At 36.7% G+C, this 144,179-nt stretch overlaps 5 protein-coding genes, 1 long non-coding RNA gene and 1 other non-coding gene across 11 annotated transcripts; 3 read left to right on the forward strand and 4 right to left on the reverse strand.

Moving 5' to 3' along the window:
- Nucleotides 1-2,663: 2,663 nt before the first annotated feature.
- Trnag-gcc lies at nucleotides 2,664-2,734 on the reverse strand. Its single transcript has one exon. It is a non-coding gene; the product is annotated as a tRNA-Gly (tRNA).
- Nucleotides 2,735-18,951: 16,217 nt separating this feature from the next.
- Nucleotides 18,952-58,093, forward strand: LOC121733216 (beta-glucuronidase). 3 transcript variants are annotated; one of them, XM_042123400.1, is made up of 13 exons: nucleotides 18,952-18,956; nucleotides 35,047-35,310; nucleotides 36,244-36,426; nucleotides 43,679-43,848; nucleotides 46,484-46,626; nucleotides 49,629-49,819; nucleotides 50,203-50,349; nucleotides 50,783-50,955; nucleotides 52,091-52,234; nucleotides 52,958-53,042; nucleotides 55,391-55,567; nucleotides 56,957-57,095; nucleotides 57,750-58,093. In XM_042123400.1, the coding sequence occupies exons 2-13, from the start codon at nucleotides 35,050-35,052 to the stop codon at nucleotides 57,926-57,928; spliced, it is 1,992 nt and encodes a 663-aa protein (XP_041979334.1). In that variant the 5' UTR covers nucleotides 18,952-18,956; nucleotides 35,047-35,049; the 3' UTR covers nucleotides 57,929-58,093. The 3 variants fall into 3 exon arrangements, with proteins under 3 accessions (XP_041979334.1, XP_041979332.1, XP_041979333.1); XM_042123398.1 differs by lacking the exon at nucleotides 18,952-18,956 and adding an exon at nucleotides 33,474-33,488; XM_042123399.1 differs by lacking the exon at nucleotides 18,952-18,956 and adding an exon at nucleotides 34,743-34,765.
- Nucleotides 58,094-60,464: 2,371 nt separating this feature from the next.
- Nucleotides 60,465-61,980, forward strand: LOC121733118 (zinc finger HIT domain-containing protein 3). 2 transcript variants are annotated; one of them, XM_042123278.1, is made up of 4 exons: nucleotides 60,465-60,599; nucleotides 60,778-60,923; nucleotides 61,490-61,648; nucleotides 61,735-61,980. In XM_042123278.1, exons 1-4 carry the CDS (start codon nucleotides 60,538-60,540, stop codon nucleotides 61,752-61,754), a joined length of 387 nt encoding a protein of 128 aa, XP_041979212.1. In that variant the 5' UTR covers nucleotides 60,465-60,537; the 3' UTR covers nucleotides 61,755-61,980. The 2 variants fall into 2 exon arrangements, with proteins under 2 accessions (XP_041979212.1, XP_041979211.1); XM_042123277.1 differs by having other exon boundaries at nucleotides 61,490-61,980.
- Nucleotides 61,981-62,033: 53 nt separating this feature from the next.
- Nucleotides 62,034-79,053, reverse strand: LOC121732922. The gene is made up of 10 exons (XM_042122949.1): nucleotides 78,784-79,053; nucleotides 78,494-78,703; nucleotides 78,149-78,261; nucleotides 77,668-77,767; nucleotides 76,342-76,500; nucleotides 71,630-71,747; nucleotides 70,254-70,433; nucleotides 66,613-66,700; nucleotides 66,191-66,426; nucleotides 62,034-65,926 (listed from the first exon to the last, which is right to left on the reverse strand). Exons 1-10 carry the CDS (start codon nucleotides 78,861-78,863, stop codon nucleotides 62,081-62,083), a joined length of 5,130 nt encoding a protein of 1,709 aa, XP_041978883.1. The 5' UTR covers nucleotides 78,864-79,053; the 3' UTR covers nucleotides 62,034-62,080.
- LOC121732923 (protein ALP1-like) lies at nucleotides 76,701-90,901 on the forward strand. Of its 2 annotated transcripts, XM_042122950.1 has the most exons (3): nucleotides 76,701-76,711; nucleotides 88,397-88,928; nucleotides 89,896-90,901. In XM_042122950.1, the coding sequence occupies exons 2-3, from the start codon at nucleotides 88,621-88,623 to the stop codon at nucleotides 90,800-90,802; spliced, it is 1,215 nt and encodes a 404-aa protein (XP_041978884.1). In that variant the 5' UTR covers nucleotides 76,701-76,711; nucleotides 88,397-88,620; the 3' UTR covers nucleotides 90,803-90,901. The 2 variants fall into 2 exon arrangements, with proteins under 2 accessions (XP_041978884.1, XP_041978885.1); XM_042122951.1 differs by lacking the exon at nucleotides 76,701-76,711 and having other exon boundaries at nucleotides 88,387-88,928.
- On the reverse strand, nucleotides 88,979-91,323 carry LOC121732925. Its single transcript, XM_042122952.1, has 2 exons — nucleotides 90,903-91,323; nucleotides 88,979-89,750 (listed from the first exon to the last, which is right to left on the reverse strand). The coding sequence occupies exons 1-2, from the start codon at nucleotides 91,078-91,080 to the stop codon at nucleotides 89,047-89,049; spliced, it is 882 nt and encodes a 293-aa protein (XP_041978886.1). The 5' UTR covers nucleotides 91,081-91,323; the 3' UTR covers nucleotides 88,979-89,046.
- A 24,704-nt stretch (nucleotides 91,324-116,027) lies between these two features.
- Nucleotides 116,028-119,066, reverse strand: LOC121733270. The gene is made up of 3 exons (XR_006036537.1): nucleotides 119,028-119,066; nucleotides 116,121-116,265; nucleotides 116,028-116,043 (listed from the first exon to the last, which is right to left on the reverse strand). It is a non-coding gene; the product is annotated as an uncharacterized LOC121733270 (long non-coding RNA).
- Nucleotides 119,067-144,179: the final 25,113 nt, after the last annotated feature.

Raw genomic sequence — 144,179 nt, forward strand, 5'->3', positions numbered from 1 at the left:
TTTCTTTAAAATCAGGTGTTCTATTACTTTAAATACATGCAGTTTTTAAAGCAACCTTAAGAACTGCAATTTATTACCAAGCTACGGAACCTAGAGTTTAGATTATTTTTGTTCCGCGATTACATCATGATATCAGTAATGAGGCATACTGAAGATATGCAAAGAAAGTCTTCTTGTTAGTTGTGACCTATTGAGGAAAGATTTTTAATGTTTTTTAGACATTTTTGGTTTTATGACTTTTTGCCTTTTTTAGGTTCGTGATGCGCGAACCTTTTGCACTAAAAAAATCTTCATTACAAAATGCAGTGATTTTGAATAGGTAGGAGAATTCCCAAAAACTAAAAGTAACTTATTTTGGGTACATACGTATTATATAGTATAATAGTATATACCTATAGGCTATATTGTAACTGAACAAACAGTTCTTAACCCATCAAGCCCTATAAGCTCATCGGTAAGCGAGATACAATAGAATAACAATAGATTTCCAAAAATCCACGATCAAAGAATTAATAGCTAAAAAACTTAAATCATAGCAACTAAGAAAGGAGTTTGAAAATCCCCACCCCAAGGGGGTTCAATAGGGCATCAAATACTGTTTTTACTTTTTTATACACATGCGATTCCGCGGGCGAAAGCCAGTGAGGTAACTGCAACATCTCTCCTCTTCCTACACTGTAATATATTATGTATTGGATACAAGGGTCCGATTCTCATACTTCTAATGTTTCTGAAATTGCTATCTGAAGGCCCCAATACACTGGAAGGCCGATTAGTCCTAAACTGATGGCAGGCCAATCTAACCGCACTCGTGCACTCGTGCACACTGCACTGCGTGTCCACGGTCAGTCTGCGATCCAAACTGCTGATCTGCAGTGATCAGTCGGACCAACCTCCCCGTATACATGCGGGTGAGACAGGAGAATGGAGATCGAAGCGACATTCGAAATACAAGAATCAGGCACCAGAACGAAACCAGTCCTCCTACACCGAGCTACCCTAATTTTGAATCCTTTAAGCCGATTTAGCAAACAAATAACAATAACAACTTCGTCATGTCTTGTTGTATGATCGTTTATGATTTACACACGTCACACACTTAAATCTCATAACAATATTATTGTCTTGCATAATTTCGAGGCAATGTTTTTTCCTGCTTAGAAGTAGTATTTTTGTTAAGCCATAGGTATATTCCATACCTAGCCTAATGTCCATACTCGATACGTACTAAACAAAATTATTGTTTGTCAAGAACAGGTGCGGTCCGAAGGGGAGGGGGTCACAGGGGACATGAACCCAAAAATTTAAGGTCAAGTTGTTGTCTCAAAATCTTGCCAAATAATAAAAGAAAATTTCTAGTTATCCTATTAGAAATTTAGTGTAGTGACTAATGAGTAACCCCCTCCATAACTTCAGGCTGCGACCGCGCCTGGTCAAGAATCTATTTGCCAGAGGAAGTGCGATAAAGTCTACAACAAATCAAGGTGTGAAATAGAACATAGTCGGACAGGTAACACAGGGCTTTTTCTACTTCGGGCGTTTAAGATCTTGGCGGCAAAATTAGCCCTAAGTTAGGGGTGGTGGGGGTGAAGCCTCACACGAGATTTAGGGTAAGGTATGGGTCATGGATATTATGGTAGGTTATGAAAATAATGCCTGGCTTATAATAGTCGTGCGTCTGCTTGATCACCGGTGGTTTACTTAAAAAAGTAAGTTAAGTAAGTTCTGTAATAAGTAAGAAATATCACAAACATTTGGCGCGATTGCACCGTTACTTGAAAAACATTGAAAATACCTGTCTTACAAGTCACAAATTAACTGTCTGTAGCCCGGAACAATAATTGTATCGCATTTCTGATAGTAGTAAAAAGCAGGTTATCTAAAAATCAGCCAAGTGCGAATCGGACTTGCGCATCAAGGGTTCCGTACCGCTATAGAGCGAAAGTAGGCAAAAATTGTATTTTTTGTATGGGAGCCCCCCTCCTTGATATTTATTTTATTTTATTATTAATTATTAAATTAAGTACAAATAAAAGTAAGGATTTAGTGATAGTTTCAACTGCCTACGTGCCTATATTGACTACGAGCAAAAAGGCCAAAAAATTACGTTTGTTCATAGAGGAATGAAATATATGATCTCTGGTTTGTTGTATGGGAGCCCATCTTGAATATTAACTTTATTTTATTTTTAGTATTTGTTGTTTTAGCGGCAAGAGAAATTCACAATCTGTGAAAATTAGCTATAGCGGTTTTTTAAATACAACCTAGAGACGGACAGACATCGAAGTCTCAGTAATAGCCTTTTTTACCCTTTGGGTACGGAACCCTAAAAAGTGACGATACCTCAAACCACTCGTCCTCCAGGAAAAAGTAAAAACGATAAAAAACTCACTGGTTTTAAAATCTGATATCAAACGCCATCTCTTATAATCTTTTATAACTACTGAGTTCTGTGGTAGGTTTAAATAAGGCCATGTAACGTGACCGTAGGCGTGATAGTTCTTATTTAATGTAACAGATGGCGCTTCTATAAATATCAATTTATTTTGTTTTATTTTCATGAACGTTCATATGTTTCACATTCTTATAAAAATAATTATAAAAAAAAATGTAGAATAATAACATCGAAATAAACAAAAATATTTCATTGAATCAAAACAGATTGCATCGGCCGGGAATCGAACCCGGGCCGCCCGCGTGGCAGGCGAGCATTCTACCACTGAACCACCGATGCCTTGTGAACACTAACAAAATTAAGGCTTTAGATTTAGGTTTAAGTTAACAATGGTTTAGGTTAAATTAATTTTAAAGACAGAAAGTTAGCAGAAAGTATTTAATTAGAACGGATATTGTAAATGCTCTACAAAATACTTTTTAAAACTTTAGGATAGCCACGATATATTATTATTTATTTGGTAGAACAAAATTTCATACAAGAAATGTTTTGTATAAACTTAAGTAATATCTTCTATACTTATTCATACATCACACCACAGTCGTCAAACTACCTCCATATTGTACAAAACTCAATACTCATAGTACCTCGTCTTTTTTTCCGAAGGCAGCTGATCCTTGTAGCCCAGACGTCACTGCGACCCTTGAGGATCTCGCCTGCCTCGTCTTACTTAAATTGTCTGTCTCATATAGATAATATTATGTAGATAATACAATATATTATATTGTCTCTTTATATCTAGTGCCTATTAGTTATAAACTCTTCACGACGAATCTACTGAACCGAGTTTAATTTGGTAGAGACTATAGACAAACGTCAAACATTTTTAAATAGAAGTTAAAGCGTCTCCCAGACAGACGCGGCCTGCCGTGGCGGTGGCGGTGGCGCACAGTGGTCCAAAATCGCTAAATAGTGGACATTCGCAAAAAAGTTCGATTTTGGTGTGGAAAAAAATACCATCCGATAGATTTTAAGAGGAGTAACAATAAATCCTTATTAAGTTTTTTAATAAAAATGTATATTTAAGGTGAAAAAAAATAATTACGAAAATTTTGTATGGGAAAGAATCTATAAATAGATTTTTTGCAAAAACTACTAAGTCATTCTGGTTCATTTTTGAAACAAGTAAAGTTCTAGTGGTATATAAGGCTTAGAAAAAAAAATTACGAAAATTTACGTGCAGCCTTTTGCAGTAGGGGGGTTCAACATTTTGAAATAATTTTACTAACTTTTTAGGTGTGGAAAAATACTATTAGAAAGATATCCTAAAGAGTAACAATAAATCCTTCCTGAGTTTTGTATAAAAATGATGTTTTAAGGCGAAAAAAAATAATTACGAAAATTGTATGGGTATAATATAATACTTATATAAAACGAGTCCTTAAAAGCAACAATACTTATATGTACTTACAAACATGGATAGCAAAAACAAAATTAAACTAAAATTAACTACTGACTAAACTATTGTAATTATCTATACATCTATACATATAATACATATAAATAAAATTGGAGTGTCTGTTTGTAATATTGAAAGAACCGTTTTTAACTACATGCATATGAATCTATATACGCTACATACACCAAAACAACATTTTTTACAATTTTTGTCTGTATGTCTGTCTGTCTGTCTGTCTGTTTGTTCCGGCTAATCTCTGAAACGGCTGGAGCTATTTTGCCGGGACTTTTTTTGGTACCAACGCGCTTTACAAACATAGTGGATCTCCAATGCTATCATCGCCTTGTAATGACACAACTTCACTTTCATTTTTCATTTCATTTTTTTTTATAATTATTTTTATAAGAATGTGAAACATATGAACGTTCATGAAAATAAAACAAAATAAATTGATATTTATAGAAGCGCCATCTGTTACATTAAATAAGAACTATCACGCCTACGGTCACGTTACATGGCCTTATTTAAACCTACCACAGAACTCAGTAGTTATAAAAGATTAGTATTTTTTCCGCACCTAAAAAGTTAGTAAAATTATTTCAAAATTTTGAACCCCTCTACTGCAAAAGGCTGCACGTAAATTTTCGTAATTTTTTTTCTAAACCTTATATACCACTAGAACTTTACTTGTTTCAGAAATGAACCAGAATGACTTAGTAGTTTTTGCAAAAAATCTATTTATAGATTCTTTCCCATACAACATTTTCGTAATTTTTGTTTTTCACCTTAAATATACATTTTTATAAAAAAAACTTAATAAGGATTTATTGTTACTGCTCTTAAAATATATCGGATGGTATTTTTTTCCACACCAAAATCTATGTCCACTATTTAGCGATTTCGGACCACTGTGATGGCGGTCAGTTGGATGACTTGGCAGAGTGGCGGCGTGTGTCTGTGTCGTTCCTAGAACTCTCAAGTCATCCGACCGCCACCGCCACCGCAGGCCGCGTCTGTCTGGGAGACGCTTTAAGCTCATGATGACTTATGTCTTATAATGTCCAAAGGTGGCGTAAGGCGTGGATGACGTGGGCCACCGCCCACGGCTTCACGGTCGAAGGGGCCTCGGCCCTCGCACCTCATAAATCTATAAATAAAAATTTGAGTAAGTATAAATATTTAAAAAATATTTCTCTCAACAAAATCCGTCCTTTTGCGTCATTCATCAGGGGGCCTCATCTCACTCAAAAACATAATACTTGTCCAAATCTGGTCTTGCACCGCCACTGATGATATCTATTAAAAAGATACATATACAAATGACAAAACATAGTAGATATCATGATAATATCGAATTAACGCGGAAATTATGTGGTTTTGTGTAAAAATATTTGCACTGGACGTTTAAGGCATACGCGTGGGCGGAGTTTGCCCAGTCTCTAGACAAAGGTCAAAAAGTAACATCCTTGTTACAAGGTAAAGTTAACTAAAGTATCTAAGTATTTGACCAATAACTAATTAGTATGTAATTACTAATTAGTAATCTATTAAGTAGCCAGTACACAATGGCCCACGATGGCACACAGCAGACCACGACATTGCTCGCCACGCCTGAAAATCGTCCGTCAATATACACCATTACCCCGTCTACACAATGGCGATGACTTGTAGACCTTGTAGTAGCCCAGCAGGCGTAGCGTGGTCACCATAGAAACGGTTTCTTCCTACCGGAGAATATGTAACAAAATGACAGTTAGCTAAGACAAAGTGACAGTTAGACAACGGAAATCCGCCATTTAGTCGATAAAATTTGTCGATTCTTACCTATGTCTACAGTTACTGTAAATTGTTGTTATGCTAGCCATGTATGTGGTCAATTGTGAAGACCTTTTAAATCCAGTAGCGGCGTTTTAAAGAAACAAAGTTATCTCGCATAATGTTATGGTTTATGATGAAATTGTTATAATTAACTTACAATACAAAAAAATAAAAATTGGGAATGTTACCCAAAGAGCAGAGGGCGATACTAGAACGTACCTCAGAGGGTCCCGGTTGATTTAATCCGACCAGAGTTCGAAATGTAGAAATTGTAAAATGTAAGAAAAAAAATCTCTAGAATTTTTTAGTGTTTCTTTAACGGGTTTGAATTTCAAAATGACATCATTGTTTTCGTCCCTTGGCTTTACCCACATGCATTTTAGTTGATATAATGATCTACATAAAAATACGTGTTAAGTATTTGTGTTTCAACTTAAAATATTGGATTTTATTATGTTAAGTATTCTTAGGTTTCGTTTCTTTGAAAGTCCAAAATTTAGGTCAAAATATGAAAATAGTATTTAATTGATTCAATTTAATGATGAGTTTAACACTACACTGTGTGGCTTATGTCAATTTTTTCATTTCATTGTAATTAAGCAATTAACATCATCCCGCGTGGCAGTTAAAACTTACTTTACTCTGTAAGTTGAACCTTAAATAATACTTCTGCAGATCAAGATTATGATATTTACACTGTGACAGTACTCTACAATTGTGGCACAATATTATCTAAGTAGCCCGCTACGATTAATTATTAGGACGAAATATCGAGGTTAAGTACATGGGCCAGTTTTGCATAATGATAATTTGTTACTTTGTTTACCTATTTCCGACTAATGGAAACATACATTAAGAATTAGAAGCTAAGCAAACAATAAGGGGGCGTCCATTATTTGCGTGAGACATTTTTGACCAGTTTTGCGTGAATTTGGGCTAGAAGATCACAAAAGAGGTCTTTTTAGGGTTCCGTACCTAAAGGGTAAAAACGGGACCCTATAACTGAGACTTCGATGTCTGTCCGTCTGTCTATATCTAGGCTGTATCTGAAGAACCGCTATAGCTAGACTTCTGAAATTTTCACAGATTGTTGCCGCTATGAACCAATGATAGCTTCATGGTGTAACCTAATTATCGGACTCTAATTATTATTATTCAAAATGATTTCCTCAGCGGTGATGACCGCTTTGTTTTGATTGCAATAATTAAGTATTTAACATTGTTTTATTTTAACATCGGACATAGCTGTCCTTTGCGATTTCTGCTAACAATTCCCAGGCATGTTTTCCAAGAAGGTTACCATCTTCCATTAATACATAATAATATATTTTAATTTACGTTATATGCGTGTAAAATGTACTTAAATACTAAGAAGATAATAAATATTTATTTACTCAACTACCTAACAACCTTCTACAAAATACATTACTTAAACCTTTGTGGATTTCCTTAATTGATATGCCCCAAATATTTCGAATTGTAATAATTTTTGACGTCGATCGTCAATAAGCAACCTAAGGCAGAATAGCTAATCGTAATTCGTTATCTATGTTAAATGTGGGGTCAAGAAATCTCACTAGTAACCTTACATCATTATCACTACTTTTATTTACTCTTTACTGGAGCGGCTCAGTCACGCACAGGCTAGAAAGTGAAACAGCCGACCGCGTGAAGTTGCCTCACTTCGGACGGCAAATTCTCGTATTAATTCTGATTTGGTTGGCTTACTCTGGTATTCGGTGACAACAAAACACGAGTTGCCGTAGTCGGTTAACTGGCCGCACGCGGGGAGCGCGCGAATTTGATTTTCGAACGAAAAAAGAACGAAAGCGCCAAGTGAAAAGTTTGAATGAAATAGTTTGACAGATAAGTTTTTTTTTTTTACTTCTAGCGAGAGTTAAAAATAATTGCAAAGGCGAAGTTGAAGAACTATATTTTTTAAACGTAAGTATTTATTTATTAGCTATGAAAATGTTGATTGTTTACATAATTTAACTATTCATCGTACATAAGCAGAAGCGATTAAGTTTTAATTTAATCGACTAATACCTTCAAACACAATTACCTAATTAAAGCAAATGATGTGTACGATGAATATGATTTTACCAGCACCAATTACCGATTACCTTTAGATATTATTAAGTAATTGTAATCAAATATCGTTTTAGATATCTATTTTGTAAGGTTGAGTATTTTTAAATGGTTTTTAATTCATTGAGCGAGGGCTACCTAAAATATTATTTGATATTCTAAAATCAACAGATTTTTCTTTACTTCTTAACATCTAAACTAAAAGGAAACCGATACTTTGAATTAAAATAGCTATAGGTCATTCAGGCAAAAAAAATGTAGCTGTAGATAATTATTTATTTAGTACTTAAGTATAATTATTATAAGTAGCTGTCCCGGTGAACTTCGTGTCACTTTAAAACCTTCCCTGGACTTCTACGAATATTTTAAGACTAAAATCAGCCCAAGCCGTTCAGCCGTTTTCGAGTTTTAGCGTTACTAACACAATTGAAAATCCATTTTTATATATTTCATATACCTAAGTCCTAAACCAAACAAATATTTTATAAATTTTACGCCATCCAATCCTTTGCGTCCTTATCCATACTAATATTATAAATGCGAAAGTATCTCTATCTGTCTGTCTGTCTGTCTGTCTTGCTTTCACGCCAAAACTACTGAACCGATTGCAATGAAATTTTGTATACAGTTATTCTAGAGTCTGAGAAAGGACATAGGCTACATTTTGATGTGGGAAAATATCTTATTTCCATGAAAATATCGATGAAAATGAATTCGCATTGCGCGTGGCCAGCGCTCATCCCGGGGGTCCTGGGTTCGAGTCCCGCAGGCGGAACAAAAAGTTTTCAATGTTCCTGGGTCTTGGATGTGTATTAAAATAAAATTTCAAAAATCTTAAACATATTTTATGTATAATATTATAAAAAATCCAGAAATATATCGATGCAATGAACATTTTAGTTCTAATACGATTCAACAGATGGCGTTTTATTTTTTACTTTATTGTAACATAGAACTAATCATACTTATTAGTTAGTATGTTTTTGTTTATAGTTTTTAATACGTTAGAATATTATGTTTAATAATATAATCACTTGGTATAATAATAATCAATCTATCTTATCTTATAGAACTCCTACTGCATTTCTAATATATGTGACAAGTTGACAACAGAAGGCGCTCTAAAATAAAGGAGTTCGAGTGTACCGTGTTGGCCTATATTCCATCCAGAAAATATATCAATGCAATCAACATTTTAATTCTAATATATGAAAACAGATGGCGTTTTAATTTTTACTTTATTATTGTAACAGAACTAATCATACCTACTTTACTATATAATATTGTTTTTATTCATAACTAGCTGTTGCCCGCGACATCGTCTGCGTGGACTTTAGTTTATAGGGCGCGGTGTCAACAAAATTTGTGTCAAATTTAAAAACTTTTTAAATCCCTGGTAAGTGCTTCCGGTGTAGCGCAGCCCTTAATTAATCAAAATACCCAAAAACAGCTGTGCAGTGTGCACATAATCTATACTAATATTATAAATGCGAAAGTATCTCTGACTGTCTGTCTGTCTGTCAGTCTCGCTTTCACGCCAAACGCCAAAACTACCGAACCGATTGTAATGAAATTTTGTATACAGATAGTCGAAAGCCTGAGAAAGGACATAGGCTACTTTTTTACTGGAAAAAAGTAGCCTAAGTAGTAAGGGGGTGAAAATGCGTAATTTTTTTCAAATTAAGTTAGTTCTAACAATTCATAATAGATGGCGCCGTGCGTCTTCTACATCGCGCTGACGCTTGCTCAAAAGTCTTCCTATAAGACGTGGTGATACCACGTCTTATAGGACTCTCTTACATTTAAGTTTCGATTTAACTCAGTACTTTATCTGTGCAGTGACGTAACCTTAAATCTATCAATGATAAATAGTTTATGGGTAAAGTTGTGTAATTGGAGGGCTAAATAAGCTTTAAAATTTGGCATAAAATATAAAGTTTAATATAAAAAAATGAAATACTTATTGTTTGCACACTGCACAGCTGTATTGATTTAAGGGGTACCAGGGTTTTTTTATAAAAGCTTTTGACACCAATTTTGTTGACATCGCGCGCTATAAACTGAAGTCCACGCGGACGAAGTCGCGGGCAACAGCTAGTATTTTATAAGTTAGATATTCGTGGCTGACCATCACCTACAACTTCTAAATTAATTTTAAATAAGTATTGTAAGTACCTACCTAATATTATTCTTCGTGTAAATTAATCTTCATGGATTAAATTTAATTAGTATTTCACGTATGAGTCATAAAATATGACCAAAATAGCTGCAGTTTTGGATAAACAAACGACCTCTGTGGCTCAGTGGTTGAGAGCTCAAGCCGAGGGTCGCGGATGCTGGTGCTGCCTCTAGCGTGATAACATTGCAGTAATATTATGTCCTACTAGATGATGCCCGCAACTCTGTTGCGCCAAAACTCGTTAATCGCGCGGGAACCGTACATTTTCCGGGACAAAAAGTATCCTATGTCCTTTCCCGGGACTTAAAGTATCTCCATACCAAATTTCAGCAAAATCGGTTCAGGGGTTTGAGCGTGAAGAGGTAACAGACATACAGACTGACAGACAGACGGACAGACAGACACACTTTCGCATTTATAATATTAGTACGGATTGCAAAAATATCCTCCAAGATAATATATTATAATATTACCCAAGTATATTCTATTCCAGTCAAATAAAACGTGCTTGATTTGCCTAACACTTTCAATCTTAATTTAACACTTTAATCTTAAAATCACGTACCTACCTAACTATCGATTACGAGGATAATATTAAAACTGTAGTGCAGCCTTTTTTCGACGTAGGCTTCCGTAACAATATGACCTACAAAAGACTTCTTGGTCTGTCGTCGGTCCAGTTATCTCATGAAACGTGTATTCAGTTAAAAAAATCTTAGATTAGCTATTTAGGAAACATGAATTACTAAAACTAGAAGATAAATATTTTAGTTCACGTACAGACCAGTAAAAATATGCTAACAAAAATGTAAGCGCCATATGCCCATGTCACATAGTGTTGCGATCACTATAAATTTTTTCATATGTAGGGGGGCCCTTAAACGATCAATTTTATTGTGCAATATCACGTATCGTGCAAATTGCAATACTATTGACCGTCTAGGGTTGAACGCGCCCGCCTTTCAATCTTAATGTCAAATGAATTGTTCAATGATATTGCACAATAAAACTGATCGTCTAGGGGTCCACTAACTTCACTGTCTAAAATCTAAATTATCGAATGCTGCTTGACTAAGAGTGGGTCGCACCAGAGGCGTGCAGGTTATAGTTATGATCAAAGTTAAGGTTATAGTTAAGGCTAACTTAACTTTAACCTTAACTTTGACCATAGAATTTGACAGATGTCTGTTGCGTTTATTTTTTTTATTAAAGCTACAGTTAATGGGATTGAGAGTATAAAAATTGAATTATCCGTAAAAATCGACAGGATTTTTTTTTAATAACTTACTAGATGACGCCCGCAACTCTGTTGCGCCAAAATCCGTTTATCACGCGGGAACCTTATTTGTTTTTGGGATGAAAACTATCCTATGTCCTTTCCCGGGACTCAAAGTATCTCCATACCAAATTTCAGCAAAATTGGTTCAGCGGTTTGAGCGTGCAATCCACCCTAAGTACTCTATTGCCGTTAGTACGGAACCGACTGCCTACTCGAACTTGGTGGTTTTTTTAACTTCAAGAACTCAAGTCAACAAAACAACTTCCTTCCTGTCTTGTGAAATTTGACTAAGTAAGTAACTATACTCTACTTTACGGTCAATGAACAAGGTTAGATTTTAATACGAAATAATAAAAATCTTATATTAACGAGAGTATAATATTATTAAACACAGGTAAATGCTTAATTAAATATACAGCAAAAACATATCTTAACATTTTTACAAATATCGTGAATTATTGTTGTTTTCAAAATAATATTATCCAGAATATTATGTACCATCGAGGAAGTTGATTCCTATGCAATTGACAGACTAACGTTATTTGGTTGAATATGTCAATTCAATGTTAATTGTGATCTGTCAGCTGGGTTTGACGTAACGCAACCAAACTACTTAGGTCCCCGATTTGCATAGGAATCAACTTCTCTGACAGTACTTAACCTAAAGTTTCGCATCTTAAGAGGAGTCCACACCGCCCTTTTTTCCATACAAACGTTGTTTCCTCCTTGGATAATGCTAGTAGAGTTATAATTTTTTTCCTAAATAGCTACGGCCACTACAATGTCCCTATGTTTTCTTTCTTTTCATAATTTACTTAATTATTAAATAAGATATGAACGTTCAAAAACCCAAAAAAATAGCCAGATTTTCCGCTGTGTTCAAACATCCAGAAAATAGATTTGGCTAGATAATACAAAAAAAAAACATAGGACCACAGCTCAAGCCTTTCTTTAATCTTTAATGAAAAAAGTACTTAAATCGGTTAAGTTTTGGAGAAGGAATCAGGGGACAACGAATCGTTGATTTTCTGCAGTTGTCTCTATCGCGTTCTGCGGTATAGGCTTGAGGTAAAGGAGACAGCTATAGATATTACACGTACTTTTTTTTCATTTCTCTAGCCCCTGGTGTATCCTCTTAAGAACCTACCGGTCTCCGAACAAGTGGAAATTCGACCACCGACCACAATGTAATAAAAAAATAATTTCTTAGTTACGTTACCCTAATAATATCCGGTAACGTAACTAAGAATTGCATATTTTGTAAAAATGTTTTTGCTATTTCAACGTAAATCGGTAGTAATAAACATTTATTTTGTTTTATAGTGCTAAAATGCTAAAAAAACTTAATCACTAGATGTCACTGGCCTCTTAAAATGATAAAAGTAAATACTTATATTATTTTTACAATTTTAAGAAAATATTATTATCTCAGTACTATTTTTAGAAAATATTAAGAGGACATGTCATAAATAAAGTGGATATTTTATCTTGTCTGCGATATTATCCTGATAATGTCGTCTGCTTGCATAAACAAAACTGATAAGAAAATAATAATTATTATTTTTTAACAAAAAATTAAAACCGACTTCCAAGGTAAAAACAGTAAGAATATTAACTAAAAAGTATTAAATAATTCTTTCTTTAATAGTGCCTTTTAAAGAATTCGTCAAAATCCCAACTATTTCTGTTCATATTATAGTCTTATTTATTAGCTAATTAAATCATGACTTCGTCAGAATATCTGAAATATTTGGGACTGGTACCGACTTCAAAGTAATGAAGACTATAATATGAACAGAAATAGTTGGGATTTTGACGAATTCTGGAAAAGGAACCAATAGAGAATGAATTATTTAATACTTTTTAGTTAATATTCTTATTGTTTTTACCTTGGAAGGCGGTTTTAATTTTTTGTTAAAAAAACCGGCCAAGTGCGAGTCGGACTCGCGCACCGAGGGTTCCGACAGCTTAAAGGTATTATAGACCGAGTATTTGGTATGAATTTCAATTTAATACCTCTACGCGTTTATGAGGAAATGGGTAGCAAGTTTAAAATTATTAAAAAAAAATATATTATGTGATGTAACTAAAAATTTATGGTTTTCGTAATTTTTCCTTTATCTATGCTATAAGACGTTGCTTCGTACCAAATTTCAAGATTCTGAGTTCACGGGAAGCACCCTGTAGGTTTTGATTCCCTTGCAAGTGTCGAAAATTTGCGGCATAAACGGCTGTATCTTTTGATTGCGTTGGCTTAGAAGTTTGATTTTTTCACAGCTTCAAGGGACAGTAGACCTGAGTAATTGATATAAATTTCAGCTTCATACCTCCACGCGTTCCTGAGAAAAAGGGTCTTGACAGACGGACGGACGGACAGACGGACAACAAAGTGATCCTATAAGGGTTCCGTTTTTTCCTTTTGAGGTACGGAACCCTAAAAATAATAATTTCACTTTTTTTAGTTATTTATGTAATGGTAAATACATAAGACGTGTCAGTTGTAGATAGATATGATTTAGGTATGAAACTATCACATCTATTAACTGTAAGTACTTAAACTTGAATTACGTTGAATAAAATTTACATAGTAGCATATTATTATGCTTTCAGTTCTTAAAACAACAATGAAACCGAAGAGTCAGAAGTTCTCTAAGCACTTTCGGAACCATGGTATACCCGTGGCAAAATCTTACTTGTCGTATGCTTAGAATACTTCTCACTAAATCGAAATCACTATAATATTATGTTTCCTTATACATTTTGAGGAGCTCCCTATATAACACATGGATATCATTATCAAATTGCCAACTTAGTAACCGTAGTACCAAAGTGGTATAATAATATACTTTAAAAGAACAAAATAATGTTCAAAATCGTGTATAATGCTGGTTAATAATGTAGGAACTTAATTTTGCTTTTCAGCCCTGGATACCCTATTTTATGATTTTTTTTAATTAGCCTATACTGTCCCACCGCTGGGCAAAGGCCTTTCACTGATTTTAGTTATCTACAAGACAAGGCTTTATGCGAAGATAACCACTACGAATATTAACTATCCAATATCCATATTATATTCAGGGCCCCCGCTACCATATGTGCAATGTGTGCAATGCACACGGGCGCCACCCCTTAGGGGCGCCAAATCCCCAACCTTTAGGGGCGCCAAAACCAAGGGACAAAATTTTTTTTAAAAGAAAAAAATATTTGGTCTATTTTTGCACTTTAATGGTACGGAACTTTTGGTGCGCGAGTCCGACTCGCACTTGGCCGATTTTTATTTGCTTTATTTCACCTACCTACTATAGAAAAAGATTTAAAATGCCTTAAGAGGCGCCAAAGTCCTTTTTTGCACACAGGCGCTAGTATCCCTTACGGGGGCCCTGATTATATTACTGTAAGCAAAATAATTGTGCTAAACGCTTGGAGTTATCTAAGCGATGCTACAATTTCCAAATGTTCATCTTTTAAGGTTCAAAAGTTCTGTTCAGTGCCTTTAGACCAAGAGACACCTTCGTATGAAATTTCTCTTACTTGTAACATAATATATTTAAGTTACTAGAAACAACAAGTGCCTCAAGGTGGCGTTCTCTCTCCTCTCCTTTTTTCAATATTTATAAATAATATCACTCTATTAATAACATCTTACTTCCATCTCTACGCGGACGACTTGCAGATTTATCGTCATTCTCACATTCTGGATATTGACTCTACGGTTGGCGACATCAACTCAGATCTCGAACGCATAGCAGATTGGGCTAAGTCATTCGGCTTGTTAGTCAATCCTGGCAAATCACAAGCAATAATTATTGGCAGCAGGTATATGACACAACGGCTTAGTAACGTGCCTAGTGTCATTTACAATGGTACCATAATTAATTACACAGATTCGGCCAAAAACCTAGGTATAATTCTAGACTGTAACCTATCGTGGATTCATCAGGTCACTGAAGTGAGCAGGAAAGTGCATTACTCACTGCACACGTTGAGGTGCCTCCAAAACTTTTTACCCATACAGACCAAAATTTTCCTTGTCCAAGCACTCATATTTCCCATCCTCGACTACGCCGATTCCTGCTACCTAGACGTCACTGAAGAGCAGTTAACGAGGTTGGAGCGCTTACAGAACCTCTGTATCCGTTTCATATTTGGTCTGAGAAAGTATGATCATATCTCGGCCTACCGCTCCAAACTCAAGTGGCTTCCTATTCGTCTCCGTCGCAACTCCCATATCCTTTCCATGCTTTACAACATCCTTTATAATCCTCTCTCTCCTCCATACCTCCTTGACCGCTTCAACTTCTCTCGCCCTCCCGATATCCCATGCAGGTCCAACGTCCGGTCAAACCTCTCCCTCCCCTCCCATCGTTCCAATTTCTACTCCTATTCCTTTACTGTTCATGCTGTCAGATTGTGGAACTCGCTTCCTCACACAGTCCGTGACAGTCCCACCATTGCTGTCTTTAAGCGTCGATTGAAAGAGCACTACCTTGAATCTCTATCCATTTAAGTACCATTATTATATGTACATATAGTACTTATTTATTATAGTTATATTATTATATCTTATAAATATAGCATTTTGTATTATATTGATATTTATTATTTATTTGTTTTGTCATTTTCATATATATTATCTTTTGTCGTTTTAGTATTATAGTAAGTATTAGTTTTACTTTTAACGAGCATATATTATTATTGTAAATTTATTGTAATCATATTCGTGCACGTCCTATCTGCTGTTTTAATCCTATCTCTCTCCGTAGGGCTGCTGGAAGAGATTTCTTTTAGAAATAAGCAGATCCTTTGTGTCGTCTTTCTGTGTAAACTGTTATATTGTTATATTATTTCCTGTGCACAATAAATTATAAATTAAAAAAAAAAAACATTTTAACCACTATGAGTGTTTTGATAAATTTCAAGGATTTCCCTCGATTGCTCATAGATCCCATCATCAGCTCACCACTTTCGTAATTGTCATACAAAATTAAGATTATATCCTATACAACAATACGAGAATTTTTAAAATCGGTCCACAAACAGCGAAATAATCATCAAAAACATCTGCTCCGATGTAAATATCATGAAAAGTACCAACAAGTGTCAACAAGTCTTTGTGTGATGACCCATGGTATAATTATGATTGTGATGATGATGATCAATCAAATTGTTGGCTTTTGCTTTCAGTTGTTTAAACAACGCCGAAATCCCGAACCTGTATCTATAAAGATTCAAAAGTTCTGTTCGGTACCTTCGGACCCAGGGTATAAACTGATGCGAAGTCTTACTTTTTGGTAGCATTTACCTCGAATGCTTCAGAAAAAATCGAAATCACTATATGTTTCTATACAAATTTCAAGGAGCCCCTCGATTCCTCATGGATCCCATCATCAGATCACCACTTTTATAAACATGGTATCAAATTCGGATTCAACCCTGTACAACAACAAAAAATCATGAAAATCGGTCCACAAACGGTGAAGTTATGGTTGAACATACAAAAAAAAATTTACAGATGAACATATAACTTTTTGGAAGTTGGTTAAAAACTTGAGAGGTGTCAAGGGACACCCGGATGGAACGAAGTTATAAATAGGAGTCTATTTCTCATTACTAGAGATCGCCCAATGGTCAAAATTCGACCTCAAATAAAAGAAATATGAGTTTAAAATTTCAACGCTTTTCTATGGATATTCTATTGTCAAAATATATACTTTATTATTTTTAAGACATAATTCCTGCCACAGTCTCAGATTAACTAAGCCAAATGATGAGTGATGACAGACTGACCGTGTGTTATTTGTCTAACAGTATTTAAAATTCAATATAAAAAACTAAACTGTCAACGCCCTCTGCCATGCAGGTACTAATAAAAAAGTGTCGTTAAAACTTTTTCAGTCTAGTCCCCGCAAGGCGCAACGCGCGATAAGGAACTACGTTCCAAAAGCCAATAATATACATAATGAGAAATAATATATTTTGGTGCCGCATACCTATAATTATAGCGAACAGTGTGTACACCGTATTAACGTTTTTTATTTTTAGGGTTCCGTACCCAAAGGGTAAAAACGGGGCCCTATTACTAAGACTTCGTTGTCTGTCTGTCCGTCTGTCCGTCTGTCAGTCCGCAGGCTGTATTTCAAAAACCGCTATAACTAGACTTCTGATTTTTTCACAGATTTTGTATTTCTGTTGCTGCGATGTCGATATAACAACAAATACTAAAAACAAAATAAAATTAATAATGAAGGGGGCTTCCATACAAGAAACTGATTATTTTGGTATTTTTTGCTCGATTTCAATAATGTTACAATTAGACACTTGAAATTTTTATAAAATCCTTCAATAAATGTGTGCTTTAATAATTCATAATAATATTAAAATAAAATAAAATAAAATAATGAGGCTCCCATACAAAAAACACAATTTGTGGCTTACTTTGCTCTATAACGGAACGCGAGTCCGACTCGCACTTGGCTGATTTTATTAATTTTAGTTCTTGATAAGAAAAAGAGGAATAAAAAAGCGTTTTTACTTAATAATACTCAATAGTAAAGGATTATTATCCAGTAACAAAATATCAAGTTACAAAACTTAATAAAAAAAAAAACATTCGAGCAATATAAATCAAAACTATTGTTATAAAACCGAGTGACGTCATACTTCATTAAACAATACTCAGTTAAGTAATGTTACAACTTTCTTAATATTAGTATTCCCAGCGAGTAAGGATACAATATATTACGATATTGTATGTAATGCTAGAGACCAGTCATGCTCAACCTTTTTAATAGGGGCCGTAAATAACCCAAGAAATAATAATAATAATACTCCCCACACCGATTTCGGTGACGGTGGCCAGTTTCATTGAAACCAGACCTATTACGCAGGAGCAATTTTATAGTGCTCAAGTGTGTGCGCAGTACACAAGAGCACTCCATATTCCTTCACTCTCATAACCCAGTGGAACGGAAGACCGACACGACTGGCGAGAGATCAGGCGCAGGACCGACTTTTTACATGCCCATCCGACGCATGGATCATCTTACTTGTCAGAGAATCAGGTGATCAGCCTGCATTGTCCTAACCAAACTTGGAAATAACATGTTTACAACGCGGGAATCGAACCCACGACCTCCGAGTCGAGAGCCACGCTCTTAACTACTAGACCACGGAGGCGTTAACCCAAGAAATACATGAATTATAATAATAATGAGACTGATCTGCGATGCCAATAAACTATCTGATCTAATGTCTATAGAGTCAAACTTATGACTCTCCGTGGAACTCAGAGACTTTTAATTATGATTACCCTTAAATTTAATGAAGAGTTTGACAGATAATCTATGGGGTTTATGTCAAAATCTGTAAATGAAAAAAATTTCTACTTTGAGTGCGGCAGTTTATCCTCTACATGACTTAACTTAAACTCTACATTAGTCAAAATTATATTTTGTTGTGTGTACGATCCAGTTTTTAATGATCAGACATACAAAAACCGTGGTATTACCGTAATTCTACATAAAACATATGGACTATGGGCTGCCTATTCTCCAAAGTTTTATAACTTGTACCAAACATCGTCTATTTTCTAGGTGTCTGCTATTTGTATACCACTGATGAGTATTGTTGAAAAAGTTTCTAGTTTAATTATTTTAAACCAACATCATATTTTTATTTTTATACGGTAAGCGTATATTAAGTAAAGACATCAGAAATAAAGCCCAATTTTTTTAAAGTTGCCTTGGGCATTGAAAATAATTATTTATTTACTAATTGCGGGCCGCGAGTTGGCCACAACTGGCCTGAGCTTAAGCTCGTGCGACTGTATCACAATTCACAACAGCTGTATGTTGCGTCACGACACAAAAACGACATAACTCCAGCACACGTAAATCATTATCGATCATAATCCTGAAGGTCTATTCAGAAAAAACTCTTTACCATTATTAATAGATCATACCCCTTGAGGTATGTTCATAAAAACTCTATCGTTGATAAATCGATTATATTCCTAAAGGTCTGTTCATAAAAAAGATATAATATATCTACATAAACATGATCATTGTTATCCTTTATGACAGACTAGATGACGCCCGCAACTCCGTTGCGCCAAAACTCGTTTATCGCGCGTGTGCCGTACATTTTCCGGGACAAAAAGTATCCTATGTCCTTTCCCGGGACTCAAAGTATCTCCATGCCAAATTTCAGCAAAATCGGTTCAGCGGTTTGAGCGTGAAGAGGTAACAGGCAGACAGACACACTTTCGCATTTATAATATTATATATTACTTATTTATTAGTATGGAACTATGGATTTGAGGTTTAGAGTAATAGTATATTATAGTTTTAAAGCAGCTGTAAGTCTCTTTTGGCGATATTGCAAAGCCTAATCTTGATAGACATCTATTTATTACGCGTTGCGCCTACTTAATGTTATCCAAGCCCTTGACAGTATCATAGTTTGTCCGTATGGCCGAAATGAAAACTATCGCTGGTGTCATTTGAGTGCCAGTTGTTGCGCATCCACTTATTATTGTTGCTTAAAGTGCGACAAGCTACGAATAATAAAAACTAAGGAAACGCTAAGGAACCGCTCAAGGCCACCTAAATATTGCAAATGTACTGAAATGTGTACCTAAGGTACACATTTTTGAGAAGTATTGTAGAGCATGTTTTTGACGGAGTTACTTTTCCTTAGTTTTTATTGTTCGCAGGCGACAAAGCTTTATATGAGGTAAAGGAGAACTGTCAAAAACAGCGTTTTTGATAGACTGGAACTAACGCTGGCATCACACCAGCGTTAGTTCCTTTTTTCGCCACGTTCATTTAAAGCTCTGTCGAACTAGAGTTCGAATTCGGTATAGATACCGAATTGCGTCCTGTTTCAATTGAAAAAAAATCCTTATTCGTCGATTTCCTTAACTCTATATTTAACTTAACCTCTTAATAATTCTGAAATCAATTTGTTACTAAGAGAGACTTTTCAATCGAATCGGTAGGTTTCGCTTAGTAACAAACTATAAAAGCTATTCGAGAAAACTTTATAATAATTGGTATGTTTTCTTACTAAATTGAAAGATAGGAATAATGAAACACAGAGCAAAAAAAAATTAAAGCACGTAGTGGACTGTAGAGTCTAACCTAAACTCTTAACTTAGTAGAGTTTCATTAGTTTTATGCAGTGCAGATTATCATTGTAAGAGTTACCAAGAGATTTTCCGATGAATCTATAATAGTCTCTATTTTTATAATACTTAGGTCAATTTTGTATAAACACAAATAAACAGTATTACGTTACTACAAATAAACACGACCGGTTTCGATATATAAATCATCATCAGGTGTGATGAATAATCAATTTTGTATAAGTAACTTAACATAATACGGTGCGAGCATTTTTCTCATCGCTCCTAGACTAGAAAGGTCAATGACCTCTGATGCCATCATATCTTATTTTGACTATAGAGTAGTTTAAGATGTTTGATTTTTTGTGTGTTACGTCATATGTAGAAACACCTATGTGCGGTGGGCCTGTGTCTCTAGGTGGCCCATGGGTCATTAGAATAAGTCGGATCAATTGACTCTTGACTCTACGAGATGACTCATGTTGTTACAGCTACAAATATTGCTTAATCTTAGCGTTTATACTGTAATAGTTCAAATTATCGCTGCAATCCATACCCATGTTTTACACGCAGTGCGTCTTTCTGTTATCTATTCAAGATTAATCGAATTTAATTAGGTGTAAGTATATATCTATTTTTGTCACAGATCCTATAAACAAATCTTTCTCAAGAATACAGTTGCTTATTAAAATTAATTATTATATTCAATTATGTCTATACTGCTGTTAAAACTCTACAATCTTGAATTTCCATTGTACTTAGTATTATTCCGTAGGCTTAGTGCTTACGTAAAGATACGTTATCGGCGACGTATCCACAAACCCTGTAACCCAATAGCGAGTAAGAGCTAACCCGGTGCCCCACTTAGGTTTCACTGCGTACATATTATGACAGTTTTACCATTTCATTGGTGAAACGGACTTTTCCTTTACTGAGAAATCACCTTCGCACTCTGTAACTTAATCATTTTATGCGGCGGGTTTGCATTACTCCAATCCAGTGATTCAATACAGCGCTGGATTCTACTGGAATAGTGTAAACGAGCACTGGAATGCACAGGTTCCAGTGCCCGTTTCGATCACTGGATTAGAATTTAGAGTAATGTAAACCAGCTTTAAAAAAAAGTAGCTACCCAATTCACTACCGAATTGAGTAACAATAAATATGGAGGTGATGCGAATATTTAGTTTCTTATCTGAAGTAAGTAACGAAACAGCAAAGACATACATATTTACTGATATGTAGAATTTAGGGTAGTAGGAAGTTAGGGTCAGTAGAGTTAGGCTGTGTAGATTCAGAAGCTTGGCTCTACATCACATGACAAATCTGATATCTTTTTCACAGGGCAAACCTTGTGTGGTCGTCTTGGCAACATTTTACATGAAAGGTTTTTGGTGTGATTTCAGTTCTCTTTGTAAGTTGCTAGGTAGTATTTTTATATAATGTTTATTTTTTCTTCTTTTTGATAGGCATTTTAATAAAATTATTTAAATTATATAACTGAGACAGCTACCATGCGACTCTCGATTAAGGCGGAACCATGCAACTTAGATTACATCAAATTTCAGCTTTAGATACAGCAAATGTAGAATGATAAACACTACTAGACCATATCTATACTATATAATATTATAATTATAATTTTATAATATAATTATAAAGAAGAGTTTGTTTGTTTGAACGCGCTAATCTCAGGAACTACTGGTCCGATTTGAAAAATTCTTTCAGTGTTAGTCCATTTATTGAGAAAGGTTATAAGCTATATTTTATCAAGCTACGACTAATAAGAGCGAAGAAATAGAGGGGAATGTGGAAAAAACGGGGGAAATTATTTGAAAGAGTTTATCTCACGAACTACTGGAGCAATTTTTCTGTTATATGGCACAGATAAGAAGTAGACCACGTAAAGGATCATTAGCAATTTTTTTGGACTTATTTGTCTGTGCAATATCTAATTTACGCGGGCGAAGCCGCGCGGAACGTCTAGTTTTTATATAAGACCGTCTCCCAACCTTTTCACAACATTGCAATTGCCACTAAAGTTTGTCTCCAGAATGAAGGAATTGACCTCCTCATGGCCAATAACTATGTATTTACCTTATTCAACTTATTCAACACTCAAAATTTACCTAAACCAATATAATTGTTCAATTGTTTGCGTTTTAATGACTACTATTATGTAATAGCCTATTAATTTTTTTATGTGTAATTAACTGCTATTTTATAATCGTACACCTAAAGAGCTTAAAATTTTTTCAAATTATGATTCTTAATTGCTTTATATTCAAGGGCAGAAATAGTATTAGCAAATCTTTATTGTCATTATTATAACAGCCGGACCCGGCAGACGTTCTCCTGTACCTACATATTTTATATCATCTTATTGTGGATTAGCGAACCTACTGTTTCGAGTTTTTTTTATAAAATAAGGGGGGCAAACGAGCAAACGGGACACTCGAAACATTAGAAGAGCTGCAGGTGGCCGTGGCCGTGGCAAAAAATGTTATCAACTGTAACTGAATACTTGATGTTTTGTACATGGAAAATGTAGCAGTTGTGAAAATAAAATAATCGTTATGGTGTCGTTGTCAAGTAAACCACGTACTTACTAGAATCATTTTGATAAATCAACATAATATTATTTACATAATATTATATTTCTTTACGTAAGTTGAAATTGTGTCCATATTACACTTTGTATCTATGCAAACTACTTTTGTTCGTGCTTAATACTAAGTTTTGTAACGTGTTTAACAGAATAGCTTTAGCATACTGAGAAAATGTGAATGTTGTAAAAGGTAATCATGAAAATCTATTATAGCTTACGTAAGATTCTCATCGCTAAGTAGCGGACAGCCCACTCGTACCTAAACTCGTTTAGTCACTCGGCAACTATAACGATTTTTCACAAAATATGATCTATAACTAATTTATAAATTATTAACAAAAAACTTTTTGAAAAAGGCTTTTATTTAAATAACTGTCTATAAATAAGAAAAAATTAATATTCCCGTATCTTGGATGAGCTGCCATATTGGCTGTAGAATAGACGTAACATTCGTTTTCGAGTTACTTTCAATGACCTTTTTTTATTTGATAGCTGAAAGTATGAAGAATTGAGTAGAGAAAAATCTGCAAAAGCCACTATTTAAATAATAACAATTATTAAGTATAATATTTAATACTTTTTTGTGAGTTGGAAGTCGGTTTATGATTTTTTTGTTTAAAATAATGTCTGTAGCAATTCAATTCCTAAGCAATTGGCCCGATTTAGATAAAATTTCTCATGTGTATTCAAGTGGGTTCCAGAATGGTTTAAATTTAAAATTAGGTTAACTATGTGCACAGGACAGAATCTATCGGGTCTGCCTGTCTAACGATAAAAATATTAAATAGATTTTATATCATGTTATCAGTTAATACTATCTCCAAGTACGTAAAGCGATCGTTGACACTCAGCACGTGGTCAGAGGTAAATAACCGTTTGGGGGCGTGACTTTGCGACGAGATAATAAATCTAGTACATATTATGCGTGTAGCAATTTGCCATAGACCACGCAGCGGCGAGCGTTTTCAGTGTCTTATTATGATTTTAAACTTTATCTATCGACTGTTCACGCGCCGCCGCCGCGTAGGAGCCGTCAGAGTGCTCGCGGCGTCGCGGGCCGCGAGACTTTCCAAGTTTCTCAAGCGATACTATGTATTACGATAATGGAGATAGAGTTTAAAATCTTAAGACACTGAAAATGCTCGCCGTTGCGCTGCCATTTCGTTGTGATTTGAGCCTCTTAGAGGCTCCGAAATATTTTAAGCATTTTCCGACACTTTCCACCTGCCTATCAAACAGAGAGAACTCTGTTCTTAAAACGAACGAACCCAAAAAATGTTTGATACGCAAGGGCGTATCAAACATTTTTTGGGGCCAAAACATTCAATATCCCCAACATAGAGCCTTCGCGATAACGTGCTTTTTGCCTCAAAGTCGATAATTTTGAAGCTAAAAAGATAATTCTTTAAGATAAATACGTTGATTACAAGCAATTCGATATAAATTACTATTTATGAGGTGCTATAAAGCGTTCTCTGTAGTCGGCGTTTAATTGTTTTGCTACACAATCCCACACATTGTGAGAATAATGCCTTGTCAATAATTATTTCCTCAAACTTATTGTTATTGTTTTTGTAAACTCGTTTCATTTGCCTTATTACATCAATTACGATACTCTATAAAGAGCTATAAATGAGGAACTCTTGCTTTTGGCGTTTCATTTTAAAAATAGCTACTCGTACGGCATGTATTTTTTATACTATCAGAGAAGTTGCTTCATAGGCAGATGGCGGACCTATTAGGCCTGGAGATACTGACACAAAATTCTTGGTCATTTGTACCAGACTGGCGGTTCTACAGGGGTATAATTAAACGTTATTTATCCGACACGTTACCACGTACGATTAACGCCCACGCGTTTGGGCTGCCAGTGCGAGCGTTATGACCATCATTTTCCTTTTTGCCTTTACGTAACTATACCCCTGTAGAACCGCCAGCCTGGTACAAATGACCAAGAATTTTGTGTCAGTATCTCCAGGCCTATATGTAATTTGGTAGCGTTACGTAAAACCCATACGAATAATCATAGCTAACATTGAATTGAAATAAGCCAATTAATAAGGTCCATCAACTGTCTATGAATCAATTTTTTCGATGTTACTTTTTTGGTATGGATTTAAAATGTTAAGGGTGAGTTTCCGCTGTTTGCGAGTTTGTCGATATCATAATACAAAGAATAACCTTAAATTGTGTAGTATACTTTGAGTCCTAGGAAAGGACATAGGATGGTTTTCTTACCGGAAAAGTACATTTCCCACTAGATAAACGAATTTCTATACTTAAGGAGTTGCGTTTAACATCTTGTAAAAACAATGCCCTGTGAAGGTAGCACTGTAGTCTGTACAGTGTACACAACGGTCCATTTGTATGTAAGTATGCCTTAATTAGTCTAATCATGCTTTAGAAAGGGGTTAAGGAGAGGCATTGTGCACTAATGACACACCTGCCAGCATACATTACGCTAAAATATACGATCGTGATGAATGCTTTAACTGTTCCATGCATTGTTTGACGTAGAATGCATTTTTAAGCCTTACTTATGAGTTATGAGGTAGACGCGGGCAGCGTATAGTATACTGGACATTTACCTATAGTTTGATCGCGTTATCCAGCTGTAAATTACAAAATAAATAAAACCGGCCTAGTGCGTGTCGGGCCACGCGCAATATAGGGTTCCGTAGTACCGCTAGTTTTTGAAATTTTTTGTATGGTCAATGAATGTACATTTATAACGTGTTTTTCACTACTAACAACATCATCTCAGTTACTCTAACGAAAAGTTCCTTTATACTTTGCCGAATACATTTTTTTTAGTTGATTGACTATTACTCAATATTCAATAACTTATGAAGTCTTCTTAGCCGTGATAGTTTTCCCTTTAAACTCAGCATATTTCCTACTCCCATTAATTTTTTCACATTTCCAGAAGCAACCGTTTAGCTGGTAGAAGAGAGGGAGACTGGACTTTAACGATTTTTTCCACTTTAAAACTTAATATTTCACAAATGGATCTCTTAATACAGAAAATGATCTATGAATACCCATAATATTTTAAAAAAAACCTTTCCAACGACACCCTACACGATGGCGTGGGCGCAAAAAAAAAACATCCCCGCTTGATGTGTAGGGGTACCTCCCCAAATTCATAAAAAATATATTTTTCAAAGATTTTATGTACCATTTTGTCGGCATCATTAATATGTGTATTCATGCCAAATTACAGCTTTGTAGGTAGGTCCTATATACAAACCGCGGACAGACAGACGGACAGACGGACAGACAGACAGACAGACGGACAGACAGACGGACGGACGGACAGACCGAAACTAGATTCCTTGTTGAATACGGAACCCTAAAAAACATACGTACACACCTTCAAGGATGTTCTAGTGGATGCAGGATGATGTTGTAAGTGGCAGCTTGTGGAGCAGCGCTGTCGCCTAAAGTTGTCGTTTCGACCTAATTTGTTATACCACAAATTACTGATTAAAGTTACTACATAAATAATACTTGCATTTTAAGGTGAGATGGGCCAGTTTCACCACTTGCTGATAAAGTGCCGGATCAACAACTTTTTCTATCTGTCAAGTGGTGGATAGCCTATCCCGAACTTATCAAGAAGTGGTGAAACAGGCCCTAAATAATGTAAAGTTGTATACTGTTGCACAGTATAGCAATATGGCGACTGTTGTATAGCTAATCAAATAAGTAAACATCAACTTTTCACTTCCTACACTTAATTGCTCTACATAATATTTTCGTGATCTTACTATTATATAAACTCAGTCAACAATTTTCGTATGTACTTATTACCGTATATACCTCTTGTTATCTACCACTTATTTTTATAACATGATCGCATTATTATAATATAGGCTTAAATTGTAGAATGTAGAGTATTAAAGTTGTACCCGAAACAATGGATCCTTAATATGCAGTATAGTATTTGTGGAGCGCATCACAGATCGTAGATAAGCATTTCAAAGGGTTCAGCAACTCTGTAACATTCATTGGGATACGGTCAGCAAAACTATTTTATAAATACTATATTATTTAATATGACGCCCGCAATAATGCTGCGCCAAAATTAGTTAATCGCGTACATTTTTGAAGTGAAACTTCTTTAGGCGCGTTGAGAGTAAAATTTCAAGGACGCGTCATGGCGATACCGTCACGGAGTGGCGACGATTTTATTTATTTATTCTTCATGCACAAGACACATTTAAACGTTTGTAATAATGCATCGGCGTACTTATCTCTTAAAAGAGATCTCTTCCAGCAAACCTTATATTTTTGTGGATGTATTGTAATAGAGGGGGCATGTACACAAAGAGACAAAAAAAAAGAAGAAATCAAACAATCATAAGCCTATACTGACTAATACTCACTAAATCGAAATTAAAATAAACTTAGATAAAATTATTCTTACTTACTAATAAAAATATTTACTTAGTACTTACATAAATACGCAAAATACATATTAGTATACTAATTTTATACACATATAAATACTATAATAAGATAATACATAATAATATATAAATAAATATAAGTAACAAAAACGTCAAATAGTGTGAAAACTGATGCACATTGGCTAAAAACTAATGAAATTTAGTAAAAGAGAGAAAAAAATTTTTTGACTACTTCTGACACGTGTACTCGGCACACTCGCTCTTTTTTTCGAAATAAAAGTATCCTATGTCCTTTCCCGGGACTCAAAGTATCTCCATATCAAATTGCAGTAAAATCGGTTCATCGGTTTGGGCGTCAAGAGGTAACAGACAAACACTTTCACATTTATAATATTACTAGATGGCACCCGCAACTCCGTTTTCGAAAAATTCGTTTATCGCGCGGGAACCGTACATTTTTCCGGGATAAAAAGTATCCTATGTCCTTTCCCAGGACTCAAAGTATCTCCATGCCAAATTTCAGCAATATCGGTTCAGCGGTTCGAGCGTGAAGAGGTAACAGACAGACAGACAGACACTTTCGCATTTATAATATTAGTATGGAAGTATGGATTATGTATGGATCCACAGCTGAACATATAACCTCCTCCTTTTTATGTAAGTCAGTTTTACCCATGTACCTACCATAAGAAAAAATATTTCCTTGGCAGATCGCGGAAGGCAAACACCTGATGAAACAAGTAATTCTAATTTCTAACTTTGTCTTGACATAAACAGACCAAAATATAACGTATAGTATGACCGCTATCCATTCTACCATACTTACTAATATTATAATTCAAAAGTGTGTCTATATCTCTATAACCTCTTCACGCCCAAACCGCTAAAAAGAAAAGGATAGTGCTTTGAATCCCGAGAAAGGACATAGGATGGTTTTACCCCGAAAAAATGTACGGTTGTCGCGCGATAAACAAGTTTCGTCGGAGTTGCGAACATTAACTAGTAAGATATAAGGTAGGATATAAGTAATAGTAATAGTTTAAAATATATTAATATTCATTCAGCATTGATTGTGATTTGTTGCATTCGATAAGTGCCGAACGCACCTTAAATCGATAAAAGTTTTGGCTGTTATCTTGAAGAAATTCTCGATGTTTGTTTGGTTACATAATAACGTTAATCGTTATCATACCATAATTAAGAGTTTATTGACTTTATTTTTGATAAGCTGTGAATTTAAAAATAAAAGTATTTCTAATGTTTTATTGGTTAAGATCTTTTAATTTGGATACTAAAATAAAATGTTTTTTTTTTTTATGAAATAAGGGAGCAAACGGGTCACCTGATGGAAAGCAACTTCTATCCCCCATGGACACTCGCAGCATCAGAAGAGCTGCAGATGCGTTGCCGGCCTTTTAAAAGGGGATTGGGTAATAGGAGAGGGTAGGGAAGGGAAAAGGGTAGGTGATTGGGCCTCCGGTAAACTCACTCACTCGGCGTAACACAGTGCAAGCGCTGTTTCACGCCGGTTTTCTATGAGCCCGTGGTATTTACCCGGTCGAGCCGACCCATTCGTGCCGAAGCATGGTTCTCCCACGTCGAAATTCTAGAAAAAATAATTTGTGATCCATACTAATAATATTAATAAAAATGCGAAAGTGTGTCTGTTACCGCTTCACAATTCACGCCCACAACGTGAACCGATAATGCTGTTTGGTATCTAAGACTATAGAGATACTTTAAGTCCCGGGACATAGGATACTTTTTGTCCCAGAAAAATGTACGATGTCTAGGCAATAAACAAATTTTGGCGCGGCTACAGCAGGGTGTAACAAAACTAAGGGATGATACTTTAGGCCTTAGGGTACAATTTTTTTTTTCACTTTTGTATGGGGAAACCCATGACGCTGGGGCGCTTACCCATACAAAAGTGAAAAAAAAAATTAGTCTTTCAGCGCTGCTACTATCACAGTGAACTCTATAGAGAGTTCACTGTAAACACATACACACCCTAAAGTATTATCACTTAGTTTTGTTACACCTTATATTATGTATAGTTTAAAAAAATATTAAGGTAGTGATCAATAATATTTTACTAATTACTGTATTTTTTTTGGAGCTGCCTCGTATTTGTTTATGACAATACAGCACAGTCGTAGTTTTATAGCCACAAAAATATTATAATATAATAAGTATATAATTCTAAAACGTAATTTTTTGCGAATGATAATTAAGAATATTAAATTAAGCCATAAATCGCGCCACTATGATAATAATTAATACAGTGCGAAAATTGACTTTTGTTTTTTTTCCCCATGTTTTTTTACTCGATGACAGTGATATCTCCTTTTATTTTTTGTGTAATAAAACTTATTAATGATATTCCAACCGATATGACATCACGAGATCGTCGTTCGCTTGATAGCGAATTTATGACTTCGGGAAAATAACGTGAAAGAATTCTGCCACAGAGGTAAGTGAACTGCCAAATGATCCGGGATGACCTCTAAAAGAGATGAACTTCAGTCAATGACTTGAATATTTATTACCTAGTCGGTTTTTATATAAACAAAATTAACATAAGTAGCCATTATACTATTTATAATAGAACAGTTACATGCAAATTGATATGAAAAATTAATAAAATAAACATTAATAAATAATACAGCTGATGTGATGTCTGGTTTTTACAGTTTATTCACAGAATACCGTTTTTAATTGTAAACAAACATACGATATCTTTAAGAATATAGATAATTTATTTATTTTATTATATGTAACTTGTCTAAATTTATTTAATGTCCTTCCAAAGAAAGCTCAGAAATTATAATGCTAAGTTTGGCCATGAAAGAAAGGGTAGAATAGACAAATTGACATATTATTGAACAAGAAAATCTCTCGTTTTATCTCTACAACTATCAGTAAGTATTTCTATTATTTCGAATTTTTATACTCTAGCCCAGAGGCAAATTTTTCACGACTTTCACGGCCACTTTGTACCATTTTTCCGGTAGGGGTAAAATCAAAATGCTACACGCGGAGCACTGAAAAAGTCTCGGCGGGTCGCAGGTTGGGGATAGCTGCTCTAGGCATACCTGCAGGCATTAGTAGTGAATTAAAACAATTTAATATTAAGTTAACATTATTTTAAATAATTTTCTCAAACACAAAATAAGCGTGTATCCAAAACTGAAATGTTTTCTTCGGGTGTAGACGCTGAACTATTTTTAGAAGCTTACGTGACTAAGGACGCGTACTTCCGGTTCAATGTAAAGGTTACTTTTGAATAAGGGCTGTATCCGGCAAAGGTTATCGGAATACCGATAACTTTGTTTCGCGTGCATTTTGTAATTACAACTCAAGGGTTGTTCTAATTTAAAAAGCCTAATTGACATTTTTTTTTATATTACACTTAAGTTATGACGTCAATTAATTTGCACGGGAATGTACTTTTACCGTTGTTAATCTATAAATAAAACAAACCGTTTAGATTTTATGCTCTGTTATACATAATAATTAATAATAAATTAATAATTATTAAAGCCTTGATATTAAAGGTACCAAGGACCAAAGTATTGCTTTTAGATAAGATCAAAGATGAAAAAAATGCAATAATATATTCTTAAAAAATATATATTTAAGTATAAAACCCAAACAAACGGAACGTACCCTAGCTATAAACAGATAACGTTTTTATAAATTTTATAATAAATAATATATTATGTTTTCAATACCCTGCTAAACGATTATCAAATAATGTGAATCATAATTTATTGTTTGATTTAATTATAAGTAGGTACCTATCAAAATATATTAATGAATAATATTTGTTTTAGCGCGGTATTTGAATAATATTAAAATACCGGATTCTTAAAAATTGATTTATTTACTGAATACAAACTGAATGTCAATGAACTGGACAATATAATTTATAAATATAGTTTGATTCATTTCATTCAGTGAACAACATTTCTTTGACCTCAGCCCCGTCTCGCTCAGGTTTTTTATCGCTAAATCATTTTTTATTTTCTTCCGAAGAAAAAAATATTTAAAATAAAATATAATAAAAAACAATGATCTCTTAATCTGAATTTTAAGCAACAAAAAACCGGTCACTGAATAAACAAATATTTATATTTGTTTTCTAGATAGGGGGTTAACGAACGAAAATGTCCAAGAATTGTTATACAGGGTGTAACAAAAACAAGTGATAATACTTTAGGGTGTGTACATGTTCCTTGTAGAGAGTTCACTGTGAAAGTAGCAGCTCTGAAAGACGAACATTTTTTTTCACTTTTGTATGGGGAAACTCGTGACGCTCGGGCCCTTGCCAAAAAAAACAAGTTTATTATAATTTTTCACCGTCTGTCGCCGTCACCTTCCTCATTTTTTCCTAACGTTACATTATTATTTATTATGATCCAGTATAATCTTCTTTGTCGTTTTCTTCACAACTGAAGGTCACGCCTGGAAAAGTTCTCCTCTACTTTGGTTGTTAAGTTTCTTTTCGGTCTTCTGCTTCTCTAAGGGCGGCCCTGTTAAATTCAGTCCAGTGAGTGTCGTCCAATATAATATTATCTATAATGATATTACCTATCTGTAATATTAATGAGAGCAATCGTTTGTTAATATTTTTTTTGTTTCTTATTTGTATGTTTGTAATATAAAATTTTGTACAGATATCATAGGTACCTACATATTATAGAGTAAGCCAAAGGGAAGGCTATAATATTATCATTGCTGTACAAGGTTTTCTTATGATACAGAAAAGTATTTCAAATTGGGAGCGCCAGGGGCAAAATCTTGTGGTGGTCTTAATTTGCAATAAAACAGAAAAAATAATTATTTAAAAAAATTGGTAATATTTTTTATGGATTTCAACTTTAAACTTGGCTTTGGAAAACGACTGCTATAAATTTTATAATAGCATGTGTTTTATGTTTAGCAGAGAGTTGCTTTTCTTTGGTCAGCATTTCAGCAACCTTTTTGACGCGATATTTTTATAATATTTGTATCACGTTTCTGTATTTTAGTCCTTAACAATATATCAAAATGATTAAATAATTAAGTATTGAGGTTCCTCAGATAGTGCCAATTTGAAAAAATATAGAAGTTAGACCCAAACTAAAAGAAAAACACAAAATTAATGGGTTCATTGAAATATTCTACATACTTAACGCACTTTTGTACCATTCCTTTTTAAACGTTTATGAGATCACTTCATTGATATTCATTCAATTAGGTACTATCATAAAATGTATCTTATAACACGTTTAAGTACAGTACAATACAATATATTGGCAAAAAGGTACACACTATACAGTGAACGATATAAAAAAGTGGAGCAATAATCTTCTGAATTAAAAATATAAAATTAACAAAATATAATGATGAAATGAAAATGAAATAATAAACATGTTTTTTGCTAAAAAAAATAAGATGTTTCATGTAGGTATTTTGATATTTTTTTAGAGAAATCTATTTAGAATTTGGGTAAGTACTAATAAATCACATACTTAGTTACATAATATAAATTATAATTCGAAATCGAAGTACAAAAATAATATTTATAATTATCTTTTATCCCATAAGAAATATTAGGATTTTTTACTTTTTTGTGCCATTGTCTTTATATTAAGTACCTATTTTTAGATTTTTTACTGCCGCATTAATGACGTATTGACTTAAATGATAGTAGGTATATTGTTAGCATTTTAAAAAATTACACAAATAAGTTGTAATTCAATACTAATCGAGATAGGTAATTACGCTGAGCATTATCGTGTTACATTTTGCAGTATTATTCCATGTTATGTGTAAAATGCAAAATATGTAACAAAACTGTCAATCTAAACTGTTGCCATTGTTATCTAGTTATGCGAGCCGTGTAGAACATTTTGTACGGACCGTCCGCAGCTTTTTTACCCCTCAAAGAACGTTTATGCCGAAAACATAAGGTTCAGAATGTAGAGGCAAAATAAATCTGAACGATGTTTATATTATGGTGGTGTACGGCATCTGACACAGAATGTACACAAATGAGTTTCGCAATGCTACACCAATAAATAGTATTACATGAAAAATTTTTAAACAATAGCTAGCCGCCAGTGGGCAAAGCTTATGGTAAGTCAAACCAAGTTAAGATTTTTTTGCATTGATTTTATGGAGCAAAAACTAAAAAAAAAACTTCTTAATGCAAAAAAAATGTTTTTTTTTTTTTTTTTTTTGACAAAACGCTTTTTATAAACGTTTGATTTGAGCTCTACTTTAGCTCTATATTAAAATTAATCATTTATCTGAATGATTAATTTTAATATAGATGGATTAGGGTATCTACCCTAATCCACGTCTTTGCCGGATTTGTGGGTTTTCCCACGATCAGGCTAACAAATCAAGTACAGAATGGAGCACAAATAAATATTACTAGAGATCGCCCAATGGTCGAAATTCGACCTTACCTGCAACGACATTAGGACTACTACCTATATTTTGTAAAAAATATTGACTTCATCATAGTTTTTTTCAATTCTTGTCTCTGGAACTCAGCTGATCTCAGACTGGCCGTTTAAGCATTGTCTAATAGTATCTAAAATTAAATAAAAAAAGACAATAATCCATTTTCAATTTGTCAACTTGTTGTCAACAGACTTCAACCATAAATAAAAGAGTATAATTCGTATGTATAGGCTTGTCACTCAAAAATCTGTCAATTTTCCTAGTAGTGTCGTAGTGTGTGTAACGTTTTATTTGTTAAAAATATATATGATAAAAGCATTATTTTAAAATAATTTTAGCTCCATGCACTCCTTCACCACATAAACTATAACTGTTCGAAATTTCATGTACCTACGTTTCCCCATTTTTCGTAAAAAGGGTTACAAAGTTTTTCTCTCACGTATTAATATATAGATTATTATTTGCATGATGCGTTTGGCGTGTCTAAAGTCTAAACCACTCTCCGTTTTTGGTAATCGCTAAATTCTTAAAACATTTAACAAAGGTTACGTATCAGAATTATTTTTAAAATGCTATTGAAATAGCTATTGTGCCTCCGTTAAGTTTTTTTTCTTAAATTTTTAACACTCCTCAATATTGAAATTTTCATGTAAAAAAATATATAAATCGCATTACAATTATTATAAATACTTTAGCCGAATATTTCCAAAAACAAAATTAAGTAGGGTATTCACCCTTACCTAATAAAGTTATTTTTTAAATTTTATTAATTTAGGGTACGTTACACTCACCCAATTATTTGTTTTCGGAATTTTTGTCACTACATCCTGAGCTGTGATAATCCTTGCTTAGTCAAAGTATATAAACAGGTACGGTTTTTGTTTGCCTGTTTGTTTTCATTCGTCTTTCCTTGAGTGCGTATCTCAGAAATCTTCTAGTAATAGGTCGTTATTTTTATTTTATTTTTTTTGTTGCAACTTATTTTAATTTCCAAATAAACCGTTACTCGTTGATTTATTTTAATTTTTGAAAGTTTTTTTTTTATTTTATTTTAAATTTGTTTATGAATTCTTTTAATTCATAATAATCATTTACTCGTTGATTATTGTAATTTTTTTTATTCTTCATGATTTAGCGCGCCACAATTTTTAAATTTAAATCGCATTTTATTGATGCTGCTATCACGTCTTGCTTCTTTTGTAACAGAAACATAATATTGTTGCAGATAATGATTGTGAGGAAGGCACTATGCGTATGCCTCCTGGTGTTGCTCGCGGGAGCGAGAGGGCTAGTACCAGATACTGCGAGTGCGAACGAGATAAATGAACTTCAGAAGCAGAAGACCACATACTCGGGGGCGGCGCTATACCCCCGCACCACAGAGACCAGAGATCTCAGGAGCCTAGATGGTATCTGGAACTTCCGAAAGTCTCCTGCTGATCCAGAGTATGGATACAGACATGGATGGTACGAGAAGGATCTTGATAAGGTAATAATTTTTTTAATTTCTAATGAGAAATAAAAATCTGCTTTTTTAGAATATAAACAAGTGATTTTTTGGGCGGTAGGATTAGCAGTACACACATAATCGTACTCCAGCAGCGCATACTTCTGAATGCATAGTGTTTTATAAAGCTCTGTAGAAAAAATAAACACGAAATTCCTCGAAGTATAGATATAATGTAAGAGATATAATTTATATCTCTCATAATAGGAATGTACGTAACATACCATTACACATACATTTATTCATAAGCACATTTAAGACGCTCATTGTTGGTGTTATCTAGATGGGTATGTGATGTGGTCAACCTTGGTTAAAAGTCCGGGTCGGTTTGAATTCTCCCGGTACGTGTTTTTGTTTTTTTGGGAGAAATATAGTGTAAAGTCTACAGATTATCAGACTAATTTGTGCTAATTTTACGACTTATAATTTATGCAAATTCTTTCACACGTCGATTAAGAGATCATAAAGGTATCCTAATTTACATAGTCGTGTCTCACAAGTCACACAACGGTTTCGGTGACGATAGCCGGTTTTTTGTGAAACCAGCTATGCAGCAGTAGTAAAACCCAAATGAACGCATAGTTTTAATTCACAAGAGAACTCTCGTAATCCAGGGGGGATTGGGACGGATAACCGATATGACTGACGAGATCAGACGCAGGCTAGAATTTATCCGGCTTGTCAAACAATCAGATAACCGATCTGCATTTTTCCAATTTGCAACAAAACTTTTTTGCTGTTCTAACGCAAGAATGAACCACAACCAAATTAGCAACTTTAACAGCACTTGGCGTCTAGGTTTAGTCGCGAGCTATTAGTGTATAAGGCTGATCCAGCGCAGGATTTAGATTTAGTATTAATATAGTTGCCATAGATAATTGTTGCCTACAGCCTTTCACCACCTTATATCTTCAGACAGGTCCAGTGATCCCGATGCCAGTGCCGTCGTCCTACAACGACATCGGGGAGGAGGCTTCGCTACGTGACCACGTGGGCCTCGTGTGGTACGACCGGCGGTTCCACGTGCCGGCCTGGTGGGCGCGCGGCGAGCAGCGCGTCTGGCTGCGATTCAGCAGCGTGCACTATGCCGCGCAAGTGGTGAGTACTATGACCACGTGTGCATTTCAAGGGTCCTGAGACATCCTTGATGATCACGTTATGGTATTATGGTATCCTGTGCCGGGATAGGTTTCGTACTAGTTCCTACTATCCAAAGGACATTTCTGTAAAGGCGTGATCCTACCATAACCATAAAAACTTCGACAGTGACTCGCGTTTTGCTCTACACGGGAGTTCGACCAAACTTGACTCTACCAAAACCTATCGATAATTATCGTTTCAGTTAATTGTTTGCACATACCTAGGTATCCTAAAAAGATCTAGGCGACTTAATCAAAGCCGCACTTGTCCACATATTATGTAGAAGGAACAACTGAAACGTGAAAACCCTAAAATATTGTCAGGCAGCATTATTGTAAAACAAATTAAGCACTCCGAAATCCTAATGGATTATTTAAACCATTACTGTGAAAGAAGCTTAAAGCCGTAGGTGTAGGCTGGATAATCCTTTACGACGATTACGTACGAAATCATTATGCTATTACTTCGCACTTTAGTCCCTGGAATTTACATGTATCATAAAGCTTAAAGCTTTAAGTACAGGATTTATGAGCCAGAAGTACTTATGTAGAGAATGTAGAACAGACTGGTGACAATTCCATTTTTTTTTATATATACCTACATTTTTATCTTTTTAAGAGGATACACCAAGGGCTAGAGAAATGAAAAACAAGTACTTGTAATATCTATTGCTGTCTTCCTTACCTCTAGCCTCCCCCCGCAGAGCGCGATAGAGACAACTGCAGAAAATCAACGATTCGTTATTCCCCGATTTCTTCTCCAAAACATAGTACTTTATTCATTTAAAAATTAAAGCAAGGCTTAAACTGTGTTCCTATATTTAATTTTTTTTTTATTTAATCTAGCCAAATTTGTTTTCTGGATACGAACACAGCAGAAAATCTGGCCATTTTTTTGGGTTTTTGAACGTTTATATCCTTTCTAATAATTAAACTATGAAAAAAAAACATAGGGACATGCTAATAGTGGCCATAGATATTCAGGAAAAAAATTATAACTCTACCGGCATTATCCAGGGAGGAAAAAGGGGACAACGTTTGTATGGAAAAACGGTTCTCTAGTTGCATTTTAAATATTGTAACCACGAAGGACGTAGATAGAGCCATAATTTAAGAGTCGAGACTGTCCCTGAAGTGTTTAAAATACCTATCTGCTACAGTTCTTTAAGTTATGGTACTTACATTACTTTATTAGTATTGAATATTGATAATAATATTACATAACTAATAATAAGGTATTTTTTTCATGTGAATGATTTTTTCCGGTCCGTACGTATGCGGGCCTTGTAATAGATTCTCGGTGTATGATCTCAAATAGGACATCCAAAAGGTCAAGACCGAGACGACCACGCTACTTAGTGATTTAGAAATCATATTGTTGTTTCGTGGTAAGCCATTATTATATTATACAATCAAGAATTTGCAACTTTAAAATTGTAATCCAAAAACATTTGCGCCAGTCTTAGTTACTTTTGTTATTTGCAAAGTAGTATTGATGGTCCTAAAACATGGACTGTTTTATTTGTAGGACAATTTTACTCTTAAATTATACAAAAAATCAGCTGGTTAGATTAGGGTTCCGTTATAGGGTTATGTAGTCAACAAAACTTGGTTGACTACCCTTTAGCTTGTTAAGGTACTACTACCTTAACAAGCAGATTTTTTGTATGTTGAGGTTAATAATTACATAATTTAAGGGTAACATTGTCCTACAAATAGAACAATCCATATTTTAGGACCATCAAATCAAAGTATGAAATTTCTGTTAGCTACCACTTTCAAGATTTTTCCCAGATAAAAATGTTGTTCATCTTATCAAAATGAAACTACTCACAAAAAAATAACCTTGATGAATGAAAAAAAATTGTTCTAGGGCTCCCGTACTAAAGAGGAAAAGAGCAAACAAACCTACAATGTCAATCGATTATTTATCGTTTTGCCATAAACGCAACAATATATTTTTTCTTAAAAAGCTGCGAACTCATTAAAAAGAAAAATTACGATTGCAGATTAAAATCACCGCTCGAGACAAGCTAATATTACTGAACGGATTTTAATATCATAATTAATACTCTGAAATCTGGATAGGCGCCCGAAAAAGATCCCGTGAGATGTAGAATCTAGGTCAAAGGGTAGTCTATAAAATAAAGGCATCTAGAGTTTACAGCGGTCTTAGAAAGTTGGAACAAGTGGTCAAGTGTTAGTTGTTACAGTTAATACTAGGTAGTGTCAATCCCTTGTCGCTAGGCAATTGTAGCCAATTGGCTATTTGTCTGGGCCCAGTTGGCTAACTGATACCTCTGGCTGCTTATTCTCGCATAAATATATTATTTATACTTTATAGCCACTAAAACACCATCTTATGAGATTAAATAATAAATAGGACACCAATATAAGTTTATTGCAGTCTATATTTTATTTGATCTTTTTACTTGCCGATAAAAACATATTGTTGAATAGGGAATATTTCATGAAGGCCGGAGCAGAGACTGCAATTAGCACATACAGTAAATAATCTATAAATAATCCCGCATGTTGCTGCTTCAAATTCAGAAAACCGGCGTGAAACAGTGCTTCGCCGAGTGAGTGAGTTTACCGGAGGCCTAATCCCCTACCCTATTCCCTTCCCTACCCTCCCTATTCCCTTCCCTTCCCATCCCTGCCCTCCCCTATTACCCTATTCCCTCTTAAAAGGCCGACAACGCACCTACAGCTCTTCTGATGCTGCGAGTGTCCATGGGCGTCGGAAGTTGCTTTCCATCAGGTGACCCGTTTGCTCGTTTGCCCCCTTATTTCATTAAAAAAATTTTGCTGCATAATTATCATAATATCAGAATAAAGACAGAAAAATTGTCAAACGTCGAACAAGGCGTTTTGTTTACTGTCTGTGCTGGTGCTGCGTCTAGCTTGAAAACATTGCAGCAATATATCCTCTCGAAGATGTCAAGTGATCAAATAAAATTAATCTAACAGCTGTAGTTTATTGATTACATTAGGTTCTACGGATTAACCGTAAAAAATCAGAATAACAGAAGACATTTTTTTATTGACCGACTTCCAAAAAGGAGGAGGTAATACGTTCGGCTGTATGTATTTATTCTTTCTAGATTTTGTATCTTCCTGTATGTAATAGCTCAAAGATATATTTTAGGTCATATTTATTAGGCTTAAGACATGAGGTGTAGTATAACATTGAGAAACATGTACCTCGTCTGACCTGCCTCAACTGGCCGCTATTACCACTTGCTGCATCCTCTTACGTCACACTAATTTGTTTAGTGTCAACATGCGCTCAATATCACTCACAGTAACACCGTTTTACACAATGATATTCTATGTTACTAACGTAACTAGATTGGAAGTTTACGGTAGCAACGCGTTGCCACTTCGAAGATGCCTGCAGGCATATCTCACATACATAATGACATAACGAATATATGACTTGACATTGTCTTTTGAACAAAAAAGTGGTTACGCATTTCTGAGAATCTTTTGTAAGACATTGCTACTCTAGTATTTTAGAAACTCATTGGTTTTACACTAATCTAATCTTTGTTTTCTGTAGAAATGACGGATGTATGAAAAATAAAGGATTGCCCATCGCACGATGATGCGTCCATGGGATTGCCAAGCAAAAATGTGTATTGCAATCAGCGTTGCCAGACGTCCCGAGTCTGGCAACGCTGATTGCAAGTAATGTTTACCGGCAAATAACTTGAAAGATTTCGTAGACCCTAAAATAATAAGCAATGCATTAAATTAAGAAATTAAAAAAAAAACCCCGCGAAACAACTTTAAAAAGTAATGAAATAATATTAACTGCCTTTAAGTTCAAATAATTCCTAACTTGTGTAAAGTAATATTTTAGTCCATAATTGTTGTCAAGGAGTGTCGGGGGACCGCCAAGTAAACTACAACCTACAACCGCCAAGTCGCTGATTATCTCGATTCAGTTCGCTGTGAATTGATCCTTAAACTTGTTATGTGAAATCAAACATCTACATTAGCGGTCCCCCGACACACCTTGAAAACAATTATGAACTAAAATATTACTTTACACAAGTTACGAATTATTTAAACTTAAAGGCAGTTTATATTAGTTCATTACTTTTTAAAGTTGTTTGGCGGGGGTTTTTTTTATTTCTTAATTTTATTTTATTTCATACTTTTTAAACTTGTGTTGGTTTAAATAGTGCAGAATAATTCCTATCAACACAATCAGATTCGCGTGATTACCTTATATTCTATTCTATATTCTATCAATGTCCTTTTCGATGAGGCCGTTAATATGAGCCCAAACATGAAACCTCCACTTTGGGTTCATACGAGCTCGGTTCCTATAGAATCCAGGTGATGCTGCAGCAGCAGCATGTAAATATTTACTGGTTATCTACTTCTTACTGGTTGTCGCAATTAAAATGAGCCCAAACACGAAACCTCTGCTCTAAGTTGGCGAGGAGTTGGATATCCTATTGATTACCAGGTGATGCTGCAGCACCAGGTCAACTTTCACATTATTATGTGTATACGTATATTGTATATTCACAAATGTCACGAACTAGAATGAAATATAAAACCAATCAAACGACTACAAGTTGCCAACGGCCTTTCATGAACCAGATAAACCCTGATTGTTCAGCACTGAACAGTCTGATGATGATGAATCATATCTAAGAACACTATCGATCATGGCAGCTTTCAAACAAAAAAAACTAGATCAAAATCGGTCCACCCGTTTGGATGCTACGATGCCACGGACAGATACACACACAGACAAACAGACAGACAGACAGACACGTCAAACTTATAACACCCCTCTTTTTTGTCGGGGGTTAAAAAACACTAGATAAGAAACAATGAAATTTATAAGAACATTTTCCAGTTACAAAGTAACGTTTTTCATAAGGCTAAGCGAAGTTATTCTTTTTATTGAAGTATGATTATAAGATGATTATTGATTATATTATCATAATGATATAATAACTCGTACCAAGTACCAACCATGAACCAACCAACCATAATGAAATCATTATATTTTCCAGTATCAACAAAGTAAATATTATATACTACGATAATTTATGACCATCCATTTAAATATGACGGTTTATGGTTATACTTTTCTATCCAATATGATAACTAGTGTAACTGCATCGGATTTAAAAACATCATTATCTGATGAATATAACAAAACATGTCCTTGCGGTCGTGGTGGTCCCATAAATGGGTTTATGAGATCATGTCTGTCGAATAACTTATTCGTCTATCACTGTACCGCAAAAACCATTCTGTTTTTATAATAACCAATAAAATGTCACTCCATATAATTATTATGTATATATGTGATATATTATAATATGAAAATTATTCTGTATGTCTGATTTTCACATTTTCTTCCTTATTAAATATTAAATTTTCACGCTTACGATGGACTAAAAGAATTAGCATAAGCTAAGGTCCTTTATGCTCAAACTCTATTTAAATTCCGGATAATGACGGTCCATCCAGGACTATCTCAATAGTTTTTATCGAGACAACTTTTTTATACGTGGGAGAGCCATGCTTCGGCACACTTTTGAGAAATACAACGTTCTCACAGAAAACCGGCGTAAAACAGCGCTTGCGCTGTGTTTCGCCGAGTGAGTGAGTTTACCGGAGGCTCAATCCCCTACTCTATTCCCTTCCCTTCTCTACTCTCCCCTATTCCCTTCTCTTTCCTTCCTTACCCTCCCCTATTACCCTGTTCCCTCTTAAAAGGCCGGCAACGCACTTGCAGCTCTTCTGATGCTGCGAGTGCCCATGGGCGACGGAAGTTGCTTTCCATCAGGTGACCCGTTTGCTCGTTTGCCCCTTTATTTCATTAAAAAAAAAAAAGACAAAATCTACGGTGCCCTCGCTTTTAATACGAATTTCTACGTAAACAAAATTGCAGGTAACATCTAGTTTAAAATAATCAAAAGTAAATCCGCATTCCGTAAACTTTTACGGATTATATTTACCTAATTTCATGTAAATAAATGCTGTTACTTCAAGGACACATTCGTACATAATCAATTCTAATCAGGAGCTAAATGAAGCTTATTTCCTTGTTGCTGTTGTATAATATGTAGAACAAAATTTGATTATCGTGAGAAAACATATATTTTTTAATTTCATCTTATTTCCGAACTACTTTTTGTATGACGTATACGTTGCGCTATCGCAATCAGTATGTTAATATATTTTTCTGTTACAAAAAATCGGTCACCTTTTATTATCGAACTGGCACCCTTACGCGTAGACGGAAGTAAGAACCCGAGTGTGTAATTATGACGTCATAATATGCGTGTGACAGACTTGACCCACTGACCCTCTTGGGTCCCGAACTTCCTATAATCCTCACCATTGAACCTTGCGTATCAATCCCGCAACCTCGCATCAGTAAACAGGGTTATCGCTACTGATAGTAGTTACGATAATAAGGACCTGTTTCAATACTTCCTGATGAGTAACGAATAGGCTATCCACCAATTAACTTGACAGATCAAGTATGGAGAATCTGTCAAAAAAGTTACGAATAACCTATTTGGCACTTTATCAGAAGGTGGTGAAACAGGCCCTCAGGCTGCCAGATGTCATGTATTTATTAGACAATTAACAAATTGCATCGAATTCGCGAAAGCTGTTTTACCGATAGGCTTGTTTTAGTCGTCGGTACGGATCGCTCCGTATCTAAGACCGAACTGTATGAAGTTGCGGACCTGTCCGTACGGACCTATCTTAATTCTTAGAAAGATCTGTGTTCATAATATTTTGTGTATTAAAGTTGATTAATGTCGTAAAAGGCTGGGAATTTTTATAAGATGTTACTTTATAGACGTACGCAGGAGTAGTTTTATAGTGCCCAAGTGTGTGCGCAGTACACAAGAGCACTCTCTATTCCTTTACTCTCATAACCCAGTGGGATGGAAAACCGAAACGACTGGCGAGAGATCAGGCGCAGGACCGACTTTTTACATGCCCATCCGACGCATGGATCATCTTACTTGTCAGACAACCAAGTGACTGGACCACTGGAGATAGGAACCTTCGAGAACCGTGATTACCAATGCTGGCTACCCAGCATTGGTAATTACGTTGCTCATGATTCCCGACTACCCGACCAAATTAAGAAGATGTCTTGCTCCTAATTAATCTTTAGTACGACAAGAAACTTATCAAAATCTCTATTTCAGTGGGTGAACGGCAAGATGATGGCGTTCCACGAGATCGGTCACCTTCCGTTCGAAGTTGAGATCACCGACGTGGTCAACTACAACACCAGCAACCTGCTCACCGTGGTCGTCGACAATATACTACTGAGCGACACCGTGCCGCAGGGATACGTGAAGGACATCGTGGTCGCGTGAGTATGACAACACTTGCAATACGCCCATCGTGGTCGTCATCAATATATTGCTGATCGACACAGTGCCGCAGGGATACACGTGAAGGACATCGTGGTCGCGTGAGTATGATGTTGGAACTATTGCTGTCAACGCCCATTGGTTGTCGACAATGTACTGCTGAGCGATACCGTGCCGCAGGGATACGTGAAGGACATCGTGGTCGCGTGAGTATGACAACACTTATTGCAACCGTGGTCGTGTACAACATCTTGACTCCTCTAGTGCCTCGGATGGCCTCGGGAAAGCCCCAAGCAAAATTAAATGAAAAACATTCATTTAATGTAGTATAGGTATTAGGTACCTAAATTTAATTCCACGTGACTAAAGTTGTGGATCAACTGATCTTCTGTCTTTTATGTCGCTTCAAGATAACGTCGCAGTCTGATATTCTTATCTACAGGTTTATATGGATAAAACTGCATTGCTGTAGCCAACAGTCATCATTCAAAATATGACATATTCTTTTGATGCGACTGCAAAAAAAATTACTGTTATCTACATAACTTTTGGACTTTGTCTTTATCTTTCCGCTACAGATAACAAAATGTTATGAAACTTCCTTGTGTTTAATATTAAAAAAAAGCGGTTTCCTATTGAATTATTATCCAAAAACTGGACACCGAAAACATCATCTCGAATCTCGGGCTTGCAGTACGCATATGCTCGAATTTATAATAATTTTATTCACCAAAAAAACTAGGCCTTTACAACCGTTGTGGATGATTTATACAGTACCTACCAGATCTCCCGCGCGGCTTCGCCCGCGTAAATTAGGAATTTTACGGAAACCGTACCTTTTCCCATAAAAAATATCTATACTCCCTTCACGTGGTCTACTCTATATCTGTGCCAAATATTGCCATAAAAATTTCGTGAGATAAACCCTTTCTAATATTTCCCCCGTTTTTCCCACATTTTCCTGAGTTTCTTCGGTCGTATTAGTATTAGCGTGATAATTTATAGCCTATAGCCTTATTCGATAAATGACATATCTAACACTGAATAATTTTTTAAATCGGACCTGTAGTTCCTGAGATAAGCGCGTTCAAGCAAACATATTCTTCAGTTTTATAATAATATTAAAGTATAGATTTTTTAAATTATAGACTCGAGTCTCGATCTAAAAGACTATGAAAAGTACCAATAATAGCCTCATAATCATGGGACGATGCATGGTATAATATGGTAGTAATGATGATGATGAATGTAATTTGCATAGTAGCATATGCTTTCCGTTCTTAAAACAACGCCGGAACTCCCAAACTTGTATCAATAAAGAATCAGGAGTTCTCTCAGCACCTTCGGAACCACGGTATACCAGGTAAACCTCAGTGCAAAATCTTACTTATTGGTAGCATATGCTTAGAATACTTCTCAAGAAACCGAAGTCACCACATGTTTCCCTATAAATTTTGAGGAGTTCCCTCGATTACTTATGGATCCTTCATCAGATCACCACTTTTGTGAATATAATACCAAATTGGGATAATACCATATAAACCAAAAGAAACATTTTGAAAATCGGTTAACAAACGGCGGAGTAATCGTTGAACATAAAAAAAGGAACATAACACATTTTGAAAGTCGGTTAAAATTATGGCCTATGTGTTATTCTGATGTTTAAGCTATATTATTGTAAAGTTCAGTAGTTTTTTCGTGAAAGAGTAACAAACATCCATACATCCATAAGTAACCACTCCTCAAATACTGTAGTGCCTGGGACAAGATTTTTAAATGTCCGTATGGTTGCCCAAGCGCATACGGCATTCTCGCATCATAGTCGACCTAGTCCAGAGGAAAGAACTAGTCAATACGTCTGGGACCAACTATGTGCGGGTTTCCTACAATGTTTTCCTTCACCGTACGACCACCAAAACTCCCTAAATACTCAAGAAGATGCTTGGAGTCGTTGTCGATAAATTTAATACAAGACTTTCTTGTATAAAGCATAAAAAAACATATTATATTATAAGGTAATATAATATCATAGTAAAAGATTAATGGTATTATTCAATGAGCTGTTTATAATGCTCATACAGCTGTTAAGGTCAATGGCTCGGCTGAGACGGGCAGTAGCTAATTATTTCATTAAATGCAATTCGCGGTATCATTCAATTGACCCCCTTTTGACCAGTTCCCTGTTCTCTTGTTTGGTTATGGATTCCTGGTAGAAGTAGCAATGGACTTTAGGAGAACACTTAAACATTTCGGGCCAAATTCTATGATGCCCGTTTTCAGCTTTCACCAAATGCCAAGGGCTTTTCGAGGGTCATGAATCTTTAACACAAGAGTTGGAATAACTCTTGTGTTAAAGATTCCACCAACTCTTTTGTATCTCCTAAACTCTAAAGCCTAAGGACTATAATGGAGGCCCGCCTAAAAATCACAAGAAATAGGTACACTAAATGGTCACTAACTAGGACACGGATGGTGCAAACGGAATAATAGGAACCTAAAGATTAACAAAATCGAAAGCTTTTTGTTGTGCTCAGCTTAGTGCCAATGTGCAGAGCAGATTATATAGACTCTCCTTATTTGATTGTCTGGGAATATCGACTTTACTTTTAAACATTGATATCTCTGTCCAACCAGGAACAACAAGGTGAGACAAGAGCAGTCGTACACGTTCGACTTCTTCAACTACGCCGGCATCCACCGCTCCGTGTTCCTCTACTCCACACCGCAGGTCTACATCGATGACGTCATCGTCAACACTGACATACAGGGACTCACAGGTGAGAAAGAGACAGCCATAGCTCGTCTTGAAATAGTAAATCTATGGTCGAAGTCGGGTTGGATCCTTCTTTCTTTAAAACTATCGTCTCATCAGAGACAAGAGTTCTTCAGATAAAAAAAGTTTAAGTACCATTAATCTTTATTTACCAAATATTTGATATTTCTTTTTGAAGTTGATTTTATTACCTTACTTTATTTAGTAAGTATGTAGTTACCTACAGAGTAGATAATCATTTTGTTTGAATTTATGGCTGGTAAACCCAAAGAACTCAAAAAAATTGACAGTATCATAATATCGTACTATGATTGATGGCATATTGTGGTAAACGGCTATGATGTCCTAACCACATTGATTCATAAATTCATGTTGATCAAGAGCTATATAGAGACGAAACTAAAAGTAAAATAAATTAAAAAGTAAAAATAATTCTTCATTTGGTATTAGCTTTAACTCGGATCAAAGTAAGACCTTAATATTTTTATCGCATTAACGAAATTAAATAGCGGAACCGATCACTTATAAAATTAATTCTATTAAGGAGTTTTCACTGGTAATTTCACAAGCCCATCGCGCACAACTAATTAATCTCATTACACCCTATAAATTGTATGAAGTCACAATAATTATTATTAATGATAAAATATAATATTATTATGTACAGTGTACTACTGAATATAGTGTACTTTTAAAAAACTAGCAAAGAATATCAGCCTAATTCCTAATATTTTAGTTTAATTTAAGGAAGAAATTAAGGAGTAGGGGCACGTTCTTCAGCTTCAGTTTAATAATTAAAACCTACCTAGTGATATAGAGAACCACAGGTTGCATAATGCATGGTTAATAAGAGCAAAATGAATAAATCTTCTTAAAAGGTATTACATCCACTTACAATGTAACTAACACTGTGTGTAATATAATTATGAATGTTATTAGATTAGTTAGAGGATTGGTATCAATCCCTTATTATACGTATAATAACCAGTAATGATGTGAAAGGGATGAGTTCCAAGGTAACATGATGTACGGTTATTAAAGCATACAAGATAGTACGTTAAGAATAGGATAATATAATATTGTTTCTGCAATATTTTAGCTAGCTATATGTATATCCCACAATAACATTTTTTATCATTTACTTTTTAACCGACTTCCAAAAAGGAGGAGGTTATACGTTCGGCTGTGGATATATTTTTTACTACAAATAATGGCTAATTTTCGAAGCGATTTTAACCAATACGGCATTAATCCCTATCCATTAAATACTTTAAATACATTGTTGATTTAATATAGATCAATATGACCCTTTACAAGCACATGATTTAAATGAATATTTTTGAAGATATTAGGTACAGATTTAAAAATTGCGAGACATAGCTTTTGCGGCGGTACCGACCAATACGGGCTACGGGTAGTATAATGAATATACTTACTTTGATTAAATAATATTAAATGAAAAGTATTGAATCGATTTTAATCATTTTTTCAGTGAGTAACATAGGCTTTATATTTTATATCCGTGCGAAGCCGGGTATAATTCTATTCCCTATTTTATATCCTTGGATATGCAATACTAATTCTATGCAGGAGTGCATCACATATTGTAACAATCTAGGTATCATCTTTGGTATAAAGGTCCAGTCAGTCAGAAATTCGAGTATAATTAGAACTTTGTGAGCAATAACTTAATAAGTGATCTAATAACTTAGAAAACTCATTTCCGTTTCAATCTATAGTTTTATTAAAAGACAAACTACCTACAAACTACCGACAAAAACTTCACAAAGCGATAAACGAGCTTATAGTGTATAATCCATATTGTGGAATTAGGACTATTCCCGCAAATACTATCATCTACAAATATAGGACACCGCACGGTGTTATAGTCTAGGGAACAACAGCGGTGCGTGCAACGTGTGACAATGCAGCGATGGTATCTGGTGGATGTCAAAACCGAACAATAAGTAACGGGGACTGCGACAGATTGAGATCAGAATTATTAGCAAACAATCGCTGAATACTGATGGATGCAAGGGCGATGTTTACATGTCAGCTCTCGGACTATAAAGGGAAATACGCACTATGGATCAGATGGGTCACTCGGATAAAATTTTAAAGCTGCATGACGTATCATCTGGAGAAAATGTCAAATTAAAGGGAAAATGAAAAGAATATACAAGGTGTAACAAAAGTGATAATACTTGTGTGTGTATCGTTCCTTATAGAGTTCACTGTGAAAGTAGCAGTACTGAAAGAGCCATTTTTTTGTGATTTGTATGGTCAAACGCCCCAGGCGGTATGAGTTTGCCCATATAGTTAAAAATAAAAAATTGCTCCTTTAGCGCTGCTACTTTTACAGTGACCTGTAAAAGTGGCAGTATCACTTAGTTTTGTTACACTCTGTATATGAACCATCGGGCCTCGGCTTAACCTAGTAATATTGAAGTAAAAATAATGTTCTGTTATTATTGCACGGTATTGAAACAAATTCAAGATCTGTGTTATGTGCACCAGAGAATTTAAAAGTTTTTGTTTAACAACCGAACCTTGTCCTCGCGTTGAGCAATTCGATCTTGTCTGTATTTTCTAATACCGTCGCATTAGAACTTAAGTTGTTGCGACTGCGTGTCTTTGGTTTCGTTAATTACCAAGCCGTAGTAATTATATTCTCTTTATACCAAGCTACAATGCTAGAATAATTTCGTCCCTGTTAACCCTGACTGCAGGCTGGCTGACACATTACAGCTAAATTAACAATGTTTGTTTAAACAATATGGCACCGGGTTACGCCATGGCAACATGCATTTATATCATCAGGAGGGCAATTTGAAGAGGATCGCATAAAAAAATTCAGGTGGAATAGTTTCCGGTACTCATGCACCGAGTCGTGCTGGACTATCGTGACAGCAGTTTAACTCGATAGACCCTAAGGCTACATAGCGGCACCTGGTGGCAAATACAATATCAAACACCCTCATTATACCAAACAATTTTAATCTCCAGGGTTCATAATCTACAACACAACCTACAAGGGCGCGTCTTCGGACGTGGGCTGCCTCATCCAGATATACGACAAGAACGACACACAGGTCGCCGCGGCGCAGGAGTGCGGAGGGCTGATAGAGATCCCCAACGCCAACTTCTGGTGGCCCTACCTCATGCACCCCGACTCGGGATACCTTTATACCTTCAAGGTGAGTTGTAACTTGTAGTGCAACCTGCCCAAAATCCTGCCTTACTTTGCACTTAAAGAGGTACCAAATTCTCCCCACCTCCTTAGACGAAGAAATTTTATATTCAAGAAATCAAGGCGCGTGAGCTTCAAAATAATCAATAGCTATACGTCGTAAAGTTTTCAAGTAGGTAAAATTACTTTTTCGTAGTCATGAAAACCAATCAAAGCTCTTTCATCTCATTTATGACTTACTGTACGCCAAAAGGTATTAAGCCTATCTCTCCATATTTAATCTATTAAATATAGAGAGATAGGCTTAATACCTAATAAATATTCTAATATTTACCCCTACCGGTATGTATGTATGTATGTGTGTATGTATTGTTTTTTGATTTCTTTCAGGTGTCCCTCCTAGGTCCGCTGGATGAAGTCATCGACACGTACCACCTCAAGATCGGCATCCGGACGGTGACGTGGAGCAACACCACCATGTTCATCAACGACAAACCCATCTACCTCAGAGGTTTCGGCATGCACGAGGACTCTGATGTGAGTAAAATGATTAATACGTGATTATAACATTGGTATTCGGTGATGAAGGTTGATTTCAAGGAAGAAGACCAGCATACGTAGCGTAGTTTATGGTGGGAAAAACGCTATTTTTGCCTTTATTTTCGTAGATCTGTTACTAGGCTCTAGGGGCTAACACTTAGTATTAGCTTCGTGGGCTAACACGACTGACAAGAAAATAGGTGTAGTACCGACTTCCCAATTGCCATTCCGACGGTTGAATGATCTGAACTCAGATTGCGTGCGGCCTAACAAGAGGGCCACGAAATAATAGGGTTAATATCAACTCAACCTACCTAACTCAAGATCAATCAAATTTTTGTTTTTCCAACGCTAAAATCGTCAAAATCTATGCTCTAAACTACATGAATACGAAGGCGTTTAATATCTAAGCTACGAAATATTATTTCAGCTCCGCGGAAAAGGCTGGGATCCAGTCCTCTGGGTGAAAAATTTCAATCTGATCAAGTGGGTTGGTGCAAACGCCTTCAGAACTTCCCACTACCCCTACGCTGAGGAAATCTACGACCTGGCTGATGAGCAGGGCATCATGATCATCGACGAATGCCCAGGAGTTGATACTGAGTGAGTCATTTGTTCAATCATTCAGGAGTCCATTCGTTCCTTTGTTATTCGTTCATCTTCACATCATCGAGGATACAAATATCTCTCTCTTACCTTAAGTGTCCAAAGGTAAGCTACCAATGTCAGAAAATGGAAATCTCCTAAAAATGACCCCTGAGAAAATCCAAGAAAAATAAGAAAATGTAATATCAATAAATTGAAAATTGCTATGGTTTATGAAAAATTTAAATAATAGAAGTTCGTGGCTATCCTCGTATTTTGACCATGGAATCTGTAGATGCTTTAAGAAGCAACCCTCTTTTGTTTATGAATTTATGATAGAGCATTCAACATCTAGAACTCGAATCTAGATCAACGTACCATTATGTAGATTATATTTTATATACAATTAAAATACAGACGGCTTACCATGCCTTTCTAGCGATAATATGAACAAAAAGCATAGTATACCTACTTCTAAGTTGTAATAAACAGTTTTTAGTGTTTCTTTGTCGTATATTTCCGCTAGCACGTCCGCGTTTCGTACGCCCGTCGCGTGTTGCGTTCGGAAATTACGGCAAAAAGCGCGATGCGTGCGCGCATAATTCAGATCAATATTATGCAAGATGCATCTCAAGAAAAGTGAAAAACGAAACTGTAATTACGAAGGAATTATATTACGAAGCAATATGTATCTAGAAAAGAAAATATGGAAAATTCTGTTTTCTTTTTCATCAATCATCAAAATCAACATTACATTGTAATTTGTAAACTTGTCCTAATAAAATATGGCCGGCTTCAGAGATAAATGTTGCGGTAGTTTATACTCCCATTATATAGGGCGATTGATTCGATAGCTTGTTTCCGAACATACTATTGACAGTAAGTTTAATTTGATTCTTGAGTCAAGACTCAAGAGTCAAGAATTCAAGACTCAAAAATAAAAATCAAAGCTTTTAATCAACTTATAGTAGCTTTTATGGAGGACGTGAAAAATTTTTAGAAACCGAGCTATAATAATTAAATGCTTTTTAAACAAACTTTATATAAGTATGCAAAATTTGACGATCCTCACAATTATTGTTGTGAACCACTTCTCCAATACTTTTGCTAATCTATAACAGATGTTATCAGCTGTCAATATTATCAATTCCAGCATCTTCTCCGACAACCTCCTGGAGAAGCACAAGCAGTCGCTGACGGAGCTGATCAGGCGCGACAAGAACCACCCCAGCGTCATCATGTGGTCCATCTCCAACGAGCCCCGGTCCGCTAACGTCAAGGCCGACCCTTACTTCGGGTGAGTGACTAATGCCCTTTAGTTTGAGTTTATCTTTTAAATCAAGTTATTTACAATTCTGTCCCTCTTGTTCGATAAGTATAAAACTTGTAGAAGACAAGGCATTTTTTGACCAACGGTTGGTAATATAACATGCGTTACCCGTAGGAGCAACGGGAATGCATGTATTGACAGAAGAAGAATATACATAGCACATAAATGAGTAGCATTGTTACATAGTTACATATTAGTGCATAAACAGAACCCAATACAAGGCGAGATGTTCCCGCAAATAGCAGAGGAGCGAGATTACGACCGGGCAAGATATCGTCTAACCCAGGGGTTCCCAAACTGTGCGCCGCGGCGCCCTGGTGCGCCATGGAAAGGCAAGAGGGGCGCCGTGAGTCGATCCTCCATCATTATCCGAAACAACAAATATTATAAAATTAAATTATAATATAATATTAATTATGTAAAGCAGGTAGATGATTGAATATTTGTTTAAATTACTATTTAGTATTTACCTGCTTAATCCAACTATAATCATTAAATGTAAGTATTTATTTATGTATCTTTCTCTAATAGCTAGGTAGAGTAGGTCGCCGTGACAAAATATTTTACGTGTAACTGCGCCGCAGGCTGAATAAGATTGGGAACCCCTGGTCTAACCTACAACACCTTTACAGTAGTCAGTAGTTTAAAAGTTATACTTGAATGTGAAAATCACCGTATTCTTACTTGCAGAAAAGTGGTGAAGCACGTCAAATCCATGGACCTGTCAAGGCCAGTCACTATCGCCATCGCACAGAGCTACCTGGCTGATAAATCGGTAAGTACTTACCACAGTATAATGATACCCCCACACCGGTTTCGGTGACGGTGGCCGGTTTCTTTGAAACCAGGCCAGGTACGCAGGAGTAATTTTATAGTGCCCAAGTGTGTGCGCAGTACACAAGAGCACTCTCTATTCCTTTACTAGAATAACCCAGTGGGACGGAATACCGACACGACTGGCGAGAGATGGGGCGCAGGACCGACTTTTTGCATGCCCATCCGACGCATGGATCATCTTACTTGTCAGACAATCAGGTGATCAGCCTGCATTGTCTTAACCAAACTTGGAAATAACATGTTTCCAACGCGGGAATCGAACCCAAGCCGAGTCAAGAGCCACGTTCGTAACCACTGGACCACGGAGTTTTACCATAGTATAAACACATAGAGTAACTCCATTGGTCGGAAATAGGTTGTATAATGTATAGTATCGTCACAATACGACAGACATGACATTGTTGTACTCATCATACAGTAAAGTTAGTAGGTGTCCTTATTTTAATTAAACTCGCTCAGCACGGACTAGTGTACTCTACAGTAAATTGTTTAGCTATTTAAAGTTATCTCAAAGCACGCTAAAGTATGCGTGAACATGATACGGGTACTCTAAATAAAATATGGCCTACTGTATTTTTCATATTGTGTCCAACTCCATGCCATACCATCTAGTATATATTAACCGATTTTTCATTGTCGTGTGCTAAAGGTTACTTGATAGCTCTTTGTAAATGTCGAAAAAATTAACGTCGGCATTTTAAATTGATCATAAATGTATTTATAAAGAGAATCTTTTAGTCCATATTTAACCTGGGGGGGGGGGGGGGCAAATTACCCAGGTTCTGGGCCAGGGAGGGGGGGCAAATTACGCAGATTTTGGGCCAGGGGGGGGGGGCAAATCAGATTTTTTTTTTTAGTTGTAATTTTTAGTTTTAGTATTGATTAATAATTTTTAGTTGTAAAACTATTGTATTGCAAACAAATGGCAAAAATTCGTTTTATTATTTTTAATTTTTATAGATGAAAGTACTAGATAATATACTTAGTAGGGACGTCAACATGATCCAGGGGGGGGGCAGCTGTCCTCCCTGCCCCCCTCTCGGTACGCCCATGGGTGCGTGCTATTAATGTCTGGTGTGACAAATATAGCCTTTAGCGATAAAAAATTTAATAAACAAACCAAAAATATAAGCCATTTTAATACAAAGGACCGTGGAATACTTAATTTGATGTAGGTTTGAAGAAGTTGTAATAGCTACCATTTAAAATAAGAAGAATTTAATCATTTTAAATTCGTCTTATTTATGGTAGCCATTTCACAAGAATCCAATAAATGTTTATAAAATGTAGCAACTGAATATTTAGATATCTCCATCTAAGTCCTTTCACATTGATTAAAAACTGAATTGAGTAACAGTCGTTTGAAATGCAATTTGGAACACTCCAAATACGTATTTGACCATAACAAATTAATGGCTAACTTTTACGGCATAACGATGATGTCAATATTTAAACGTTTGTTACATAAATCCCAGACATTGCCGCACTCAGAGTGGAACATTATTTAGTTAAATGTAATTAATTCAAAATTTTGACATAAGCCCCATAGTTTATCTGTCAAATTCTTCATTTAAATTGAAGCATAATCATAATTAAATGTCTCTGAGTACGGCGGATAGACTATTATAATATTACAATTTAATTGTAACAGAAATGGAAATAAAAATAAAATTTAATGACGCACGGTATTGGTCATTATCCTCGAGCGCTTTCTCAATATTTCGGCTACTTTATAGCTCGTCAAAATGTCGAACTAAATAATGAAACAATAAGTATAATAATTATTGGCCAACAATATTTTGGGACTCTACGTCTCCAAATCGCCATGGTTACCAAACTGCGAAAACCCTTTGAAATGCTCTTAGGAGTGCCTGAACAGAAAAGCTTGCTAAAGTTATCTTAAGACCCGCAACCGAAGAAAATAAGAATAGGAAGTATTCTAATTTTCTCTTTCCCGAAAAGGCGGCATCCAAAAAAAACTGGAAGAGTAGGGACAGTACAGAATTGCAAAGAACGGAAGTGTAAAGTGAAACATCACCGAAATAAAGATAAAATATAATATTACTAGATGACACCCGCAACTCGCAACTCCGTTGCGTCAAAATTCCGACGTAAAAAAGTATCCTATGTCCTTTTCCGGGACTCAAAATATCTCCATACAAACAGCAATATCGGTTCAACGGTTTGGGCGTGAAGAGTAACAGACAGACAGACACATTTCGCATTTATAATATTAGTATGGTACTACAGTCGATTTCTACTATAACTAATGTTTGTTCTCAATAGGGTCAGCATCTAGACATAATCTGCTTCAACCGCTACAACGGATGGTATGCAAACCCCGGTTCCCTGCAGAACATCGCCGCTTACGTCACTGAAGAGGCTACCGCCTGGTTCCGGAAGCACAACAAGCCAGTCATCATGACGGAATACGGCGCTGATACTATACCGGGACTGCATTTGGTAAGTCTTATCTTAAACCTGTAGGATATGCGTGGCGACCCTAAAGGAAGATCTTCCGTCAGAGCGAGGTGGTATGGCATCCATTATCCATATGGCAGCTATCGTATACGAGTTTTGATACACCTTGTATACAAGGTGTATCAAAGCTATGTGATAATATTTTAGGGTTTGAACCTATGTGTTCCTTGTAGAGAGTTCACTGTGAAAGTAGCAGCGCTAAAATACCATTTTTTTTTCACTTTCGTATGGGGAATCTCGTAACACTGGCGCGCTTGCCCATACAAAGTTGGGCTGCGACTGAGCTGAGTCAAAACGCAGTCGCAGCCCAACAAGGTTGCGTTTTCATCAGGGTTTCGCAAAATGTGTTTTAAAAGAATCTAAGCGCTAAGCGAATTAAGATTATTGCAACGTTCCTCGCAACGCAGCTTCGGTAAAAGCTGGCTAAGAGCAAACTTTAGAATTTAGTTACAATTTTTTCACTAATATTTAACTGGATAGGACATACACTCACTATTAGATTTATTTCATAATATCTCTTAAATGTTGCAATTCGATAAAACATTGCATGAGCAATATTTCACGTCTATCCAGACTGGTCAGCGATCGTGCCCTGAACCTAAAGGTCAGGCCTCAGCTAGGCCTATATCGACTGTATTGTACTCTAATTGCGAAAACCCTTACGTAAGTACCTAGGTACCATATAAACTACAATCGTTGTTATAGGTATTTGAATCAAATCTTTGGAAAGTAGTTGATAGGATCTATTTGAAAAACCACTGGGAAAATACGCGCTAAACACATAACCCTCCTGGCAGTCGGGTAAAAAAAGGATGAACTCATAGTCATATTATCAGCTGTCGCAGGACAAAGAGTTGCCTATTGATCTTTTGCGGATTGAATGTCGGTTACAAAATGGTCGCATTTTATATCCGTGTCACTAAACATAGTGTAACGGCCGTTCCCAATATTTGATCTATCTCTGGTTTTGCCCTACTATAGGAATAGCTCACAATTGACATAAAATATATGTCTATAATGTCTAATGTGAGCTATTCCTATCTCTAGTAAGGCAAAACCAGTGATAGATCAAATATTGGGAACGGCCGTAAGGCGAACTTAAGTTCGAAACGTATAACTGGCATAATATGATACTTTTTGTCTTGGGAAAATGTACCATCGAATTAATTGATTTATAGGCATTTGACAAACCCACGTCATTTGGTCGGATCATGTCAATTCAATGTGGTATCAGGTATGGTGGCTGGGTTTGACATAACTTCTCTGATAGTACAATAACCGCGTCATACTATTTCTACTTGGGGCCGAACACAACATCTAATCCTACAATAATTTTACCAGTGAGATTTGAACTTTTGTTTATGTCCTCAGCTTCCCGAGTACGTGTGGTCTGAGGAGTACCAGGTGGCGCTGATGTCTGAACACTTCAAAGCGTTCGATCGGCTCCGTCGGGCCGGTTTCTTCGCCGGAGAGTTCATATGGAACTTCGCTGACTTTAAGACTGCACAGAGTGAGTTTACTGTTTACTATCATTTGTGATGAAAAAACTTGGCGTAGGTGCTAATCATCATTACCGGTTTTAGCACTACCAGCGTCCTGGACGAGTTTTCTTGGTGCTGGTATATGGTAGTGCTAAAAATGCGGCGCTCCTGTGTTTGTTTGCCTTCGGCGCACCTTTTTGTCTGGCGCCCTGGGTGGTCGCCCAGCGTCGCCCTCCCTAACGCCGCAACTGCTAATCACAGAGACGTTCCAACTTTATTGAATAGCGGTGAAAAGCAGACGAAACCCGATAGAATCCGTAAAAGTCATTATCTGACATACTGGTTACTACTTTTAACCCCCAACGAAAAGAGAGCTGCAGTTATGGGTTTGACGTGTCTGTCTTTCGGCGTTCCTGTTTGTCTGTCCGTGGCATCATAGCATCCAAGCGGTTGGACGGTCTTTGATCTAGTTTTTTTAAAGCTCACATAATGGAGTGTCATTAGCCCGCTAAGCACAAAAAACTAACTACAAAAATTGAACTTATTCATTTCATGAAGTTAATTTGTGTTCATTTCTGACACGTAGAGTTCTGAATCAGGGGTTGCATTTAATTTTTTTCATTTTCGTGCCTTGAGAGTTGAGCCTAGTTTGCATCGCTAATGATTTGTTCTTTTTTTTTCAGCAACCACCCGCGTGGGTGGCAACAAGAAGGGTATATTCACGAGGTCTCGCCAGCCTAAGGCCTCAGCTCATCACATGCGCGCGCGGTACCTCGCGTTGGCCGCTGCCGACGCCGGCGCGCCGCCACCGCCACCACCATTGTACGTCAGCGACGGACGACCTGCGCACCACGAGCTCTAACCATAGACTAAATAGTAAAGCATAGAGTGTAGACCGTAGAGTCTATAGTCTATAGCATACAGTTTATACTGTAGAAAACGAATTGATAGACGTGACTCCTTTGGCCATTTGAACGAGAGTATTTTATTTTGTCGTGGTTTAAGTAGGCCAAAAACCAAAGACCTTAAAGATAAGGGCCTCATTGACGGTGCTAAAGATCCAGCCAACAAAAAAATCATACGAAAAGTCACGTGGTCACATTTAAACGAATTTGTAGTATTTTAAGTTATCAAAACTCGAAACCACCGCCCGGCGCCCGAAATGCTGCCAATATGCCATGTGTGATGCGATTCACTAGTGTATAGGTACTGTATAATACAATACAGCACTATGTAGTAGTTTTATGGGGTTCTTCTCACCATCCATTCGCTAGACTCTAAAGGAGACACAATGTCCGTCAAGTGTTCATTTCTATTTGTATCTTAGTTAAGACCAAGAAGTGTTTTTTTAACTTCTTGGTTAAGACTCAAAGAGTCGTGGCTCGTGAGTCGTGAGTCGTGATCTTGTTGACGATTCTATTGGGCTAGCGATATTGGATGATAAGAAAGAATAGTACTTTATAATAATATTATCATTGTTACGGTGTTACGGTGTTACCGATAGGTATTGTTGATGAAATAATAAATTTATTAGTACCTAATATTATGATTGTCAAGTACCAATTAGAAATTAATTAGTTTCTAGATTTAAGTTTAAAAATATTTTACGATAATATTATGGGACCCAAATTAAGAACAAATATGCATTTCTAAAACATATTATTATTGTGTGTATGAAAAATCATAGTGCTAAAATTTGAAATGGCGATCACATACAATAATCAATATTGATTGAACAATTATTAACAGGCAAAATTTTTAGGTTGGGTACTTAAGTTTTATTCTGTAAATTGTACTGAAATATTTTTAAGAGGTATTATTTAAAGTAAGTACCTACTTAGTCACAAAAATTCGAATTTTACTGATCCGTAGAGATCGGCTCAATAGGTTGTGTTAATTTTATAGACATGAGTAGTAGCAAAGTAAAAGTTATGTCAGCAAGAAAAACTTAAAAAAATCTGTTGTAAAAATTTCAGACGTGAAATGTACGTTTTATGATTATATTATTTATTGTTACATAATAAATCTTTCATGCATACCTATTGATTTGTTTCAAAGTGTAAATATTTATCACATAATAGTTATTATGAATAAAAGTACAAAAGTGTAAGAGTCTTTACTTTATTTACTTAATTAGTAAAAAAGTTGAATTGCAGAAAATTACATAATATCGTCATGTTATCAAATCGATAGTAAGTACCTACATAAAATTATAAATGTGAAAGTGTGTCTGTCTGTCCATCTGTTACAGACCGACAGACAGACACATTATACGTATACGTGAGAGAGCCATGCTTCGGCACAAATGGGCCGAATCGACCGGAGAAATACCACGTTCTCACAGAAAACCGGCGTGAAAGTGACGTGAAACAGCACTTGCGCTGTGTTTCGCCGAGTGAGTGAGTTTACCAGAGGCCCAATCCCCTACCCTAATCCCTTCCCGTCCCATCCGTTTGCCCCCTTAATTCATAAAAAAAAACCTCTTCACGCCTAAACCGCTGAACCGATTTGTCTGAAATTTAGCATGGAGATACTTTGAGTCCCGGGGAAGGCATATCCTTTCTTTTTACCCCGGAAAAATGTACGGTTCCCGCGCGATAAACGAATTTCTGCGTAACGGAGTTGCAGGCGTCATCTAGAACAACCTCGATCGTGGGAATTGCAGACACAATAGATTTTGAATGGTTATGCGGCAGCCGGGTGCCGCTTGGGGATTGATGGGTTAAATAATTTTGTAAATTACCCCTGAGCTATATTATCCGGTGATAGAGTGGGCCCCGTCGTGTCGTTTAAAGGAGTGAGCACACTGAGACAGGCCGTGCCGGGGCTCTGCGTGCCTGCTGCACCCCGACACAGTGTGCGATACGCGCATCCGCTTCCATACAAATTGTATGGAGGCGGATTATTGCGATGAGCCCCGGCACGGCCCGTCTCAGTGTGCTCACTCCTTAGAGGTTCGCGCACACTTTGTCGGCGCGTGCCGGGGCGAGTCGGGGCGCAGCGCAGCGCAAAATACGCTATAGCACACTAGTGCTGGGTCGGGTCGCATCGCATTGACGGATTTTAACGCTTACTGTGCTGGGGCGTGCCGTGAAACGAGCTATTTTGTGTTTCCCTCCAAAACTCTATCGAAAGTTTCAGTAAAGCGTCTACCACTTTACTGAATCGACCGACTTGACTCCTTGACTGTATTGACTTCTTACTTTGACTTTGACTAGGCTTTTGACCTGACGATATAAAGAAATGATGCTAAAATTGTATGCAACAATTATGCTGTTTTCCCGCCAATTATAATACTTGACACTGGACATGGTTATATAGTCGAAGTGCCATAATTAGAAAAGAAAAAAATGTTTTGTCACTTGTCAGTTGTCAATGTCTCCTAAGTCAAACTCATGTGCTTTTGTGTACAAATTTGGTGCTGATATTTTAACAAAATTATTTTAAAAGTTTGGTCAATATTTTTTAGTAATGGATTGCATTGAATGTGGTGAAGATTCTAAATACAAATGTCCTGTATGTAGACAACCTTAGTAAGTTCGATTTATTCGTTTTACAACGTTTGTTTAGTTAGTAATGAAGTCTGACTTAAAATTTATCACAGCTTATTAAGTCCTCCACACACACTCCACAAGTATACACAAATTATTAAGTCCTCCCGTATCTTGTTCTCTACATATACATATTAAAAATATACTTTTAACCTTTTAGTTGTTCAGTAGCCTGTTGCAAAGTTCATAAAGAAAAGCAATGTACACCGCCATCTCCGCCAAAAAACGATGCCATAGAAGAGTCACAAATAGAATATGAATTCCCTACCGATCACACAGTGCCAATAGAAAAATTAAAATCATTAGGTAAGTAAAGAAGTTGGGTTTGAAAATAAAATTATCCAAACCCATTGAACATTCATACAACATTGATGAAATCAATTGCTTTCTGGTTCTACTTTCTATAAAAAGGCCCCATGGTGTGGAGAGTTATAATGCTAAGTACTCACATACGGTTTTGCTCGATAGTTTTACTCCAAATTGAGTCATAATTACTGTATGCGAGCTGTCTCGGTGGAATTAAATACTAAATTGATTTAGAGTAAATGTATCGAGCAATGCTGAATGTGTAGACGAAAGCCCGAGCCGCAGGTTTTGCTCGACATATTTATTGCTCGATCAAGCAAAACCGTATGTGAGTACTGGGTACTTTAGCATACAACATAGCTTGAATTCAATAAATGCTTTATCTTTCCTAGCAAATAATTTGTCTATGGTATAAATTAAGTCAAAACCATAAAGTAAGCTAGGTATATTAAATGTGTGTGTATCTGTTTCTTTTATTAAGTTTGTATATGGTTTGTATAGTTAGTTAGTTTTTAAAAGAATACATTTTCACCTGCTGGCTAACATCTATGACGTTTATATTTCAGAAAATTCTAAAGAACTGCAGGAATGTATATCAAATCCACATGTAAGGGAGATATTGCAGTTGTTAGACAAATCGCCTCATCCAGATAAGTTAATGCAAGAATACATGCAGGAACCAATATTTACGGAGTTTGTTGATGCCTGTTTGAAAGTTGTGCAAGATGAGCCTGATGATGAATAATTTACAACCAACTTAAAAAAATGGCAGTCTTATCTAGAGCCAAGCCTCCTTCAAGCTATATTCAAGATGAGCCTGATGATGAATAATTTACAACCAACTTAAAAAAATGGCAGTCTTATCTAGAGCCAAGCCTCCTTCAAGCTATATTATATTAAGCAGAGTGTAACAGAACGTAGTGATAATATTTTCAGAGAGTGAAAACTCATGATCATCTGTGACCATAATATGTTTCTATGAGAAACATAGATGGTCCTATTGGGCTAAATATTATTGATAATACCTGTTATGTTATTTGAAAACAATTTGAAATCTTTATTTATAATTCCATTTCAAAGAAATTAAATTATAACATTAAATAATTCAAAAACCTTTAAAAAATTATTTTATTATTATTTCATTCATTAACATGCATTCATGCTTGATACAAGGCCAATCTTATCATATTCTCCAATGCTTCAGATTTCTTCTTCTCCTCTTCGAGTGCTTGCTCCAACTGCAAAATAGAGTGCTCACAGAAGTTGTATACTTTTATGTTACTCTCGACCCTTTCTATACTCTCTTCGACCATTGTACAATCTTTATCTCCCAACATAAGAGGTTCCATGGAATCAAACTCAACTTTACGCCGTTTCGCTTCTATAAAGAAATCTATATCGTCTTCGTTAATCATATCTTCATTATCTACCGAGTACGCGTCGACATCGTGTAACCAATTGAAATTCCTAAACTCCTCCAAAACCGGTTTGAGATATATCGCAAATGTATTGTCGAAGTTGTGTAAGTCTTTTATTTTTTCGTAAACTATAACATTTAATACATCTATTAAATCGTAATTATGGTAGTTCTGACTAAACTCCTCATATGGCATTTTTACTATGGACACTTCCTCCGGGAGCAGTGCAACAACTTTACAAGCAACTTCCTCGGGGTTCTCAAACCATCCTATTTGTTGACAATACTTTTGGACGTGCTCCTGCACATTCGCAGCAGTCAACGCAGTGGGAGGGATTCTAGGCGTCGGAAGCTTTAACCTCTCCATAATTCGCTTAATGGCAGAAATATTATCAGAATTCCTTACATTACTACAAATAAATTCATATGGTTTTGGGTATGGTGACATATCATTTAAATAATTCTTTAACTCGAGTGGAAATGTGGAGTAATTAAACAAGTCTTCGTTTGTAATAACTTCAGTCAGTTTTGACACTGCTTCATTATAATACAAAATCAGTTTCACTAAATTCTTTTTATTCCTTGGTTCATATTTTAATCTGCACCATATTTCATTACCTAAATATCTCTGACATATTGATTTCAAACAATCTATTTCTAGCGGGGGCGGCCGGGGATAGTTCCTAGCTAGCCATCTCAGGGCTTTTCTAGTCATCGTAGTTGCAGCTTCTGCTAAATTATCAGACGCTATTGTAAACAATGATAAGTCTGATATAATGTTTCTGCTTTTGTATGTACGTAATATTTCTTTTAATCTATTTAAAGGCATTTCTTCTGGCACCATGACAGCAACAGGTATTACCTGGTATGAGTGCTTGTTGTTGATTGCTTCTTCAAGAATTTCGATATCTCGATCATCAGTTACAAAATGTAAAATTCCATGGGATCCTTCAATAGCTTCTGTGACATAAGTAGGATTTTCCTCGCTGAACATACTAACAGATATTGCAAAATCCATGAGGTTGTTCCAAGACTCTTTACCGACATACAACAAACTTTTACTTGCAGCATGTTCTTTCTTATCACTGAATGCACTTGTGATCCAGTTGTTCACATTGATTCTTTTGTAAAACCATTTGGATGATTCAGGCGAAATAATTGTTAGTTTCCAGAAAAAACACTTATCATACGGATACTGGATTTCTTTCATGCGCTTTAGGAAAGATGAACGAATTATATCAACTAAATTAAATCTTTTAGGTGTAGGTATTTCATTCAATTCTCCAGAAAATTTGTAACCTCTGTGAATTGCGTTCATATTTTTCAAGGATGACTTTTCAATAGATCTTCTCAGGCAAAGAGCTTCTTCTTGAGGTGTTTTGTCAGTTAACCAAATCGGAGTATCTTCTAATAGACTTCGCCTTTTGTAGTTCCTAATAAAATTGTTTCTCCAAACATGAAACCATTTCTTCATTACTTTATTACTTCGGAAAATTTCTGCTTTCATTTCTGACATGCAAATTTCATTTACTAAATCGTTAGTAAATTCATTGCACACTTCTTCAGCATATGCAAATAATTTATTTTTTATTTCGATTTCTTCTTGTAACATTATTCTGACAGTTTCGTCTACAATGTCAGTCTGTAACTCACTAACGAGCTCATCAGATTCTCTTTCAACCCGCTCTTTAAATAATCTTTCTTTTTCTTTTCGTTTCTCTTCAGCTATTCGCTTTTCTTCAGCTATCCGTTTTTCTTCAGCTATACGTTTTTCTTCCGCTTTCCGTTTTTCTTCGGCCTTTCGCCGCTCTTCAGCTAGTTTCTCTTCTTCCAATTTCTTTTTAAGTTCTGCTTGTTTTCTTTCTCTTTCCCTCTTTTCTTCTTCCAATCTTTTAAGTTCTTCAATTCTTTTTTGCTCCTCCTGTTTTTTCCTTAATTCCTCTTGTTTTCGTTTCTCTTCGGCTTGCTGTCGTTGCATCTCTAGCAGTCGCTCCATCTCTTCTATTTTAGCTCGCTCCTGCAAATCGGTCTCCCCACTTCCCGCTTGGTCAAAAGATTCATTACTTTTCTGATCAAAGTCATATACATTGTTGTTTGGCATTTTCACTGAACTAAAAATACTCTCAGCAACAGTCGGTGCTTTGTTTTTAGATTGAAAAATAGAATATTTTGTAGTCGCAGGAAATATAGGTTTCTGATTCACACTTTTAAACAAGCTGCCGGGTGAAACTGCAGTAGTTTCAGAATCCCCATTGGTTGTAACTGCGTTCTGCGACGAGTCCTTAAAGGAGCCAAATACAGCAGTGGGATTCTTTACAGGATCTATTTGGGATTTTGTAAATATGTTTGAACTGTTCTCTGAGGCACCATAAGGCTTTGTAAATAGACCACCACTACCGGCATTAGAAAATATACTTTTTGGACCGAGTGCTTCATTAGTCGAAGTAGTAGTGGATAGTATTTGTTTGTTAGCACTTACAAATATATTTTTACTGTCACCCACGGTAGCATCGATTTTCTTTTCTGTAGCTTGGCCAAATATAGATTTTGGAGTCGTTGACTTCTCGAAAAGATTTTTAGAGATTTTAAAATTCTCTGATGCAGGTTTACTGGCGGTGTTGAAGATATCAGAATTATTTTTCGGTTGATCGATCGTATTGGAAACCGGTAACTTCTTTGTAAATAAATTTCCTGACGAAAATACATTTTTCTCCATCTGTTGAGGCTTAGAAAAGGTAAAAAGATTTCCTTTGTCAATTCCTACAATTTTTTCATTTATATGTTTAACTTCTTCACTGGATGCGACAGGTATCGCTGGTTGAAAAGAAAAAGATTCTTCCTCCTCAATTTCCTTAGGCATTACGAAAAAATTAGGAATTTTCCGTGGAGTGGTATCAAATAACGGTTTACTCGGAGCCACTTTTGGAGGTTCGATTGCCTTTTCTAATACTCTCGAGATGACATTCCCCTTCGATAACTTCGCTAACTCCGCTTTCAACTGCTTAATATCTGTGTTTGTATCGTTAATAGTGTTGTATCCTAAGTCCTCAGCGAGTAACGCAGTTTCTTTCAAAGTACCATTCCTATTAAAACTCGAGTAAAGATTATGGGTGTTTGCATCGAAAGCTGGTAGTTTACCACCACATATAACATCGCCGACTGACATTTTTCTCTTAGACTCTATTAGATTGACCGCTCTCGACAGAGGGAACGGATCGCTGTCCTCTATAAACTGTGTTCTGTTGAGAACGATGGACAGCTCCTCTGTGCTCTTGGCGAATCTCAAACCGTAGTGTGTAATAAATGCTCTCATGGACTCTACATTTTCGAATGCCAGGTTTTTCATGAGATATTCACCGGGGAACAGGAAGCCTCCTTTCGGTGCGTAAGCTTTAACGATTCTGGCGAGTGCTCGAGCACGGACGTCGTTGAAATATCGTAGAAGAATACATGCTTGTAGATAGGTAGCCTCTTCTCGCACTAGGCGAAAGAATTTAACGTAATTATTGTTGTCTAACGCAGCAAATACGTCCAGTGCAAACGTTATGGACTTTGACTTTTGTATTTCTTGCGGCAGCTGCTTAACCTGGAAAGAGAACATTAATTATTTAGGTTTAAAGAACATAACACATTATCATTTAAAATGAAATCAAATCTGATTTGAATATTTTTTTTATAAAATATGGGGTCAAACAAGCAAACATGTCACTTGACGAAAGCAACTACCGTCGTCCATGGATACCTTTTTAAAATTGTTAACTTTAATTTGTCAACACTTATTTAAACATAATCGCATCGATAGGTATTGCTTTAAACTTTTAATTGTCTATCATCAACATTATACACATACCTCCCACCAAAAGTTAGCATCTCCGAGATTAAGCAAAGCAATGTATCCTCTGAACTCGGCTTCATTTGGTTTCATGTGCGGTTGAACGTCAGCGTACATGTGCTTGAGTGTTTGTAAGCATTTGGTCAGGTTATCGGTGTTTAGCTTCTGATCAAACTGTGTATGCTCCAAGTCAGCTAACCGAGCCCCACAGTGGGCGTGGAACCGAGCACAGATCTCTACGAGGCGAATAGAATCTGTGAAATAGAAAAGAGATAAACTAAATTCTTGTAGAACTATTTGTAACTCATTCTATAACTTGAGAATTCGTGCGTACAAATAGATCTCGAGCAAGAAACCGCACATTTTATTCCAGTAACAAGTAATTTGAGTCCTTTAAGTCTCATTTAAGTGTGTGTAAAAATACAAAAAAATATTCTTACCTGCACAACACAGGGCCTGCTGTGTGATATCTTTCCGTATGGAGCGAAATCTGTCCCACATGAAATGGAACCAATCAGCTAATGTCACCTGAAACAACAAAATAACAAATGGCTAGATCACGTCCAATGTTGTAAAAGTTACCGATTTATCGGTAGATTTCCCGATTTTGGCAAACAAATACCGATAAAACGATTTTAGGGTATAATCCCGCGATTTATAAGTCAATCTTAGAACATTAAACTTAATTTATATTCATTTTGTAGTTTGTAACACCAAATTTAACATTTTTATTATTATTATTTTACTCCCCAAGTTAGGGTTATTCCCCAAGGGGCAAGGCATTAGATTGGCCTTTCAATAAACAAGCAAATTTAGGCTGTAATTCATACTCACTAAAGTTGAATATTATTGTAGGGGAATATATTTTTTAAATACGTCGATATGAATGCGACAGGTTTCAAATTTTCAATTTTCAATTCTTCATTTTCTAATCATTCGTCCGATACGCAACTTCCCATATTGTATTAACGCAAATCAAATGTCTAGTTCAGACCCAGACAGTGATTTTCCAACCACTAGTAGTGGTACGTTCGAAACAAAAAGAAAAAGATATACTACAAAAATATAAAAAAAAGAGTGGGAAACACGCCCGGAGTTTGCTGGGTGGTTACAGTCAAGCAGTAATATTAAAGATGCAAACTACGCCTATTGTCTAACCTGCAAGAAGGAGGCTAATCTACACTACTATTATAAAGAGGAAAGATTTGATTTTTTGTTTGTTTGTTTGTTTGTTTGTTTGTTTGAGTCGAATAGGCTCCGAAACTACTGGACCGATTTGAAAAATTCTTTTACCATTGGAATCCTGCATTATTTCTGCTGAACATAGGCTAATTTTTATTTTGGAAAAATATAAGGTTCCGTAAGATATTTGGGATTTTCACCGTTCGAAAAGTTACTTATTTTGCGTACGCTGCCTAAACTATAAAAGATAGAGGCATAAAATGTTCTAAGTAATTATAGATCTTTTAAATATCTACAAAAAAGTCCGCGACACACTATACCTATCTATGTTGAGTGAGGCACAATAACCATTTTTTTATTAAAAAATCTAGAATTTTTTTTGGACTATATTTAAATGCGTTTATTTAAATCATGCTATTGACCCTTATCAAAATAAATTATTTCATCACTAAGTACAGTTAATGTAGATAATATTCGGTCTTTGAATGATTAAAATTGGACGTTTGGTTTTAATGTTATGGCGAAATTAAAATATTACAATTTCTGCTGCACGTTGCGAATTGGGCGTCAAGGCGCGATGCGCGGGTGTGCGTGCGGTAGGGGAGAGATTTAATTATCAGTGCCACAGACTCGCCCGGAGAGTCCACGTAAATATTACCTCGATCGTGGGAATCGCAGACACAATAGATTTTCAATAGTTATGCGACAGCCGGGTGCTGCTTTATTGATTTGATATAGACTATCGTGCTTCATTATTATAATCCTAATTTCAAAAAAGCTTTAAAAGTTATGACTACGAAAGTAATATTTTTAGAACTTTTTAAAATAAGTTTTGAATGACTATTATTTTTGATTGCTATTATAATTAATTAATTTCTTTAACTATAAATCTCCAATAGCGGCAGCCGGCTGCCAGCATAACAATTGAAGATCTATTGTGTCTGCGATACCCACGATGCCGATGCACGATGGAAGTATTAATGCATATTTTTTAATCCACACTATTTCTGCTGAATATAGGCTATATTTAATGGGAGAAAAAAGGGAACCGTATTAAGTGTTAATAATTGTGTGAAAAATCTAGCAAAATATTCCTTCTTGCTTATCCATACTAATATTATAAATGCGAAAGTATCTCTGTCTGTCTGTCTGTCTGTCTGTCTGTCTTGCTTTCACGCCAAAACTACTGAACCGATTGCAATGAAATTTTGTATACAGTTATTCTAGAGTCTGAGAAAGGACATAGGCTACATTTTGATGTGGGAAAATATCTTATTTCTATGAAAATATCGATGAAAATGAATTCGCATTGCGCGTGGCCAGCGCTCATCCCGGGGGTCCTGGGTTCGAGTCCCGCAGGCGGAACAAAAAGTTTTCAATGTTCCTGGGTCTTGGATGTGTATTAAAATAAAATTTCAAAAATCTTAAACATATTTTATGTATAATACTAGCTGTTGCCCGCGACTTCGTCCGCGTGGACTTTAGTTTATAGCGCGCGGTGTCAACAAAATTTGTGTCAAATTTAAAAACTTTTTAATACCCTGGTAAGTGCTTCCGGTGTAGCGCGGCCCTTAATTAATCAAAATACCCAAAAACAGCTATGCAGTGTTCACATAATCTATACTAATATTATAAATGCGAAAGTATCTCTGTCTGTCTGTCTGTCAGTCTCGCTTTCACGCCAAACGCCAAAAGTATCTCTGTCTGTCTGTCTGTCTGTCAGTCTCGCTTTCACGCCAAACGCCAAAACTTCCGAACCGATTGTAATGAAATTTTGTATACAGATAGTCTAAAGCCTGAGAAAGGACATAGGCTACTTTTTTACTGGAAAAAAGGGTTGTAAGGGGGTGAAAATGCGTAAATTTTTTCAAATTAAGTTAGTTCCAACAATTCATAATAGATGGCGCCGTGCGTCTTCTACATCGCGCTGACGCTTGCTCAAAAGTCTTTCTATAAGTCGTGGTATCATCTTTTTAAGTTTCGATTTTTTTCGATTGTTATATCTATTCTACGGTATTAAATAACTCAGTACTTTATCTGCAGTGACGTAACCTTAAATCTATCAATGATAAATAGTTTATGGGTAAAGTTGTGTAATTGGAGGGCTAAATAAGCTTTAAAATTTGGCATAAAGTATAAAGTTTAATATAAAAAATGAAATACTTATTGTGTGCACACTGCACAGCTGTATTGATTTAAGGGGTACCAGGGTTTTTTTATAAAAGCTTTTGACACCAATTTTGTTGACATCGCGCAGCTATAAACTGAAGTCCACGCGGACGAAGTCGCGGGCAACAGCTAGTGATTAATAACTTTAACACGTGTTATAATTTGATTTATTTAGGCAGCAATCTCCCTATTTCTCCCGATTTTTAGTTGGTAGCAATCTCCCTATTTCTCACGATTTTTAGTTGGTAGCAACACCGATTTCATAAATGTCATTTCTGCAACACTGATCACGTCTGTTATTCGTTGCGTTGCGCCGATATTCGTTTATCGCGGGGAACCTTACACTTTCCGCGACTATCGATGTTAAGCATTCCTGTTCTAACCCACATTGTTATTGTTGTTAAATTTTGAATACTAACATAACTGCATTCATAACTAATTAGGTTTTTTTTTGGTTAGTACACGAATAATTAACAGCGTCTATTACAATTATTATACTCAATGTCATCCATTTTGTAACATGATAACTCTCGCGTGATTATTTTTATTTGAAAAACTACATTTCACGTAACTTTATTAGTGCCAATTATACCAATGTCATCCATTTAGTAACAATATGATAATCGCGTCATCATCATTATTTCTTTTTTTATTTATTTATTTAAGACGTTACAATAATTTGCAGGACAAAGACAAACTTAAGACAGAGGAATAAATAATTTGTCTATACCTGTCTGGGTGTATCAGCGATCTGCCGTAGATGTTCAGCGGTCATCAGCAGCACCCGGGGCGGTCGGAGCTCGTAGCACATGGGCATCTCCTGGTCGGCTGAACTCCGGCTGTACTGCTTGATCGCCCACGCAGGCTCCAGCTTGCCGTCCGAGTCCACTTCCGTCTCTAATGTCATCACCTGGAGATAAAAAATTGGTTATAAGGGATTAAGCATACATACTGGCACTATGCAATCCGTTAAGAGAAGGAGAGTGCTTTATCATAGTAACATACAGTAGGGCATCGATAATCCGAACCCCAGCTAATCCGAATACCTTGATAATTCGAACGACCTCCCTTGCCTCCACAAATCACTCCCACAGCTGCGCCGCAGCATTATAGCGCCGAGTTAGACCTCCTTAGTATTACACGTATTGTTTTTGACCGCCCGCGCGCTATTCCGCCATTTTGTTATAGGTATTAGGTACATGTATCTTTGTACTGTATTTGTGCGTTTTATCATGGCTTCGATATCCAAAAAAATGCCTTTAAAAATGTCTACATACTATAATCCGAACGCTGCGTACATCCGAACAGGGTATATATTTTGGGTGTTCGGATTCGGAGTTCGGACTATCGAGGCCCTGCTGTATTTTGTTTTTTAATGATTTTAGATTCAACTTTATAATGAAACTAAATTATTTATTTTGGCGCAAGACTGACTCGCGAAAAAAGAGTGCATGTGAAAATTCGACAAGTTACGTTGGTGATCTAAAGCAGATGACAGACACTCAGATAAAAATGCCTAGAAACAGCTAGTGATGTTGTATTTCATTTTATATCATCCGTAACTAAATAAATAAAATAAAACTCTTAAAAGAGACTATAGTTTGTGCGTTTTGAGATGATATGGGTGACAGTTTTCATATTCCTTGCTACGGGTTTTTTACAAGAAAACAAAAAAATCAAATTGTAATAAATTATATTCCATCTACAAAAACAAATGTTTCCTATAATTGTAAATGAATAAAAAGGAAAACTTGCTAAATGCTAACTTATTAATATAAAATTATAAATATTAACTGTGAAATAGGAGTATAAAATTATTGTTACGAAAACATTTGAAAAATGTCAGATGCATGAAACGGAACTTATGTCAATAGAGATTGACTCTGTTGAATCGAAATCAAATCGATTAAAAAGGGCGGCCATCTTAAATCGCCGGCAAAACTGAAATATCAGTACGGAATCGATATTTTCGATTGCAATTCCTCGATATTATTAAATTATCGATTAATTTTTGTTAGGTAACTTCCCTACTATTGTCAATTATAATGTGTCACGCATATCATCATAAATCGCACAAACTATAATAATAATGGATATAAGATGTACCTGATGTTCTGCCTGCCTATGTAACCTCTCCTTCTCTGGACACATGTCTGGGCAGGTGCCAATGGTAGCCCCACCAACCTTCACCCGGGAACCAGCTCCGCCCCAACTCCTCAGTATCCTGAGAGCAATTAAATAAAATCAGGTAAACATGTAATAATATAGGAAGACTAGCGGTGAACTTCGTGTCACTTTAAAACCTTCCCTGGACGTCTACGAATACATTAAGACCAAAATTAGCCCAATCCTTTTAGCCGTTTTCGAGTTTTAGCGTTACTAACACAATAGGGAATCTCAGTAGAAAAACATAATATTAAAAGTTTTTGCAGACCTCCAGCCCAACTAAAGATTTCCTCCACATATTTAGGTCCTACAGGCTATAGGACCTAAATTACCCTCCTTGACCCTATTAAGATACCCTAAATACTATTAAGACCCTTGGCTATGGGCTAAGGCTAAGGGTTCCTAATCCATACTATCCACACTAATATTATAAATGCGAAAGTATCTCTGTCTGTCTGTCTCGCTTTCACGCCAAAACTAATGAACCGATTGCAATGAAATTTTGTACACAGTTATTCTAGAGTCTGAGAAAGTACACAGGCTACATTTTGATGTGGGAAAATATCTTATTTCCATGAAAATATCGATGAAAATTAATTCGCATTGCGCGTGGCCAGCGCTCATCCCGGGGGTCCTGGGTTCGAGTCCCGCAGGCGGAACAAAAAGTTTTCAATGTTCCTGGGTCTTGGATATGTATTAAAATAATATTTCAAAAATCTTAAATATATTTTATGAATAATATTATAAAAAATCCAGAAATATATCGATGCAATGAACATTTTAGTTCTAATACGATTCAACAGATGGCGTTTTATTTTTTACTTCATTGTAACATAGAACTAATCATACTTATTAGTTATTAATTATTATGTTTTTGTTTATAGTTTTTAATACGTTAGAATATTATTATGTTTAATAATATTATCACTTGGTATAATAATAATCAATCTATCTTATCTTATAGAACTCCTTCTGCATTTCTAATATATGTGACAAGTTGGCAACAGAAGGCGCTCTAAAATAAAGGAGTTCAAGTGTACCGTCTTGGCCTATATTCCATCCAGAAAATATATCAATGCAATCAACATTTTAATTCTAATATATGAAAACAGATGGCGTTTTATTTTTTACTGAAATATATTTTATGTATAATATTATAAAAAATCCAGAAATATATCGATGCAATGAATATTTTAGTACTAATACGATTCAACAGATGGCGTTTTATTTTTTACTTCATTGTAACATAGAACTAATCATACTTATTAGTTACTAGCTGTTGCCCGCGACTTCGTCCGCGTGGACTTCAGTTTATAGTGCGCGGTGTCAACAAAATTTGTGTCAAATTTAAAAACTTTTTAAAACCCTGGTAAGTGGTACCCCTCTTAGGGCCGCGCTACACCGGAATGGCAGCGCTGAAATTGCTCGCCTCACCGCTGCCATTCCGGTGTAGCGCGGCCCTTAATTAATCAAAATACCCAAAAACAGCTGTGCTGTGTGCACATAACCTATACTAATATTATAAATGCGAAAGTATCTCTGTCTGTCTGTCTGTCTGTCAGTCTCGCTTTCACGCCAAACGCCAAAACTACCGAACCGATTGTAATGAAATTTTGTATACAGATAGTCTAAAGCCTGAGAAAGGACATAGGCTACTTTTTTACTGGAAAAAAGGGTTGTCAGGGGGTGAAAATGCGTAAATTTGTTCAAAGTTAGTTCCAAAAATTCATAATAGATGGCGCCGTGCGTCTTCTATATCGCGCTGACGCTTGCTCAAAAGTCTTTCTATAAGAGGTGGTATCATCTTACATTTATGTTTCGATTTTTTTCGATTGTTATATCTATTCTACGGTATTAAAAAACTCAGTACTTTATCTGTGCAGTGACGTAAGTCGTAACCTTAAACCTATCAATAATAAATAGTTTATGGGTAAAGCTGTGTAATTGGGGGGCTAAATAAGCTTTAAAATTTAGCATAAAATATAAAGTTTAATATAAAAAAATGAAATACTTATTGTGTGCACACTGCACAGCTGTATTGATTGGTACCAGGGTTTTTTATAAAAGCTTTTGACACCAATTTTGTTGACATCGCGCTTTATAAACAGAAGTCTACGCGGACGAAGTCGCGGGCAACAGCTAGTTCCTATATAATAAGTATGGCTGATAAAGCAGATTTTTAGGGTTCCGTACCCAAAGGGTAAAAACAGGACCTTATTACTAAGACTTCAATGTCTGTCTGCAGTGTGTCTGTCTGTCTCCAAGCTGTATCTCAAAAACCGCTATAGCTAGACTCCTGAAATGTTCACAGATTACGTATTTTTGTTGCCGCTATAACAACAAATACTAAAAATAATATTTAATATCCCATACAATAAACGTAATTTATTTGGCCTTTCAATAAAGGCACTATGTAGGTAAGGTCAATGCGTCGAAGTCCGGCATACTTTTCTCGAATTAAAGTTTAACATACTTTATTCACTTGAGATTTGCTTTTTAAAGTAACTTGCGTAATTGGAAATTATAGGCTATATATTAATTAGACCTATAATGATCTAAAAATAGTCGTTACTGCAGTACTTTTTTATAAACGGGCTATTTTTTTAAAACTCGGCGTGTAGACGGACTTCCCTTACAGTTTGAGGTAAGTCCGTCTAGTAGCAATATAGCCCTAACCTGTGAAATAATATGCATGGCAACGGTTTCTAGCAGAGCCGCAAAACGGCCATTCAAATATGTGTTTAAGGTGTCGGTAATAAGGTTCGCATTCCAGAGAAAATTCATTTTATAACATTTTAAGGCAAGTCCGGCATATCGTAAGTCTAAGTGGTTGCAAACATTTTTTGAAAAATTAAACACTAAGTATAAACATAAAATAATGTTTATTACAAATTCAAAATTATTAGTGCCGGCAAAATCAATAACTTTGCTTCATTATCATTCACGGGATAAGGCATTTTTCAACATACTCCCCTACTTAATTTTGATTTGATTATTGTTTATTGATAATATTATGTCTACTTTGTTGTGTTAATTAATGTTTAGTTCACGTGGCAGATTGGGGCCATGCACGCGCAAGTTACGCGTTTTTACCATTATTTTTGTCGCTCAATTAAAATTATAAGGGTGGTTGGTTTGAAAGGGTTGACAATATCTGATTCGAGGCAAAACCGGCATATGACGGCCTTTCCTTATGCAAACTAGACGGACTTCCCAATAGGCTACTTGACCTCATTTTTTTCTTCATGCTAATCGCTTCATAATCATTCATTATTACAAAAAAAAACAATATTTTAATATTTTACACAGTAGAAACCCATAAAAATGTTAATTGAAAAATATGCCTTATAAATGGCGCCGAAAACACTGTCCGCCATAGTGTGACGTCATACGTTTTGTATTTTAAGCTCTCTTTATTGAACGTTTTTTTATATGCTAAATGTACGCCTCTAAAAGTGCCCAAAAATTATAAAAGAATTGAATAAGAAATTAGAAATCATTTGTAATGTTGAAAACTTTTGGAGAAAAGTTTTGGCCATTTCATTTCCCGTCTACAATAAATGGAGATAATTTATAAAACTTTTTATTTGAATTATTCAAGAAAATATATTTTAAAAATCTTTCTACGCTTAATTTTATTATTTATGTACAAATAAACTTACATATAACGAGCACGATAAATAAAATATATTAAATTACGAATAGAATGACGTCACATCCAATTCGGAAGTACCGCAAAAGCGTTTTCGTCAGTACAAATCCTATTTTCATAAAATTATATTTTCAAATCGACTTTAATTATCAATCATAAGCTTTTATTTGATGATAAGGGTGAAATACGGTTTCCTATGCCAAGTTCTACTAGAAATATGTATTTGTTCAATGAAATTGAATATAAGTCAAGTAGCCTATTATTGAAATTTTAGGTTAGACATGTGTTGCAGGTGATAATAACGAAATTAAAGCGATATTAACAAATTGAACACCAGTAATAAGTAAAAGGATCACTAAATAACTTACGTAATCCAAGAAACTCCAAAAACTCCTTCGTATTCCCACTTTTTTTTTAATTTTTTTGGCAGAGACTTACACTCCGACTGCGAGTACAAAATGGGAAAAAAATGGCAGACCGTTTTTTCGTAACAGGTAGTTAGTAGCGACATGTCTGTTTCTTAGGTCAAACTAACTCTCCAATATTGTTTTACCCACTGAGCCATATGAAACTTGTCGTTCAAATATGGAAGTTATTGCCGATAGACGGACTTACCTCCCAGACGGACTTCGACACATTGACCTTACTTAAAATAATAATAATAAAAATTAATAAGGAGGGCTCCCATACGAAAAACGCAATTTTTGGCTACTTTTGCTCTATAGCGGTACGGAACCCTTCGTGCGCAAGTTCGACTCGCACTTGGCCGATTATTTAGCTCTGACATTATTTCTCTTCTCTATTCTGTAGTTACAAATCACGATTCACAACTGAAATCTGAAATCTGCTGCAAAGTATAGAAAGAGAATAAGATGTGGTCCTCCAAGGACCACAATGTCTTATTTTCATTAGCCCAATAGGAAAAAAAGTATTTATTTTATTCTTGACACAACAGAATATGCAATTTTAAAAAATCTATAATTTTCTTTAGCTAGCTCACCTATCTCTAGCATCCAAAATCCTCCACTGGTCGTCGGGGGCCAGAGATATTTTGGATCTCAACTGGTGAAGCTGTTCGGCCGCCTCTACAGTGGTGAGGGTTGTTGGCACTGTCACTACAGCCACGGGAGGCGACTCTCTGCCACTTGCTGGCTGAGTGCTAGAAAAAGTAAATGGTTAAACATAACACTTGCTTTTATTGCCTTATTTGTTTTTCTTTCATTTTCATAAACAATGAATATTTATGCCTGCTGTCTTTGTATGTCTTGTGACTTTTCCACAGTGTCGGAAAAAAGCAGCAGACCTATAGCCCTAGCACGGCCATCAGTAGAAATGCGAAAGAATGGACAAACTGTGGAGATAAACTTAAGGTAGCGTTCCGATCTTCTTTTGTTCCCAAAAATTCAACTATAATGCCAGTTTATGACAGACTATAATCCTAAAAATTTAAATAATATCCTACTCTATAACATTATATAGTCTGTCATAAAGTGGCATTTTAATTGAATTTTTGTCGGTCGCGATTGGCCGCAGTAAAGATCGGAACGGCACCTTTAGTTTATGTCCACAGTTTATCTATACTTTCGCATTTCTACTGGTGGACGTGCTAGGGCTACTTTTTTTTTATGAAATAAGGGGGCAAACGAGCAAACGGGTCACCTGATGGAAAGCAACTTCCGTCGCCCATGGACACTCGCAGCATCAGAAGAGCTGCAGGTGCGTTACCGGCCTTTTAAGAGGGAATAGAGAATAGGGGAGGATAGGGATGGAAAGGGAAGGGAATAGGGGAGGGTAGGGAAGGGAATAGGGTAGGGGATTGGGCCTCCGGTAAACTCACTCACTCGGCGAAACACAGCGCAAGCACTGTTTCACGCCGGTTTTCTGTGAGAACGTGGTATTTATCCGGTCGAGCCGGCCCATTCGTTTCGAAGCATGGCTCTCCCACGTATAAAGTACTACTACTAGTGTAGTTACTAAATTAAATTATGAAGAATAAAATATTACATTACTAGAATATGATGCCCACAACTCTGTTGCGCCAATACTCATTTATCGGCGGGAACCGTACATTTTTCCGGGATAAAAAGTAGCCTATGTCCTTTCCCAGAACTCAAAGTATCCCCATACCAATTTTCAGGAAAAACGGTTCAGCGGCTTAGACGTGAAGAGGTAACAGACAGACACACTTTCGCATATATAAAATTATAGTATATATATATATATATATACTATATAATATATAGTATATAAATACTTTAGTATATTATACATATAGTATGGATTTGTTACTTCTTTCTATGCAAAAAGAACATGAAATATCACTTACATAACTGGTTTGGCTCTAGCTTTCATTGTAGAAATAGGACTCCTTTTAACTACTTTCTTAGCTTCTTTCACTGGTTTTTGAATGGTGTCCAATTCCATAGCTAAAAAAATTAAAAGTATGTATTTAATTTGAATAGCATCTGACCCCCAATATATCCTTTGATTAATGTTATTTGCGGTCTATTGTCATGGCTTAAAACTAAAAAAAATATATTTTATAATATACAAATGCCTTACTCCCGAAACTGATATCAATTTCGCTTTTCGATTTCAACGGTTTTTGACACTTTAGACATCTAAAATAGTGCTATTTTAGATGTCTAAAGTGTCAAAAACCATTGAAATAGAAAATCGAAATCGATATCAGTTTCGGGAGTAAGGGCCCAGATCAGCTGCCCATGAACAAACTCCAATAGTACAAATATAAATTTATGACATTCAATTTCTACAAAATGATTGTGAATTGTGCATGTAATTCTTACGTTTCTGTCTAGACAGTCTGTATATGGGCAGACCACTCATGGCTGACAACTCTTGCTGTAAGTCTTCATCGGGCAACCACTCTGGATCCTCCTCTCTTTTGCTTCTTGTTCTTCTGTAGATAAAAATTTCAAAAATTTAATTTGCTACAATATTCCAACAAACATGTACAAAACAAACAAATACTTACTACAAAATTTTTTAATTGACAACTGTAATGTTTTTTACAAATAAATAATTCTTATACTACCTTCATTATACAAAACTTTTTATGCACACCAAAATACATACACAATATGAATTATAAATATTATAACTTATTGATGTACTAAAGACGAATTACTTACACTCTCGGCTTAGTCCTTGTGACATCAAACATAAACCCATCATATGCCCCAGCATTCAACACTGCTCTCTCCGCTGACACAGTCTGATGATATTCCACTATACATTTCTGTTTCTTTGGCAACAAACAAATCTTCTGAACCTTGCCAAATTTACTAAAGTGCTTTTCTGCTGCCTTAGCCTCGAATAAAACTTCAGGGACATTGGTACATCTAAAAAAATTGTTGGTTACAGCTTGTATGTCTTATGATGTCATACCTGTTTACTCCAAAATTAGCTGACGATTACTTACGTTATCGAAGTCTTGCTGTTAATGTTCTCCAACATTTGACTCATTGGCTTCTTTGGAGGACTTACTGCTTTCTGATCCATGTTGTTTTATAAAGTTAATTTTTCCTCGAATTTATAACCTGGACACTCGCATCCAACGCTTAATCGACCTTTTCGGGCTCTTGCTCTCCACCATTATTTTTGAAACATAAAAGAATTTAAGGTAAACCATAAGAATAACAGCTTAGAAAACAAAATGAAACAATCATGATAATAACATTATAAATTACAAAAATAAATGCTTGACGGTTTACAAATTACGATTGAATTTGACAGTTGGCAATATGTGAGTTGTGACAGATGTGACAGATGGACAGACTGACATAGGAGAAATAATTTTTCATAATATGGCGCTCGGCTTTTTAAGCATGGCCAGTGTCAAGTAAAATATGGCGGGAAAAAATTTTTTTTCGTGAATAGTTTACATTCAGATGATCGTCAAGTTGAAAGTCTAGTAAAAGTCTAAAAAAGTAGTCAGTAAAGTCAACGAGTCAAGTCAGTTGTTTTAGTAAAGTGATAGACCCTTTACTAAAATTTTCGATGGAGTTTTGGTTTAGTTTTGGTGCCACAAAATGTCACGTTTCTTGAAGTTGTATCACTTGCCCACACTTGTGCACGACATCGAATATTTAATGGTTAATATTTTACTAACATTAGTACATTAAAAACCGAAATAACACAATTTTAGGAAAATAATACAAAAACACAACGTCACTCCTTCGTATTCCCAGCAAAACTCCTACACTCAATTTGAACTCCTAGGAGAAATATGAAAGACGCAAATATTGACACTAATTTTTGTGAGGAAAAATATTTTTGGTAATATTAGATTGTTGACGGAAAAGCTTTTTTTCTGAGGTGATAGATTAGAAAAGTCTTAGCAATAGGGTCCCGTTGTTATCCTTTGCATACAGAACCCTAAAAAGTGATTTAGAGAGTTTTAGACCCAGTTTCATCAAGCAATGTTAAATAAATAACGGCTTGTTAAATCAGTTAACGGCCTGTTAGAGCTATCGAGTGTTCCACCATACGCTAATGTCATGTCAAATCGCCTAACACGGTGTTAAATTTTAATTCCTGCTGGGGAGGTCCGTTAAATATATAACAGGCCGTTGTAATAGTCAAAACAACAACTTTTTAAAGACAATATCCAATATCAATAAAAGAATCTGTTTTGACTTTTGAGTGTTGCCGCCATGTTTCGCCACATCCTTACATAATATTATTTATTATTTTTCATGTTATGCATAATTATTTATTTTCATTATGTCAAAAATTCAGCCTTCGGATTTTCCTTGACATTGCAAATACACTGACTTGTATCAAATTTACCGAGCCGAAATAAGTAAATAAAAGTTTGCATCATGATTCATGTTTTCAGCTTTGACAGATCATAATTATTAACCTGGTAAATTAAAAAGAACTATTGTAGTGTAATAAATGTATGCGATCAGTGATATTTTAATTTGGTCGCATTATCTGGACCAGATGACGTATTATACGAAGGTGAAAGGTGAAAATGACACATTGCAGCCAACATGTCGTATTAAACTTGTACATTGCAATTTCGTCGCCTTATAACAAGAACGAACGAATTGAATGTTATTCACTCGTTGTTCACTTAACGTTGCATTTACTAATCCGCTGTTAAATTTTTAGTGTGGGACATAAGTATTTTAACAGTCTGTTTAATTTTCCAAGGTCCGTTAAGTAATGCCTTGTTAGGATTTAACAAACAGAGGTTGGTGAAATTGGGTCTTAGTGTGAGAAGTAGAAACTTTTTAGCTCTACTATCTAACATTAATAAAACTTACCTACAGCGGGGCTAAAATGGTCACATTTAGCAATTCCTCTCAATCAATTCAGCAAATGAATTGTCAAAACTGTCAAACTGACAAATGTCAAATTAGTACGAATTACTAAATATGAATTGCAAGCAGACTTGCATTTTGCGATTTTCAAAGAATGAATCATAACATGATTCATAATGTGATTCTTCAAAGCGACCATTTTAGCCCCGCAGGCTACACCACGGAGCTAATACCATAGAGTAATAAATATACTGGTCTCTGCTAATACTAAGACGAGGTGTTGTAATCAAGTTTCCCTATGAAACGACGCGTGACAATTTGCGGGGTGAGGGGGTGTCAAGCTCCGCCCATTTCTGAATATTTCATCTATCGGCTAAAAGCCAAACTACTAGCTTAGGTCGATGTTGATGTTACTACGTAGTTCAACTATCTTACACTAGATGCCATTTTGTCTTGAATATTATGGGACGTACTACGGCCCTGGATAATTTTTACGTTTCAAATAGTTATCATAGGTGACGACAGATGGCGGTTTATAAGTAATATCATAATAAAAGCTATATAATTTACACATTTAATAGCTAAAACCGTGTTTAGCTATTAAATGTGTTTAAGACTAAGTGTATAACGGTTTTCAGTATTCAAGTATGATTATTGTAATAAACTTATGCAAAATTATACGCATTTACGTCTGTATTATCTTTCAAAGGTTTGGCCACCTAGCGTCAAGTAGTATAATTAACGCTGAAAGCTGAAATGTTCTAGAACTTTTATATTTAAATTACATTTAAAATTATTTCCAAATGAAATGTGATGGTATTTATATTATCAGAACGTCTGTCTGAGTGTTTTCGACATTGTAAAACACAATACTTCATCCTTTCCTTGTTAAATACGCAGAAAACACCAATTTTTTGGGAGTCTCGTTACGTGTGCACCTGACAAACGCTGAAAGTGTACTGACAAGCCCCGCCCACAATGATGACGTCAGGACCTAGTTGAAAATCACAGTGCACAGTTGCTTAGGCCAGCTCCTCTTTGTATGAGCTCCGTGGGCTACACTCGACTTTATCATAAAGGGTATTTTCCGATGATCTAAAATTGATAATATTGACAATGGCATAGGAATATGGATATTGAATTTAATTAATACTATTGCAAACTTACTTCTTAAAGTGTTCCTGTCTTTTAGGAGTTTACCTAGTTTAATTTTCCTGCATGAGATGTCTCTGTATTACAACTTGATGAAGAATTTATGATTCTGGTCTTGTAGTTCTATAAATACAAATTTTTCATCTTTGCACATATTATTCTAGTTTCTTTCTCTAGCACTGAAGTGTCATATTATCATTTAAAAACAAAGTGATAATACTTTTGGGGTGTATCTACAGATTTCAATGTGAAAGTAGCAGCGCTGAAAGAGTATGTGGTAACATTTCTTCGGGTGTAAATCTGCTGAGGTTCAGGCACTTACATGTCTTCTCTCGCAGATTTCATCTCGCTCACACGTGTCCCTCTCGAGATCTCCCCTCTCAGTTTTTATCTCTTTCACACTGTGTTTAATCTTCCCTCTCAATTTTTGTCTCTTTTGTAATATGTATTCCCCTCTCAATTTTTGTCTTTTTCATATGTGATATGTTTTGTCTCTATCTTTGTATATTATATTGTCTCACTCTCACTAACCAAATTTTGTATATATAGCCGTAAGTTTTGTAAATAAATCACTCATTTCTGATCCTACAGTCGAGTATCATTTATCTCCTGTACCAAACTCTTACAAGTGGTGACCCCGAAAAGAAGAACACTATCCTCAAGCATACCAACGCTTGAAAGAAGAAGAAAATTAGAAGAAAACTCACAGAAAATATTTCAAGATGGAAAATCCGACCGAAAATCAAGCCGAAGCTTTGCCCGTACCTCAACAACCTGCAGCTGCGAGTGCTACGACTAGCAACGACGTCAATTCCATCGATTTGGCCGCCATCTCCGTGCAATCTCGACTTCTACCATTTTGGCGTGAATACCCAGATCTATGGTTCAACCAATTTGAAGCCCTCGTCCTGCCGATGAAGACCAGCGACGACAACAAATTCAGATACGTCCTAGGCCAACTACAAGCTACTGATTTACGACATCTCACGGACATATTGTCGAGTCCCCCGCAAAAAGGAAAGTACGAAGCTGTCAAGACAAGATTACTCTACGTGTACGGAAAATCGCAAGTCACGAACTTCAAACATCTTCTCAGCGAACTGGAACTGGGAGACCAAAAACCCAGTCAACTCCTACGACGAATGCGGGAACTCGCCGGCAACATGCTCACAGAAGACGGCATCAAGATCGAGTGGCTAAACAGATTACCGCAGCAAGTGCGAGTTGTATTATCCGTCAACAAGGACTCACCGCTCGACGTACTCGCGGCGATGGCCGACAAAATGCTAGAATACTCATCGACCAGTACCATCGCAGCTATAGCAACATCTCCGCCGACACAGTATCAGCATCAGCCGGGTCCAGCCCCCAGTACGACAAACGAAATATTCATGGCCACGCAAATACAACTTATGGCTAAACAAATCGAAAAATTAACACTCGAAGTCGCCGAGATACGCCAAGGAAGACAGAGGCAGCACTATCCTCGTCACTCTCGTTCCCGTTCAAGATCGATGAGACGGCAATACAACCATCAAACTAACAAAGATGAATGGTTATGCCGCTATCACTACAAGTTTGGAGATCAAGCTCGACAATGTATATCGCCGTGTGCAAGACGCAACAGAAATTCGGAAAACTAGAGTTAACACCGACCGTGGCGGACGTCGGTGTTTCGTCTGCGAGCAACCGCCTATGTGTCATCGACCGCAACACCTCACAACGTTTCCTCGTCGACACTGGCGCTGAAATCTCAGTCCTCGCTGCCTCAAGAATACAGAAGTCGAAGCCAACACCGAATACCTGCAAGCTCTATGCCGCAAACAATACGCCAATCAATACATACGGCGAGAAGAATCTACTACTAGACTTGGGCCTCCGTAGACCGTTCAGATGGTCATTCATCGTAGCCGATGTCAAGACGTCAATACTCGGCGCAGATTTCCTCCGTCACTACAAGCTACTCGTCGACTTACACCGAAAGAAGATAATCGACAGTGTCACTGAACTAGCTATCAACGCGGTATCAGTGACCACATCTCAACCGTCGGTCCACATCCTGAGTCACGATCAAGTATACCACGACATTCTGCAACAATATCCAGATGTACTCCGCCCGATGTCTACAAATTCGCCGAGCAAGCACAACGTCACTCATCACATCGAGACGACCGGCGCGCCACTATTCGCGCGCGCGCGCCCTCTGCCGCCCGAAAAGTATAAAGCGGCGAAACAAGAGTTCGAGCGACTGATGGAGATGGGCATATGCCGCCCGTCTAAAAGCCCGTGGGCCAGTCCACTTCATGTCGTAACGAAAAAAGACGGAAGCCTTCGAGTGTGCGGCGATTATCGCCGTCTCAATGCTGTAACACTGCCAGACAGATATCCGACTCCGAGAATTCAAGATTTCACCTATGTACTTCACAACAAGACAATATTCAGCAAGATCGATATCAAAATGGCATACTATTGGATCCCGATCGCCAAAGAAGACGCCGAGAAGACCGCCATTATTACTCCATTCGGTCTTTTCGAATTCAACTGTATGACCTTTGGACTGCGGAACGCGAGTCAAACTTTTCAACGATTTATACATGAAGTTCTCCGCGGCGTCGAAGGATGTTTCGCGTTTGTCGACGATATCTTGTTGTGCAGCGAAGACGAAGAGAAACACAAACAACAATTACATGACGTACTCGAGCGCCTAAACAAGTACGGCGTAACACTAAACGTCGAAAAATGCGAGTTTGCGAAGACAACAATCAACTTTCTGGGCTACGAAGTTTCATCGCAAGGCATCAAACCTACAACAGATCGAGTCGAAGTTATATCAAACTACCCAAAACCGAAGACTATACTCGAATTAAGAAGATTTCTCGGCATAATTAATTTCTACAGAGATTGTTTACCGAAACAAGCCGAGCGACAGAGACTACTAAACACGTATCTTCACAACAAGAGGAAGCGAGACAACACTACCATTGAGTGGACGCCGGAGGCCGAGCAAGCTTTCTACGATTGCCGTAAAAGCATCTTAGAAGCGACATCTCTGTCTCATCCTATCGCCGGCGCACCTCTAAGCATAGCCACAGATGCCTCGGACCACAGCATGGGTGCAGTATTGCAGCAGCGTGTAAACAACGTGTGGAAACCGCTCGCATTCTTCTCGCGAGCTCTCAGCGACACTCAACGCCGATACAGTGTGTACGATCGTGAGTTACTAGCGATCTACACAGCTGTTAAACATTTTCGTCGACTCATAGAAGGCTGCAACGTCACCGTGCACACCGACCACAAGCCGCTATCTTTCGCCCTGTCGAGACCGGCCAGCAGCAGCGACACACCTAGAAGAGAAAGACAACTCAATTTCATCAGTCAGTTCTGCACGAAGATTATCTACGTCCAAGGTGAGAACAACCCTGTGGCCGACGCTCTTTCCCGCATAGAAGAGATCGACGTGCCGTCGAACCTCGACTACAATCAAATAGCGAGCGACCAGCAGCACGACGCAGAACTAAAAAAGCTAAGACAGCAAGTGAATCTCAAGTTCGTCGATATCGCCGCCCCCAATGGCAATCGACCGATCACCTGCGAGTATTCATCATCATCGCCTCGCCCTTACCTGCCGCCGGCGCATCGACACGAAGCTTTCAAATCGCAACACAACTTGTGTCACCCAGGGGTACGAGCGACAAGAAAACTAGTTACATCGAAGTACTTTTGGCCCTCGATGAATAAAGATGTAACTACGTGGAGTAGAAGCTGCATCGATTGTCAACGAGCGAAAATTCAGAGACACACAGTGACGCCACTAGCGAGTTTCCCGCCGTCAGAACGTTTTGAACATCTGCATATGGACATAGTCGGACCACTCCGACCATCGCACGACTACCGCTACATAGTAACGATGATCGACAGATTTACAAAGTGGCCGGAAGCCGTTCCAGTATACGAAATTACAGCGGAGACCGTCGCAAAAGCTCTCTACGAAGCGTGGATATCGAGATTCGGCTGCCCCCTACGAATATCTACAGATCAAGGCAGACAGTTTGAATCCTCACTATTTAACGAGCTAACGAAGAAACTGGGAATTAAACGCATCCATACTACCGCATTTCATCCGCAAGCAAACGGGAAAATCGAGCGCTGGCATCGCACTCTAAAAGCCGCGCTAGTAGCACGTGGCGCCGCCAAGCGGTGGAGCGAGGAACTACCGACAGTACTACTGGGACTCCGCACCGCTCTGCGCGGAGACAGCAACACTAGTCCCGCACTACTCACCTACGGCGCACCGCTACGAGTACCTGCAGACTTCTTCATGCCATCGAAGCCGAAAATACAAGAAGCTGACTACGTGCGTTGCCTTACCGAAATCATGGCAACGCTATCTCCGGCACAGAACACCGTGCGATCGTCGTGTCGACCCTTCGTACACAAAAACTTACAAAAGTGTACGCATGTGTTCGTGAGAAACGACACCGTCAGGCCGCCGCTCACACCGCCCTACGACGGACCGTATCCGGTACTACAACGACACGAAAAATATTACAAGATCCAGCTGCCCAACCGAGTCACAGTTGTATCGCTGGACAGACTAAAACCAGCATACATCTGTCACGAAGAGGAAGATGAAGAGGAGGAGCCGAGCCCTACCCCGCCGAGCCCTGCGCCCGACGTGCCCGCCAGCCCGCTGCGCCGCGAGAGTGACCGCGCGCCCGCGCCCGGCCTGCCGTCATCACCGCAAGTTCGAGTAACGAGATCCGGCCGCATAAGTAAGCCATCCGTACGTTTCACTTGAAGGGGGGTACTGTGGTAACATTTCTTCGGGTGTAAATCTGCTGAGGTTCAGGCACTTACATGTCTTCTCTCGCAGATTTCATCTCGCTCACACGTGTCCCTCTCGAGATCTCCCCTCTCAGTTTTTATCTCTTTCACACTGTGTTTAATCTTCCCTCTCAATTTTTGTCTCTTTTGTAATATGTATTCCCCTCTCAATTTTTGTCTTTTTCATATGTGATATGTTTTGTCTCTATCTTTGTATATTATATTGTCTCACTCTCACTAACCAAATTTTGTATATATAGCCGTAAGTTTTGTAAATAAATCACTCATTTCTGATCCTACAGTCGAGTATCATTTATCTCCTGTACCAAACTCTTACAAGTAACTTTTTTAAATTTTGTACGGGGGCTGGAGTGCTTGTCCATACAAATTGCAAAAAAATGCTCTTTCAGCGCTGCTACTTTCACAGTGAACTCTATATTTTTATGAAACACCATAAAGTCATGATACACACCCTAAAGTATTATCATCCTCTAAAAATCAAACATCGTCCTTCTCTCTTACACTCACGCCCGTCTTTCATATACCAGGTGAAAAAGGACGGCGCGGAATCATCACCGAGTTATTTTTACTTGAATAAAAGACGAACTAAGTATAATGATTATGAAAAAAGTGTTTTGAGCAAATTTTGGTTTTATCAACACCTTTTTAGATATTAAAAAATGTTAAAGAAAAGACAGCAAACTTCGAAGATCCTAGCAAAAATGTGTCTAAAACAAGGTTTTTTGTAAAAAAGAAACTATCGAGCATTTTTTGAATAATCGTGTTTTCGTCTTGAGCATTTAATCTTTATGAACTGAAGTTACTTGTGGCAAAAATCAGTTTTCTGGACCTTACAGATTTTGAGATCTAGGTTAAAGTATGTAGTCAAGTTAGGGTCATATGGGCTCTTAACGTTGCCAATACACGAGTTCTTCGAAGACTTTTATGTGAATTCCAAAGCTTTCTAGTTTATGTATGCCTGATCCTGTACGAACTTGTCTGGGTCTGAGTCACCGTATTGTGACACAGAACTGGCTGCGAATGTTTTTTACTTTTTATTTTTCGAACGTGCCCCGCTCGGCCTTGTTAGGTCGTTTAAATTTCTTTTTAATCCATATTACTGCAATGCTGTGGCGAAATATTTGGCTTAGCAACAATTAAAATGCATTTAAGGTAATCGATTTCATCACCTTTGAAAAGGTAGGCTCAAAAATCTGAGAAATTTTACAAAACTTTATAGAGCAAGGGCCTGTTTCACCACTTCCCACCTCCTGATAAGTGCCGAATAGGCTATCCACAACTTAACTTGACATAATATGAAGTAAGTATGGAGAATCCATCACAAAAGTTGTGGAAAGCCTATTCGGCACTTTATCAGGAAGTGGTGATAGAGGCAATATTACACTTGGCGGTGGTTAGCCAGTTCCTTTGCTTGAACTTGGCTTGACATGCTACCGCGTGTCTAGTTTGATAATTACAGTTTAGCTAAGCTGCCTATACAGCACAAAGATAATATTTTTATGGCAGGTGAAAGGACGCTACAGTTCTCGTTTCTTAAAACTCTCAAGACAATCATTAAACAGTCTTCCGATTACTGTCAAGTGTCAATTCGGCCTTTCCAACAGGCCCAACACCGGATCTGTCAAGTGTTAAATCACGTGACGTCACGGTGTCGCATTCCGTCGCCAAGCTGGTTAAAGAAAGCGGCCGTGAGCGACCTTGCGCGGTGAAAGGCAAGTGGGCAGCGGCGCGGGCGCGAGCGGAACTCTTCCCACGGACCACCGTTAGGCCCATAGCACACGGCGTATTTTAAACGCGCTGACGACGCGCAGAGAACGCGCCTATACGCGATTCAAACGAGATTGGATCGCAACCAAGGTAATTAAGCACACGGGGCGATTGTAAAACGTTCCTCTACTGCGCGTATACGCGCAGATACAGCAGTACAGACGCGCTGTAGTCGCTCGTAGCTTTTGCGTTTTGATCAGAGACTCCTCTTCTTCAGTTGTACAATGGCGTCGGTTGAGACAACACTGCTTACGTTGGCTTTAGTACTTCTTTTAAAAAGTAAAAAACGTAAAAAAAAGCGAATTTATTGGATAGACCCATTTACGAGTGAAAGAAGATTGGGTGGTCATTATCATACAACTTTTAAAAAATTGTTAGTACATAGAAGATGGAAGAAATTTTATAATTGTTATCGAATGTCATATTCGTCATTCCAAGAACTTCTTTCGATTCTAAAACCTGAGTTAACTCGTCAAAATACAGCAATGAGATCATGTATATCGGCAGAAGAACGTTTGCTCATCACATTGAGGTAAGAAAACAACTAGTATTTATTTATTATGTATTTATTTATTTATTGACCTGTTACATTTTAAAATCAACCGTAAATTGTTATAAGTGCACTTAGATTATGAATAAGAGAAAAAGATTTATTCAATATCATCATACATGTCAGATATGATGTCGGAGTCATTTGTAACCGATTCATTGCTATCCAAATTTTGGAGTGAACTGACAGATTCATTTCTTGGCGCTGATTGATTACTTGGATATTGTGGCTGAAATTCAGACTGATATCCAGATCCAGACTGATATCCAGACTGGTATCCATACTGATGTTCATATTGAAATGCACCTTGGTATCTATTTTCATTTAATGTCCTCGATGACTGTCCCATATTTTTATATTTACGAATTAAATTTATCATATCAGCTTTGGCCTCTAACTTAAATTCCTCTTTGATAGCAGAAAAATCTTTAGCCAACGAAACTAAGAACAGTTTGTCGGGATTTTCAGATAAAATTGTATTATTTGCTTCCTTAGACTGTTTGAGATTTGCTGTCAGTGCTTCATACAATTTGTCTTGTGGGTCTTCATGTTTTGGAGTCTTTTTAGACTTCTTTGGTGAATGTGGTTTTTGAAAATCACAGTCTTGGTTATTCCGCAGAGCTGCATCATCATTTTGACTTGGAGATCTTATTTCGTAAAGCGGGTCTAAAAAAGTTAGCAAATTGGAATATATGTAGGGTCTTCTAGGTTTAGCTCCAGATCCACTGGAACAGTTATTGTTCTTCGCTTTGTCTCTTTTATAAGCGTCCTTAATACTCTTCCATTTTCTTTGAAGTTCAATGACTGAAAACGATAAATAATGTTAATAGTTTAGTTGTTTTTTAGGTTAATTTTAATTCATTTGAAATAAGTAGTTGTAGGTTTATTTTAATTAAAATATGTAAAATTTACGATAATAAGTGATTTTTAATAATGTTATTCTTTTCAGGTATTTAGCTACGGGTTGCTATTTCTCAGATATTCACTATGACTTTAAGTGTGGACAAACGACGGCAGGCATTATAGTCCGTGAAACAGTGAAAATAATATGGGATAAATTAAAAAACATCTGTATGCCAGAACCAACCGAAGAATCACATCTAAAAACTGCTGAAGGATTTATGAAATACGCAAATTTTCCCAACCTACTTGGGGCTATCGATGGGAAACATATTAGAGTTATAAAACCTCAACATAGTGGATCAGAGTATTTTAATTATAAAAAATATTTTTCCATCGTATTGCTTGCAATATGTGACGCAAATTACAGATTTATCGATATAGATGTTGGATGCTATGGAAAAGCTGCAGACTCAACAATACATGAATTTAGTGAATGGACCAAAAAGATAAGGCAAGGAAATTATAATATACCAAATGCGAGACCAATATCTAATAATGGGGTACCAATACCATTTACGTTTGTTGGAGATGAAGGCTTTGCATTATCTCAACATTTACAGAGACCATATGCTGGAAAAATCTTGCCACGGCAGAAAAGAATATATAATTACCGCTTGACACGTGCCAGACGATACATTGAATGTACATTTGGTATATTAAGCAACAAATTTAAAATCTTTAATCGGCCACTGAACGTTAGCGTGGACTTCAGTGTGGCTATTGTGAAAGCCTGTTGTGTACTGCATAATTTCATACGTGAACGTGACGGTTATAATTTTCATAATTCTTTGAGTGTAGCTGGTTTTGAAGATCCTCCTGAAGATGCAAGTTTGATTTCGATTGGTGCAAGACTGTCACAGGGACAACTAAGCGGAACTATGATACGAAATATGTACGCTGACTATTTTATTAGTGATGAAGGTGCAGTACCATGGCAAGATTCTAAAATTTAGGGTACCTACCTAATTACATTTTCTACTGTTTTACTGTTCTATGTACCGTCGAACTATAAACTATAATACATTATTTTTAAATAAATATAAGAAATCTTACCTGCCAGGTTTTTTTCCTTACTGGTTTTTTCATTGAAATTGTCATAAAAAATGTGGCACAATTCATCCCAAGCATTTCTTTTTAACACTTTGTTTGAATATTCGGGCAGTAGTGAATTCCATGTAGCTGGACGATTGTTTATTTCTGTTATAAAGCGGTCGGTGTCGAAGGGTTCCATTTTAAACGAAATACACGCGCAGCACACAATAAAACCTTATTGCAACTGAGGCGCGGGCGCAGTGGTGGCGTGAGCACCCCCACCCCCTCTGCCCGTACTCCGCTCCTTTGTACGCGCGTTTGTACCGCTTCAAATGCACGTATACGCGCTTCATGCGCGCGTTTCTATTATCAGTGCAAACGCAACTATCAGCGTTTACGGCGCCGAAGAAGCGCGTTCCTGAAACGCGCGTCGTCAGCGCGTTTAAAATACGCCGTGTGCTATGGGCCTTATGCGCCCGCGCAGCTTTCGGCGATCGCGAAAAAAATGCAAATATTGGAGCGACGCTTGCAGGTAAATTAGTTTAACAATAAGTACATTATACAAGGACGAAGGAAATGTGAGCATTAAATATGCGCTTACACCAAAAGCTCTTAGCTTAGTAGACAAGATACTTCACTCGTCAATTAAATTATATAATAAGATGTGTATAACATTCAAGTCTTACTTATAATATCCTCTTTTCCCGAAAACCATTTTTGTAGAGTCCATTATCTTATTAACATTTCTTGTTCTTGAATCTTGGGGGATATTCGGTAGATTATCCAGCGTAAACCTCAAAGTTATCTTGCGGTCACGTCAAAGCGAGAGCCCACCGCAATACTTCTTCACTAGGGTTGGGTGCAAAATATTTGTTTGAGATCAAAACAAAACTTACATCAATGGAGATCAAAAGCTTTATAAAAAGCTTAAAAATCTCTACCAATTATTTCACTGAAATGTGCTACTTGTGTCCAGTCCAGTTTAAAATATCAATCGATTAATCAATGATAAAGGTGTCAGATGTCAGTATACGTTTTAAAGAGAAACATGTTAATTGATAATGTAATATGTATTTGACAAACAATTAGAAATAACTCAGATTGTCGCAAATGAGCGTAAGTTGGACTATGCCATAAGTAGCCCTGTGGTAAGGAGGTACATGGATAAAAAAAAGCCTGTGAGACTTCTAAAGGGCCAGACAAAGACAAGCAGAACTTGTAGTTCACTGTGTAAAAATTTAATTAGTAGACGTATGTGGAGGACTCATGCCGTAAAAACTGCGATCAAAATGAAATGTTCTAGAACATTAGCACTAAAAATCTAGACCGTCAGACATCAGGATATAGCATGGCGTCACTCGCATCACGTGCTCACTGCTCAGCAATGACGCACTCTGTACAGGAACGTTTATAGAAGAGCAAAAAAGAAAGTTTTATTTTTAACTCGACCTCTCGATCATGTCTTATATTATGAGTTTACAATAACGTTGATTATGTATATTAGGCAGAGAAACTTGCCTAAGTGTCTAAACACACTAGGCCGAAGTTACGCGGCAGAAATTCCGCATGATTACGCCTGCAATATGTTTCTTGATTTTAAATTACCGATGACACACTATTCCGTCGCGTTCCGTCCGTATATTGCATGCGTTTGACATTGCGGGCGTAATCATGCGGAATTTCCGCCGCGTAACTTCGGCCTAGTGTGTTTAGACACAAGTCGATCGTAGAAGGCATAATTATTAAGTAAGTAATTTTCAAATAATATTTTCACAACAACAACTTATTTTAAAAAAGTAAATGAGATTTCATTGCCACTTCACTTTGGTTTAAGCAGGTCTTTATAATATTATTATAATTAAAGACCTAAACCAAAATTAGCTTACCTACGACCGTACCAAATTCTTACAATTTATTTTACTTGAATCTCGGTTAGCAACAGGTAAAACATTTTTTCGACTCTCGACTCACGCATGGCTGAGCTTTCGTTAACTACTTACATATTTTTGATGTCATTATAAACACGCCACTCGTTAAAAACAAAACATAAGTTTTACGGTTTATGTTTTTGTGATATAAAAAATACGGTTATAATACGATTTACTTTAAATCTCCTTAAAAAAGCAGTTGCAATGCCCAAATGTAGAGTACCGACAGATCTGTAAGAACTCTACATTTTTTACTTTTCTTTACAACACATGTAAACAAACATAACTCATTTAATTTACTTACTTATTATTAAAACTATAATATACAATCTTGGGGCGGACGATGGTCTTCATTGCTAGTGGATATGAGAAGATTTGTGTTTTATTAAGATTTTAAGGAAATGTTAATGATGTACCTACTTATTTATAACAAATTCATTCCGACCTAAGAATGGATTTTAGGAATCATTTTAAGTAAAATGCAAATAAAATGTGTGTGCAACAATAATTATTGTTATTTTGCGATGAAATCACTTTTCGTCGGCGAAGCGCAAGATGGCGGTAAGTGGACTAGAATCCGGACGATTTCCGATTGCCGCTGCGCGGAGCTTAGCAACTGCATGTCGGACTGAGGTGAAAAAGCGCGGGAAACAGCAATAAGCGCGGGAATACCGCGTGTTCATACTTTTTTACTCGGAGATTACTGTCTGTCATATTAATTATCATTTTTTTTTAATATTTGCCATAATTGAGCATATGCTCATTTATAGCAAATATAAAAAAAATAGATTGTTTACTTATTTTGTATATTTTCCGACAGTGCCTTTTTGTAGCAAAAAGCTCAAAGAAAAAAGTATTTTGGGTTGGGTTAAGAAAGTGTTTGTTTTTCGGAGGATAAGCCACTGAAATAAATAACGCAAAGCATTATCACGCTTCGGTGACTTCGGAATCCGCTGAGGATTTGGGCCTAAGTTACATAAAGGCTTCGAAATTTTCTAGCCAAGAATGTAGATATAGCCAACAGGGCCATCATTTCGGACAATAGTGATCGGCGCGTGCGGCCGTCAACCCGGATGTGGCCGTATGACGTAACGCAGCCTTCCCCCTCCCCCCCGCGCCGGCCGCGCCGCACCCCCGCGATCGCCCGCGCGCGGCGAATGCAGTCGTCTGGCCGCCCGTCTGTGCCGACGCCTTCGCTCGGTAATTGCATCGGCTATTTATAAGTTTTATCAGCCGTCCCGCGACTAAATTATTGGAAATTACAATCTATTAATGTCGAATGGCGGCATATCAACGTTTTTAATGCATCGCGCAGTGTAAGAAATTATAACGAGATATTAAATTACCAAAAACACAAAGAAGCTAGCCATAGCTGTGATACTTGATGATCTATCCAAATTCCAAAACTAAAATAACCTAGCAACCTTCGCGTGACTCTTGAAGATCGTGCCTTACTCTATCTTTGGTATTTCCGTCAAGAAACGCAAGCGCCAATCTTCAATATTGTTACTGTTTTAATGATAAATACTTATTATTAAGTGGTTTTATAACCACCAATTCTTACTTTTACTATATATCCTACCCTACTCAGGTTTACCATAGCATAGTGGCGTAGAGCTCTACGCTTCTTATAGGTTCCTTCCTTTAAAGGTCTTCCTTTACTTTTGGGACATCGTATCCAAATCTTGACAGCTAGGGCTTCCCTCTTTTAAAAAAAAAACATCCTTCGCTACTGCCATAGAATGAGAAAATAATTCATGAAAAAATATTTTAAAATGAGTCAGTGAATTATAACCCTCCTTTTTGCTTCGCCGTAGTCAGGTAAATAGTAAGGAATATTAGTGAATATCATAATAATAAACAAACAGTAAATACATACATACATAGAGATAATACATATATACATACGAGTTTCTTACGCCGGTTCTTCTCGGCGGGGTAGTTCCCGAACCGGTGCAGGTGGCAGGCAACGTAGTTTCTTCGTTCGGCTTTCAAAAAGTGTATCATGATACCCATTTTGAATAAAAAGATATTTTATTTATTTATTTATTATTTATACAGTAAATTGCTCTCTTTAATGCCAGAAGTCAGAACTCAAAAGAGAAATCACAAAGCAAAAGGCCTTTCAGGTTATGGTATCATTATACATTATTAGACTGTTCAAGACTTTTAATTAGCCAGATATGAAATAAAATAATTGATGTAACGTTACCCCGAGCCCGTCACGGTCTGAGGCAAGGCCGTTGACGCTACTGCATTACTAAAATCCATCGTAAAAGCCAAAGATAAGCGGATATTCTATTCCAATTTCCAAAAGCTTACGAAGATTACAATGAGATACTGCCTATGTACAAAACAATGATATTATTTTTGTTGCTAATGACCGAGGGTTTCTGACAGGAACAGGACAGATTTTTTTTATCAATCCACTAGAGATATCTTCAAACAATAATAATTAATCAATAAACAAATCTTTCGAAAAAATAAGCTCATCTAAAGCCTCAGAAACTAAGCATATTGAATGTCTTCAACACTCTTAAATGAATATTAATACTACCAGCCTGCCTAGCATACGCCAACGAGATAATTAAAAACTAATCGTCTCATAATGTCAACATCTCGACATTATCTCGACAAAACTCTATAAAAATGTGTTATTTCGATGATAGATCTACGCGAGAAAAAATGTTTGTCATGCTAGGGTCAATAGAGATGAAGAGACAAACCATCAAACATCGAGAAAACATGTAGATATCTCGTTGGCGTATGCTAGGCAGGCAGATCAAAGCTTATAACTACAGAGAGTAGTGTGTTAGTGAGCCAAAGTTATACCAGTTCAATTAATCTACTATAATTGACATAAATGCTGGTAACTCAATTACAATAACTCCCTTCTAAGTAGCGGGACATATCTCTCGAGCTGCCGGCCAGTCCAAACAACATTCTGAGAGATGGCAACACTAATCATCGGTGAAACGCAACACGCAACCCGATGAATCAGCTCTCGCAACCTCCGGGAATCGCCACACGAAATACGCCACTATTCCGATAAACACAAGTGTCGTTATTGCCTACCCGAGTTGCCGAACATTTCATGGTTATTACCAAGAAATAATTGCAAGGTAACGCAGTTTAACATGTGTATCGACATCTCTGTAGTTAAGTAAGAAATTGTTATTATTATTCAATAAAAGTTGAAACCATTAATCTGTCTTGAATTATTGTAAAGAAAGTTTAACACTTATGTAGAGTCATTACGTAAAGGAATTTTACATTCAATCTGGTTACAAGTAAATGCCTTTCGTTTCAATCTTATAAATAATTAAATTACTTATAAGTTAAAACAATGTTGAAATATTTAGAAAGTTGTAATCATGCAGTATGGTTGGTGTTGCAGATGAAACCTGAGAGCCTTAGAGGAGAGCACCGAGTTTGTCACTCGCGACTTCTCTTGTCGCGATTCTAAATTGAATTCATGGTTATTTCACCTCTAACAAGATCTTATAACGATGGCTTAAGATGTACTTTCATAGATTATAATAAATCGGATACTCTACCAACCGGCTTCAGCTTAGTGCCTACTGAATACGGACCGGTTGGCGTTCCCCAAGGCCGCTAATTATCAATTTTATCATCGTATGGGTATAATTTCTTAATAAAATGTTTGTGTTTGCCTCATTTTTTTTTATTTAAGCATTAGGACCATGTTATGCATGTTTACATTCTTTAGCTTATTTTCCATACTTTACATTTAGTAAAAAATAGAGCAGTATCCCCATAAACATGGCAACAATAAGGCTAAAACCTAATTAGCTGATAGCGTTAAAGTAAAAATGTCCTTTAATCAAATGTTCAGTGGCGCAATAAAAAAATCAAAGTGTTTAGTGGCGGGAAAATGTAAAGCAACCTAGCTGGGACAGTTATATTCAACAACAACCACAGCGCTTACATCACCTATTGGACATTGAACGTCGTGAACAAATAGGACCTCATTTTATTTAACTGTCTGATGAATCATGGGACCTGTTTGTTGTCAGCCTGTATTTTCTTTTCTAGTCGCAGACTGGCACAATACAATTTAAAAAGGAATCCAAATGTTAGTTGCCACTTGCCAGTGTAATACTGGCACAATAAAAAACTGTAGTGTTCCAAAGTCGAAAGACGAAAATGAATTCACAGGAAACATTATTGCAATTTTCGATCGCATAGTTAACCATATCGATCTAGCCAATCTTTGCTAGCCGTAAGAGGAAGTGTCGGCTAGCCGGCTTCGGCTAAGCAACAACGGTACCGGCTAAGGGCGGGCCTGTATGCCGCTCAACTAGTTTCTCCTGAACGGAATGTCACCTACATGTATCGGACCGCTTAATCACTGGATCATGATCACTCGGACAAATAAATCGCCTCATGTCACGTCTACATTGGCTCATGCCAAGGTTTGCATGTTCAGGTTTTCGATAAATTCAGTTACCAGCTACCACTTTTCTGTCCAAAGTTGGTAATGAGTAATGACTCATTGCCAGTTTCGCTAATGCAATACATATTTGAAATTTGAATAAAATATGCGTTTTGCGTAAAAGTACTAGCTTCCAAAATACCAGAACATCGCAAAACTGTAGCGTACTTATCCTTTTAAATGAGACCACATGCGTCAATGTAAATGTTAATTTTAATGAACATGTTGTTAGTATAGGCGCTGCGGAGTGCGGTCGGAAGACATAATGGGCGCGCGGCGTGACGGCCAGCGGCTCCAACGCGGTCGGCGGTGGCGACTGTTCGGCGGTCACTCACCCACCTCAGCGCTGCGCCCGCGCATCTTATGTGCCAAATATTACCGTCAATAATTTGGCATAAGTCTCTTGGAGTTATTCTCCATACCAAAACCTCTACATAACCAGTACCTCACTACACTCCCTTTGACATGCATGGGGGTTTCCCTCAGAAGAGCTGAGAAAAAAAAGTAGGCTTCTAAATTATTAATAATATTATACTTATTAATATTATTTTCTCTATGGTGGGTTGTTAATTGTTGTACCAGGAAAAATATGTTTAATGAAGGTTGCCATTTTGAAAAATGAGCTGATAAAGTCCACGTGTTACATTGAGATGCTTGGATCTCAATGTAACACGTGGACTTTATCAGCTCATTTTGGCGGCATTAAGAGTGGGTATAATGAAATTAAAAATCTTTTGGAAAGCTGATTATCAACCTGCCTTGGCCTGGATCACATACGTGGTATTGCTTGGAATCTTTTACGGCCGTTCCCAATATTTGATCTATCTCTGGTTTTGCCCTACTAGAGATAGAAATAGCTCACAATTGACATAAAATATATGTCTCTAATGTCTAATGTGAGTTATTCCTATCTCTAGTAGGGCAAAACTAGAGATAGATCAAATATTGGGAACGGCCGTTAGTGTACAAAACTTTTAATTTCAAAACTTGTTCGATGATTATAGCGTGGTGTAACTTGTAAGGTCTACGTTAGAGGCAAGATTGATATGTTATAGAAGCTATAACAATTGTTAAACCTTTCATATCAATTAATTAACAAAACATAAAATCGACCGACTTTAATATTATCAGTTATCACCAATTAATACCCATTACATATAAATTATATCATTAAAGAGTTGAAAATTGGTTCGCATGTAAAAAACGCAACAAAAAGTGCGCCGACTGACTGACTGCTTTTTTATGTAAATAAGGCATGAGCTGTCACTTCTTGGAAGCGCTGGGGGCAGGGTCTACATTCATACAGGCTGTGGCTAGGGGCGTGTGTGAGCCTCCAGGCTGTTTACTTTTAATGTTATAACAATTTAGGTTGTCCTTCCTTTCCATCCTCGTTGATTCATAAGTTTTTGTACGTTCTAGCTTCACTGGTTCTGAATTTCTTTATACTTTTGCCAATAAGTAGACATGAAACATCATAGAATATTTTTGTTCATTTTTCTCTTTAATTGTATCCTTTCCTCCAATTTTATAGACGCATCTAAACTCTAAAGTCTGAACACAAACTGAAATACTAATGTTTGATTTTGTGTTCAGACTTGCGACGCGAATGTAATCAAAGAAAAGGGTGTCCACAGCCGAACATACAACCTTCTTCTTTATGGAAGGTTAAAAATGAAACCGTCACAACTATGGAGGGTAGATAGAGGAGAACTATCTTATGGGGGATATTTGAAAAAGTGTCCAGCTGTACGCAGTAAATAACAGTTGAAAAATCCTCCAAGAGTGGCGCTAGCTGCAACAAAGGGTATGGAACGAATGTAGCCGTTGGTGACAAAATATAAATTGAAGTTAGCCGAATAGTCGAGTCACAGAATTACTGGGTTAATACCAATATATTTTGAAAAATATGACCTAATAGCTGAAATAAAAGCTGCTAAATGATTTAAAATTTACGCTGTTGCTACTGTAGCGCCACCTTAATTTAACGCATTTCAGCGGACACTTTTTACATACAGAGATATTTCTCCTCCATCTACACTCCATAGTCACAACTCACAAGTGAAGCATCTCCTAGCAGCCTAACACCTCCTCAAATCACATTACCCATCAAACTTTATTATGCTTTCTAATACGGTGAATTTGTTTGTTTAATAATAATAACTAGCTTCAATAATAGCGGATGTACCTATAACTCTTTAGATTCATAATTATACAGGTTCATGACCATGGTCCATGAGGCATGAGTCACTCTACATTTTGGCGGGAAATGTTCCTTTCTCTAACTTTAGGTACATTTATTACAGAACTTTATCCTACCGCCTTAAATATAAGAAAATAAGAACAGTGGAGTTCTTATTTTCTTATATTTTAGCAAACATTGTGAAAAAATATATAAATAGCAATAACAAGTTTCATAACCTCGCACACGTCAACACATTGTGCTTCGTAATCATAATTAATAAAGTAGAACGGTGATTCTATAATAACAATTTATTGATAACATAATCCTTAATCGGTGAAAACAATATGATAGAGGTTGATAATGACATTTACCGAGTTCTTTGTTCCGAGGTACTGTCGGTGAGTCAGAGTCAGGGGGCGGCGCGGAGGGCGCTACGCCCTGTCCCGCCCCTTTGCGGCCGACGCGCCATTTTGTTTTTTTTTTAATCCGCGTCAGTCCTAATGTGTTGTCAAACACAGCCAAGAATCTGTGATCATAATTATGGTGCCCCCGCACTGCCCTTAGAAAATGTTTGTAAACATTTTTTTAAATAAAACATTTACTAAAAATGTTGTGAATTGTTACGTCATAAGTGCTTCTACACATAGAAAATGTTTACTAACGTTTACTAACATTTTATAACATTTAAATCTGGTATTGGCTCACCGCATGGGCCGCATGGTCGTCGTCACTAAGGGCTTTCGCTGCGTTGAGCGTGTGCCCGGCGTGGCTGCCCGGCGCGGGCGCCCGCGCCTTGCGCCCGCCTGCGTCGTCGCGGGCGGCCGCGACGGTCACTGCACCCGTCTCTCGCAGCAGCCAGTATAATTTCGATCGCGCGGGTGTATAGTCGATACCTATGGATTTTTATTGATATATTACCTAGTCGGCAGAGGACGACGCAGACGTGTACAAAGGCGTCTAAATTGTTGACCCGTCGCCCGTGGGGTGGGCACCGCTACACGCGCCGCGTGCAACGGCTGAACCGCCTCCCGCAGCGCCGCGCTGCTCTATGGGATGATAATATGAAACAAGCACGCCTCGCGGGTGGCCGCGCCGGGCGCACGCTTAACGCAGCGAACGCCCTAAAAGGTAACACATGTACTTGTACTATTATCTATCCTGTGACACATGTTGTATTTTTGACCGACTTCCAAAAAGGAGGAGGTAATACCTTCGTATGTATCTTTTTTTTTATGTTCAACGTTTACTCAGCCGTTTGCAGTCTGATTTTCAAAATTCTTTCTGTGTTTTATAGGGTTTAACTCAAATTTGGTACCATGTTCACAAAAGTGGTGATCTGATGATGGGATTCTTGAGGAATCAAGGGGACTCGTTGAAATTTGTATGGAAACTTATAGTATATAAGTATAGTGATTTTGATTTTTTTCTGAAGTATTCGAGGCATATGCTACCAAAAAGTAAGATTTTGCACCAGGTTATACCCTGGTTCCGAAGGTACGCAACAGAACTTTTGAATCCTTATAGATACAGGTTCGGGGATTTTGGCGTTGTTTAGGGGGGGGGGGGGGGGGCGCGGGGGCAGCTGCCCCCCTGGATCAAGTTGACGTCCCTACTATATATTATATAGTACTTTCATCTATAAAATTAAAAATAATAAAACGAATTTTTGCCATTTGTTTGCAATACAATATTTTTACAACTAAAAATTATTAATTTTTTATTCCTTATAAACATCTAGCTTATAAAAAATCTGATTTGAAGAATCTGCGTAATTTGCCCCCCCGGCCCAGAACCTGGGTAATTTGAAAACACAAATGGTGATTAAGATGTTGTTTCTAGTAACTTAAAAATATTATTATGTTACTAATAGGTGAAATTTCATACGAAGGTGTCTCTTGAACCGAAGCCTCTGAACAGAACTCCTGAACCTTTAAAGATAAAAGTTTGGAAATTGCAGCATCGCTTAGGTAACTAGCAAATACCTACCACAATTTCGCTTTAACACTAACTTAATGGGAATAGTTAGGTAACATTCGTAATGGTTATTTACGCATCTTTATGCGTATCTTTTACATCCTTATCTTGTAGATATCTAAAAAGAGTAAAATTATTGAAACAGACTTCCAAGGTAAAAACAATATTCTTAAAAATATGATCTAAAAAGTATGAAATAATTATTTTTATTCATTAGTGCCTTTTTCGAAATTCGACTTAACCAATTCCGTACTCAATTTTCATTCTTTTTAAAGTCGGTACCGGCCAAGTTTTATGTCAAGTATCTGATCAGGTTCTGGGCTGGTATCGACTTCAAACGAATGAAAATTGAGTACGGAATTGGTTGTGGTTAAGTCGAATTTGTTAATGAATAATAAGAATTATTTCATACTTTTTAGATCATATTTTTAAGAATATTGTTTTTACCTTGGAAGTTGGTTTCAATTTTTTGTTAAAAATAATGTTATAATTTCTTACTTTACTTTTACTAAACATTTTCTAACATGAAATCATTTTTAACATTTGTGATTAAATATTTGCTAACAAATGTTTACGTTAACGTTACTGAACATTTTCTATCGGCAGTGTGGGAGCACCATAACGAGGCTTATTGAGCGGATTGTAGCGGTATTGAGCACCGAAAACCTTACACGTGCCAATTTTGAATATGGATTTAAATAAAGCTGTTACCTGTCAAACAAAACTTCTCCTAGGATATCCAAGGGTTGCGCCCTTAATAACGTTTGCAACCATGTGTTTGGCCGCGTAAGCCTATTCCTCGACCTCGTTATCGACAATATACATTATAAGTAAGTAATATTTAATATGAAATATGCCTGCCTATTCAAAACACACAATCAATAATTATTTTTCCTCTTTCAAGTACTTATTATATTAGTACTAGTTTTTAGACTAGAATTTCTTAGTTGCCAAGCATTATACGTAAGTATTTGATTTAAATATGTGTCTGACCTTACAAGGTTATAATATTTTTTGTTTTATTGAGCCGGTTTTATATCGTGCGGATACACTTAATATAAGTAATGAAAGGAAATCTAAGATCGACTACATATTATATTATCTACTATACAATCTATACATATTATAAAAAAGTCGCTTTTTTCCCTCATGTCCCTTTGTTCCCTTTAATCTTTAATACTACGCAACGGATTTTGATGATCATTTCAGTGTTAGGTAGCCCATTTATCGAGGAAGGTTATAGGCTATATTTTATCACGTTAAGACTAATAGGAACGAATAAATAGAGGAAAATGTGGAAAAAACGGGGAAAATTATTTGAAAGGGCTAACTTCAACGCGTTAATCTCAGGAACTACTGGTCCGATTTGAAAAATTATTTCAGTGTTAAATAGCCCATTTATTGAGGAAGGCTGTATGCTATATTTTGTCACGCTAAAACTAATAGGAGAATGTGGAAAAACGGGGGATATTATTTAGAAGGGCTTATCTCGCGAACTACTGGAGCAATTTTTATGTTATTTGGCACAGATAAGAAGTAGACCACGTGAAGGATCGCTATCGATTTTAATCATTTTCAGTGGCTATATATTTTATACCCGTGCGACGCCGGGTCGGGTTGCTAGTATATTATAATTGTTGAATATTTCATTATATGGGAAAGCCCTTAAAAGATCCACTCTTTATTTAAAAGACGTCATAGTTTTAACTTTTTTTGTCTGACAAGCGACTATCCTAACTTTAGATAAAGACAAAATATTGTTTAACAATACCATCTATCAATCGCAATCTTGTTATATCCATAATCCATTGGGTTCTCAGATTATTGGGTCCATTCCAATCGGCTTTTTTTTTCTCTTTCATTTTGAAGATGTCATTAAAATATCTACCATTAGCCTTTACCTTCCTAAAGACTAGACCTCCCTCTAAAAATGAACTATTCTTTGCCACTGATAAACTCAGTAACGAACTGTCGCCAGCATTATTTTCGGACCAATACGACCTGCAAACCTTCAAGAAGAGAGCGTATTTCCTCTTAAAAGACCGGCATGTCGGGAGTGTCAATTTCCATCAGGTGCCCGTTTGCTCGTCTGCCCTTATTTAAAAAAAATACTACATCGAGTGCCAACCATGTCTGTGACAACTTGTTATGGTATTTTGAATTATCTCTTACTTTGGAAAGCTACTTCTACTCTCACGAAATAATCTCATGGTTTTGATTGTCGTAATTCTTCATGTAACATCGCGTCGTCCATAGTTAGGGTTGCCATCACCCAAATTCCCTTCGCCGGTCAGGCACGACAAAATTCCCGGACATTTGGCCGAAATGTGGTTATTTCCCCAGACACCTCTTAAACAGTATTTACGATAACGTCTTCCCAATTTTTGCTTTTCCAACAAGAATTTGTAAAAAACTCAAGTCCATGCTAGAAATCGTGTGTATGCTTAGCGAGTTTTTATCTTTCGTTAGTTACTGCCTGGTTAAAAAGTTGGATTTCTCTCAGCAAAAGTGTCCGGATTTTAACCGGACACTTTTCAAAAACCCGGCCGGACGCACCCCGGACGCCCTTCAAACTAGGACAAATCCGGGGAAATCCGGACGGACGGCAACCCTATCCATAGTCCATACCAATACCAAGGGACTATATAATTCGAATCCATCAGAAGCGTAGCTTTCCTTGGCGCGGCACTGTATAACATTTTGTTTGGGGGCCCTATTTAAGAGGGGGGGAAGTTTTTATTATTTTTGCTGCCGTGACATGGGGCAATGGGCGTATATAAGGGGGTCCTGGGGGTCCGGAACCATTACTATCCATCTTACTTGTCCAATCGACAATATATTATGTACCCACCGATTTTCATCGGCGAGGTACATTTTTTTTTTCTATTTACAACCTTCCCCCCCCTTATCAAAGCTATATATACGCCCGTGCATGGGGCCCTACATAATTGATATGTCAGATATTGCGATATCTACGCCCCTGGAATCCATGGATTCCTCATAGATCCCTGAGTCATATTCGATCTCGCTATATCCGCCAACGCATCTCGCGTCTATAAATAGAATGTATCAAAGGTACCGTTCACTTTTCGGCGGTCGCTGGTACTTTCTCGCATTCTCCTCGCGACGGCCAACGAGACGTCTGGGCGCCGCGGATTATGAATGAAGTTGCCGCCTCTATTTAAAACAAGTACGTCGTTCAAACGCTTGAACTCTACATCTCTTCTCTAAATAGTATAAAACAAAGTCGCTTTCCGCTGTCTGTATGTATGTGTGTATGTATGCTTAGATCTTTAAAACTACTCAACGGATTTTGATGCGGTTTTTTTTTATAGATTGAGTGTTTCAAGAGGAAGGTTTATATGTATAATATATGCATAATATGGTAGAGAAACACTGATAATTTTAGAGGTTTCTAATGTTATGTCGTAAATAAATTCATTTTTTTGCGTTTATATTGCAAACGCTGGCTAAACCCTACGAGATAGATCAAAATAATGTACTACAGTATTGTACACCTTAATAAGGTAAACAAAAAAGTCCGCGATGGTATATGTCTATTTCTTAGGGATAACTCACAATAGCCATTTTTGTTCTTTACTTTTTACGAAAAATAATGGCTTATTTACGAAGCGATTTTAACAATTTACAACATTAACCCTTATCCAAATAAACATGTTTGGAAGCTAAGACATTAAATGTAGATTATAATTGTCTTTTACACTATACAATTTCGATCAATACTTTAGAAGTTTTCAAACGTATAAACTTACGCGGAATCAAAAAATATGTCGCGCGGCGGCGGCCGAGGGACATAGCGGTAACGGCGGAACCGGCCGGGGGCTCTCATAAGCTTCGGGCTTATGTTATTGTAGTAGATAGTGTATTTCGTCATTGTGTGGTTGTGCAGACGGTAACGCAGAGGAGCAACCACAGCGCTTTCTTTCAGATATTCATTGTTTCTGGTTCTTTGGTTTCTGAATTGTCGATAAAAATATATTTGACTTGGTTAGAAAAACGGACTTTTGTTTTTGCTTTGCGATTGGGTTATTTGTTGCTTTGTGGGTATTACTATACGATCATGCCTGGAAGACGTCGTCGTTCGAACATAGGTCGTAGTACAGTGAATGCCAAAAGAGCACGTTCAGCAAGAGATGAAGAATCGTCAACGGAACGTGAGACTCGCCTCAGCCAGAATAGTGATAGAAATCGGATACAGAGAGAAAGAGAATCGTCTGTAGAGCGTGAGGCTCGCCTCAGTCGGAAAAATGATAGAATTCGGATACAGAGAGAAAGAGAATCGTCTGTAGAGCGTGAGGCTCGCCTCAGTCGGAAGAATTATAGAATTCGGATACAGAGAGAAAGAGAATCGTCTGTAGAGCGTGAGGCTCGCCTCAGCCAGAATAGTGATAGAAATCGAATACAGAGAGAAAGAGAATCGTCTGTAGAGCGTGAGGCTCGCCTCAGCCAGAATAGTGATAGAAATCGAATACAGAGAGAAAGAGAATCATCTGTAGAGCGTGAGGCTCGCCTCAGCCAGGATAGGGATAGGCATCGAATACTGAGAGCAAGAAAATCATCCGCACAGACACATACGAGTAGCAACACCGAACAAAACGAACAACCAAACAGCCACAGACCCGAGAGAGTAACTAATTCATGGGTAAATAAAGAAAATTCTGCCAATTTTTGCGAAACTTTTATCGTTTACGCAGCACAATAGGAAAAATCACCCGATTTTGAAACATTCTTCATTGGTGCTCCGCTTCTATTGGTCTTAGCGTGATAATATATTATAGGCTACATCCTACTAATATTATAAAGGCGAAAGTTTGTTTGGATGTATGGATGTGTGGATGTATGGATGTTTGTTACTCTTTCACGCAAAAACTACTGAACGGATTTTAATGAAACTTTACAATAATATAGCTTATACATCAGAATAACACATAGGCTACAATTTTAACCGACTTTCAAAATGGGGGAGGTGTTATGTTCGTTTTCTTATATTCAACGATTACTCCGCCGTATGTTACCCGATTTTTATATTCACAAAAGTGGTGATCTGATGAAGGATCCATAAGTAATCGAGGGAACTCCTCAAAACTTATAGGGAAACGTGTGGTGACTTCGGTTTCGTGAGAAGTATTCTAAGCATATGCTACCAACAAGTAAGATTTTGCACCGAGATATACCTGGTATACCGTGGTTCGGAAGGTGCTGAGAGAACTCCTGATTCTTTATAGATACAAGTTTGGGAGTTTCGGCGTTGTTTTAAGAACAGGAACCATATGCTACTATGCATATTACATTCATCATCATCATCATCATCATCACTACCATATTATACCATTTCATAGTCTTTTAGATCGAGACTCGAGTTTGTCAAGCGATAATTAAAAAAAAATCTTTATTTTATTTCTAAAAATAGTTTGACTAAGTATAGGCTATATTATATAATATATTATCACGCTAAGACTAATACGACCGAAGAAACTCAGGAAAATGCGGGAAAAACGGGGAAAATATTTTTTATGGGAAAATGTACGGTTTCTGTAAAATTCCTAATTTACGCGGGCGAAGCCGCGCGGGACATCTAGTGAATGATAAAATACTGTAGAGTTCCATCGGTCCGCGCGTGACGTGTATAAGTTAAGTATATACTTATACAGGCTACAAGCATTGTTAGTAATCGATACTAATATCCATACTCAATACTTACTGTACTTGAAATAATATACTTACTGCGTGAACTTTTAATGGTTGTTTTCCCGCAGTAAAATGATTCTATCTCAGATTTGTGAAGTTTTTTTTAATCAAAAATGAAATTCGGCCGGGTCATTGCCGTTCGCGCCTATCGGCATAAAGTTACCATAACTTACGTCATACTTGAAAATATTTTTAATAAAAAAAAATACTTGCAGGATTCGATAGTAGGTACTACTATTATAGGTACCTAAATATAATTTATATAATTGGAATCTCGGAATCGGCTCCAACGATTTTTATGAAATTTAGTATATAGGGGGTTTCGGGGGCGATAAATCGATCTAGCAATTAATAATTTTTAGAAAATGTCATTTTATTCGTGATTTATCGAATACCGAGCAAAGCTCGGTCAAATATCTAGTTATAATAATAATAATAATAATATCTATGGACGCTTCACGCTGACGCTGTATCTCAAGAACCACTACAGCTGCTAGACTTCTGAAATTTACACAGATTTTGTATATCTGTATTCTGTTGCCGCTATAATAACAAATACCGAAAACAAAATAAAATAAATATTTAAGGGGGGCTATAGGTACAACATATTTTATGTCCTTTCCCGGGACTCAAAGTATCTCTATACAAAATTACAGGAATTTTGTATTTCGCTATTTTGGTTAACCAAAGATTTCTGTATTACAATCAGAGACCAGCCATATTACAATCGAAAACACTCAATATATTTTTTAGTTTTGGAACTAAAAATTGTATCTCAAGCTCTTTAAATAATGTGCTTGTATCAAATGTCAATGCACTATTTAGTATTTTTGCTGTGAATCTGTTTCCGTCCGTCGTTATAATTGATAAAAATGAAAAATAAACGTAATATCATTAAGATAGATTATTTATCTATGCATAATATTAAGTACAATATATTGTAGTGACTAGTGAGCGTTTTCATAAATCAGATAACTCGCAATAAAGTAAGTTATACAGGGTGTACAAAATAAAGTGATATTAATACATTGTGATTTGTGGTCTACATATTATCTAGACCCATTCTGGTCCCTTAAATTTAAATTTTATTTTAATATTATTATTAAATATTAAAGTAGGTACACATAGCTATAACAAAATAATGTGTGAAAAATTCAAGTGCCTAACTCTTGCTATTATTGATGTACTTAGAGCGAAAAAGGCCGAAAAAATCACGTTTGTTGTATGGGAGCCCCCCTTAAATATTAATTTTATTTTGTTTTGAGTATTTGTTGTTATAGCGGCAACAGATATACACAATTTGTGAAAATTTCAGAAGTCTAGCTATAGCGGTTCTTGCGATACAGCTTGGAGACAGACAGACGGACAGACGACGAAGTCTTAGTAATAGGGTCCCGTTTTTACCCTTTGGGTACGGAACCCTAAAAAGGCCAAAAAAATACGTTTTGTTGTATGGTACTGGGTACGCGGTACGCCCATGTATTTGCATATTTCACACACAGAATCAGCCGTCAATTTATTTTCTCACTTTTTGCCATCAGATTTAGGTAGACCCATAATTTTAATTTAGTTTTTTTTTGTTGTGTTCAAAAATATGGATGAAAACACAATACTTATTAAATTATATTATTAAGTCTATTCAATTCAAACCTACTTTTAACCTTGATGGTATCTTTAGTATGTAAGTTTCTTGTAAGTTTAAACCACTTACTATAGCCTCTCTAGCAATATTTTAAAACATATAAACTAACTTAATTTTTGTTAAAAAATATTATACTAGTAAGTATGTACTACTACGGCCAATTATCATATTAATCACCCAACCATCAAACGTAGCTATTATGATAAATTTAATTGCTTTCTACATAATCAGAACGTTTAAATGCTTAAACTGTCTTACATTTTATTATAATGCAGCTTAAACTTAGGGGATAAAGCACAAAGTTACTTATAATCAAAAATAATATTTTACTTTTCGACCTTGCTTTATAAAATTATGATTTGTGGCTTCTCCCGCCTAGAAAGTCACTCAGACCTCTGTAATTTTGAGGTATATTCTTAAACATGTTAAAGTTAAGAATAATATGTTGAAGTTAAGAATAATTATAATATGTTGAAGTTAAGAATACCAATGTAATATTATAAGCATTTACTTGGTTACTTAATAATCTGCATGGCTTAGAAGTTAGAACGGAATAGAGTATCTTTATCGCACGAATTTGTAATTTATTATACGACGTTTCAAAGGTCTTAACATTAATTATGTATAGTTCTTACATTATGCTAGGTATACAAATTTTTAATGGCGTGCATTTTTTAAGAAACTGTTCTGTCTATCCCCGCGTTCCATTTAGCGTGAAAAACGACCAAAACGTTCAAAATGCCTCCTATTTTGAGCGTTTTGATCGTTTTTAACGCTTAATGGAATGCGCCTCTTGTTGAAAGTTATTCAATTTTGAATTTAAGCCCGGCCGCACATTTTCCGAAATTTCTGATCAGAAAAATTCGGACGCCCACCGGAACGCACTCTGTTTATACATTTTGTTGTAGACCCCGCACACTATCAGAATTTCTTACGTGTCAAAATGTATGAGCGGGGCGGGGCGTCCGAATTTGTCTTATCAGAAATTTGGATAATGTGCGGCCGGGCTTAAACTCTGAATTGTTTTTAACTCTTTCCTATAACTTTGTCCGTGGACTGTAACTTCATAGTAAAATTATTAACACTGCCGTACCAAAGTATGTATCATCGTGGAAATTGATTTCTAGGCAGTTGACGGACCTACGTCATTTGGTCGGCGTATGTCATTTCGATGTTAGCTGTCATGTGATAGTCGATGACCGATCGACGATCACATGACAGCTAATGGCGAAGCGATGGGTTTAACATAACGCGACCAAGTTACAGTGGTCCGCCATCTGCCTAGGAAATCTAGGAATCGACTTAGGTAATAGGTATACTATCAGAGAAGTCGATTCCGTCGAAAGGTCTACCAGAATCTGTTGGCAAATTTTGACAGCAGATTTTGATTTTGATCATTGGATAAACTTATATACAGTGTGTAACAAAAATAAGTGATAATACTTGAGGGTGTGTACGTGTTCCTTGTAGAGAGTTCAATGTGAAAGTAGCAGCTCTGGAAGACGATTTTTTTTTCACTTATGTATGGGCAAGGGCCCGAGCGTCACGAGTTTCCCCATACAAAAATGAAAAAAATTTTTGGTCTTTCAGCACTACTACTTTCACAGTGAACTCTCTATAAGGAACACGTACACACCCTAAAGTATTATCACTTATTTTTGTTACACCCTGTATATTTGCATGTTTCACACACTCTTTTGAATAATTTACTCTTTTGAATAAAAATATAATTTTATACAACAATATATGAATGTATTTACAACACAAATTATAGAATAGAATAGAATATTTTTATTGCAAGAATGTAGTGTTACATAGGTCTTAACATTAATTAATATATTGTTCTTATACATTCTGCCATACAAATGGCGTGCAATTGAACATCGAAAATATCAGCTACTGAACTATAATAAGTAATTACAAAATACGATAGGATTCAATTAAGTGCTTATTATTTTATCAAAATTAGTGTAACAATGTCAAGGTAATGTCAGAAAGTTAATTAATTAAATATAATTTAGTGTTAGTAATAGTAAAATGCGAAAGTCAAAATGGAAGTCTTAAGTTATATTATAATAAATAAATTTCTGGTACATTACATTGGCTCTGACGCATGAGACATGTATTCATTTAAACAATAAAAACAATGTTTTAGCAACCATTTGCATATCTCTCTTTTAAAGGCAGTTAAAGGTAATTCCTTAAATCGATTAGGCAGTTTATTATATATTTTTATAGCATTTACGTAAGCATTTCGCTTGCAAATGTCCATTTTCCATTTTACATTATAAACAAAATAAGTACTTATTTACTTATTAATACATAACTTAATAGAAAAAAAAAGTAAGTTACAGCGGGAAATATATATTACATAGTTTACGATATACTGTGGTTAAAATAAAAGTCGAAGTTGATAATCGAAAACGACGAAAAGTGTCAAAAGTTAAAGGGTTATGTACTACGGTAAAAAATACTTAGATATTAGCCCTTACAGCAAAACCGTGGCATCTTTTACGAATGTTGCAAAGACAACACACACGCACTGCGCACACATTGTCTAAAGATAATGCCTGATGCCTTTATGCTGGCCATACACCATCCTTCCTATGGCATGACTCATGCCAATCCACTCCCACACACGGTTAGTTCTAACTGATCCAATCGGAAGCGTCATGCCGATTGGACGATAGAAAGGATGGTGTATGGCCACCATTAGATTAGAAATTTTGTAAAAAAAATGTGACACATATTATACATGCACATCTGAACTATGTACAAGAATTACACAATCATTCTAACCTTCCACTCTGTTTTCATACAATACCAATCACAATATTATGCGAATGTGAGTTTCTTACGCCGGTTCTTCTCGCCGGGTTTTAAAATTGTGCGAGTTTCTTACGCCGCTTTTTCACGCCGTAGTTGTTTATGAATAATTGGTATTATGGTGATGTGTGATAAGCTTTAAAGCAATCCTCTACACACAATGGCACGCGACAGGATTCGCAACAGTGTGAGGTTTGTTGATTTTTTTTGCCATTTTTCAGGCAAACAAAGCAACGCTTCCTGATTTTCCGGCCTGTTGAGGTCCTCACTGTTGAATCCAATAACACAGGCCAATGTGTAGAGAGGATAAATCTATCGGGTTGATCGTGCGTAGATCTACTGCTAGACGCAGTACGTTTACGGCTTTCCGGACAATGTAATAGATGTTTTGAAAGGATGGTATCTACAAGTTGAAGGCGATAAGCCAAATGATCATGGTGTTTATGAGTAGATGATTCTACAAGAATGCGAGAGTTGAGAATGGATACATTGAGAAGGTGTTTAAAAAGCTTCATGTACCATTTTTTGCAACGTTTCCTTTCTAATAAATAAGGCTCCAACATCTGATCTTTCATGTCTAAACCCCTCATGTATTTATTGTAGTCCAGCACCACTTGTGGTTTAAAGGGTACTGCCCGAGATGATGGTCTAGAAGAGACCGTAGGCAAGGCTGTAGATGCTCCATGACAAGTGGAAACCATGGTTACTCGTTTCTTGTCTTGCCATGATAATACAGTGACATCGCCTGAATGTCTGGCGATGTACTCTCCCCTATTAAGAGGAGCCTTACTTATTACAATGGGAACGTCGCGATGGGAAGATCTCAACGTACCAACGCAGTCCGTACCATTGAGTTTCAGAAATCTAGCTAATAGGGGGGAATTGTACCAATTGTCCATAAACAATCTATACCCTTTGTTTAGTAAGGGACCGATGAGCTTTTTTACAACAGCTATGCTTTTAAGCACTCCGGGCGACTGCTTCAGATCTGTTGCGGACTGCTTACCGGTGTACACAATGAACGACCACAGGTAACCGGTGGTGCTCTCACAAAGCTCGAACGTTTTGATCCCAAACTTAGATGCTTTGTTCCGATTATACTGTTTGAAATTCAATCTGCCTTTCCAAAGTGTAAGGCTTTCATCTATACAAATGTCTTTACTTAAAATATAATTTGATTGAAAAGCTGAATTTAAATGTGTTAATATTGGTTTCAAACGGTGTAATCGGTCAAAGCTTCTGGCGCCAGTGTTGGAGGGATTTTTGTTATCCATAACGGGGTCGGAATCTACAAAATGTAACGCTCTATTTAACATTTCATACCGTCTTCGTGTAAAGATGCGTCTGAAAACTTCCGTTTTCAAGAGAGGATCGACAGAAAAACAACTAGTAGCAGTTGGCATTCTGACGATCCCCAACATCATCCAGAACGAAAAGAGGCATAAAATTTCGTGCAAATTTGTGGGGACCCATTCAGCCTGGAATGCAGCAGAAGAAATTTTTGAAGCATGAAGGTTCGTTTCGGCCACTATTAAACCTAAGACCTCATCGCTCCAATAGGAACGAAAAGCGTCATAGGCTGAATCGAAATACCAAACCGAACCAGTACGCTTTGGCTGAAAATTTTGTTCTTGACCTTGATAGGTATCCATAGGATACCATTCAAAGTCAAGGTTCTGGCGTTCCAGTCTATAGAGGGCATCGGCTCCATCCCTGGCGTCGACAAATTCATCCTCATCTTCGCTCTCGCTAGCGACCCCTTCTCGTTCAGTCCTATCGACCACGGCATCACCTTGCAATCTCCTCTGTCGACTCCTCAATACATCCATCGCCAATCTAAGCAATTCAGGAGGAACGTCGTCATCGTGTAGCCATATTTCACGGAGTGGCTGTCCCAACGCCCACTGTCGTCCTCCTCTATGGGCCCGGTTCGGATACCTACCCCCGCGTGCACTCTGTCCTCGCACACCCCTGACTCCCCTTCGACCACCCCTTCTCCCACTGGTTCCTCTATCTCTTTCATGCTCTCCTATTTCATACAATGGGTGGGTATCCGGGGCAAAAAACTCATCGCTCGGTGTCTGGTCGTCGAGGGGCGCACCATACAGCAGAACCAGGTCCTCTGGTCTGGCGCTCTGGTCGCCCGTGATAGTGGCACTATGGAAGCAAAAAAAATTTAGAATTGATTTATACACTAATAACTAGTATAAATTATTCGCGAACAACATACAATAGCACACTTACGATTCTGACGAAAACGACAATGGCGAACGTGACCTATCGCGGGACATCGCTCGTCGTGGAGGCATTGTTGGGTCGTGCTGACAAAAAAAAAATAATGAAGAAATCCTATATATCACTATCGTAAACCTAACAAATTAACCAATGCATACCATTCGCGACAGCCTCTCGCGGCGCTCTGGGGACGTGAAGTGTAGTGGAGCCTCCAGTGAGATATCTCCATCGCTATCTTCACCCTAGGCCAACATAAAAAGCATAATTTATACACTGTAACCCATGAGTTTTATAACTATTTATAGCCACATCACTACATAATATTATAAAACAAAGTCGCTTTTTAGGGTTCCGTACCCAAAGGGTAAAAACGGGACCCTATTACTGAGACTTCGATGTCTGTCCGTCTGTCTGTCTGTCTCCAGGCTGTATCTCAAAAACATGTAGACACTTGAAATTTTCACAAAATCCTCAATTATATGTGTACTTCAATAGGTATTAATAAAATTAAAATAAATAATTAAGGGAGGCTCCCATACAAAAACACGATTTTTCCCTACTTTCGCTCTTTAAGAGGATTCCACACCGCCATTTTTTCCATACAAACGTTGTCCCCTGTTTCCTCCCTGGATAATGCTAGTAGAGTTATAATTTTTTTCCTGAATATCAACGGCCACTAATACAATGTCCCTATGTTTTCTTTTTTTTCATAATTTAATTATTAAATAAGATATAAACGTTCAAAAACCCAAAAAAATGGCCAGATTTTCCACTGTGTTCAAACGTCCAGAAAACAGATTTGGATAGATTATACAAAAAAAGCAAAACATAGGAACACAGCTCAAGCCTTTTTTTAATCTTTAATGAAAAAAGTACTTAAATCGGTTAAGTTTTGGAGAAGGAATCAGGGGACAACGAATCGTTGATTTTCTGGATTTTCTGCAGTTGTCTCTATCGCGTTCTGCGGTATAGGCTTGAGGTAAGGGAGACAGCTATAGATATTACACGTACTTTTTTTTCATTTCTCTAGCCGCTGTGGTATCCTCTTAACTGTACGGAACCCTTCGTGCGCGAGCCCGACTCGCACTTGGCCGATTTTTTTTCCCTCATGTCCCTTTGTTCCCTTTAATCTTTAAAACTACGCAACGGATTTTGATGCGGTTTTCTTTAATAGATAGAGTGATGAGTATAAAAACATTCATTAAATAGTGGAAAAATACAGTTAATTGGGGTTTCTAATGTGATGTCGTAAATAATTACATTTCTTTCCGCTTACATTGCAAACGCAGGCTGAACCCTACAAGATTTATTAAAATAATGTGCTAAGTATAATTGTACACAATGAAAAGGTCTACAGAAAACTCCGCGATTATACAGGGTATAACAAAAATAAGTGATAATACTTTAGGGTGTGTACGTGTTCCTTGTAGAGAGTTCACTGTGAAAGTAGCAGCGCTGAAAGACCAAAAATTTTTTTCACTTTTGTATGGGGAAACTCGTGACGCTCGGACCCTTGCCCATACAAAAGTGAAAAAATTTTTTGGTCTTTCAGCGCTGCTACTTTCACAGTGAACTCTCTACAAGGAACACGTACACACCCTAAAGTATTATCACTTATTTTTGTTACACCCTGTATATGTCTATTGTCTATCACTTATGGATATCCCACAATAATTTTTTTTGGTCATTTACTTTTAACTTCAAATAATGGTCAATAATCCTTATTCAATTAAATACTTTAAGTAAATACATTATTGATTTAATATAGATTTATATGGCCCTTTACAGCATATTATGATTTAAATTAATATTTTCGAAGATACCTATTATAGATTTAAAAATTGCGGGACGACTTTTGCGGCAGTACTAAGTCGGGCCACGGGTAGTAATGAATATAAATCAAAACTACTGAATCAATTTTAATCATTTCTTCAGTGAGTGACATCGGCTTTAATATATTTTATACCCGTGCGAAGGCGGGACGGGTCGCTACTCACTAGTCTATACATATAAAAATGGATTTTCAATTGTGTTAGTAACGCTATAACTCGATAACAGCTGAACCGATTTGGCTAATGTTGGTCTTAAAACAATCCTGGAAGTCCAGGGAAGGTTTTAAAGTGACACCATAAAACCATTATCACTTCAAAGAGTTCTGGCGGTGGATGGCGCGAGGGTGGACTGCTAGCCCTCGTGTTGCAAGTTTCAAACTAAAACACGAAGAGAAACGTCCATGCAAAAAACTGCCACCCAAAGCAAAAAATAAACAAAAATAGGTTTAACCAACCTCGTCTTCCAGGTCCGTTTCAATCATCTCTGATCCATCGGATTCACCCTCTTCATAAGAAATCTCGACCTCATCTTCATATACGAGCTCGAGGAAATCTTCAGGTGCCACAGGGGGATCCTGATCGCCGCGCCAGTTTGACATGCTTTATAATAAAACAAAAAAGAATAAAATTAAATTCAAAATTTAAAAAAACCCCCGCCAAACAACTTTAAAAAGTAATGAAATAATATTTACTGCCTTTAAGTTCAAATAATTCCTAACTTGTGTAAAGTAATATTTTAGTCCATAATTGATGTCAAGGTGTGTCGGGGGACCGCTAAATGTGTAGATGTTTGATTTCTCATAACATTATAGTTTAAGGATCAGTATTCACAGCGAACTGAATCGAGATAATCAGGTGCAGCGACTTGGCGGTTGTAGGTTGTAGTTTCCTTGGCGGTCCCCCGACACACCTTGACAACAATTATGGACTAAAATATTACTTTACACAAGTTAGGAATTATTTGAACTTGAAGGCAGTAAATATTATTTCATTACTTTTTAAAGTTGTTTGGCGGGGGTTTTTTTAAATTTCTTAATTTAATTTTATTTCATACTTTTTAAACTTGTGTTGGTTATAGTGCAGAATATTAATTCCTATCAACAGAATCATATTCTCATGATTACCATTTATCAATGTCCTTTTCGATGAGGCCGTTAATATGAGCCCAAACATGAAACCTCCACTTTGGGTTCATACGATGCTGCAGCAGCAGCATGTAAATATTTAGTGTTTATCTACTTCTTACTGGTTGTCGCAATCAAAATGAGCCCAAACACGAAACCTCTGCTCTAAGTTGGCGAGGAGTTGGATATCCTATTAATTACCAGGTGATGCTGCAACACCAGGTCAACTTTCTATTATTATGTGTATACGTATATTATATATTTACAACTAGAATGAATTATAAAACCCATCAAACGACTACAAGTTGCTAACGGCCTTTCATGAACCAGATAAACCCTGATTGTCCAGCACTGAGCAGGCTGATGATGATGAATTATAGCTAAGAACACTCTCGATCATGTCAGCTTTCAAACAAAAAAAACAAGATCAAAATCGGTCTACCCGTTTGGATGCTACGATGCCACGGACAGATACACACACAGACAAACAGAGACAGACAGACAGACAGACACGTCAAACTTATAACACCCCTCTTTTTTGTCGGGGGTTACAAATCAATAAACGCAATATATATATATATATATATATATATATATATATATATATATATAGAATGGTCTAAGTTCTAACCTAACCTAACCAACTTTTGGACTTTCTGGATTGTGTTTGTTTTTGTTTGAATGGAGCTGCGTCCATCCATTTCATAATCCCGTAATTTCTCCTCGAATATTTGTTGACATTTTAATTCACTCGTATGTGCCTCCACAATTTTTGTCTCTATAATAACACTAATTGTAATTTTTATTAACTACTTTCTTTCCGAAAAACAACCACAAACACCAACAAACACCTGCTAGTTGACGCCATATTGTAAATAAAACGCACCTAGCGCCGCAGCGGTGCGCGCTGAACTACTTCAATTAGACGGCGGCTTTTGAATCAGCTGTAGTGTTGAACGTTTTGAGCGACTAAAATATTCAATATAAAAGCTAGACGTGTGATTTAATGGCGTTGTTCAGTCAAAGGGCTAGCTGTTTGATTGAACGACTATTTAAACCAGTCGGCTGCGACATATATATTATGTGCTTATTTTAACAAAATGTAATTAAGGGCCTTCCCTACGGAGATATTTTGAGTCTTGAGAAAGCACACAGGATATTATTCTTCCCAGAAAATGTATGGTTCCCTATTGTAATGTATTGTATATCAGGCTTTGTCGAACGATTGATCAATATAACCGCTTTAGCTAATTTTCTAAAACTTTGTCCTCCCTCTTGTTGAGTTTTGTGGTCCCACTATATAATAATTAACTAGCTGTTGCAGTCGACTTCGTCCGCATTAGTATAGTAGATCACGTCCCAAGTATTATTTATTGTACAGAAATATTCAATGTACAGCATTGACTTTCCTACGATTTTATTATCTATACTAATATTATAATTGGGAAGAGTTTGTTTGTTTGTTTGTTTGAACGCGCTAATCTTAGGAACTACTGGTCCGATTTGAAAAATTCTTTTACTGTTGGATAGCCCATTTATCGAGGAATACAGGAATGAAATAATTATATATTATTAACACGGGTTTAAGGTAAGAATAATATATATGTAGTGTTATTTATTAAACATACCTGTCACCTGTGGCTTCCATCTCCATAATTAATATTTAGATTTTTGGCCGAGGTGAACAAAAATATCATGTCTTAATGTTATAGGATTTTCCAGGCAAATAGCCTTACACTGCAGCTGCACAACGCTTACCTGTCAGGGCCTCATGCGCTTTTGTTATTTTGTTGTTAAGTAACAAAGGGTTTTAAGGTCAGTGCGATGGAGCAACTACCTGACTTGAAGAATACAAGCAATTTTAAACCTTACATTAAAGTAGAAAAATCTATTTTTGACCTTCTAAATTGGCCATTTTGCCGTATGTGCGCCGGCGGGACGCCGTTTTGAATGCATTGTACGTCAAATTGATTTTGGTTATTTTACTAAAATTAGGCATAATACGACGATGAATAGTTTTGTAGACGAGTTATATTTACTTATTTAGGTTTTTTACTTCATTTATTTACAAACAAAGTAAGAAAATCACGTCTGAATCAGTCCCATAGAAACAGTGCATAGAAACCAATTTTTTCAAGTGAAATCTATAAGTTATTACGATGTATTTCTTTCAGTATCTGCTAAAAATACTTATAATGAGTAAAATAAACTATGTACCAATAAAAAAACAGTACTTACATTCGAGAAAACCAGAAAAAACTTCGAACAAACAAAGTATATAAACACAACACAGGTGATGTAGTTTCTATCCTCTTTGACAGGTGACACTTGACAAATGACAAATGACAGAACCATGCGGCATGCACAGAATATTGTTTATATTATACAGTTCGACACATAAAGTTATTATAATATTATGACCTACTAGGTATATTAACTTTATGGTTCGACAAGGCTTTAAATGAACAACGGGCGCTGCTGGTAAAGGAGATCTGTCAAAAATGACGTTTTTGAGTAGGTAGTTCTTCAAAAATTATTCTCCGCGTAACTTCGTGGGGATTTTTTATGTTAGAGTTATCTTTAAAACAAATGCAAATACATTTAAGGCTTCTTACAGACGAACGGCACGTGTCGGCTGTAGTCAACGGCACGTGTCGGCGGCAGTCGACGGAAGTTGACGGCACGTGTCAGCGGCAGTTGACGGCAGTCGACGGCAGCCGACGGCAGCCGTTGACAGTGTATGACGCTTGCAGGGGACCTACCACGACCTTTCCTAAAACGATCATGTTTCCAGAAAACTTTATTGTAAGATTACAATAATATTACCGTACTCACTTTTAAAAAATAATTTTACTAAAAAACAGTAAAAAATGCAAAAATATTGTTAAATCCGCTGTGAAATATCAACTTTTTTAAGATCACTAGCTTGACGTTAAAGTAATTATTGCTTATCTGTCAAACGGTGTCGCTTAGTAGAATTGGTGGTAGGCCCCCAGTATTGACGACCGCCTAAAGGTAAGCGGCCACAGGTCAGTATCATAGGCCAGTCATTAAAGCCAAAACCCGAAAGAAATTATTAGTAACTTGATAAACTTTTAAGGGTTTGTTAAAGAAGGTAAATAACTTACCGTGTGATTTTGCAGCGTTCTGGGTTGTACGGAAAGGGTTGAAAAAAAGGGGTGAAAAAGGTTTTTTGTTAATAACATTGTGTAAAAAATTTGTAACACGCTGCAAATTTGGAATTAGGTTGTTCTTATCGTTTTGTAACGTGTATTAAATTTGCAGCGTTTTGCAACATACGGAACATTGTTTATTATTAAAAAACAATAAAATTTGTTAATTTAAGGCAATGATATTCTATGTTACTAAGTATTTTAGAAACTCATTGATTTAAGGGGTAAAAAAAATTAGTAACTCGGTGTAAATTTAGAATTAAGTTGTTCTTTTTCAGATAGAAATACTGATAAACTCTTCACTTACTTTTTTACCATCAATACTAAATGAAATATTTGTTCATATAGTAAATAACAATGTTCCGTTCGTTGCAAAAAGCTGCAAAATTAATACACGTTACAAAACGGTAAGAACAACTTAATTATAAATTTGCAGCGTGTTACTAATTTTTTTTACCCTTGTTATTAACGAATTTCATTGTTTTTTAATAATGAACAATGTTCATTTTGTTGCAAATTGCTGTAAATTTGGTATACGTTAGAAAACGGTAAAAACAACTTAATTATAAATTTGCAGCGTGTTACTACATTTTTTACCCTTGTTATTAACAAATTTTATTGTTTTTTAATAATAAGAAATGTTCCGTATGTTGCAAAACGCTGCAAATTTAATACACGTTAGAAAACGGTAAGAACAACCTAATTCCAAATTTGCAGCGTGTTACAAATTTTTTACGAAATGTTATTAACAAAAAACCTTTTTCACCCCTTTTCTACCCTTTCCGTACACCCCAGAACGCTGCAAAATCACACGGTAAGTTATTTTACCTTCTTTAACAACCCCCTAAAATTTTATCAAGTTACTAATTTCTTTCGGGTTTCGGACGTGTCGCATCAAACGGATAATTTTTTCACAGTACTTCCGCTGAATCGGCAGCGTACGGATTATCTTTAACTTTAACTGCTTCAATCCACTTGAAGCAAATTGGGAAGATAAAAAAACTTGAAAGGTGGGTACCTCATGAATTGAGTGAAGCAAACCAGAAAACATGAGTCGACTGCTGCGTTACATTGCTCAACCGACACAATAACGAATGGATTTTAAATCGGATCATTACTTGTGATGAAAAATGGATCCTTTACGATTTAAATCGGAAGCGTTCGTCGCAATGGCTGTCCCCTGGAGAATCAGCCAAATCCTGCCCTAAGCGAACATTGACGCAGAAAAAGTTACTTGTGAGTGTTTGGTGGACTAGTGCCGGTGTCGTTTACTACAGCTTTCTAAAATCTGGCGAAACGGTTACGGTAGATATCTATTGTAAGCAACTGCAAACCATGATGGAAGAACTAGCTGCTAAACAACCAAGGCTGGTCAATCGCTCTAGGCCACTGCTGCTTCAGGACAACGCTAGACACTGCACAACAGACGGCCGCAAAACTGGAGGAGCTGCAATTAGAATGTCTGCGACATCCACCGTACTCCCCGGATCTTGCTCCAACAGATTACCATTTTTTTCCGAATTTGGATAATAGTTCCTACAAGGAAAAAAATTCAACTCTGATGTTGCCACATCAGAGTGGACTGCCGTCCAAACCGCATGATTCAAAGAATTTATTGAGTCTCGTCCCTCCGGTTTTTCTTCGTAAAGGGATCTACGAACTACCCAGATGGCAAAAATGCATCGATAACGTACCTACATACTTTGATTAATTAAATATAATATTATTACTTTAATACAAAAAAATCGACTTTATACTTATATTCCTCCCATACAAAACGCCAATTTCATATTATGTAAGGACCTTTTTTTTTTGTTGAGGAGTATTTCCCATACATTACGTATCTGCCACCCCCTCGGGGGAAGGGGTGGGGGTATGTGGGACTCCCTCTCGAGGTTAACCCACTAAAACTCCCCCTGCCCTCCTTCCTGCACCATTCCAGTGGGACACGGGAACTCTACAAACTCCGCGTCCTCACTGTGCTAGCCGCGTCCGGCACATCTCCGTTTCGGCGGCTGATGTTCTGCCGCCGCTTTCCGTCACCGAGAGCTCCCCGGGCATCTAGGGAGCTTTCTTCTCGGGGCCCTTGGTGCGAGCGGTGATCCCCCGATCAACCGCCCGCGGGCCTATTGCTCCACCTCCATGGCGGGCTGGAGCTGACTAACCCCAGCACCACCGGCTCCGGGCTCCTGCGGCCGAGCCTTATCGGAGGGAGCTCCTCTCCTGCGGCGGTTCGTAGCGGGGGGCGGCTTGGCTGTTAAACAGCCACCGCTTCCTGGACGTGCCCGCTCTCCTTGCCGAGTGCCTCGCAGAAGAAGCAGTTGGATTGCTTCTCCTGGCACTCGGCGGCCTTGTGCTCTGGCTTCCCACAGCAGAAACAGTTCCGGCTGCGGTCCATCGCGCACTGGTATGTCGCCTCCAGGTGGCGGGTGTCAAGGCATCGGTAACACCGCATAGGCCTTGCGGCCAGTGTCACTTTCGCCGAGACCCAGCCCACTCGCAGCCGCCCTAAGACCAAATTTTTGTCCAGTAGTAGAACGCCAATTTCATATGTAAAGACCTAACATATATAACTCATTATTAAGTTCACAAATCAGCTACTCTACATTTTTGACACATCATTTGCCGCCAATTTGCATTACAAGGAAAAATTTGCCTGTAACATAAAAAAAAATTATTAGACCTATATTGCTTAAATTATAAAAAAGTATAGACGACTTCCGAGGAATTCATAAAAATAACATACAAAAAAAAATCCACAGCCGAATATATAACCTCCTCGTTTTTTGGAAGTCGGTTAATGATACAGCAAATGAAAATAAATTACGTGTAGTTTAAAAATAAAAAGCCGCGTACGAACTCTACATTTTTTGGGCAGCCTTCACCGCGAAAATTGGACGCGCAATCACAGTGCAATAGAGGCGGGGGGTGGGGTGACGCGGGCGGTGAATTGGCGAGACGTGAAAAATATTTCAGAGGCGAACGTGTCCGCCCCTCCATACAATGACAGTGACCCAAATGGAGTGGCAGCGCAGTGAGTTCCGTGAGCGCGCGACAGTTTGGTGGATGCGGTCGCACGCGCACGACCAGTGCGCCCGCGCCGCTCGCGACTCGAATGTGATTGTTGGATATTGCCGTGCACAGTGAGTGGGAACCGGCCGATGCGCCGGCCGTGTGCCTTTAGTTTGCTCGCGGACAAGGTAGGTGATTCAAATTTTTGCAAATTAAAAAGCCAAATAGAAGCGGTGGAGCGACACCGTTTAGCAGAAGTGAGTCAGAGGCGTCTCGAATTTTCCTTTTGCGAGGAGAAGTGCGGTGTATGCGCGCGAGTGCAGACGGGTCGCGAATGCAAAGCGCCGCCTGCCCGGCAACAGTATCTAGTCTGTCGCCAGTCGCCACGCGGTTCCCGCCGACCGCCGCTGTCGCCTCACCCGGCACTCTCTCGCACCCGCGACGAGGTAACGGAATCGGATTCCTCACGGCCGAAATTCCACCGCGGCCATTCACGCTGCGACTGACTGAAATAAATCGCTCCTTTAACACAAATAGCGCGGCATTGTCGCCACATTGACAGACGGACAGGTATTTCCGCTTTTCTTTTTTTCTGTCCCTCTCCCTCTCGAGGCAACTCCGTCCATTAGAACATCTTCCGCTGACGTAAGCGGCACCTTCCGTCACGGAGGCTAATACATTTCTTCGCATGACGATATGCGCGTATCTAATTTAAATAACATTATCGCACAGGTCGCTGCGAGGCTACGAAATTCGATTCCATAATACATAAAATGTGAGCGCAGCTGAAATAATGTAACTCTGTCACGTGTCGTCGACATTCAAATCGTTTATGTAAGCTGAATAATTCTCGGCGTCACGGAAACGACTGAGGTTTCGGTGATATTTACGTAAGATATTCGATTAGGTGACGGTTTATTCCGATTTCCGAGATAAATCCTCAGACATATGTGCGACCGTCGACCGTGGAGGTGATGGATGATAAAACACGTATCGGCGTGACGTCACGAGCGCGCTCCCGCCACCGCGGCCGCGAGCGCTGAACTTTGCGGCAATGTCACTGATAACAAACACTAATAATTCCAAGTAATGAACATAATTGTGCGCTGACTACCTTGATATTTTCGGTGAAGAATATGATAGCACGTGTTATCAAGCATTTCTAAATAAATGCCTAACTTGTATCACAGTCACAGATTATATCTAGTTGACACGTGCTCTACATTTTTGCTAATTACAAAAAAAGTTAGTAAATCATTAATTCGTTATTAAAAAACAAATATTATGTCTCTTTTCTTAACCAAATTTTTAGCTGAACTAGCTGAACTACATAAAAAATATATGAATATAAAATGTAAAAATATAAAAATCATTTTTGTAATTCCCACAATTTTGAAGTGCTCCCTTCAAATAAACGTTTATCCTCATCATAATCCAAATATTTATAATTCTTATCACTATAATCGCATCCATATTACAATTACCTGCGGACTAAAGTCCGAAAAACTTCACAGTGACTCTACATCCGGAACTCTACATTTGAATTTTGAGCACATTTCGACAATTTCCACAGGAAACCAACGTCGGACGAATTTAAATCTGTTGCTAAGGACTGCAATATAAAGGTTGCGAGTTCTAAATGTGGTGAGGACTGGAGACTGAGAGGTTATCGTGCGGGGAGGGCGAATGCCTTCAAGCCGAGACTTGTCGCGACCGTTTATTACTTCACACTCGGTACTCGGTAGACACTGTTACTAAGCGCTTTCTCTCATGTTTTGTTTGAATTTAAGCGGATGTTATTTTGACCTGTAAATAAGTAACATTTAAAGATTTTAAAGTTATTATGGGTATTCAAAGTTTCTTTCGTTTAGGTTAGAGCACAAACTACATTGAAAGATGACCTTTGAGACTTGAGAAGTACGTGTTTGTTTTGAAAGAAAATAAAGATTCAAAGGCCACAATAACAAAAAAATATATTAGGAAAATCTTAAACTTAGCACGCATTAAAAATGCAATCCAAAATTCTATGAATCCAGCAACTCTACAAAATTTGTAGCTCGATATATTGCATAGCGACAAGTCAACAAGGTGGGAGGGTTCTTGCGATTCGTGGGTATTGGGGACTCATGAATGACTCACCAGCCGGTTCCAGCATAACCCCGCGCAGCCTTGATAACATAAACACTATCTGCATATCGACCATATTGCTGTCATTTAAATTTCGAATTTTCACCTAGCTTCTTAAATAATTAATTTAAAAGAATATTACTTTATGTAGGAGAAATAAGAATTGTTTAGTTACGAAAGTGTTTTTGTTTGTTACCTTTTATATTGTTTTAGAAGTAATAAAATATAATATAATTAAAAATGTAGAGCAAAAAATTCGTAGAGCTAGCTGTTATTTTTTCTTAGAAAAAATTGTTTATGTACACCAGTTGATTATTTTTTCTATACGGAGAAATTACATTTTATAGATAAAGTATTTGCAAGATAATATTCTCGTTGATAAAGAAATCACGAAGATATTGCGAAAACTTATCAGTTATTAACTTTCTTCGTCGGGCTAGAAAAATGTTATCTGATAAGAGTTAATGCAGGGCGTTTACATTTTGACGATTTATATTATTCTTCTTATTGTTCAAATGTTCTATTGCAATAATAAAATAGATAAAAATGCAATAATAAAATATATTATGCAATTTTTATTCTTGATGTCTTACAATTTTTGTTTCAATGATTTTCTTGAAATGGCTTGTAAGTTGTAACAAATTTCTCGAGAAATAACGAATCATTTATACAACATTATAAAATTCAATACTAATAATAATAAATAATCGCTATCAAGCGTAATTATAACACTCAATCTGTCATATAAACAGAACATGAGCCTTATCTGAATAGTTCGGAAGGTTACGATAACATTAAACATCTATTTATACTGATTGACTCAAAAGGTAGATTAATAATTTATGTGACAGCTAATTAATACAATAACCATATAAAACGTATTGTTTAAAAAAGCATAACACTCAAATCTAACATTTTGTCGACGTACATGTAGAGGGGGCAAAAAGAGAATACCTAAGCGATGGTACTGCCATTGTAAATTTTATTTTATTTAAATATTATTATTAATTATCAAAGTACACATATATTAAAGGCCAAAAAATCACGTTTGTTGTATGGCAGCCCCCCTTAAATATAATATTATTTTGTTTTTAGTAATTATTTGTTGTTATAGCGGCAACAGATATACACAATCGCTGAAAATTTCAGCAGTCTAGCTATAGCAGTTCTTGAGATACAGCCTGGCGACAGACAGACAGACAGACGGACGGACGGACGACAGACAACGAAGTCTTAGTAATAGGGTCCCGTTTTTACCCTTTGGGTACGGAACCCTAAAAACGCTTTTATTTTTTTATTATTGTTTTACCTATAATAAGTAAAAAATCTACTAGGTCTCCATGACGCTCGAGTGACTACACGAATAGCCCCCTCCCCTCCCCTACTATTATTATTGTCAAAGATAAAGACCAAGAGAAGTTACTCCACTCATAGACGTCTATTGCATTTTACCTCTCAAATATATTTTATCAATGTATATTTCCAATTTCCATCCCAATAATTATAAATTATTGTTGGAATTCTTCCAGTTATGTGATCATTTTGACACTAACGTAAACTCTACCAAGGTCTACATATTAGAAAGTATTCCAATTTTATCAGCACACTCTTCTGAACTCTACATATTAGTGTATCATTACTCTATCCCAGTTGCATATAGTGGGAGGTGCGCGTGATTCAGTGGGTGCTAACAGCTGACGTGAGCCGCGCGGCGCCGCGTCAGCGCCACGTCACGTCCCCGTCACGTGTATATTTAGAACGGTATGCCAAATTGTTTACATATCAACACTTTTTGGCGAAAGTTGCCAACACGCGGGATGCAAATAAAATGTAGAGTAGGAGCTTAAATAAAAGAGATATTTGTATATTTAAGATTAGAAGATAAATCAAATTTTGGGACGAGGTGTGTAAAATGCTTAGCATATGGTTTGCAAGACTCTACCTTTTTTTGTAATGAACTCAAATGAACTAACTACAAGCCAATGTGGCAAATTGCACTATAGAAAATGGCATTTATTTTTCCTAAATAACAAAAAGGAAAAGATGTAGAGCAGGAAAACAATTTTGAATTTTCCTATACTTACTTACTACTTTACTCAACACTTTCCCCCTTACTAATAAACGCTGTATAAGCTTTGAATAGTTATACAGTGTTTTGTCTTCTTCAATCCAATTAAAAATGACACTTGTGTGACAGGAACAAAACACTGTATAACTATTCAAAGCTTATACGAGTACAACGTTTATTAGTAAGGGGGTTTATCTATAAAATAATAATTAAGTATTATTATTATTGGCAACTACATTGACGTGTCATACACTGCCATCATTAAACAGGAAATATACAAAATTATTCACATACCTAATAATATTTTTTTCCAGTAGATCGTCTAAAGCAAATTGCGTCAACAGCTAGAAAAGTAGAGAAAAAAGCGGCAATGCGAATAAACATTTTTGCGATTGAAATAAACATTTTTCCTACGCTTTTCTTAATGGCGTATCGTAAGTATATTATTTAGAACGAAATGCGAAAATTGTTTACAACTCTACTTTTTAGCGAGCCCGTTTGCTAAAATATGCAAACAGCTGCTAAAGTATAATTTAGAGTAAAAGCAATAATAGGGCTTGAAAACTACTTATATGATAATGCTAGAATTAAAATGTAGTGATTAGTTCTTTTCAGCTTGAAATTCAGCTTAAAAAAGTTACCTTTGTTAATTGTGTGACAAAAATATTTATCACACAATAAAAGTAAAAAATAGCAAAGACATCGATTTTTAGAATGCCAGCAAGGTTCTCGCAGGTGTTAAAGCGGCATTATTCAAACATTTTATCGTCCGACTTATATCATGTGGACATTGGTTAGAAATAGCGATTGGTTTACTTCATACACACCTGCTTGAGTGCGGTAAAATAATTAATTAATTGACTATTAATATTAATCTTTAGACCACGGCGACATTAAAAATGCATTAAACAATAATTGCAATAAAATAGCGAAAAATTATCAATAGTATAATAATTATAGAGGTTTATATTTTCAATACCCAGTTTTAATATTTTAAAAAGGTAAAGTTTTATTTTATTTGTTTGCATCGAACAAGCACGGCCGTTTTTATGAAATTTTTCATAATGATAATATGAAGCACTAAGCAGACAACATTGGATCCTACTTATTAGATACTTTACCAAGAAGGGAGAAAACCCAAAAAAATCCTCAAAAAATTCTAACGCAATTTATGAATGCCCCTCGACATTCAAAAACTATTGTCAGAGAGTTCACGTCATTAGCCATCAGCCATCAGCCAAATTGCCCCGCATTTGTCATTACTGTGTTGGCACTGGGCGTCATTTGATGTGATAATGAGCTGGTGTACAGCACTGGACACCTGTTACTGGACTTGCCGGTGAATTAATATTTGGCGTGAAGCGAAATGGTTTAAGGACGGCTTAATATATTTGTGTATTTTTGAATAACCTTTAAGCAGAGTGTTTTAATTTTATACACCACAATAAACAATATCGTTAAATCGCTAAGAAATTACAAACGAATAGAAAGACAATTAGTATCTAAGACATTGGTAACATACTAGATCTTGTCTATTGTAATTAATCGGGTACCGTACACGGAAAAACCATTATAACAACTATTCTATCTTCTTTTCCCGGACTCCAAATAATTTTATAACAAATTTCGTCAAAATCATTTCAGCGGTCTAAGTTCAAAACGGGGCCGTATCAATAGGGATGATAACAAGGTCAAAGATTAGCGAATTTTGTCAATAAAATAAAGAAATCACGGTAAAAAATAAGTGTTCCCAAAATTTCAGCATGATAGCATTTGTAATTTTTTTTATGCGCCTTCAAAGTTGGATATTCAAGTCGATTTTTTTTAATTAAATTTCTTAATATTTGTATACAATTCGATAACTTATGCAATTAAAAGCAACTTTTGTTATGAAACCACTTTCATAAACGCAATATTTAATATACCTGTCGAACAAAGTTGTCTCCCGATGCGTACAAACTACGAAAGACTGACGTCATACTTTCGTAGCACTTTATATGGAGCGTTTCGGGCAGGTCTTTTTTATGAGATATTTGAATTGTCATATCTTGGTGAATTTTTAAGCTATCAGAGTCATTTTTTCAACGATGTTTTTATTTTTTAAGTGTCTTTCAATTACCGATAAGAAAAAAAAATAGTCATCATGCCTATTATACGGTGCCCCGGGCCACGGGGTCCCCAACGTGCATACAGCGTAGGTTACCCTTCCTGAGGGCCCCCAAACAAATTTTTATACGGAGCCCTACCAAGGCAGTAGGCATACTACGCTTCTGGTTCAAAAGTTAAAAAAGAGACAAATAAACAAGTATACTTTTGCATTTTTTAAAGTACGAATTATCATACTACAAATCTAACCACATTAATAAGACTTGGTGAATGTCTGATAAAAATAACCCCAACAGTTTACATTGTATGCGGCACTAATTACTGGCACGGCATTTGGCAGCGGCCGCTGGCGTTCCCTGGGAATGTTGGGCAGGTGCTTGTGCAATCACAACAGTAATACCACCTGATGACTCGCTGTCATACCGTGTTGTATGACTAGTGTCTGCTGCACTGTGGTCTGTGGCTATTTACACTAACATTTTTTATTTTTTTTATTAAATAAGGGGGCAAAAGAGGCAAACGGATCACCTGATGGTAGGCAACTGCCGTCGCCCATGGACACTCGCAACATCAGAGGAGCTGCAGGTGCGTTGCCGGCCTTTTAAGAGGGAATACGCTCTTTTCTTGAAGGTTTGCAGGTCGTATAGGTCCGGAAATACTGCTGGTGACAGTTCGTTCCAGAGTTTTGCAGTGCGCGTAACATACTCATACACCGTTAATGAAACAAGTATGTATGGGTAGTGGGTACTTACTTATTGTCTTTAATCTACTAATATTATAATTCTGCAGAGTTTGTTAGTTTGTTTGTTTGAACGCGCTAATCTCAGGAACTACTGGTCCGATTTGAAAAATTCTTTCAGTGTTAGATAGCCCATTTATCGAGGAAGGCTATAGGCTATATTTTATCACGCTAAGACTAATAGAAACGAAGAAATAGAGGAAAATGTGGAAAAAACGGGGGGAAATTATTTGAAAGGGCTTATTTGAACGCGCTAATCTCAGGAACTACTGGTCCGATTTGAAAAATTCTTTCAGTGTTAAAAAGCCCATTGATTGAGGAAGGCTATAAGCTATATTTTATCACGCTAAGACTAATAGTAGCGAAGAAATAGGGGAAAATGTGGAAAAAACGGGGTAAATAATATGAAAGGGCTTATTTGAACGCGCTAATCTCAGGAACTACTGGTCCGATTTGAAAAATTCTTTCAGTGTTAGATAGCCTATTTATCGAGGAAGGCTATAGGCTATATTTTATTATTCTACGACTAACAGGAGCGAAGAAATAGAGGAAAATGTGGAAAAAACGGGGGAAATTATATGAAATTGCTTATTATCTTAAGATTTTTAAGAACTACTGGAGCAATTTTTATGTTATTTGGCAAACATGAAGAATAGACCACGTTAAGGGACATAGGCTATTTTTTGCGGAAAAATGTACGGTCGCGTGAAATTCCTAAATTACGCAAGCGAAGCCGCGCGGAACATCTAAGTATATATAATAAAATCGTAGGAAAGTCAATGCTGTACATTGAATATTTTTGTACAATAAATAATACTTGAGACGTGATTTACTATACTAACGCGGACGAAGTCGCGGGCAACAGCTAGTATATTATAAATGCGAAAGTATGTCCGTCTGTTTGTCTGTCAGTTTGTCACCTCTTCAAGTTTAAGCCGCTGAACCAATTTTGATCTCTAGTAGGTACGCAGATACTTAGTGTCCCGGTAAAGGACATAGGATAGTTTTTGGTGTGGAAAAATGTACGGTTATGCGCGATTAACGAATTTAATTATGACATAATCTAGTAATATATAATTTTCATACTCGAATTATTTACTTTTGGTTGTGTTACATGATGTTAAATATAAAATTCTCGTATCACAATGTTAGTAACCGTACTCCTCCGAAACGGCTTTACTGATTTTTACCAAATTTTATATGCATATTCAGTAGGTCTGAGAATCATCTACTGGCTACTTTTTTAATGATTAGTTCATTTGTTGAATAAATATTAGTAAATTATTATAGCTCGAGACCGACGGCGACCACTGTTTGTGCGACGATAGCGATGGACGTTGCCATGGTGACATACTTATTTAGTCACTTCAATAAAATAATATGGGCAAAATACTTTGTATGGCAAAACAACGTTTGCCGGGAATGCCGGGATAGCTAGTATCTACATAAAATATGTTATTATTTGGGTAATACAGACGATAGCCTCAGTTTACTAGATGACATCATAATAATCTTCATGCGAAATGCAAATACACAACAGGCACAACTACTCTTCTGCGAATTCATTCGTCATTCGTTACTGAGAGACGTTCAATTGTTTTTCATGAATTCATTGAGTTGGAATCAATATTCAATAGTAAATTACCATTAGTGACGACATTAAATACACTGAGTAAAGAACTGTGGGCTTTGAATGGCTTCAATAATCGAAATAGGAATATTCTTCTTTACTCAATACAACTAGTTAATATAAAATAACTTCTAATATATAAAATTCTCGTGTCACTGCAGTGTTTGTGCGCGATCGCCCCTTTAAATATTAATTTTATTTTGTTTTTAGTTGTTGATATACACAACCTGTGAAAATTTCAGAACTCTAGCTATAGCGGTTCTTGACATACAGCATGGAGACAGACAGACGGACAGAAAGACATCGAAGTCTCATGAATAGGGTTCCGTTTTCACCCTTTGGGTACGGAACCCTAAAAAGAAGGATTCTAAAACTAATAATACCCGGTATAGAGCTAAAAGAAATGATGATTATAATGCTTTTATTAATATTATTATGTAATATGCCATTTATTTTAAACATTTCCAAGATATTACCAAGAATTATTTATGACTTAACTCAGTTTCTCATAATTTATTATGATATTGCTCAAGATTGTACCTTTCCAATTTTTTGTACCAAATGACAATGTGTTATGTGGGTATTTATAGAATTCTAATTTTAAACTCTGCGTGGGTCTACTAATGGTTTGCACTATGGAAGTTTGTTTTAATAATAAAATTCGTAAGCTGTTCTGATTTCAAATGATATTATAATATTAATTACATGAATAAAAACAATAATGCAGTCTGTGCAACTTACAGAAAATTTTATACATCGGATGTGATTCCGAACATGAAAATTTCGAGTTTTAAGTTAGTTTGCCTTAGCTTCCCTATTGCCCCTGGGCTTCTACCATGGAAGCTTAGGGAAGCTAAATACAAACCCATAAACATATCTTACTATAATTTGGTACTACTAATATATATTCTGTGCTATAATACAATTTAAGTATATCTTATCATATTTTTTTTTTGTTTAAGGTACGGACTACGGACTACATAGGTAACTATTATAATAACTACTAACTATAAAACTATTGTGAAATTATTCTTACAAAACAAACTGTAAGTAGCTTCGACTTGTTATCTTTATGTGGAATATTAAATATTAAGATGTCTTATTAATAATTTTCATATATTTTTATACTTTTTATTGTTAGATTTTATCTTAGGCTCTTCCATTCTTTATCAACATATTTAAAACTGTATCTACAAAGTAATTTTCTGGAACTCAAAGTACTAGTACAGCTACTCGACATACATAATTTTAGTTCAGCGGCTGACTCCTGAACAAACATTAAAATATTCAGTCTAAGTGCTGTTTGCACGAATGTATGAATAGTCTGTAGATATTGATACAATTAGCCCTAAGGTTAAAGGTACTTTTGTTTTACAAAAGCTTATTAATATTATTATAACTTTTTATAAAAATAACTGTATCAAAATTAAATCATCGACCGATATTAACAGTGACAAACAGACATTGTAATATAATGGGAACTAACATTTAAGTGCCTCACAAACGCGTGCTGAATACAAATCACAAGTTTATGAATGAATGATTGAATAAACGGAAGGAAAAAGACATCGTCCCTTCGACTTCCAAGAAGTGTGAATTAAAATGTTACTTTTCCCTAGAATTGCAGTTAATTGACAGGTATATTCATATTCCATAATAATGCGACAGTGTGCATGTCTAATTGTCTATTACCCATGGGCGTGGGGGGGGGGGGGGGGGGGGGGGGGGGCAGCTGCCCGCCCTGGATCATGTTGACGTTCCTACTAAGTATATTATCTAGTACTTTTATCTATAAAAATTAAAAATTAAGAACGAATTTTTGCCATTTGTGTGCAATACAATATTTTTACAACTAAAAATTGTTAATTTTTTATTCTTTATAAACACCTAGCTTATGAAAAATCTGATTTGCCCCCCCCCCCCTGGCCCAGAACCTGGGTGATTTGCCCCCCCCTGGCACCAGAACCTGGGTAATTTGCCCCCCCCCCTGGCCCAGAACCTGGGTACGAACCTGGGTACGCCCATGCTATTACCTCTTCACGGCTAAACACCGAATGGGATAAAAGTTATAGAGATACTTTGAGTGCCGGGAAAGGAATAAGGATGGTTTTTATAATGCAAAATCGTATTTCGCAGATAAATAATAGGTTTGTCAATAAGAATATATACAGATAACAGTGTATTGAAGTATAAAAAATCGTAAAAGATTCTGTAGGATCGCCTGTAAATTAGAATATAATGATGTTTGGTAAGCTAGGCGTAGCTAAATTGTTTCAGCCTTCGTTTGTTGTTTGGTTAGGACTTGCTGCTGATGTTTTAAATCTTTGAATGGGGTTCAAAGATTTAAAACATCAGCAAAGGCTTGCACCAACTAACTTTAACTATAACTTTAACCATAACAAAATGTCAAATGAACTGTCAAATCCCTAGTAAAAGTCCATAATGGATGCCATATTTGACGTTAACCTTAACCTTAACAGCTATAACTATGCCTCTGGTGCAACCCACCCTAAGTTAAAGTTACGTCTAGACTTTCAAACCTCAAAATTAAAATAGGGATATTATGCAAAGGTCGGAGAAGATGAATAATGAAGAAGACTCGCACATAAGTACAGTGAATTATCCGACCAAAATTCGACATGTTGCACACGTATCAGAATATAAGCTGTACTCGGAGAATTGAGACAGTAGCGGTCATTGACTTCCTGTCAAAAACTTGTCATTTTCTATATAACCCGCGATTAAGAATGAAATGTCAGATGTGGCAATATCGTATTTTGCATACTCGATGTGATCTGGATATGAGTTATGACGCAATATTATCATTCTAAGAGTTACCAAGAGGTTTCGCGATTAAGGAGTGAGCACACTGAGACGGGCCGTGCCGGGGCTCAGCATGCCGGGGCTCATTGCAAAAATCCGCCTCCATACAATTTATATGGAAGCGAATGCGCGTATCGCACACTGTTGCGGGGCGCAGCGGATTTCCGCTTCCATACAAATTGTATGGAGGCCTCCGATCACTAATATACCGAAGATGGAGGCGGATTTTTGCGATGAGCCCCGGCACGCTGAGCCCCGGCACGGCCCGTCTCAGTGTGCTCACTCCTTAAATCTGTAATAATCTGTGTCTTTATAAGAGGTCAATTTTATTATTAGGTAAGTAAATATTCTAAATACAGTGCGAGAATTTTTCATTTAGCGCCTAGACTGAAAAGGTCAATGACCGCTACCTCCATATTTCGCCGAGTACAGTATAGACAGAAACGTTGTCAAACGTCGACGAAAACTTTTTGTTTACTGTGTGTGCTAATGCTACCTCTGGCGTGAAACCATGTGCAGTTTAAGCTATAACCTATTCTATATTTTTCCCTTTCTTTCAGTTTTTAACAGAGTAGATAATTCACTAAGGTTCACTCGGCGTAACTTGGCGGTAGCGGTCATTGACTCCCTGTCAAAAACTTTTAATTTTCCATACAAAGCCGCGATTGACAACATCTGACACCTTATTGTCAATCGCGGTTTATATAGAAAATGACAAGTTTTTGACAGGGAGTCAATGACCGCTACCGCCCAGTTACGCCGAGTGAACCTTAGTAATATAGAATACCACGAATACTAACCTTGATAGCTTCACGCACTAAATGCACCTGAATTAGCGATTTCTAGGAAACGACTCCGATCGAAAAACTGCGATCTTGCGTTTTCAAGGCTGTTGCCACTTGCCAGTGTTGCTACATCACAATATCGGATAACATTGACATTATGTTATGAATAACGATGTAATATAATGATATTATAAATCTTAAAGTTTGTCTGTCTGTCTGATAAGTGTTACGTCTTCACGTTCAAACCATGAGAACCTCACACACAAGGTCCCAAGGACTCAGTAGTCACTGTCGGTATTACTCGATAGTTTTACTCCAAATCGAGTAAAAATGACCGCAAAACTCACAATTCGAAGGCTCGCATGGAGCCGGCTTGATGGAATTAAATAACGACGACGCGGGCCGTCGAGCGTGTGAGTTTTGCGGTCCACACGATAATTTTTACTCGATTTGGAGTAAAACTATCGAGTAATGCTGAATGTGTGGACGAAAGCCCAAGCCGTGGTTTTTACTCTACAGTCTACGTGATTGCTCGATCGAGTAAAACCGTTAAATGTGAGTACTTACTAGGTACTTAGCCGTTAGTACGTATTTGAAGAAAATATATTTCCCTTTTCAGGACCACTTCTGCTTTCTATATTATCGTTCTACAAGCCTATAAAATGAGCACGGAGAAAAAATAACATATTATAAACAAATAAATCTAAGTAATTAATATATAACTGTAGACCATAAAATATATCGTTCTACAAGCCCATAAAATGATTAAGTATACAGGAAAAATAACACATAAACGAATAAATATACTTACGTAATGAATATATATATTTGTAGACAAATATATTTTCGTTTTAAACGAATAAATAAGCTTGTCATTTAAAAAAATAAACATGCCATAACCGCTGAATCAACTGCACATAAGCCTATACTCATCAAGTGTTTAGGTAATCGGAAATAATTCTAGAAAATTGTTGATATAATTTGTTGTTAGACCAAAGTGTTGACTCGGGAGGTTGTTGACTTGTGAGTCACATCCTGCGACTCGCGTTGCCTTCACATGTCCTTCGCTTTTTAACATAATCTCGTTGCTGATGCTCGTCGGCAATCATCGTAGAAATAAGAGAAATTAATTTTAAATTTTAATTAACTCCAAATTTTTAGAGTTTACTTAGCGTAGCCTTATCTATATATATAAAACTCAAAGGTGACTGACGGACTGATTGACATAGTGATCTATCAACGCACAGCCCAAACCACTGGACGGATCGGGCTGAAATTTGACATGCAGGTAGATGTTATGACGTAGGCATCCGCTAAGAAAGGATTTTGATAAATTCCAACCCCAAGGGGTTCAAATAGGGGATGAAAGTTTGTATATAATAATACTTCTTAACGCGAGCGAAGCCGCGGGCAACAGCTCGTTTTAGTTATAGTTACGATGTTTTAGCTTTCGATTTGCCCGAGGACTGTACAAATTACAATGTTTCCATTATACTTTTATTTAAGCGAGAAGATAATTAATACAGAAAATATTAGTTTGGATAATCCTCCAAAATCCAAACTATTGTTATGAGTATGCACAGCTGTTATGTATGTCTTTATATAAACGAAGTGACTACAATAAGTTTGATGTACTTCTGAAACCCCACTCAAATCCTGCTCAAACCTGAGTCACGCGTCTGGGTCTTATGACACACCTTTGCGGTCAGACCCTTGTCTTAATGCATTTGATTAATGGCTCGCAAATCTCTGATTGCAGCAATAAAGTTAAAATTACTTTAGATTTTTGGTTATCATCATTTCAAAATAAAATAAATTGAGGTTTTTTTTTATGAAATAAGGGGGCAAACGAGCAAACGGGCCACCTGATGGAAAGCAACTTCCCATGGACACTCGCAGCATCAGAAGAGATGCAGGTGCGTTGCCGGCCTTTTAAGAGGGAATAGGGTAATAGGGGAGGGTAGAGAAGGGAATAGGGTAGGAGATTGGGCCTCCGGTAAGCGCACTCACTCGGCGAAACACAGCGCAAGCGCTGTTTCACGCCGGTTTTCTGTGAGAACGTGGTATTTCTCCGGTCGAGCCGGCCCATTCGTGCCGAAGCATGGCTCTCCCACTTATAAAAACGGTATTATTGACTGTAAAGAAAAGTAAACAAATTGGTTGGTTAAGTAAAATTGTAAACAATTATTATTGTTTTTGATTACTTACCTCATTACGCACTAAGTTCAAACCAATTTGAATGAAGTTTGGTATGGAAATAGATACTTTGGATCCCATGAAAGAACGTTAAATTAAAATATTTTTGTTTTCTGTTGCAACAAACGTATGCAAGGAATTTTCTAATAGGTACTCTAGAAGTATCTTTAAAATAAATATTATGAGTCGTTGTAAGTATATTTTTTATACATATCTAAAAGTATTGCTATATTAAAAGTGATAGCAAATAAAAAGCAGTAGTTAAACTAAAGTAAAAACAATACTAAGTAGTAATATGGTGTAATATTTTAGCATTTTTTTACTGTTGCTAGTTGCTACGGCGTAGGCTCGTAGCACACTGATCCCGTGTTCCCGTCGGCCGCCACTTTTTTGTCTCTCCTTATTTATTATGCGTATTTATTATTTAATATTTATTATTAATTTATTAACGAGCTTTTGCCCACGGCTTCGCTCGCATTAGCGAGTATTATTATATAAAAACTTTCATCCCCTATTTTGACCCCTTGCCCGATCCGTCCAGTGGTTTTAGCTGTGCGTTGATAGATCACCATGTCAGTCTTTCAGTCACCTTCGAGTTTTATATAATATATAGAATATAGATATAGAAGATAGAAGAAGAAGATAGAAGATAAGATTGTAATTAGTGTACTCACAAATTCTTCTTCTGTTTAATTTGTCTTTTATTACTGTTTTGGCAGTTCTGAAATTAATATAATCTTATATCTTTAAACGAGCTATATAGTTCGAGTTAGTTGGTGCAAACCAACCTAAGCTAGATTATCATGTTGCTACAAGCATTCATTTAAAAGTTGTGCAATTCTTAATAGCTTTAATTTTCTCAAATAAAAGTTTCAATGAGAAAAAATAAAATAATAAGGTAATAGATGATCGCACTTGAAGATAATATTGTAAAATATGTACATGAATAAATATCATGCCATTTGACAATAAAAAGATAAGAATAATTTGAACGATCTATATGCGGAAAGTACTTGTAGCGTAAATAATTCAGCAATAAAAGACCGGCTGCCTTTTTATTATTTTTGTAATTGCACCACCATGCAAGGCTTGTTTTTCCATCCAAACAATAATACGTATGCAATTATTGTCATTATAAGCCCGCATGTGCGTCGGCAACTAGAGGAAAATCTCCCGAGGAGGTATGACTCAAAAATTCATCACCAAACGAAGCCGCGCCCAAGTTCTCGAATTGACCAATCATTACCAATATTATATTTTATGAGTAATTTGTAGGTTGGTTTTGGCGGGCTTTTTGTGATGCGTCTCTGCATTTTTTTGTTCGCCATCTTGTAGGTTATGCTTGGCGGCAAATTCATAAAATATGGAACCCGCGCGAGTCGTGTCTATGACCCGCATCTAACATGTTGTGTTTCGATAGGTCACTGAAAGTGTGGCACGGCCGCGCCGCGCGCCGCCCGCGCACGCGTTCCCGCCAAAACTCGCAGGCTGTGGCGCGAAGCGCTGCGATTGGTCGAGCGCGCGCCGGCGCAAGGCCGCCGGTTTTCCCGCGAACAATGCCAAATGGTGCATTTGTCAAGGTTCGTTCACCGCCGACGCCGGCGCCGCGCGCGAAGGTCGCTCCGAAGATAATCATTGCAGGTGAAATAAAATTAACCTTATTAATGTAACTGTATTTTTTTAATTTCTGGTAGCGTTTTTATTTATTTTAATTATTTTATGGTTATTTAAATGCAAAGAAGTTTAACGAGTGTGATTATGTTTTCCACATTTTTTGGTATTTCTGTATGATGTTTGTGCACTATTATATCGACGTGTTTTATAACTTAATTTTATTTTAATAGAAAAATAAGTTTTCATTATTATTAATTTGTCTAGAATTAAGAATGCTGTAGGCGTAAATGTTGCTACATAATTGAATTTTAATATTGTGTAAATTGTAATATCAGAATTTAGAATCATAAAAGATTGTTACAATTCTTTAGTCAATTTATTACAATAATAACGCACTTATCAAACGTGAAACGAGTAATATGAAGAATATTTGAAGAAGAGAAGAAAGAATATAGAAGAAAAGTATCAAGTGCTACGCCCGGACGAACTTCCCAGTTCGGCCGATATGGCGGGTCGGTGGGATCTTCGTCCGTTTGTATCGCTTATACGTGTGTTCTACCATCCTCGACACGGGAGTCAACGTGATCCGACGTAATTCTACCCGATGCGACGTATTCCGACGTGCTACGACGTGCTACGTCGCGCTACGAACGTTCTACGAGAAGGCAACTTAAGCCTACGCGGGCCGTCGGCAACCATGAAATCGGCCACCGACTTTTTCTAAAAAAAATGTCTCTATTTTTATTTGTACCGGAACATCCTTTGGATATTGTGTTCTTTATAATAATTATTAACAGTTCCTTATGTCTGGATATTTATTTCTTGTAGCATAATAATATTATGTTTAAAATATATGCTACGACAAACGCATTCTGTTGGTAAATTGAAAATCGGTGACTATTGTATTGTATATAGTGGTTTATGTTTAGCTAGAATCTAGATAAATCAGTTTCTTGTACAGAATTGAATTTGTTGTTACTTATTAGGATTAAAAATACGTTAATTAGTCAGCACTATAATTGCATTCATATTTAAAAGATATTGTGCACTGTATAAATAAAATTTAATGCAACAATTATAATATTAGGTATGGGTTGTTAATATTATTAAAATATTAACATACTGTACTGTAAATATATCTTATATATTTAAACGAGCAATTATTGTATATTATATAAATATATAATTGGAATGAATCTCGGAATCGGCTCCAACGATTTTCATGAAATTTAGTATATAGGGGGTTTCGGGGGCGATAAATCGATCTAGCTAGGAATCATTTTTAGAAAATGTCATTTTATTTGTGTTTTATCGAATACCGAGCAAAGCTCGGTCAAATAGCTAGTTAATATAAAAGTTCTATAATTATATTTAATTAAAATTACTTAATGTAATTTTTATTCTTTGTACTAAATAAATAGTTAGGTTTAAATTTGGATAAGGATAAATGAGGATCGAAACTATAAGTTTTACAGTTGTTTCTACTATTGTAAAAGCAAAAATATTATGTCGAGTGCACCTACATAATATATGTATATTATTATATTTTTTGCACCTTTGGATTATGAAAAAGTTGATTAAATACGCATTTATCGTACGTTTTCGTAGATTAAGAATTTAAGACATTTCATTAAAGATTAATTATTAAATAATATAGTATTAATAATGTATAATACTCAGGACATAATTCCAATTCTTTATGTTACTGTCACGTATGTTTCGCCAGAACAATGGAGGCATACTGTAGAGCATTTCAGGCCTACTTTTCTGCAGCCACACATAGTTCCACAGTGTTCTTTTACATCTGCAGAAAATTAATTTCATGAGATCGGGGGTAGCTGGAGACTTGGGAGTTTGTATTGGCATCCAAATGTTTGCAGCATGCTTTTTCCAGCCTCAATCTTCAGGATTTTGATATCTTCCGACTTCTGAGCCACGACTGGACCTGGTGATATACTCGGAGACGGTGAAAACGATCACCATTTTGTGTTGAAGCCAGCGATGACAAATTAAATGAACTAGAGATCGCCCAATGGTCGAAATTCGACCTTACTTGCAACGACAGGACTAGGTACTACCTACCTATATTTTGTAAAAAATATTGGCTTCATCATAGTCTTTTTCAATTCTTGTCTCTGGGACTCAGCTGATCTCAGACTGGCCGTTTAAGCATTGTCTAATAGTATCTAAAATTAAATATAAAAAAACAATAATCCATTTTTAATTTGTCTACTTGTTGTCAGCAGACTTAAACCATAAATAAGAGTATAATTCGTATGTATAAGCTTGTCACTCAAAAAACTGTCATTTTTCCTAGTAGTAGTGTCGTAGTTAACGTTTTATTTAAAATATATATGATAAAAGCTACGGATAATAAAAACTAAGGAATCGTAACTCCCATACTATTACCGTTTTAAATTTGGTTCCTTTTGATCTGCCATGTAACGTCAGCCTAGTACCGCTCAAGGTCACCTAAATATTGCAAATGTATTGAAATGTGTACCCAAGGTACACATTTTGACAAGTATTGTGGAGCATGTTTTTTGACGGAGTTACTTTTCCTTAGTTTTTATTATTCGTAGGATAAAAGCATAATTAAAAAAAAAAATTTATTAAATAAGGGGGCAAACGAGCAGAACGAAATTTCATGCACCTACGTTTCCCCATATTTTAGTGTCCGACCGAAGGTCTATTTTTGGCCGAAGCCGAAGCCGAAGCTGATTAATCGGCAATCGCCACAACCTTCGCCGAAGCCGAAGCCGAAGGTTTATGATTTTATTCTCGACTCTCAGTAATTAATTTTGTTTAAAATTGTCTATAAGCTACAATGAATATTCAAATTAATTCAAAACTTCGGCTTCGGCCGGGTTTTAGGCCGAAGCCGAAGGTTTCGCCGAAGGTGGATTTTTTGGCCGAAGCCGAAGCCGAAGCTTCGGTCGGACACTACCATTTTTCGTAAAAAGGGTTACAAAGTTTTTCTCTCACGTATTAATATGTAGATTTTTAGTCACTGCAAAGTTTTGTTGATTACAGAACCCTAAAACGGAACCATAACCGGCTGATTTTTTGTATATTGGTAGGTTAATAGTTATTTAATTTAAGAGTAACCTTGTCCTACAAATGAAACAATCCATATTTTAGGACCATCAAGTCAAAGTATGAAATCCGTTTTATCTCTGTTAGCTACCACTTTCGAGTTTTGTCGAAAATAAAAATGTTGTTCGTCTTATCCATGAGTTTCTAAAATACTAGAGTAGCAATGTCTTACAAAAGATTCTCAGAAATGCGTAACCACTTTTTTGTTCAAAAGACAATGTCAAGTCATATATTCGTTATGTCATTATGTATGTGAGATATGCCTGCAGGCATCTTCGAAGTGGCAACGCGTTGCTACCGTAAACTTCCAATCTAGTTACTAAGTTGTTTAATTCGACTAATACTCAACAAGCCTAAGGGTCTGTTTCTCCACTTCCTGATTATTATTTTTATGAAATAATGGGACAAACGAGCAAACGGGTCACCTGATGGAAAGCAACTACCGTCGCCCATGAATACTCGCTACATCAGAAGAGCTGCAGGTGCGTTGCCGGTCTTTTAAGAGGGAATACACTCTCTTCTTGAAGGTTTGCAGGTCATATTGGTACGGAAATACTGGTGACAGTTCGTTACAGAGTTTTACAGTGCGCGGCAGAAAGTTACGCGAGAAACGCACGGTGGAAGACTGCCACTCATCAAGGTGATGAGGATGGTATATTTTTGGCGTGGGACGATGGCGAAAAGTTGCAGGTGGTATGATTCCGACCAATAATTCCTCTACAGAGCTCTCCTCGTGATACAACCGATAGAGGATGCAGAGTTAAGCTACATCTAGGCGTAATTCTAAGGGGTCCAAGCTGTTTGAAACACTATGGCAGTCAACAATTCGAGCGGCCCTCTTCTTCCTGATAAATTTGGGATGTCCACAATTTATCTGAAAGATAAAGTTTGAGTATCTGTCAGATAAGTTGTGGATAGCATATCCGATACTTATCAGCCCCTTAAGTTTGCGAATTGCGACTTGCGATTTACTATAGTCGAATATGTAAGTTTGAACTGGGAAGATTTAGGTGTGTACAGTTATTATGACGGTGGAGAAACCGTCATCCAGCGATATAACCAATAACCATACTTCGAACTCAATGTATCTGAGGGCGTCGTGTAGACGACATTTCCACCTACAAACATATTCAGCTGACGACGATATTCGTTACTATATCTACTTCGATAGTAAATATTTGTGAGGAAGAATATTATCTTTATAGATTCTACGTATAAATAGCGCCATCTGTTGTTACATACTAAAACACCTATCGAACCTAAATAACTATAACCTAGATATGAACCTTTATTGGGTGCGAATTGGGATCTTTATAATGTCAATCCATACTAATATTATAAATGCGAAAGTATCTCTGTCTGTCTGTCTGTCTGTCTTGCTTTCACGCCAAAACTACTGAACCGATTGCAATGAAATTTTGTATACAGTTATTCTAGAGTCTGAGAAAGGACATAGGCTACATTTTGATGTGGGAAAATATCTTATTTCCATGAAAATTTCGATGAAAATAAATTCGCATTGCGCGTGGCCAGCGCTCATCCCGGGGGTCCTGGGTTCGAGTCCCGCAGGCGGAACAAAAAGTTTTCAATGTTCCTGGGTCTTGGATGTGTATGAAAGTAAAATTTCAAAAATCTTAAACATATTTTATGTATAATACTAGCTGTTGCCCGCGACATCGTCTGCGTGGACTTTAGTTTATAGCGCGCGGTGTCAACAAAATTTGTTTCAAATTTAAAAACTTTTTAAAACCCTGGTAAGTGGTACCCCTCTTAGGGCCGCGCTACACCGGAATGGCAGCGCTGAAAGTGCTCGCCTCGCATGGCAGCGCCATTCCGGTGTAGCGCGGCCCTTAATTAATCAAAATACCCAAAAACAGCTGTGCAGTGTGCACATAATCTATACTAATATTATAAATGCGAAAGTATCTCTGTCTGTCTGTCTGTCTGTCAGTCTCGCTTTCACGCCAAACGCCAAAAGTATCTCTGTCTGTCTGTCTGTCTGTCTGTCTGTCTATCTGTCT

The sequence above is a fragment of the Aricia agestis genome, chromosome 13, assembly GCF_905147365.1.
Source record: "Aricia agestis chromosome 13, ilAriAges1.1, whole genome shotgun sequence".
In the NCBI taxonomy this organism is placed as follows: domain Eukaryota; kingdom Metazoa; phylum Arthropoda; class Insecta; order Lepidoptera; family Lycaenidae; genus Aricia; species Aricia agestis.

Bases quoted from the DNA above. Each gene is read 5' to 3' on its own strand.
- LOC121732922 (XM_042122949.1), bottom strand. From the start codon at position 78,863: ATGGATCAGAAAGCAGTAAGTCCTCCAAAGAAGCCAATGAGTCAAATG. The intron at 78,704-78,783 runs GTAAGTAATCGT...CAATTTTTTTAG, and splicing joins AACAGCAAGACTTCGATAAC to ATGTACCAATGTCCCTGAAG. The intron at 65,927-66,190 runs GTATGTGTATAA...TTCTCTTTCCAG, and splicing joins ATGCTAACTTTTGGTGGGAG to GTTAAGCAGCTGCCGCAAGA.
- LOC121732925 (XM_042122952.1), bottom strand. From the start codon at position 91,080: ATGGAACCCTTCGACACCGACCGCTTTATAACAGAAATAAACAATCGT. The intron at 89,751-90,902 runs GTAAGATTTCTT...TATCGTTTTCAG, and splicing joins TAAGGAAAAAAACCTGGCAG to TCATTGAACTTCAAAGAAAA.
- LOC121733216 (XM_042123398.1), top strand. The intron at 35,311-36,243 runs GTAATAATTTTT...TTATATCTTCAG, and splicing joins ACGAGAAGGATCTTGATAAG to ACAGGTCCAGTGATCCCGAT. The intron at 53,043-55,390 runs GTAAGTACTTAC...TGTTCTCAATAG, and splicing joins GCTACCTGGCTGATAAATCG to GGTCAGCATCTAGACATAAT.
- LOC121733118 (XM_042123277.1), top strand. From the start codon at position 60,538: ATGGATTGCATTGAATGTGGTGAAGATTCTAAATACAAATGTCCTGTA. The intron at 60,600-60,777 runs GTAAGTTCGATT...TTAACCTTTTAG, and splicing joins CCTGTATGTAGACAACCTTA to TTGTTCAGTAGCCTGTTGCA. The intron at 60,924-61,489 runs GTAAGTAAAGAA...TTTATATTTCAG, and splicing joins AGAAAAATTAAAATCATTAG to AAAATTCTAAAGAACTGCAG.
- LOC121732923 (XM_042122950.1), top strand. From the start codon at position 88,621: ATGGCGTCGGTTGAGACAACACTGCTTACGTTGGCTTTAGTACTTCTT. The intron at 88,929-89,895 runs GTAAGAAAACAA...TATTCTTTTCAG, and splicing joins CGTTTGCTCATCACATTGAG to GTATTTAGCTACGGGTTGCT.